The 144,179-nt window shown below is 39.9% G+C and overlaps 7 protein-coding genes and 2 long non-coding RNA genes across 14 annotated transcripts in view; 2 read left to right on the forward strand and 7 right to left on the reverse strand.

Moving 5' to 3' along the window:
* Positions 1-7,437: 7,437 nt before the first annotated feature.
* LOC140857103 (uncharacterized) lies at positions 7,438-10,970 on the reverse strand. The gene is made up of 2 exons (XM_073255442.1): positions 10,822-10,970; positions 7,438-7,912 (listed from the first exon to the last, which is right to left on the reverse strand). Exons 1-2 carry the CDS (start codon positions 10,968-10,970, stop codon positions 7,438-7,440), a joined length of 624 nt encoding a protein of 207 aa, XP_073111543.1.
* A 4,237-nt stretch (positions 10,971-15,207) lies between these two features.
* Positions 15,208-22,926, forward strand: LOC105060286 (uncharacterized). Of its 3 annotated transcripts, none has more exons than XR_012136204.1 (3): positions 15,274-15,494; positions 20,628-20,873; positions 20,974-22,926. It is a non-coding gene; the product is annotated as an uncharacterized lncRNA (long non-coding RNA). The 3 variants fall into 3 exon arrangements; XR_002166346.3 differs by having other exon boundaries at positions 15,276-15,494; positions 21,213-22,926; XR_012136203.1 differs by having other exon boundaries at positions 15,208-15,494; positions 20,628-22,926.
* Positions 17,226-21,377, reverse strand: LOC105060285 (uncharacterized). 2 transcript variants are annotated; one of them, XM_073247373.1, is made up of 3 exons: positions 18,149-18,821; positions 17,570-18,021; positions 17,226-17,486 (listed from the first exon to the last, which is right to left on the reverse strand). In XM_073247373.1, exons 2-3 carry the CDS (start codon positions 18,017-18,019, stop codon positions 17,451-17,453), a joined length of 486 nt encoding a protein of 161 aa, XP_073103474.1. In that variant the 5' UTR covers positions 18,020-18,021; positions 18,149-18,821; the 3' UTR covers positions 17,226-17,450. The 2 variants fall into 2 exon arrangements, with proteins under 2 accessions (XP_073103474.1, XP_010942235.1); XM_010943933.3 differs by lacking the exon at positions 18,149-18,821 and adding an exon at positions 21,239-21,377 and having other exon boundaries at positions 17,256-17,486.
* Positions 22,927-33,159: 10,233 nt separating the features above from the next.
* On the reverse strand, positions 33,160-40,042 carry LOC105060327 (uncharacterized). Its single transcript, XM_029260486.2, has 2 exons — positions 39,692-40,042; positions 33,160-33,718 (listed from the first exon to the last, which is right to left on the reverse strand). Exons 1-2 carry the CDS (start codon positions 39,986-39,988, stop codon positions 33,365-33,367), a joined length of 651 nt encoding a protein of 216 aa, XP_029116319.1. The 5' UTR covers positions 39,989-40,042; the 3' UTR covers positions 33,160-33,364.
* Positions 40,043-45,064: 5,022 nt separating this feature from the next.
* Positions 45,065-47,453, reverse strand: LOC105060284 (zinc finger protein CO3). The gene is made up of 2 exons (XM_010943932.4): positions 46,691-47,453; positions 45,065-45,639 (listed from the first exon to the last, which is right to left on the reverse strand). Exons 1-2 carry the CDS (start codon positions 47,312-47,314, stop codon positions 45,280-45,282), a joined length of 984 nt encoding a protein of 327 aa, XP_010942234.1. The 5' UTR covers positions 47,315-47,453; the 3' UTR covers positions 45,065-45,279.
* Positions 47,454-52,593: 5,140 nt separating this feature from the next.
* LOC105060283 (uncharacterized) lies at positions 52,594-66,837 on the reverse strand. The gene is made up of 6 exons (XM_010943931.4): positions 66,449-66,837; positions 63,840-63,982; positions 60,789-60,932; positions 58,793-58,978; positions 54,426-54,550; positions 52,594-53,017 (listed from the first exon to the last, which is right to left on the reverse strand). Exons 1-6 carry the CDS (start codon positions 66,657-66,659, stop codon positions 52,792-52,794), a joined length of 1,035 nt encoding a protein of 344 aa, XP_010942233.1. The 5' UTR covers positions 66,660-66,837; the 3' UTR covers positions 52,594-52,791.
* Positions 66,838-80,201: 13,364 nt separating this feature from the next.
* Positions 80,202-88,446, reverse strand: LOC105060282 (protein NSP-INTERACTING KINASE 1). The gene is made up of 11 exons (XM_010943930.4): positions 87,902-88,446; positions 87,688-87,820; positions 87,458-87,529; positions 87,206-87,349; positions 87,033-87,104; positions 86,875-86,934; positions 86,281-86,378; positions 82,295-82,444; positions 81,839-82,180; positions 80,956-81,335; positions 80,202-80,717 (listed from the first exon to the last, which is right to left on the reverse strand). The coding sequence occupies exons 1-11, from the start codon at positions 88,002-88,004 to the stop codon at positions 80,397-80,399; spliced, it is 1,875 nt and encodes a 624-aa protein (XP_010942232.1). The 5' UTR covers positions 88,005-88,446; the 3' UTR covers positions 80,202-80,396.
* Positions 88,447-117,249: 28,803 nt separating this feature from the next.
* LOC105060281 (uncharacterized) lies at positions 117,250-126,315 on the reverse strand. Of its 3 annotated transcripts, XR_012136214.1 has the most exons (7): positions 126,184-126,315; positions 124,485-124,830; positions 124,239-124,313; positions 124,080-124,133; positions 122,235-122,409; positions 120,026-120,186; positions 117,252-118,742 (listed from the first exon to the last, which is right to left on the reverse strand). It is a non-coding gene; the product is annotated as an uncharacterized lncRNA (long non-coding RNA). The 3 variants fall into 3 exon arrangements; XR_003798467.2 differs by having other exon boundaries at positions 117,250-118,742; positions 122,235-124,133; XR_003798466.2 differs by lacking the exon at positions 117,252-118,742 and adding an exon at positions 119,468-119,784 and having other exon boundaries at positions 122,235-124,133.
* Positions 126,316-134,981: 8,666 nt separating this feature from the next.
* Positions 134,982-144,179, forward strand: part of LOC105060280 (sugar transport protein MST6-like) — a 17,144-nt gene continuing 7,946 nt past the window's right edge. The window contains exons 1-5 of the mRNA XM_010943928.2: positions 134,982-135,009; positions 136,563-136,667; positions 136,779-137,101; positions 137,185-137,814; positions 137,914-138,381. Of these exons, the coding sequence (XP_010942230.2) occupies positions 134,982-135,009; positions 136,563-136,667; positions 136,779-137,101; positions 137,185-137,814; positions 137,914-138,381 (1,554 nt within the window). The remainder of the gene's footprint in view (positions 135,010-136,562; positions 136,668-136,778; positions 137,102-137,184; positions 137,815-137,913; positions 138,382-144,179) is intronic.

A 144,179-nucleotide genomic window follows, 5' to 3' on the forward strand; every position in this document is an offset into this window, starting at 1 on the left:
ACAAATAATGGTGGTATATTAATACAAGTCTAAAATATTATGGTTCTTCGAAAAAGTTGAGAAATCAATAAGAAGAGATGAATTTGAAATTTCAAATAATTTTTGTTATAACAAGATCATGAGAAATAAATAATATATAAGATATTATCGTAAGCTTGAGAATGACATGAAGAATGTATATTTTGAAATATATATCTCAAATAACATAACTTAATTTCGAGGATGAAATTATTTGAAGGGAGAGAAAATGTAACACCCGGCCCATTTTGAGCCCTGGACCAAGCCCAAAAGCCCAAAGCCCATAAAAAAAAAGTGGAATGAAGAAGACTTCCAGTGGGAGTCTTCTTCCACCCCAAATCACCAGAGGAGAAGTCAAATCCGAGGGGGATTCGACCTCCCCTCTACTATATAAGACCCCTTTCTCTCCCTCCTAAACAAACCACGATGATCACCGGTCTCTCTCTCTCCTTTCTCCTTGTTTTCTCCAATTGAAGTCAAGGCCTCCCATACTCGTGCTCGCCGAAAATTGGAGCTGACGATGCTGTTAAAGCTTGAGGTAAGCCCTTCTCCTCCTTTCTCTCTTCCTTTCCCTCCTTTCCATGGCCTCGTGCACCCTCGCCGACTGTCGAAATCATCGAAAAATCCACAAAACATCATGACCCTGTTTTGCTCTGTTTCGATCGGACCCTTTTCTCTCTTTTTCGGCCATCGATGCCGTCGGTTGCGGCGTCTCATCCCTAGAATAGGACCCTCATCCCTCTATCCCTCTTCCCTGAAGGTCTTGGCGGTCGGTGACCGGCCAATGATCAAAAATCATGAAGAAAGGGGACGGATCCCCTGTTTTTCGAAAAAAAAGAAAAAACTTCACCGACTGAACCTTGCTATCGGCCGGCCTTGCTCCGTTGCTGTCGACCAGACACCACCCACCTCGTCGGAGCTCGGGTCACTGTGGGGGACCTCATCGGTCTTCCCCTGTTTCAGCCCAAGAGAGGGCCGTGGGAAGAAGGAAAAGAAAAAAAAAGAAAAAGAAGAAGGAAAAGAAAAAAAAAGAAAAAGAAAAAAAAAGAAAAAGAAAAAGAGAAAGAGAAAAAGAAAAATAGAAAAAAAAAAGAAAGAGAGAATTTTCTCTCTCTCCTCTCTCCCCTTTCTCTTTCTCTTTCCTCTCTCCTCTCTCTACCTTCTCTCTCCATTTTTTCTCTCTAGATTCTCTCTCTATTTTCTCTCTCTAGATCTTTCTCTCTCCTAAACAAACCACGATGATCACTGGTCTCTCTCTCCTTTCTTCTTGTTTTCTCCAATTGAAGTCAAGGCCTCTCGTACTCGTGCTCACCGAAAATTGGAGCCGACGACACTGTTAAAGCTTGAGGTAAGTCCTTCTCCTCCTTCCTCTCTTCCTTCCCCTCCTTTCCATGGCCTCGTGCACCCTCACCGGCCGTCGGGATCATCAGAAAATCCACAAAACATCATGACCTTGTTTTGTTCTGTTTCGGCCAGACCCTTTCCTCTCTTTTCCGACCACCGGCGCCGTCGGTTGCGGCGTCTCATCCCTAGGATAGGACCCTCATCCCTCTATCCCTCTTCCCTGAAGGTCTTGGCGGTCGGTGACCGGTCAATGACCGAAAATCATGAAGAAAGGGGATGGATCCTTTGTTTTTCGAAAAAAAAAAAAAACTTCACCTATCGAACCTTGCTGTCGGCCGGCCTTGCTCCATTGCCGTCGACCAGACACCACCCACCTCGTTGGAGCCCGGATCACTGGGGGGGGGGACCTCGTCGGTCTTCCCCTGTTTCAGCCCAAGAGAGGGCCGTGGGAAGAAGGAAAAGAAAAAGAAGAAGGAAAAGAAAAAAAAAGAAAAGAAAAGAAAAGAAAAAGAAAAAGAGAAAGAGAGAGAAAAAAATAGAAAAAAAAAAGAAAGAGAGAATTTTTTCTCTCTCCTCTCTCTCCTTTCTCTTTCTCTTTCCTCTCTCCTCTCTCTACCTTCTCTCTTCATTTTCTCTCTCTAGATTCTCTCTCCATTTTCTCTCTCTAGATCTCTCTTTATGGATTTTATCTCTCTAGTGTCTTTCTTTTTCTGATTTCATCACGGATCTTAGGATAAACTTGAGATGAAAATAAGATGATCTGAGATTGCTCTGAAATTCGTGCAGTAGATTAGATCCTGATCCGATCTTTATTTGAAATTGATAACATCAATCATGGTTAATCCATATTGAGTTATCCTGATATGATCTTTGATGATCTCGATCATATTTGCCTCGTCTGAAGGATACAAAAATTTTCTCTCTCTATTTTTTCTCTCCACTTTCTCTCTCTACTTTTTTTCTCTAGAATTTTCTCTCTCTTCATGGATTTTCTCTCTCTAAAATCTTATGGATTAGTGGAGGATCCAGATACTTAGACAAATCCTAATTTTGATTAATTCTAAGAGAGGTCCTAGATTTGTGTTATTAAGATCGATTATCGATAATTTTCTTCATATATGATTTTTATATTTGATCAGGGTTACGAAGAGATATGATTGTCTGCATAAGATGTCAAGTGAAATATTTTGTTAAAGAAATTTATAAATCAAAGAAGAACATTGATTTCTGTGCTTGGATCAGTCACCGATAAAGGTAAGAATCCCTGTACATGATCACTATTATATATATATATGCTATTTTACTGTTGGTCTTGCATCATTGGTTTTGCATCATCGGATTTGAGATCGATGAATTTATTATATCTGAGATACTGTTATTTGATTTTGAGCATGAGTATGTTATGTCAATATATGTGTAGTAGAGATTGATGGCATGATTATATAGATATGACACATCTGAATTGATCATAATGCAAGACAGAATTGATTTGATGAAATCAACATATAATGATTAAATGAAAAGAAAGAGATATATGGTATGGACTAGCTTTGTCATGTGGAACAGTCCGTCAGGAGCTTATACCTGGGACATGCCCCACTGGCTTACAGGTGGATCAGTCGGCCAGGAGCTCATGTCTGGGACAGCCCGCCAGGAGCTTATACCTGGGACAGCCTCTCACGGGCTTTCGTACGTGGGACAGCCTTGAAAGGCTTTTTATGTGAAAATTGATTCAGATGATGACTGAGGTATAGACTTGGATAGTCCAGAGCCAAAAAGAAAAGGTTAAAAAAATTATGTGGTTATGAAAAGAGAAATGAAAGATCAGACATGAAACAATTGTTGAACAAAAGTATTTTACCTTTTAACATATGATGATGCATCTATTTTAACAAGATAGTAAATTTATGGATGTTTGCAGTATTCTGAATATTGAACATGAGATTTTGTGTTTCATTGCTTATTCTTATTTTCAGATTATATTACTATATCGGTGTGATATGGGAATTCTTACTGGGCTGTAAAGCTCACACCCCTTCATCTTTCTTTTTCTTCTCAGAGTTACAGGATGCTTATGATTGGCTATGGCTTGGATTTACGGGTGAGCAGAAGGATAAATGGAGTGTCATAGTATCTGATCAGAGAATAGAAAAAATTTAAATTGTAATTATGCAAGGTTTTACGAATTATTATTGAAATTAATTGTTATGGATGTTAAGGTTGTAATGATTTATTTTGACCTTGCATATTCTTTAGGGCTTGCTCTAAGGAGTGTGCGGCTATCACGTATCCGATCCGGGTGTTGGGTTCGGGGCGTGACAAAAGGGATCAGCAAGATATGTTCTGCACAACCTAATTATTTTTCTTAAGAAGCTTTTATGGATAAAAAGGGTATTTTAGCAATATCTAGCAGCAACTGTAAATAGAAGTTTCTCTCTTCTAACAGAGGATTGATCAACTGTAATAGAAAAGGTTTGCATCCAGCTGCAACCCTTTACTTCTTACTATTATTTTTAGAAGACATCCAACTGCAAACCTTGGAACAGGTTTTGTTCCCAAAATGTGATTGGAATGCAAGCAGCCAGCTACTTCCAAAGATGTATTGCACTTTATGTTGGATATAGGACAATATTATCCAAGCAGCCTGACTAATTCCAAGCAAACAGAATCTATTTCAGTCATGAAGGAGGCTCTCCAGTTGATATATGGTCTCAACTCTGGAAAATATCCCAGGCTGAAGTTGCAAACCTTATAAAGGGCTGAAAGAGTTAATTTTCCTGAACAGATATATAACCAAGCAAGAATGATAGAACGAGCTACTACGACATTTTCCTTTTTGTTTCAACAAAAGCAAATTCAGCATCCAGGATCTAGAAATGAAAGTATAAATGATAGGGGAAAAAAAGATGAGATATAATGTCACGCCCCGAACGCAGCACCTGAGTTGGCCACGTGACACGGCTACACAAATCCTAGAGCAGCACCCTAAGGATAATGTAAGGCCTAAATAATTAACACCTCAGAATTTTAAATAACCAAGTAAATATCAAATAAATCAACCGAGTTACAATTTCAAATCGAAAAGTAAACTTTGTTCAATACAATTATTCAAATGTTCATTGGTATAAGAGAATTTAAACTAATTGAACTACTAAAGGCTTCAGTTGTTATTTGTTCTCGTCCAAACCATCCAAACTAAGCATCCTGTGAGTCTGAAAAAAAACAAGAAGGAAATATGAGCTTTTCCAGCTCAGTAAGAATCACTGCATATGTACATCAGGCCAATAAATAAAATTAATATTTTTAAAATCAATACAATTTCGTGAAGACTCATATGTATATAATAACTCGAATATTGACATAAATATGCATTTAATAAATATGGATCATCACATATCATCAGGTGAAGTCTTCATTCATTGTTGAATTACATGTTATATGTTTCATCTTTTCACATCTCTGATTTGATAATCTTTTATCCCTTTTGGCTTTGGACTAATCCAGACCATACCTCAATCTCTTTCCAATTCATTTTTTTTTTGTTTTCATATAAGCCTTTCAAGGTTGTCCCAGAATGAGCTCCTGATCAGCTGTCCTACGTACGAAAGCCCGTGAGAGTCTGTTCCAGGCATAAGCTTCTGGCGGGCTGTCCCAGGCATAAACTTCTGACCGACTGATCCACGTATAAGCCAATGGAGGCTGTCCCAGACATAAACTTCTAGTGGACTGTCCCAGGAATAAGCTCCTGACGGGCTGTTCCATATGACAAGGCTAGTGCAAACCATATCCTTTTCATTTAATTATTGATTTCATTGAATTAATTTTGAATTATAGGGTGATCAAATTGATAAGTCATATCCGTAAGATTCATACCATCAATCATAGAAATCTTTTCATAACATGCTAATATTTAAAAAGAATCATATAAGCCATATATCGGTGTCTCAAGCATAGAAAACTCATCGATCATAAATCTAATGATGCAAAATCAACATTATAAAACTAACGAACAAATAACATTTATGGTGATGATCATGTACAGGATTCTTACCTCGATCAATAAGAAATCAAACTCACAGCCTTACAGTCTGAATATCAAAACCCTACTCGTTGCCCTCCTGTTCCTTGGATTGTTCTCTATCAAACAAATTAATTTAATCAAATTAATTTTTTTAAAAAAATTATAATTGAGGTTTATCGAAACTCTTACCTGTATCCTTTTATTTTATTTTATTTTATTTTGAGAAAAGAGAAGAGATTTCTTCTCCTCTTCCTATCGATCAAAGCAAGGGACCCAACCCACATCTTGAATTCCTCCCCTTCACATGGCCAGGGTAGGGCATCTCTAGCCACCCTCCTCGGCAACCCCGATGGCGGCGAGGCTACCATCTCGATGGCAGCCCCACCCATCCCTACTGCCGGCGATGGAAGGAGAGAAACAACACAAACAAGGGTGCCCTGTTTGAGCCTGAACCAGCATTTTGCCGGCTTCCAAACACGTCGACGGCCGGAAAGATCAATCCAGAAAGAAGGAAGAAGAAACATACCTTATTCCGACAGCCAAAAACAGCTCCGACGGCCTCTCTCTTCTGATCAACCACTCACGGCACTCTTTTGAAAATATCTCTCAAATCCTTTTAATTTCTTCAAAATTTTATTGTAAGGTCCTAAGGGAGGGAAGTGGGGTCTTTATAGAGAAGATCTTCTACCTTAGCTGGACTCCTCGAGTCCGATTTCATCGAAAACGGAGAGGAAGAAGACTCCGATTAGGAGTCTTCCTCCTTCCGTTAATTTTTTTCATTTTTTTTTTGTTGGGCCGTCAAGGGTTTATAGGCCCTGGACCGTTACAATCTTTTCCCCTTAAAATAATTTCATCCTCAAAATTTGCATACCTGAGTTTTCGAAGTGTTGTAGATACTTGATCTTCATTTCTGTCTCGAGTTCTCATGTAGTCTCTCTCTCACTATGATTGCTCCATTGGATCTTCACATAAGGAATATTTCGATATCGTAACACCTGATCCTTCTTGTCAACAATCCATACTGGATATTCTTCATAAGTCAGATCCTTCTGAAGATGCAAAGGTTCATAACTCACCACATGACTTAGATCTGAAATGTACTTTCTCAATATTGATACATGAAACACATTATGTACACCAGATAAAGCCGACGGTAATGCTAACCGATATGCAACCTCTCCAATTCTGTCTAAAATTTCAAAAGGACCAATATACTTTGGACTCAACTTACCACGAACTCCAAATTTCATTATACCTTTGGTGAGAGAAACTCTCAGAAAAACATGATCACCTACTTGAAATTTTAGCTCCCTTCTTCTATTATCAGTATAACTCTTTTGCCTACTCTGAGCTGTACGAAGCCGTTCCTGAATCATATGTACTTTTTTCTACCATCTATTGCACTATTTTCGGTCCCAACAGTTTTCTTTCTCCCACCTCATCCCAAAAATGGACGATCTACACTTTCTTCTATATAATGCATCGAAAGGAGCCCTCTGAATGCTTGCTTGGTAACTATTATTATATGCGAACTCAACTAATGATAAGTGATTATCCCATGCACCGCCCAAATCCATGACACAAGCCCTTAACATATCCTCTAGGATCTGTATGGTTCGTTCTAATTGTCCGTCAGTTTGAAGATGAAAAGCTGTGCTGAAATTTAACTTGGTACCAAGGGCTTTATGAAGGCTCTTCCAAAATTGAGAAATAAATCTACTATTTCGATCTGATACAATAATAACTGGTACCCCATGCAGTCGTATTATCTGCTCTATATACAAGCCTGTCAATCTTTCCAAGGAAAGATCGATTCGAAAGGGAAAGAAATGCGCTGATTTCGTCAATCGATCAACAATTATCCATACGGCATTATTATTCCGAAGTATTTTAAATAATCCAATCACAAAATCCATAGTAATATGTTCCCATTTCCACTGAAGAATAAGAAGAGACTACAATGGTCCTGCTGGTCTTTGATGTTCGGCTTTTACTTGTTGACATACCAAATATTGGGCTACAAATTGTGCAATATCCCTTTTCATGCCAGACCATCAAAAGTTTCTTTTCAAATCTTGATACATTTTTGTGCTTCCAGGATGCATGGTGTAAGCCGAACAGTGAGCCTCCTCCAGGATCTCGTCCCTTAATCCTGAAACCTTGAGAACACATAGTCTGTTATCAAACCTCAATGACCCATCCTCATGTGTCCAAAATTCTGTCTGTATACCGGATTCCACTGCTTCTAGGACCTCTTGTAACTCCGAATCCTCCTTTTGAGCTACCTTAATCCTTTCAATCAAAGTAGGTTGTAGTACAAGATTTGCAAGTTGAACTTGAGGATCATGTAATCGTATTTCAATTCCTGATTTCTCCAAATTTAGCAATATAGGCTTTTGTGAGGTAATTAGAGTAGCCAATTCATCAGAAGATTTTCTACTTAGAGTATCGGCTACAATATTCGCCTTTTCGGGATGATAATTTATTGTCAAGTCATAGTCTTTCAATAGCTCCAACCATATTCTTTGTCTGAAATTTAACTCCTTCTGAGTAAAGATATATTTTAAACTTTTATGATCCGTGAAAATCTTACAATGCTCTCCATATAAATAATGCCTCCATATTTTTAAAGCAAAACCATGGCTGCTAATTCTAAATCATGAGTAGGATAATTTCGCTCATATGACTTCAATTGTTGAGAGGCATAAGCTATCACCTTTCTCTTTTGCATCAGAACACAACCAAGATCCTTACGAGAAGCATCGCTAAAGATAGTGAAACCTTCTATTCCGGATGAAATAGTTAAAATCAGAGCAGTCACTAATCATCTTTTTAACTCTTGAAAGCTTTGCTCCCATTCATTTGTTCATTCAAACTTTACTTGTTTCAGTGTTAGACGAGATAGGGGCATAGCAATACAAGAGAAACCTTCCACAAATCTTTGATAGTAGCTAGCCAACCCCAAAAAGCTACACACCTCCGATACATTAGTAGGTCGGCTCCAATCGACTACTGCCTCCACTTTCTTTGGGTCAATTGAAACACCATCCTTGGAGATGACATGTCCGAGGAAAGTAACACTGTTCAACCAAAATTCATATTTTTGTAGTTTTGCATACAGTTTTTTTCTCCTTAGAGTTTGTAATACAATCCTCAGATGCTCTTCATGCTCGAGTGAGCTTTTTGAGTAAATCAAAATATCATCAATAAATATAACTACAAATCGATCCAAGTATGATGCAAACACTCGATTCATAAGATCCATGAAGGCTACCGGTGCATTAGTCAAACCAAAGGGTATGACTAAAAACTCATAATGTCCATATCTAGTCCGAAAGACTGTTTTTGATATATCTCCAAACTGTATCTTCAATTGATGGTAGCCAGAATGAAGATCAATTTTTGAGAAGACCTGTGCCCCTTGCAACTGATTAAACAAATCATCGATTTGTGGTAAAGGATATTTATTTTGCATTGTTACCTTATTTAATTCTCGATAGTCTATGCAAAGCCGAAGGCTACCATCTTTCTTCTTCACAAAAAGTACTGGAGCTCTCTAAGGTGATACACTAGGTCTGATAAATCTTTTGTCCAATAACTCTTTTAATTGCTTTTGTAACTCCTTCAATTTTGCTGGAGCCATTCGATAAGGGGCTTTAGAAATTGGACTCGTATCGGGATCAAGTCAATAGAAAACTCAATCTCTCGATCAGAAGGTAATCCAGGCAGGTCATCGAAAAAAATATAAGAAAATTCTTTCACAATAGGGATATCCTCTAACTTGAGTTTCTTATCCTGAGTATCTAATATAGTGGCAAGAAATCTTTCACATCCTTTCATAAAGAGCCTCTTAGCACGAATAACTGAGATAAAGAAGGGTTTACTACTCATGAAACTAAACTCTAATTGATCCGGGATTTGAAACCTTATTGTCTTTTTGAAGCAATCAACTGTAGCATGATATGCTCCTAACCAATCCATCCCCAGGATTAGATCAAAGTTCTTCATCTCTAAGATTAATAAGTCTGCTTTCATCTCTCTATCTTCAATACTCAGTATACAATCTTTGCAAATTGAATTAACCAAGATCACCTCTCCACTTGGCATGTAAACACAAAGATCATTTTCTAAAGGTGCAGGAGATATCTCATTGGTCCTCTTAATAAAACTAGTTGATATAAAAGATTGGATAGCTCCAGAGTCAAATAGAGCATAGACATCGTTGGATGCTAATTTAATCATACTTGTCAGATATTTACATAACATTCATTTATCATCCAAGGCTATATGTCCATATATATCTAAGCATATAATATTTCATGACATATATATAAAAGAATTTAGGAGATCGATTCAATATCTGTCACCATCGAGTTAGAAGCATTAGCATCCTGTTGTGTAAGTGCATAGACTCGTCCTTGGATCTTTGATTTTTGTTGTCCCCCATCTTATCTTTGTACATCTTGGGGTGCCCGATTTACGGAGATATTCTAAAAAATTTGAGGCATCTGCTATCTCTGTGATTCTCCTTCACTGCGGCATACAGTTGCTTTATGGCCATCTCGTCCACATTTGTAACATTATCCTCCGGACCATATGCAATCTCGTTTAAGATGGGATCCTCCACATCTGTAATGTATAATGCTTCCTTGAGGTTGTACTTTACTTTCAGTGACAGTCTGACTTGATTTTGGGGTCTTTGGTTTGAAGGCTCTGATACTTTGACCTTGAGAATCAATTGCTCAACCCTTTTTCTTCATACTTTTCTCTTTTGCTGCTTGAGCATCATTAAGTCTTTTTTCTATTATTAAGTATTTGTTAACAACTTCATAATTGTTGGATTTTATCCCTTAGTCCATTCTCAAATTTTCTAACTTGAACATTTTCCTCAGTTATCAATGCAGGGGCATATCTCGATAATTCTTCAAATTTGACCGCATATTGAGCAACTGTTATGTGGCCCTGTACCAGTCGATCGAACTCTCAAAATTTCTGGAGTTGGATACTCTGAAGAAAATACTTTTCATAGAAGATCTTTCTAAATTTTTTTCAAATAAATGGTACATCATTTGGCCCAATCTTTTCAATTTCCATCTCCCACCAATCGACCGCCTCACCTTATAATATAAAAGTGGCAAAAGTGACCTTATCCTCAGCAGGACATCTCAAAGCAAGAAAAACTTTCTCTATTGCTTTCAGTTAGCTTTCAGCTTTCAGCTTTCATAGGATCTGAGGTCCCTGAGAATGCCGGTGGTGCATACTTTTTGAAATTTAACAAATTGATTTGACGTTCATACTGATTTTCAGCTCCTTATTGCTGCTGCCACTGTCGCTCCTGAAATATTTGTTGTATGATCTGCTATTGTTGTTCCTACTGCACCTCCAATATCCTCCTCATAACATCCTTCGCAGTAACTTGTTATTGAACCAGTACTTACATTAACTGAGCTACAGTAACTTGTTCTCCAGATTGAATTTCAGATTCTCCTGAAGTTTCTTCTCCAAGAGTGACCTCTGTAGGCTCAGTAGGATGTTCTTGTTGTGGTGCATTATTAACCGATGAGGATGGAGCATTTTCTTGTTGCATAGCTGGCTCTCAAGCATTAGAGCCATCCATAAATCGAGTAGGTCTCCGATTACGCCAATGCTCAGTCCCTCGTGCCATATCAACCTACACAGTTTCACTTTAGTTAGAAAATTAAGAAAATATCTCATATTAGTTAATTTTCATCTAAAGGTCTATCCATATACTCTCTTTTTGAAATGAACCCTAGGATTCCTAAATCTAGGCTCTGATACCACTCTGTCATATTCTAATCACTTATATCATAGTTTCCAAATGATCATAACCTAAGCTCTGATATCACTTTGTCACATCCTATTGATCACACATAAACTTTTAATATCACTTCATAATCTCTAATGATCTTAAATCTAAGCTCTGATACCATTCTGTCACATCCTATTGATCATGCATAAAGTTTTGATATCACTTCATAAAAACTAGTGATCTTAAACCTAAGCTCTGATACCATTCTGTCATATCCTAATCACTTATATCATAATCTCCAATGATCATAATCTAAATTCTGATACCATTCTAGATTTAAAATCACTAAGGATTATGAGGTGATATCAAAATTTTATGCATGATCAATAGGATGTGACAGAGTGATATCAGAGAATATGACTGAAGTAGTATTAAAACTTTAAGGTCACTAGAGACTGTGACATTTCTAGGATTATAATCAATAGAGTATGATAGATAATATTAGAGTTTAGATTATGATTACTAGAGAATATAACTTAAGGTATTTGATCTTAAGGTTATAATTATTCAGAATTGTGACTTTAGTGATATTTAAACTTAGATTATGATCATAAAGAACATGATAGACATAAAAGAAAAGATTCAATATTTGAAATTTTGAATCAATAGATACTATGATGAAATTTATGTATAAGTGGAATATGATGTATATAATAGAATTGACGAGTTATATTTTGGATATTAATTAGTAAGATTGACCTAAGTATGAGAAGTGTTGACTCTGAAATGAAGAGGAAGATATTGATGTGTTGTATTGAGTATACTCGATGATTTTTGAATGCGAAACTTATATGGGTGAAGATCATGATAATTTTTTTAATTTTAATGATAATTATCTGAGCATTATAAATTTTGAACTTATCAAAAGAAAGTTTATTAGGGTATGGTCTAAGAAGAAATCGTATCATATGAGAGAGAAATATTTTGAGCATTGAACTTATAGAATGTCATATATAAAACTCAATTTTTGATGAAGAATATATTTGAAATTTATTTTAAGAATATGAGATATATATCTTGGTGAAATTTTTGGTTATTCAAAATATCATGTTGCATTGAATTTCAAGTCAAAAGTTTGCTTTTAAGTAGATCAAAGATATTTTGATATTGTTGTTAAATTGAAGAAAAAAATTTATTTTAATATGATATATAAGTTATGATAAAATCTTTAATAATTTGTATTACCATCTTTGGATTAGATTTCTTAATTTTTTTTTTTTGTGATTGTTGAAGATGGTGAAGTGTATTAATTATTCAAGTCAGAGTTCGGATTTCTGAATTGAACTAAGATATCTTGCTAGTGTTAAATTTTGAATGACTTATACGAAGGATAAGATTTTGTATGAATTTATCAATTAATATTAAGGGTTGTGATGAAGAGAGCTCTACAAGAAATAATCAAATTGATTCTACTTACAAGGATGTTGGCTTGAGTTCTTCTAGTTTGTTTGAGTTGGAGTTAAATTTTTTTTTTTAAAAAAAGATTGATTTGAGAATTGTCTAAATGATTGTAAGGTAAATCTAAGGTTAACTCCAATTAATTCATGACATGTTGAATTTTTGAGGAGTGATGAAGCTTATATAATGAATTCAAATATGGAAAGTGGATCCAGATTTAATTTTGATGGAGAGCACCTAACAGTATCTACCTAACAGTATCTACCTCCTCATCACTTAGAAAGTCTAATGATTATAAGCTACATAGCATTCAAGGCATCGTCATGGGAGCAACGAGAGATGTGGGCATAATGACCACCTACTTCAAAAAACAAACATTCCTAGTATACTAATTATTTGGAAAGAGGAATATTGAAGGTCCCCCAATGATTCTGGCACATGTATGATGTCCCTGACCTTTATCATGCTCTTCTTTTTCTAATCTTAGTGAAGTTTCTCAGATAACCTTTCCTTCTGGTGACATATCTTTCCCACAGGATAAATAGCCTTTCACAACCAATGCACTGCATCATCTATGCAGACATTAGTTTCATCTCCACAATGTCCAAGCTCCAAGGACAGAGTTTTATGGTGCAAGTGAGCCACAAGGGCAGGAATACAAAGGCTAGGGTGGTACCCAAGCTGAATATGTGGCCAACAAAGCTCTTTGGCTGCTTCTGCAAGATCCTTGTGGGCTTCTTCTTTTCCCTTGTGGGCTTCTTCTTTTCTCTTCCGATCAACCACTTACGGCATTCTTTTGAAAATATCTTTCAAATCCTTTTAATTTCTTCGAAATTTTGTTGTAAGGTCCTAAAAGAGGAAAGGAGGATCTTTATAGAGAAGATCTTCTATCCTAGTTGGATTCTTCGAATCCGATTTCATCAAAAATGGAGAGGAAGAAGACTCTAATTAGGAGTCATTCTTCTTCTTCTTCTTCTTCTTTTTTTTTTTTTCGTTGAGCCGTCAATGGTTTACAGGCCCAAGAACCTGGGCCGTTACATATAACGCACGAAGCATGTATGTTATTATTATTTATCTAAAGAGGATGAAAACGCACACAAGCTTATGAATTTGGAAACATGTTCATATACAAGCATGGCTTCTATGGATTCAACATTTTCAACAAGGGAATGGATTAAAAAGCATTGGACATCATGGCATGCTTTCCAAACATGGAATTCTCATTAACATAAAACTGATACTGAACTAAAGCTGCAAATCTCCATTACAATTAAAAAAGGCGCAGACTAGTTCTTCATGGTTTTATATGGTCAATATTACTCCTGAACCACCAAAAACTGGAGTATGAGCTACCTGACTCCAAAGTCGGATGTATATTTTATGCCCATATAAAACTCGTTCTCCAACGAATTAGACATAATCACATTGGATGGCCGGCATTGGTGCACCTTCGACCAAAATTCTCATTTTCACATGGATGACAAAAAGAAGATAAACTACAGTGAATATTTTATGCCAATGTAAGGCTCTTTTTCAAACAATAAATTAGTCAAAATCATGTTGGATGCCCAACATTGGGACACCACAGACCAAAATTCTCATTTTCGAAATAGAGGTAAGGCCAAGGGCTTGCTTAGATGGTATTACTTTTTATCGCCTCTACGAGAGGTTGAGAGATCGATTCTGCTATTCAAACATCAATATCATGTATTAAAGTTTGTCAATCTTCTAATATGATGTTGTACAAAATAAATTTTTTTAGACATGATGGAGAGGGAAGAACAAAGATAAGTTGGCAAAGAAGGTGGGGCATCAACTTTTTGCAGCTGCTTGTTGGGAGCTTTGGAGAGAGAGAAACATATGTATTTTATTAATAAGAAGAATTAAATATTCTCAATCTTACGGAACTTGCTTCAATTCTTTTTTGATCGGAGACATTTAGGTTCTTCTAAGTTTTAAGTGCAAAATCAAAAGTTATGGACTAAGTTGTAGTCCCTCGCTGTGCATTTCACTCCCTAAAGCTTCTTTTTTATATGAGATATGGGTTGCTTCTTTTTTGGATATTTTTTTTGTTCTGTTTCTTTGATGCTTTGCTGTTCACAACTTCCTCCTTGTTTCTCTTCTGTTTAAAGCCTATTGCTGATTGTTTGTGGCGGGCCCTGATTGAATAGTCTCTGTAAATTCTGATCTTTTTATTTTAATAAAATGGGGTAGCTCCACTACCTCCTGTTCATATTAAAAAAAAAAATCTTCAATAAAAATAGAAAGTAATTTATGAAATCATGAACTCCTTATGATACCTGTAGAGTATATGCACAAGCTGTTTATCTCAATCATGGTCTAAAGATTGTCATTAAAAGGGAAAAAAAAGTATTAGAAAATATCAAAAAATATTAGAAAAGGTTTTGAGCTAATAATAAAATTTTTTTGACAGAAATATCAGCTGAAAATCTTTTATAATATTTTCTAATAGTCTCCAATAAGAAGAATTGGGCAAACGATTGTTACACGTTAACTCCCAAAGGAGAGCGACGAGTTACAATGAAACTCACCTTATTTTTTTACATAGAATGTTGTACGTAACAGTACGGTCTAAGTGATATCGGAAGAGAGTTTAGAGAGCCTAGCTGAAACCTGACACGTTTATTATATTAACTCCCTAAGAGGAGTATTAATTTCTCGTTCGCTACTGAGATTAGGCTCCTTGGGTTGGATGACAGATTGACACGTCGCCACCGTCCACATACCGACCCATCTGCGACAAGTTCACCTTTATCGAGTTATTCCTCTTCGCAAATATTCTAAGAATTCCGTCATCGCTTTCCGGTGATTCCGTGCCTCCATGGGATTATCTGGGTGGCAAGCTGGCAAGCAATCCAGAAGGTTAGACGGTGGCAACTCCATTATTTATGTTCTCGTTGTTAATCCTTTTTCTTTTTTTTAAACATTATTCAGAATTCTTTATATTTTTTAAAACCCTAATTGACATGAGTTCCATAATTCCCCTTTATTTATTTCTGCATTGTCTGCTCTCCTTCTCATTGCCATGCTCCGTGAAACCCTATTTAACCTTAGTTCCATAGTGCGTTTTCCTGTCCATTTTCATCCTAAATACCATTTTATTTTAATCTCTCTTTCTATTTGTTAGTTCTAGCAAAACTTTGCAATTGGGCAAAAAAATTATATATATGTATATATATATATGTGTGTGTGTGTGTGTGTAAAGGTTTAAGCGAAATTATATCTTTGGCCTGCTGCAAATTTCTAAGATGCAACACTTTTGGTTTGTAGCCCAGGTAAACTGCGAGAAATATTTATTGACCCCATGACCACCGAAAATCCCCATCAAGTTCCTGATTTTAATGCTCGAACAAATTAGACTCCTTACATACTGTCAGTTTTGGTATTGGAGGCTTGTAGCTATTGGAAAAACCATCCTTTTCCTGCAACAGTTTGATACCGGGGTATGCGTGGTTTAAGATGTCCCAGTGGACATGCAAATCAGTGTAAAAAACCTCTTCTGAAGACTGTAGATATCGATAACACGGACAATTGAAGCACACCATGCAATTAAAGAAGTAGGGATCCTTTTAGTGACTATTAACAGAATTATGAGGAAATAACGTTGGAGAATCCACTTCGATGAAGATGGATGATCGGTATAACCTTATATGCATGTATTAAATCATGCAATTGTGACAGGGAGGTTAAAACAGAATAAATTGCAGCAAGAATATGCACCATAGAGCTGCTAACCTTTTTGAATTGCCTTTGGAAGGCCGACACTTATCTGTAATATTGAGAAAAAGATATTGCAGTTGCAAAACCTAAGAAGTTGTTCATATGCAACTTTTGCACATAGGTTTATTAATTTTAAGCTGGTGTCAGTGTCTAAGATCAAAAGTGCAGGTTATAGTACAATTTTTGGCATGGTGAATTTGACAATGTCCACTAGCTACTAGTAGAGCTATTGCTTAAAATTAGGTTAACTTTCAGCAATTGGTTGGTAGTGGTTCCCCATTCCTGCTCATAATGCCCCAACCTGACCATATGAAGTCCTCTTTATTTAGCAAAAACCCCATTGTTTCTTTTGGATGCTTTTCTCACATCATATGGCTCTTCATATCATGCGAGTGATTGCTTTGTTTCATCTATGAATTACTTTCTGGATAATATATGGATGAACTTGGTTTCCATATCATGTTTGGATAATTGAGCAATATAAAGTTGAATGTGGATGGATGGTATAACATTCTTGACTGGGTTGATGCATAAGAATGTGTCGCAGAAGTGAAGACCATTACAGACCACTCTACCTATAGAAAAGTCCTGGAAGCAATCATTTGCCCAACTCTCTGATAGGCAACCTGAAGATGACAATTCCTATACTATTCCTACCACCAAGTATGGCCTTTCTTAGATGCCTACGGACTCTGGTATATTGTCAGGTCTTATATAATTGCAGAAGCTTCAGAAAAAAATGAGCAAGGATACTGATCCGTATTTGCTAGGCTTTTAATGTAATTTATTGTCATCTTCTTTTTTTCAAAAAGGAGATTTAAGGTATGTGATTAAGCATGTGCTCATTTGAAGCATCGATGAAGATGAGCAGAACTTAAAGAAATAAAGAATGAAAACAAGACAACCAAATCTGGGGAGGAGTCTCATGCCTCTCCATGTTCTCAAGAAGAAAAATGAAAATTAAACACTATTGTTACCAGTGAAATGAACAAGCTTCAGACTTGGATTACAAGCTTTAGATATATATTCTATGTAACTTGATCGATCCCAAAACAAGACAATGCCCTTATATTCATTTGCTGCTAGCTTCTCTTGGAACTAGTTGTCATCTGTATTAATGGTCAGGTTTCTCATCTGAAAACATATAGGAAAGATCTTCTTTTCATAGCAACAAAAAGAAAACATTCATATTATCATTTTTCAAATGTCTTCCTCACCTTGGAACTGGTGTGGAAAAGAGCAGCATCATCTTCCCTGTGAGAAACGGCAATCCTTCCTCCATTTCTCATTTTGTTCACCCCGCAAACCTTGTTGTATGAGTATGATGACTGCTGGTTACGCTCATCATTTTCAAGCTCATTGTCATCATCATCATTGTTGGGAAGACCCATTACACTACTTCGATCACATTTTGTATCACCATGCCTATGCTGAATTGGTCCAGTAGAAGCATCTGAAGCCATGGAATCATTATCTTCATCATCTTCATTGCTACCATTGCTTTTGTTGCTGTTGTGATCATTATCATGATCCTCTTCCTCATCAGTAGATTTGACTTCTGTGTCACTATCTCCACCATCATGCATGGGGGATGAAAGGTACATGGTCCAACCGGACTCACAGCTGCTACATTCTTCTGCCTCCCTAATGAGCGAGGAAGACTCCATAACTGGGGAAGAGAGAAAACACAAAATCGAGAAGAGAACCAAACAAACTAAGCAAAAGTTAACTTCAACTCCAACTTCTTTAATAGCTAAGCAGAGAGCTAGTCTGATGATACTTCAAATCCCACTCACCATGAGCTACCTCTAGCCTTTATAACTCTGACTTGCCCATCAACAGAGGGCAGCTGTCCGCAAGATTCAAAAACATCCAAACCACATCATTAATTAGGATGAGTTGACACCTACCACCTGAGAATTTACTGCATCTTTGAATCTTCTGACAGTTCTATCAGTATCAGGCAGCTTTGGAGCAAGAGACAGAAACCCATATTACTAGAGGAACAAAACAGATGGAGTTTATTAATTTTGAAGTATCCCATCTTCTTAAATTTTTTGCCTTGCAGACCGAATGCTCTTAAATAGGAGAGGCAGGCAATCCTCATCACCACTGCCTGTTACACTTTTCACAACCTTTAATTCTCTGTCTTGCCTTCAGACCCTAAAAGGCACCATTTTTTAAGCAAATTGTTGGGCTGGAGTTGGTGAAATTATCAAAAAGGTCTCTCCATCAATTATCCAGCTTGCCTTAGTGTTTCTCTTTTCCTTGTCTCTCACCACCCTATAGGAAAGAATGCGAGCGTCTATATAGGACAGCACAATGACTTTAATATAGATGATGACCGTGAAGATTAAGCAGGCTTCGCAAAGTGGTCTTGTTTTTGTAGTGTGCTGACAGAAAGCTACAATCTTTTATATCATGTTGGTGTAATCATCTGTATGAACACGACTTTCTGCATAATTTATGCTGTCTACTTATTATGTTTCACATGTGAACTTGATAAAATATCAATGGCATTTGGATTGAAACTAGGATCTTAGACTCTGTAATGTTTAAGTGTCATATTCCCCTCAATCTACGGTGTCCTGTTAGTAGGTGGTCTCACAAAGATGCTCTACTGCCTGAAATTGCACTGACTCCTTGTTGCTAGTTGGCCATTGGATGCTCCTTTTTTGCTGGTAAGTTAGGTAGGTTTCTATCTTCAGTGTTTACAATCAAGAAGGCTGAGACATTTTACCATCGGTGAGAGAGAGAGAGAGGGAGGGAGGGAGGGGGAGAGAGAGAGAGAGAGAGAGAGAGAGATTCTAGAGTGGGCAGAGAAACTTCATCCTATCTAACTGATAGGAAGTGGGATCATGTAAAGAACTTAATGCATAGCTTTAAGCTACATTAGAATTTATGGATTCCCATTAGCAATGTGTCGGGAGCATAGGAAAGCATGCCCATTTGAAAAAACAAAAATCCATTCAGAAAAAAAAAAAAAAAAAAGTAAAAAGAGGGAGCATAGGAAAGCATGGAAAATTCGAGAGTTAAGTATGGGGCAGAATGAAGGTGCTCTTAACTAATGGAAAATTGTGAAGGTGCTCTAACTAAGAGAAGGGATGGCTGCTAGCATTGATTGGAAGGTGACCATTTTTTCAAGAAAAATTCCCTAACTCTATGCTCAGTGCTTTGCTGTTTCAGGTGTGAACCTTTAGTTATACTTATTTCAAATCAGTGCCTAAACAATCATCGGCAAGGAACTAACCCAATTTAATTGTCTCAGTTCTATTTCAAGTTGACTCAATGTTGCAGATCATTATATATGATATATTTGTATCTTATAAGGACTTGTTTGGTTGACAGAAAGTGGAGGAGGGAAGAGCTAGTTCCTGAGAAGTAGAGAGGGAGTTTCTTGTTTGGTTGAAGTTTTAAGAGGAGAGAGAGTGAAAAAGTTATTCTTATGGGAAGTCACTTCCCACATTTCATGAAAAGTGAAAACCCATGGAGAAGGGGGGTTTTGGCACTTTCCATGGATACTTTTTTCTTTCCCAAAATATCTTTTGAAGGTTAATGGCTAAGATTTTACAAAATATCAATGGATGATTAGGATGAAATATTGAATAGTGATATAATATTATATTAGTATTATCTTAATATGAATATTAATATTATAATATTTATTATATTTTAATATTATTTTAATATTTATATTAATATATAATATTTATATTAATATAATATAATATTTAATATTATATTTATTTTAATAAATTTATTATATTAAAATATTAATATTATATTAATATAATATCAATATATTAGTATTATGTTAACACAATAAATTATTATGATCTAATATTATATTATAATATATTAATATTATATTTATATTAATACAAATATAATATTTATATTTATATAGTTTAAGAGCAAAAATGTACGGTCTTATATCTACTAAGGGTATAATAGGCCATTTTACACAATTTTCTGTGAAAAATGAGTGCTCAAACAAACATAAGCTATTCTGCAATAAGTCGCTTTTCTATGGTCAATCAAACGTGCCAAAATCCTATTTCTAGAAAATAACTTCTCAAAAAATAACTTTTCAAGAAGTTACTTTTTGGAAAGAAAAATTCGAAACGAGTCCTAAGATGTCATAATTTTGGATATGATTTTGTTACTGATTTCTTGAGCAGATATTGCTGATTTATAGTCTTTCTTGCTTGACTTGAAATCGTTGATTTATTGTTTTGACTTCCTTGAGTTCATACATTTTTTTTTTGGTAACAGGGAGCGAAGACACTTGCCACAAACGTATGAAGGCAACGGCAGCAGCATCTGCACTAATGGATCGAGTGAGAACTGGAGGAAAGCCCCGTTGCCACACTTTCTGACATTGTTGTTGTTTTACTGATCACTTATTCCAGAATTCCAGTTGAGTCCACAGGGCGGAAAGTTCAGTATAGTTGAGATTTTGGGCCATGTGCATTTCATTTTACCAGCAAAGGGCAACTGGAGAACTTATACCCTGCAGAGGTAACCAAAACTTGGCAACATGCTTGCTCTTTTACTTTGATTAAATGTTTGCACTTTGCTTTCTAATCAGACAGTGGTAATAAACAACATCTTTCTGCAGGATTTTGATTAACAGTTTTCTTTATGATGAAAAAAAGTTGCTAAACTCGCAAAATCCATATGTAATTTGCTGGGATTAGAAACAAATTGTAGAAAAAAAGGATTCAAGTCTTTCAACAGTGTTCCATTATAAAAGCCAGGTGGCTGTTTTAACAGCCTCCTTTTAAACTCAAAAAAAAAAAAAAAGTCTTTAAACAGTGTTCATTTCAAAAGATCTTTAAAACTACTGTTCTTAAACAGGAAGGAAGAAAGAAAGATATCCTTACATTTCAAGAAGCTTCTTTACATTTCTTCTTAAGTAGATTAATGGAGCAGCCTGTGTCTCCTTTCAAATCTTTTTGAGAAGACTGGATGCGATATTCATGCTGTGAACTGGATGTATGCTATGACAAGACTGATCGATACAGTGCTATTGCACAGGTTGGCTTCTTCCTCCCACCTGCAACCTAAAGATTAAGCTTCCAGTCGTTTGTTTGATTTGCGGGAATAGGACAGAAAAGTGTGGTCAAAAGATATCTTATTTTTAGTTGGAGAGGGATGAAATAACACCTTTTCTATGGGAATAATTTTTTTCATATTTCTCAGGTTGCTGATTTGCAGCTTCCATTCCCATAAAAAAAGAAAAAAAGTTTTCATATTTCACAAAAAAAAAAAAAAATCTGCATGAAATATGGGGAAGCCACTTCTCTATGGGCTGGAAATTATGTTCCAAAAATATCCTTATGAGTGTGATGTTTTCTTCTCATGGTCTTATTATTAAGGACATAATTAATATTATATATATATTTTTTTGAGAAAGTAGACGTTCAATCAAGCATACGTCATTCAAGAAAGTATATTTGCTATGCTAGTTTTCTTTGGTCAATCAAATATATAAAAATCATTATTCTATATGCCATATATCCAGACATCAATTTCTCTAGAAAAACATTCCACTAAAGTAAATTTCTTCATCACCGGTAGCTTCTCATTTCTAGCTTACCTTGTGGTTATTACTCATAATGGCAATCACAATGGCACAATTTGTTCTGCAAGTTATATTTTTTTTTCCTATTTAAATTGGTAAGAGAAATCTCTATTGTATGGCTATCCATCCGTATAGCTTTCTCTTGTCGTAATGCTTGTAAGCATATCTTACAAGATAAGGATCCTTCTCTGTAGTTCCATTGTGGAATTTATATCTCGATATTATTTTCAAGAATTATCTATGCCAAACATTTAGAGATATTTGGTGGCGTTTCCCCAAGTGTTTGGCATGGATGATCTTTGACACTTGGATGTTTCCCCTGTTTGCTGTATTCTTCTATCGGACACCCCTACACCTCTCCGAGAAATTGTTTGGTGGATCAGGTCCGCCATGGATCTAGAATGAATTCATCAAAGTACGTGTTGCTATCATACATAAAACCATGGTGGCCAAGGTTTCTCACCTATGCTAGGCTCAAGGTTTTTAGTTTGAGAGGTGGCGCACCCCATGGTTGACCAGCCAGAAAGAAGTCAGGAGTGGAGAATGTAGTCTTGTGACGGGACACTAACTCCGGCCAACATATGTGGGGTAGGGCTGCCCAATATCTGCAGGTCATTTCACCATCCACAGCATGCAGCAATTAAATGGTGGATCCAAAATGTGATGTCAGATCCATAGAGACACATACATTGGGTAGAGGGCAAGAAGTGTTAGTGCTGTTTATGTTTGGATTGGTTCGCTAGCTTTCACAGCTTTCTATTGGTTGCTTTTCTGCTAGCATTGAGATGGCTTGTGGAAACATGCCATCGACGGTTTGTCTACCCTATGAAAAAATTTGGCACCGTCCTTTACAGAGGGGTCTGTTCTACCAAATATTCATTGCAATAGTGATGTCATATCAAATTTGTCACAATTCAATAAGATGTCTGCATTTCATCGAGTGCCATGTATTTCATTGATTTCATGAGTGATGCCCTATATTAGCTATTGATTTCTGACTTGTGATTAGGTTGTGATAACTGTGACGTGGTATCACCGTTGCAACAAATATGTTCTCCATCATTCATGGTCGTGGTTTGCCTTCCAACCTCTTTGAAGTCAAGTTATTGGCGAGAGTGGACATGGAGAGACGGGCAGGGGAGCCCACTTACAGGTCAAAACTTGCAAACTAGTAAATCTACAACGCAAGGAATTTCCTTTTGCTTTATTGCTGAAGTAAATACAAGTTAGATTAACTAATAATATGTTGAGAACTCAACCAAGGGATTCCTTTGATTCCATTATAGCTTTAAATTCATGATGGATTTCGACGTTCTGCTTGGTAACATTGACACTTTAAAGGTCAAGCAGGATTAGATTGGATTTTCTAGATTTATAGATTGGACGGTCTATTTGAATATGGTCCATATTAATCCAACATATCTGCAATTAGAATTTTGTGGGAGGGAAAAAAGGGATCTTTATGGATTTTTTTTTTGTTTCTTCCTGCAGACCAGTACGTTTATGGGCTGGGGTATAGGTTAGAACTTGGACGTGCTTTTAAAAGCTGTGGGCTAGATAGGCCAACACATCCAATTCCTGCAGAATATATATTCCATCCAAAAAAGCCTAAATATTTGGAGCTCATCAAGCCACTCTTAAATGTTTGATATCAGGCCATTTTCTTTCCTCCCTTTTGGTATTTTAATCTAAGGCCATATCTGATCCATTCCGACAGCCTAATTCTGGCGCAACACCGGAGACCAGAGCACGGCCGACCCTTCGTTTCATCGATATCCACCATTACTTTTGCAAGCTTGGGTGGATAAAGATGGAGGCTAGGACTCGTCAGCTGAGAAAGTAAAATGGCATGCCACCAACCACCTTTCTTGGTCTCATCCTTGAACGTGAGAGAAACCGGGTGCCGACCCGGATCCACATAGGGCAAAAAGGAAACTTCACTTGAAATGAATACCCTGCACCCTTGAATCAGATCATGGTTGGATGAAATTTAGAACGAGTGTGGGATCACCACTAATCATTTGCCCACTCGTGTCAAAGCAGGTGGAGAAACATCTATCAAAGTTTGAAAAATGAAATCTTCTCTTAATCAAGCTCTTGCTTGATAATTATAAAGAAGAAAAGGATGTCGTGATTCAATGGGTGGCAGACATCTTTGCAAATGCTCTCCACGTAAGAAATATGTGGGGAAATGAAGTGTCATAAGAGATACTTGCGGGAAACTTTAATTTTTAATTTCTCACCACCTACCACAGAGAAGTGATGGATCATCATAAAAATATCATATGTGAGAATTTATGTAGACATATATTTAGTTCCATATCGACTATTTATTGAAAAGATTTTCAACATTTATATAGGACTAAAGAATTCAAATGATATCTTTTGATTAGGCTTTTTAGATGGATTTTTGAATTTTCATAAATGATATCAAAGGTGGCTTATTCCATAGCCTATGTGGACTAGAGAATATCATAGTATGAGTTCATTGGGGTTGATTACGGACTAATCATGATGTTTATGAATGGATGAATGAATTTGAATCTTTAGTCTGGCTTACAATAGAAAAAAATATGTGAGGATTTATATGGGTGTATTTAGTTTGATATTAGTTATTTGTTAGATAGATTTTGGATGTTTATATAGAGAATCAAAATAATATTTTTTGATTAAAATTTTTTAGATGATGTCTTGACTTTTTACATCATGATTAAAAAATTTATTTTGGTTTCAAACCGCCGCATCCGAGAGATCTTATCCTCATGCTCTTCTGTCAAAGGTAAATATATTAAAAAGTTGATGACGTTGGCGGAGTCACAACGTTTGGACCAGATATAGTGAAGAGTTGCATTTCCAACATTATTTACCCTTAAGCTAAGGGCAATTATATCCTGTTACATGTTTGTTTGATCATAACTAGTGTTCCATCAAGAAAAGCTGGGGGAACGACCAACTCATGCAAATAGAAAACTTTATAAGGATTTTATAGAAATATATAAAAAAAAATGAATTAATACAGAAATGTGAAAGATTTCCGTGACTAATTTGTAAAAACATTTTAAAAATAGTCCGAAATATTGCGATATGGAATTGAACCTAGATTTAGGGTAGATAGAGTGTTGAGATATTTCTTTTGATTATGTACCATGATCAAGTAGATGGTTAGAGGCAGGCAGAGAAGAAGGTTGAATCCAGTCTCCTTGGAAGGCTAGAGGACGCCCCCAGAACACCAAAGTCGATGAGCCCTGTAGCAGAAACTAGGGGATCCATCTCTAACGTCGGAAACAGTACAACTGGCAGTTCCCCCATTAGGTTATGACACACCAATGGCTGCCTTCACTTTAGCAGCAACGGTCGCTAGCATGCCCATCCTTGTAACCATCCAGGGACCCATTCATAGTGGCCGAAGATTGAGCCTTCCCTTTAGTAGAGTCTGGTGTTCGGCCACTGGGACCTTGCTCAACCTCAAGCCTCTCGGCCAATGCGATCGAGGACTGTTGTGGTGTTCGGCCACTTGGATGGAGCCTCCATTTATGGTGGGGGAGTTGCATCGATGCGCGGGTATGAAGACATGCACCGAGGTGGCATGGGTCCACAAAGATGATTATAAGATCTGATAGAAAATATGATAGGCAGTATGTGTAGATTTTAAAATTTTAAAAATATACAGTGAAAAATAAATCGGGTTAAACCCTTTAACCCCACATGCAAGATACCAGATCTAAACTTACCCAAATCTAAAAGAAAGTACATATAATTAATATAAAATTTAAAAAAAATATGAAATCATATCTCATTACCTTTGTGCGGGTAGAAATTCATCGCTTTAGATGATCTCGAATTCGTAGAAGGAGCCGCACACGTATCTGGTCTCTATAGATATCCACTGGGATCAATCTCAAACTTTTCTTCTCGTAGAAGATTTTTTTTCTCAAGAAGAACCTTGGTCTTGAGGACTCTGATCAACTTTTTTGATCTTAACTAAGAGATCAACTCCTTGATCTGCAGCCTTCTTCTTCTTCTCCTCGATCCTTGATCTCTAAGTCACCAGAACTCCTTCTAGGCGTGTGGAAGAGAGAATACCCAATCTTTGGATATGGAAAGGAAGAATATGAGAGAGAGGAGGCGTGGAGATGGAGAGAGAGAAGATTTTCTTGATAAAAAATCAATACTAAGAAATCCTAGAGACCTCCCTTTAAATAGACATAAGCTCTGACACATATTAGGAACTCTGTCATCTTAAAAAGATAGATCCTTATCTCATAAGAATCCTCTACCTTTTAAATATAATTTATATCAAATAAAATCAGATATAAAAGATAATTAATCAGTCCTTTTAAGCATGTACAATAGCCATCCATGGAATACATGTCAGGTGGTTGGGATGCCAACTCTTGACGCCCTACAAAGGGATCTCCAGCCATAAGAGATGGGGCATGGACCCCACCATCTCTCCTTCACACCATGACACATAAGAGGGGGTAGGCTCCTCTAGGATATGGCGTTCAATAATTTTCAAAAAAGAATAATTACACCACCCATTCTTCCATCTATTCCACATGCATATTTAGAGATAATTAGGAGATATGGAAGAGATAATGTTAGGATAATTATGCTAACTAATTAACTTAATTAAATCCTCTTGGATTTATAATTAAGAGCCCAATTAAATCCAAATGAATTTAGATTAGGTTCAAGACTATGGACTTGATCAAATCAAAGTCTTAAGAAGAATTAGGTTTAACCATGTACTAGCATGATTCTCATAAACCTAATAGAGTTTCAAACAAACCTTAACTCAATTGGAACTTCATAAGTCCAATTGAAAAATTCGAGATTAAATCCCTTAATGTGTGACCCCATAGGTTTCATTCTATCTGATAGTGAGATATATTATGATCTCTATCATAGTATCATTAAAACTCTTTTCGATGGATTGAAACCTTTCCAATTCTACCCTTCGAGGACCATCGATTATCAAGATGATGCCCGATGAGTCTCACAATCCACCAATGACACCTAACAGTATGTAGTGGCGACCTAGTAGAATGAAAATACGAACTCCTAGGTGCAGTTATCGTATGATTTAGTCCTTCTATCGCGAGTCCCGACTTGATGGAGGTCATAGAGAACTTGTCAAACCCCATCGTCAGTCTTATATAAAATTGGCTCGACTCGAGTTCATTTGTGAATCCCATGGAAACTCTTTTCCAGTATTCATACTTGCTTTGACCAAAGACTTTTTGAACTCAATCTCGCAAATCACATAGGACTTTTTCTTTTCTACCAAAATCGATAAATTTTATCTAGGTGCATCCTACTCCAAACAGCGAATCTGAACCTACTGAAGACAACATACACAGTAAGGACTCGAATGGCTAGGGACCAAGGGAACGTGCAGTCAAACTCAATAGCCTCGCTGCGAATAGCCAATATCACCGTAGGTCAAAGGATCACTCATACCACTGCAGCATCAAGAAGACCACTGACGAGTGAGTAGACAACCATGTGGTTCTCGTATTGATCACGCTCAGTACAAGTTGTTCTCTAACAACCACCTGCACCTTCATCCCAGTGTCTCTATACTGCAGATTCAAGACTCATCTGCCTACAAAGAAGGTGAACCATGTACCGATCTCAAATAGATTGATCACTATCTTTCATGATAATTTCTTGATCGAGAGTATTTAAAAATTAATCATTAATTAATTTATATCTTAAATTCTTAATTTTTTAAGAATATATAAAAAAAATCATCTTTATTAATTTTTAAGATAAATCATTGACACATGAATATGTTTAGAAAGAAAAATTTTTTTATTTATAATAAAAATATTATAAATATAAATTTAAATTTTAAAAATTTATAATGTATCAGTTAATAATTAATTTTTAAGATATAAACCTAATAAAATCAGTATCAAAAATTTGTTTCGGGGATTGCAAGGGACCGAATTAGAGGCATCTTGGCTCTGTAATCCCAAACCTGGCTAGCCAGCAGCCATGGTCCACGGAGAGGAAGCTTTCCGATGAGTGGCTGCGGTGGCAGTGCTTGTGGCGTCGGAGTCCACCACATGTAATATGTTATGATTTGGTTGTATCCTTCGACTAGGCGTTCAGCTAAGGGCAATAACTAAGGGTCCGGCCTATACGACCGCGACCGTAGAAGACCGCCCCCACCGTCTCGAAATGGGGTGCTAGCGGCCGGCAGAGGCGACGTTCAACACTACGGCCTTGTCTTCTCTCAATGTAGGGCCCACAACCGCATCCATGCGACCACCGCCTTGATAGCATCAGCGACCGAGACAAAGTGGGTTGCCAGGGCTTTAGTGCGAGCACGCGGCCGACATATATCCACCCATGCCCTCATAGCACACATGAATGATGGACTGGTTTGGATTGCGGCAAGATTTTTTTTTTTTTTTTTTTGAAATGTTATTTCTTATAAATTAATTTTTAAAGATATGATTTTTAAAAAATAATTTTAATATATTTAATTATTCATGAAAAAAAAATGAGATACGTTGAATAGCTTATATTTGACTGAATATTTATTTTTTTAAAAAAATTTAAAATACTTATTATATTTTTAATATTAAAAAAAAAATTATCTTATTCTATATGTTACTATTGCTTGCAAATAAGAAATTATGGTGATTAAACATATTTTTAGCCATAAATCGGCTTAAAAGAATGTCTCCAATTTTCATCTCATAAGAAGTCAAAAATTCATGTCCTATTTGAATTTTTTTCTCTCATGAGCCGCGGAAGCTCTTCTTCGTAAAAGAAACTGCCTCATCGAACTGTTCCTCTGGCCTTCAAAGGGCCTCCAGTTTGGTTGGAGCTCATCTATGAAACACCATGCACCTCTTGTACCTTTTTCATCTCCCTCTTGTACATAATTTCCTTATTAATAAAAATGGGGGAAGTATTTCACTTCCTCCATCTACTGAGTTATCCTAAAAAAAAAAAAAAAGAAAGAAAAGAAAAGGTACAGCTCATCTATGAACGTGACGTCTAGGCTCGTTAATCATGCAAAATAGCCAATTCTCCAAATGAGCCCAAGTTATACGTTAATATTTGTGAAATGGAGATTTTGAAGCTTTTTTTGTAAAAAAAGAAAAAAAGAGAAATGGGTCCCGCCCATTTAAAAGATCAAAGCATGGACATGTGGCTCGAGCCTGCCACATTTTGATGCCCAAATGACTAGTTCTGATCAAGTTTGTTGTACCGAGCCAAGCCCAAGTTGATGGCTTATACCTTTTTGATAACTTGGTGGGAAAGGGACGCTTTCGCCCATTTTGTTGACATAAATCGCTTGTTTCATTTGCATCCCAGGGTTGCTCATATTCTAGGAATATCCTCTGCGCTGGGCAAAAGGAAGGGAGATTTTTTCTCCGAAATAAGGGGAAAAACGAAGAGAGTTGGTAGCACCAGTGGAGGTTATCATTGTCACTGCACCCTGCCACGAGACGCGGATTTTGCTGCTGCCAAGATGCTGCTACTTTACTCTAGCGTTTTAAATGAGATTTGCGTACTTTATTAAATTAAAAGCAAATCGTGGTTTAGCTGGAGTTTGTGGCACCCACCATGGACAAACAATGGGCAGTTTCGCATTGCGCACCATGGAATTATCCGGTGCGAGATGATTAGCTATCCACTTCACACATTCGAGCCGTCACTTCCCACAAAGATAGATCGTAACGTGTCATCCTCCTACTTTTGAGAGCTGCAAACCAAGATAAGATTGCTCATTCAAAGGAGTAGCAATATTGGTGTAACTTCCACCACCGTCTAAACAACACCATCTTTAAAGAGAATGACCAAGATAATGGTTTTGTTTGCTTTCTAGGGTTACTAGCTTTGACGTTTGGGAAATCAAGGTCCAACACCGTCAAAAGGCATTTTATTCCCTGTGGACTTCTATTCCATGCTTAGAACCTGCTGATAGGACATTTTATTGAGTGGAGTAACAAGACTTAATTGTTTATCGAGGATTGCATGTTAGATAAAACAAGGCCGTGGTTGTACATTTGACGGCCGATGCTCACGGAGTCCATTTTCCAGGAGGATGACTTGCTCTGTTTTGTTTTATATGGGAGGCTTTGTATTGATGTATGTACGTAGTTGTTGTATCTTGGTACTGCTTTTGTCTTCTTAATGTTCTCAGAACCCTTTGTTCTGACCAAAAAAAAAAAAAGAAGAGAGAAGAAACATGGTCAAAATCTAGCCATAAAAAAAGGCAACATTAAAATAAAGAAAAAGGCTCATGCGTCACCAGCCACTGATTACTGATCAGTTCACTCAAAGATGTGGAAGTTAAGGATTGGCTAAGTACAGATGAGGCTCGACCAACACAAGAGCCTCCTCATGGGCCGGATCAATCCCCGACCGTCACATTACCAGAGATAACTAAGCTGTGAATCCTGTGATCATCAGCATATCTGGAGTGGAAATCTAAAATAAATAGCCCTTTACATTTGAGCTTCTCCAAATATTTTTGTTTCTTAGGGCAAGCAATTTGAGTAACATAACTTCCTTCTCACTCTCCCTTTTTTTCCTTCGTTCTAAACTGTTCCTCCTCTTTTATCTTTTTTTTTTTTCTTTATTGTTTTACTCTTTTTCATGTATTTCATGTCTAATAAAATGTATATTGATTTCTCCCATGATTAATATCTCCAAATTAAACTAGTTCAGCCAGAGGATAGAGTATCAGGAAGCCTGTGCTTTTAATGTATTGCTTATAAAAATTAAGAGCAAAAAAAAATATATATATATATCCTCCCCCCTCCCCCCGCACCCCCAAAAAAAAGAAAAAACACTGGTTGACTACTTCTAGATACTTTTTTTTTTTTTTTGATTGAAAGTAGACGTAGCAGGATGCTATCCTTTTTAATTACTGAAAAAAAATCAAAGTTACATTTTCCAAGAAAAATAAGATGAAGAAACTATATTAGATATAGAAGGAAGGAAAAAAAAAAAGATTATCTGCAATTTGTTGTAGCAGTAGCTAAAATTTTTAGCATCATCCAGAGTCTGTTATGCTTGACTTGATTTTTCATAGGATAGAGATGTTCTCAGTCACGAAAAATCTGAAGCATATTTTGCAAAACAAAGAAAACAGACTCTTTCTTCCTTAAAAATATCCGATTGTTCCTTTCCCTCTAAATTTCCCAATATACCGTGGTCAATAATTGATCACCTGCCTTGCTCTCAAGTTTGTTCTTATTTTTCCTTCTTTAAGTAGTCCACATATCAAGAAACGTAGAAGGCTTACCTCTTAAATTCAGTTGCAAATTTATTATTGTCCACAAACTTCATGCAAGAGAACATTTAAAAAAATAAGTGGATGCTCGACTCTAAACTCGAGTCACATAGAACACATTCAGAGCTGATATTCCAATCTTTTCTCGCAAGAATTTTTTTTGAATATAGCTTATTTCTTGTTACCAACCATAAAAAAACTTTTACTTTTTCAGATGTTGGCGTTTGCCAAAAAATTTTTAAGAAAGGACATTTTAAACCACCACAATTAAGAAACTTATAGAAGGAGTCAACAGTAAATAAGCCATTCTGTATAAACTTACAAACCGATACATTCGCAATGCGAGATGGCCTAAAAGGGAGAAGAATGAATAGTAAGACAGACAACTAAGACTCTTGAAGAATAGTCAATGGCCTTTGAACTTTGATACACCATCTTAAATTGTTCCAGCTCTAGTACGATGAAATTAGCCTATTCAGTTTCAAAACACAATCATAAAGCTCTTCGAAACGAGAACAAAAAAAAATTATGTCGATCCAAACATCCTTCCAAAATCGGATCGAGCCACCATTCCTCATCTTAAAAGCCACACAACTCCAGAAGGCGGAAGTTTTTGAACAAACATATTTCCATATGGGTGACAAGCCTAATAAGCTCCTTCTCGATCTCATTCCCAACTTCCTCCATGAGTAATAGGCCTATGCCACCTAGCTCCACCAAAGATTTAATGATCCCAACAGAAATTTTTAACCCCATTTAGCTAAAAGTGACCGATTCATCTGAATAAGGTTCTTCACTCCCGAACCTCTTTGATCTTTGGTTTTACAAACATAATCTCAATTCGTCAAGCAATGAAATCCAGTGATATTGTTTGTCCTTTTCCATAAGAAAGCTTTTCTCAACTTGTCCATTCTTCTTACAACTTGGTTAGGCAATCTAAAAACAGACATATAATAAGAAGGGAGCGTGGTCAGAACTGAGTTGACCAAAGTTAGTCTACCATCTAGAGAAAGTAATCTTTCCTTCCAAGTGGCTAATCATGAGCTCATCCTTTCAATTAAGGGCAATCAACAATGTTTAGATAGCTTCTTATAATGCAGAGGAAGCCCTAGATGTAAAAAAGGAAGAGTATCCTGCTTGTAGTTCATCCAAAAAGTGAACCTATCTGCTTCACCATTATCTATATTCGGATAAAAAATTGAGCTCTTATGAAAATTTATCTTTAATCCAAATGCACCTTCGAATGCCAACAAGATCGTTTTTGCCGCTAGCACACTTTCTTGTTTATCTATACAAAATAATAGAGTATCATCTGCGAACTGCAAGCTCATCAAACCACTGAATTTCTTGTGATGCCCAATCCCCTCTATCAATCCAATGTTGCCTGCTCGCTTGAGCAAGCTGGTGAGTACGTCAACTGTCAAAATAAAAAATGCAAAGTGATAAAGGATCATCCTGCATGAGGCCTTATTTGTATTTAATCCATCTTTCGGATTCACCATTCAAAAGGGGAGTAATGGAGCCCGAAGAAAACAAGCAGTGGATCCACTCAATCCATCCACTAGAGAATTTTTTTAATCAAAGTACCTCAAGTAAAAATTTTTAATTCAGCCGATCGAACATTTTCTCAAGATTTAATTTACAAACGATACTCTTTTCTCCTGATCTCTTACATAAAGCCAATATTTCATGAGCATTTAAAAAACAATCAATGATGCTCCTGCCTTTAGCAAAAGCGGATTGAGAGTCTTCAACGAGCACAGGGAGCAAAGAGGATAATCTTTTTGGAAGAATTTTTGTGATTATTTTATAAGGGCTGTCAGTAAATTAATAGGCCTGTAATCCTTGATAGACAGGGAGCCCTTTTTTTTTTTTTAGAATTAAGGTGATGTTGGTAAAATTTAGTCGATTAAGATCCAAATTATCATTATTGAAGTCTTGAAGGCGAAGCAATAGATCATCACTGGTTCTGGATTCTCAGATACCAAAAATATATAAAAAGGCCCTGCTTACAACGCTTACCCTCAACATTTACATATGCTGCCGCTGAGAAAAGATGGAAAGCAAAGAAGGGGAAGGAAAAAAAAAAAAAAAACTTGTACTAATGATCCAACCATTCCTTTGTTTCCTCCAGAACAGAGTAAAGAACACAATCCATGCTCACGAGTCTTGCTTGGGTTCACATGAAGACGGGAGGTATGATGGTTGCTGTTGGGCATGTTGAATCGAGGAAATGGGCGTCGCCAAGTAGGTAGGCTTGTCATCTCCGGCCATGATCACCAGAATCCTCGGCTCCATGTCCGAAGGATGGATCCCCGGCTTTTCCACCGATTCCGGGTCCCTATCGGTGGAGGGGTCGCGGTGAGAGCACGCAAGCACTATAAGGGCGATGGCTATGAGGACCATCATGGCTCCGAGGCCTCCAAAGAGATATGGGATCGGAGTGTGCCACAGATTGGATCCCGTTGCACTCTGCAAGTTTTCAGACCCCATCTTGGAACTCTCTCTCTCTTTCTCTCACCTCCTCTCCCGTTCTCTTCCTTTGCGTGTTTTTAGTTGGTTGCAGGCCAGGGTCCGAGACGTATGGGTATTTATAGGCGTCCAAAACAGGGTGCTGGATTCGGTAGAACAGCAAAGAAGTAACCCCGCGGACCGCCTTCGGTCGGAACTTGGAAGCTTCTTCTTGCGTTTCTATCCGTCCAAAGAATCCCTTTTACTTTACAGCAATAATAAGATCAAGGATGCTGCATGTTTTATATTCACTTACCAATTAGCATTATCACCTCCGAACCGTACGCTTTGGTTATTGTAGCAGGCCTTCTATTGGAGCCTTACATGTATTTCGTGTGGGACCGGAACAAAGAAGGGTCGAAGGGGCATCTATTCCTTGATCCATTTCTTGTTGGCAAAACAAGTTGATTGCTTGCTTATGATTCTTTGTTCATGTCTACTGAGCATTCCGTATGTTTTTTTTGAGAAACAAGCATTCCTTATGTTGTGCAAGCCCCATTTATGATTCTTTGCTCATGCTTGATTTTTTGTGTGCGAATTCTTCGCTTATGATTCTTCGCTCATGCCCAGTGGGTTTCTTGTGTGTGTGATCTTCGCTTAGGATTCTTTACTCATGCCTAATAGGTTTTTCATGTGCATTCTTTGCCTAGGATTCTTCGCTTATTACTCATGGACCAAAGGACTTGTTGCCTGTGTATTCTTAGGATTCATTTGATTGGAATATGTCAGATTATCTGATAATATACTGATTTTTGAGAATTATTTATTTTAAAAATAATTATGAGAGAAAATAAATTTTATCATGTTTAATCGATGAAAAAATTATTTTAAAAAATAAAATTAAAAAAAAATTATCAAATTTAATTAGAAATAATCTTATATGTGAATATTGCTAAATTTCTCGCAATACTCTTGAATAAATAATTTATGACCATTTATAGCCTCCTTACGTAAATACTATTAATATTGATTATTTTGAATATTGAAATATATTTACATGAGTTAATAAATATTTTTAAATTAATCATACATATATTAAAAAATATTTTGCATCGTACGTATAACTAAGTTTTAGTATATTTTGGTATATAAATAAGTATATCCATTATTAATAAATCATATGTTAGATTTTATTAATAATTAATTATAATTATTTATTAATAATTAATATTCATTACTAAATATACAAAGATATCATAATTTATATATATTATTAATCAATATATTAATATTAATTATATAATATGATTAATATAATATTAATATAATATAATATATATAAGGATATTTCTATCGAGAAATGACATATTTAGATTATCTTCATTTGGAAATCCAACATGAAAAAAAAATATCATAATGATGATATTTATCTTATTTTATTTTTTAAAAATAGATATAAAATTCATCATTCATTTTATCATCTCTTTCATATATTTTTGATATCATAAGCGGTAATTTAATATAAAATTTATTTTTTCATATCATATTATCCCCAACCAAACAGATTCTTTCTCACGGTCTTTTTGTGCATACACGTCTGGTGCGGGTGCGGGTGCGGGTGCGGGTGAAAGTATAGCAAGGTTAAAGATTTATCCAACGTACGTTTATGAAGCAAGTCTGTAGTTGCTTGGGGACAAGATAGGGAATCGTCCTCCGGATGTTCTTTGGAGGAAGCCAACGATTGGAAAGAAGAAATAAAAGAAAAAGGAAGGATCAGAGAAGAAACTATGGTCGCAACTGTTCCTCTCAAAAGCCAAACTTGCTACTTTCCCTGGCAATGGAAGCTGACGCGGAAGTCTTATCGCTGACGAAAATGCTCCATAATTTCCTCGAGAATAATGTTGTCTCAGCCCCCTTTTTAACTTTAGAAAAAGAAGGAAAAACCCCGATGTTCACACGATGACACCATCGCCCACAGATAACCAACCAACGTTTTCTTTATCGCGCACCAATAGGCCATCATCAACTACCCCACCATGCCTGTCCGAGCCACCGCGTCCAACGACCAACTTCATGGTGGTGATCATTAATCTTTCGTCAAAGAATTCGTATGGATAAGAGACGTTAGAATGACAAAGGAAGACACTTGGACACAACCCAAAAGAGGGAGAGAGATTCTAAGTTGAATATAATTTTCTTCTCTGTTTCTCAGTTGTTGATCAAAAAGCAGAAATAATTAAAAAAACAATCTCCAATTCTCAACCGCAAAGATTACTCTCATGCTTCACGCTAGCAAACCGAACCACGACTGCCGGATGTGTGGTGCCGTGATTTTATTATAATTTAGAAGACATTACATTTATTCTGTCACTCCTTATTTGTAGCAAGAAAGCTCAAATTAAGGCCTACCTCACACTATTATTGTTGCTGTTGTTGTTCAATAGCGTGGATGGCATCATTCTCTACAGTGTGAAGAAATATGCCGCATGATTGAGCTAAGTGGGTTCGGTGAAGGCCCACTAATGAGCTCTCTTCATGCATGTTATCCAATGAGCGCCATCCATCAAGATATACTTTACGTTCTAGTAAGATGGAAGGCATCCAATCCATCCCATCCTGTTTTGTTTTTATGAAGAAACTAGATTGAGACAAGGTTGGAACTCTGAAATCCATTTATATCGGAAGAGAAGAAGAAAGAGAAAAGAAAATGAGGAAGAAAAGATGAAGAAAAAAAAAAAAAGAAAAAAGAATGAAAATAGAAGAATGAAAAAGAAGACGGAAGAAAAAGAAAGAAAGAAGGAAAGAAGGAAATAGAGAAGAAAGAGAAAGGAGAAGAAAAAAAGCAAAAAAAAAAGAAGGAAGAAAGAAAGGTATAAGAAAAGAAAAGAAAACAAAAAGAAGATGGAAGTGGAAGAAAGAAAATAAGAAAAAGAAAGAAAGAAAGAATAAAAAAGAGAAAAAAAATGGAGGATATCTATTGGGATCGAATAGTAGTGGGACACCGGACATGCCATTTCATAGAGAAATTAGGACACCTCTGTTTTATGAAATTTAAAACTTTGTCATGGATAATAATAAAGTCTTAGAACACTATGGTCTAATATTGTAGAGCTCGGTGAACTTTTTTCCCCCTCCATTTTTCTTTCTTATCCCACCACTTTTGGTCTCACTCTCCTAGAGAGGAGAGAGAGTCGGGGGGGAGGGATCCAGCTATTGTGATATGCGAATGAAGACGTGAACTGGAACCCATTAATTGCTTTCATCTTCTTTACTGCATGAGCCCAGCCCAGAGCCTATCGACATCGCTATAGCAGAAACTAGCTAGGTTGGCTGGAAAGGAAACCTGTTTGAATGAGGAGAGAGTTGGTAAGGATCATATTCTTTGGATATTCCTGCAGGAGTCGGAGAAGGAAAAGTTGGTGCATGTGTATGGTGGACACAATGATAGCTAGCAAACGCTCCCCACTTACAAAGGTGTTGTGGAGGACCGCTGAGACACTCCTTTTAACAAAGTGCTTCCGCCCAAATATATGTGGACCAACTTTTTGCTCAAATCAAATTAATCAGTCTTTTGCTCAAGTCACACCATGGAAATCTCTAACCCCACTCTACACCTCCGAGCCGCCGCTTCCAACAACCTACCACATAAATATATAATGAGGAAAATTCTTTATATACCCTTCAGTGCAGCCCGAGCTGGTTTTTTTTTTTTTTTTTTTTTTTTTTTGCGAACCCCTTCATGAACCACTTAAGTCTTAACCCATGTATGGCACACAAAAACCCAGTTTGATGTTCATTTCGTGTATGATATATAATGGGTACTCCGAGCAGTGCTCGTGTAATAAGAGACCCTCTTCCTCTTGTCAAAAGATGGTGGAATGTGCACCGAGAATAGTTTTGAATTCAAAACTGGGAAATGGGAACCTGACATGAAATTTCCAAACGAAGCAGTAATTAATATAAATAAACCAAGGAATATAATCTTGAAGGGAAGGACTTAAGAGAATTTTAATGATATCCCTTTGAGATAGGAACAGAGGCAGAGCAGTTTGTTTGAGATAGGGCCAACATTTTTAATTGGATAAACTCTTTAAAGATCATCAAGAATGCTAACCTTCAGTTAGGAATTAAATACTTGATAGTGGTAAGGGGAATAACTCGGCTTCTAGTATCTGACAGATGTCAGAACTTCAGGAAACAAGATAGCATTCTAATTGTGCTTATACTTCCTTTTTTTCTTTTTGTTTTTTTTTTTTTTTTTTTCTTGGGTGGGAGGGTGGCGGATGCCTTTTGCATTTAGGTTAGAAACCACTGCGTGATCTTAAAGCTATGAAAGCCTACACACCACTGCGTGGCTTATAAAAACTGGAGTCTTTGGTGACTTAACGCCTGACCCTGCTGCCACATAAAATGGCAAGCTTTGCATTGACTGGAGCAAGACTCATAAAAACCTCATTCTTGAAGTTGCATGGCCTGGAGCAATTGCCGACACGTACGTGCATTGGAATTCGAGGAAGCATGTGTTCAGACGTCAAGGTAAAACGATTAGCAAGCATGTAATTCGGACGAGATGCTGCTGCTTTGATTCTTCTCCAACAATAGCTTTGTCTCATCAACATGGATTTCTTTTGTTTTCTTTCTGAGGAAGATCAAACCTAGATCAATTATTGATCAAGGTACAACCATGTCATCTATAAGAATCTCCGAAAAACCTAATCCTAGTCCTACGTGTTCAAGGATCTTTATTGAATAATGTAAAAAGAAATAATGTACTTAATAGCCGATATTTTTATTGATTGCACTACAGCTCCAAGTTTCAAAGCTTTCTCAATTTCCAATTCCTAACATAATTATATTCCAATGTACATATAATACAGGTATAAATAATTATGTGTATATAAGTGTATACAGAACAATATAATTATATGAAAGGACAATATAATTATGTACAAGAATTATTACACTGAAAGTATAAGTATTTGCAGGATTAAAAGTTAAATGTTAGCGGTCAAGAGAACACGTGTTAAAGTTCGATTAAAAAAAGGATCTGATGTTAATTAACAAAAACCTCACAAATTAAAATGCACACAACACGCGCGCTTACGCACGTGTACAAAAATCCATTCATTTCAAAGATGAAAAAAGAAAAAAAATCCAAATCATCTCTACCCTTATGTGCTCCTAGCTGATGCTTCCTACCGTAGAAGTTAAGCCTCGAAAACTCTCCACACCCATGACCCATCTATGGTTAACGAACCAGTTAAGGAGGATTTTTCTCCTCTCTCTCTCTCTCTCTCTCTCTCTTGCTGTTCTTCTATGCTCTTGCCACTTCAGATGTTCTTTAAAACTCTCTCATTACCTTGCAGATTCTCGTACTTCTATGCCCCCAGCCCATTTTTTTCTTTTTTTTTTCCCTCTAGATCTTTCCTTTCTTTTTTCCATAGCCTGATCCTATAAGCCACTACTAAGGCTGATTGTTTCTCCAAGGACATCAATCCCTGTGCTGTATTTAACAAATTAACATTTCTAACATGTAGAGAGACATCACATGAGACACTGTTTTCTTTTAGTCATTTTAATCTGTTATTCTATTGCAATATTATATGTTAGCCTTGCTTTGTTTCTCAAGAATGGATTTCTTTGTAGCCCTAGGAGGTGGTGAAGCCCTATACACTACTCATTTTCCATCTCCTAGAAAAAATTAGTCCACCCCAAACCTGTAACCACCTGAAAACTAAAATCTGGAACAAATTAATCTAAGAGAAATCAGGGCAAGGGATTCAAAACAATTCCACCAACCAAATCCACAAGAAACCATGATAATTACAGGCTACTGCTATATTAGATTCCGTGCACTGACATCATGATAAAAGCGAGCACATACAACTCAAAACCGCTTTTTGCTCATGAAGAGGGGAAAAAAAAAGAAAAAGAAGAAAAAACTCAAGCCGCTTAACTACGCCGAGATAGAATGGAAGAGGCTGGAGAAAAGTCTGAAGAAAACAAAGGCCATGTGAAGGTAGAGGAGTGTTCTCATATTGCTGGGTGATGGGGGTGCTGAACGGAGAGAGGTTTTGCTAAAAAGGTAGGGTTGTAATCTCCGGCCATGATGACCACAATTTTTGGCTCCATATCCAGAGGAATGATCCCCGGCCTCTCGATCGAGCATGGCAACGTCGAGTCCTCGTCCGGGGACTTGCGGCGCGTGCAAGCAAGCACTATCAGTGCTATGGCAATGAGACCCATCATAGCTGCAAGACCTCCAAATATATATGGGATCGGAGAACTCCATAGCCGGAACCCTGTAGATCTTGGCGTGCTTCCGGGCCTCATCTCTCTCTCTCTCTCTCTCTATATATCTATCTCTCTCTCTCTCTCAGAGAAGTGCGTGGGATATGGAAGAAAGAAGGTGCATTAGATATAAGGGAGTAGTGGATAAAATAAACCAGGAAGAAAGATAGGTTAAAGTGATCCCGTGGGTTGTTGGAACATGGGAGGAAACCGAAGCATAATGGTCCCTCAAGTGTCATGTGGCAAAGAATACTCAGCAGGTGCATCGACGTGTTAGACAAATCTTGGTTTCTGTGAAAGCTCCATTAATTTGAGAATATGTCCTAGGATTGGATGGCTTAAAGGTTATATATATAGAACAATAGAACATACAACACTCACGTTAAAATATCAGGCAACCGTCGCAAACTATCTCAAGTAATCAGGTTGGCAGGCCTATAAGAGGGTCCACCACTTGGATACGTGGCCTTTATCTTCAGCAATGATTGTTAAAACTTCAATTTATTTAATTTATACCATAGTTTGTGAGGGTTGTATGTATGCTAGTTCAGCATTTTTTTAAAATCCAAATAATTACTTGAAATTGGATAATGATCATCCCTCTAGACATCCACAAACAAATTTTAACTTCGGTGTAGGATTTCCATGACAGCGCATCCCCTCTATCCATGTATCCGATCATGCTTGGGCATGGTCATTTTCACTTTGTTGAGACGGCATATGGAAGCAATTACCATGGTTTTAAAAGGTAACTGCAACTTGATGGCCGATTGCAGCAGACACGAAAATTTGATGCATTACACCCTTGTGGATAGGCATTGATGGACGGAAATTGTGCCCAAAGCCAATATAAAACATCTCGATCTAACTTTTTTTTTATCGGATGTCTCCGAAGAGAAACATCTCGATATAATGACATGTAAATTTTGACAGCTTTGGAACCTCTAGTGTGTTGCAGGCTTGCAGTCCAGGTCTGATTCATGGAGACACGTTCAACGAGGTTAACCGGGGAAAGCAATACTAGTGAAAAAAATCATTTAAGCATTAATTCATAAGTTGTTGCAAAACAAGATGATGTAGAAACCGAATATATTTGGCGTGCTTCACGTACTAATAAATTGAGTCTACCTAAAAAAAAAAAGTACTAATAAATTGAACATGGAATAATGAAATAATTGCGAGCAGAAAGATTTTTTATTTTTATTTTTATAATTTTGAGAGAGACAGAGAAAGAGAACAAGCAACATGATTTGTTATGGCATGTCCATAGTTATTAGAAATGTGAGTTTTCTCCCACTACTTGAAGTTTATTTCTCTTCTTTTGATGAGGACGACAGTTTTTTCGAAGAGCATGAGGACGACAGTTAAATTGATGCGGTGCACGTAGATGTGCGCGCACCACGAGATGATGGTCACTTGATTGGATTCTTCATCTTAGTCACACCAATAGCTTTTCACTTGTTGATCAACTTTAGGTTCTAATCATCCTGGCTAGGTCTCTAACTATTTATCAGCTCTTGATTCCTGGCATAAATATCTCAGAGAAATTTACAGTGAGCCAAAAGATTGATTAGAAGTTGGAATAAGGGAATCAAAGTTTACCAATCAATAGAAAGAGCATCCTTTTTTTTTTGGTGTTGAGAGCTAAATATCTTGTTGAGCTGATGGGCGACAAAGGATTGGAAAGGAACCATTTGAGGCTGCACAAATGGCTCAGCTTGGATAAGAGAATTGCTTCACTGAAATGGCTCGCTTGGATGATATAATTGCTTCATTGAAATTATCTCATCTACACATGGCATCCTAGTACTTGAAGGAGCAAGTCTTAAGTTCCGGAATCATTAAGAACCAAGGATGAAGGCCAGTGATGATACGCGTGGACCACCCTAGAAGCCTGGGCTCAAGGAGTTCAGGAAAATTATTTGATGATCGAAGTGTTATAGGAAATGAACTGAGTGAGGCTCAATTCCTTATAGGAAATGAACTGAATGAGGCTCAATTCCTCTTCACTATATATATATATATATATATATATATATATATATATATATATATATATATATATATATATATATATATATATATATATATATATATATATATATATATATATATATATAACAATATTCTGTGAAGGAACATTGGAGTGTTGCCAATTCAGCTTTTCAAATGAGTTTATTGTGCCACCTGAAAAGAACACATCTTCATATTAAATTATATTATTAATATTTGGTATCATTATATTCTTACAATTAAAACCTATTTATATAGGTAGTTGAAAATATGAAGTGACTTAAGAATTTGAATGAATATTATTTTATTATTTATATATAATTTTTTTTCAAGTTGATCAGATCTAGAAGAAAATTTTTTTTCGTATATCTGATCCTGCGCAATGCGCGGGTCTTCGACTAGTTGCTACTATAAAAAGACTCTCTTTGAAGCGATTCTGTCAAAAGACTGAAATCCTTGTTAAGTTGGATAAAATATGCGGAAGGGTGGAAAACACAGAAAATTGACATTTATTTCCTTTAGTCCATGTTGACCAAAAATTTATATCCAAACTTTCATCTTAATATATAATCATATTATGTTGGATTTTGCTACAGTGCTCCAAAAGATATTTTAGTCTTTTCATTTTTTATCTATTTTTGATCGTCGGATTTAATATGGGCTATTTAAATTTCAACTGAATGAGGGGCCTATGTATATAGTTGGTGCGGTAAATATTTCAAAAATTAAGATTGTTTCGATGTTATAAAGGATGATATTTTTTTTTCAAAATTCTTAGTTGTCACCTCGAAAGGCAGACAAGCTAGGAGGGATGGTGGTAGAGGATCTGATGGAGGGAGGCACACTAGGGGCGTCGTGGATGAAGGGTGGAGAACTAGTGGGTGGAGGACCCATCGAGGGTTGGCTGGGGTGCTGTGGGCGAGGGAGGGGGGGCATGGTGGTAGAGCCGCACAAGCAGGGGAGCACTGATGGGCGGTGGAGAAGAAGAAAGAAGAGAGATGGGGGTGCAATGGAGAAAACGAAAGAAAAGAGAGGAGGGGTGCATCGGAGAAGAAGAAAGAAGAGAGGAGGGGGTGTGGTGGAAAAGAAGAAAGAAGAGAGGGGGGCCTACGACGGAGAAAAAGAAAGAAGAGAGGATGGGAGGGTGGTGCAATGGAGAAGAAGAAAGAAAGAGCCATAGGGAGGCGGCACGGTCGCGAGAGGAGGGGCACATGCATCGGAAAGCAGGGGCAGCGTGGGGGTGGGGCAGATGGGAGAGAGAAGGAAATAAAATATCTTAAAAATACTATCTGATAAAATATTATAAAGAAACATCATAGCAAAATCCTACTACGTTGAATCCTCATCCTTGTATAAATAGCACAAAACTGCATCTAAATGGGTACAGAAAGAGGTCTAGTTGTGTGCAAAAGAAAAAGGGCCTCAACTAAACAAAAACATAGACATCCCGAAAAAAAGGATCCAATGCTAAATTTCTTAAGAAGGGCTTCACAGACCATTCTTCATCAAATCTAGGCCATTGAGAATTTGCTTGAGAAGGAATGATTGTGGCAGCTGCGGACCAAAAGTTGTCCTCTAGGGGATAGCATAAAATTAACTAGAACGTCATAGTTCATTCAGAGAGAGAGAGAGAGAGAGAGATCTTCCAAATCCTCGAAGGCTGCCAGTTAGCAGTTAGATGCAAAGATATTGAACTCGACAAATAAAGTGTTCTTCAAAGAATAACTAAGATTTGATTGGGTGATTTGAAGGTGGTTTAATTTGCACAGAAAAAAAAAAAAGTTAGAGATGCTCAACGAATGGCAATCCACTTGTAGCCAGTGGCAATCTACCTATGGATTACCTTTAGGTTCCAGGTACCACTTTCATACAGATAAAAGGAATAATAAGAAATGACTGATTGGAACCACGGAAAAGAAACACTTGGAATACCAACGGAACATTGAAAAGATAGAGAAACTTTTGGTGTAATTAGTTGCTGCTAAGATGGAGATGGCATTACAAAAGAATGCAGAATGTAATTTTAAGCATCAAACTTTGGGATTGGGTCCATGGAGTTGGAGGGGCCAAAGGGATGTAATGATCCAACGTAGCTCAGAGTTATGACTTCAGCACCATATGATCAAGAGTTATAAGAGAATTTTGTATGTTATTATTGTCACAACTTAGGATCTGACTTAAAAAAATTAGCCAAAAGATGCTATTGAGATTTTTTAATCCTTAATTCTGTATAAATATTTAAGATCTAATTAGTACATAGCCAACATGGAATTAAACATACACGACATGAGTCCTCATATGTTCTCCTCATTTAAGCCCTAGCATTATTGCTAAGTTAAGAGTTTAAATCCATTAAAATTTAATCATAAGTACCACGATCGATCTATGATCAGTTTTCATGAACCCATGTTGCAGTATCTCCTGATCCACATAGACAATGGGTTGGATCCGCTTCAATTCTATTTGTCACCACTTAAAATTTTACTCTAAAAAGTTAGTCGGAAGATGTTATTTATCTTAAATCTGTATAAATATTCAAAATTTATTCCATACATAATAGATATAGGACTAAACACACTATCATATGGATCCTCACAATTATAACATTGATACTTACCTCAATTTATAAAGATTTAAGAAGCCACATATAGCAAAATATACAAGATAGGGGCTTGATGCTGAAGGTAACCATTAGCCGTACAAGAAATTATTCAATTATATAGATGATGAGAAAAATATACGTCACCAGGTTCTCCCGGCGGAAGATATTCTCCTACGAGGGAAAACTTCATTGTTTCCGTTTACAATGCTTGTGCATCCATAAATTGCAGGCATGACTCATCTAGGAAATTACCAGGTCTAAAGAGATCAATTTTGCTGCTGAGATGTGAGCTCTCCAAATCGATCACATAAAAGACTGACATGAACCACAAGAAATTTTTTCTTTTTCTGAGAGGAAAGGTGGAAATACCGCACAACATTTCATTAAGGCAATGAATATTACAGGGCAGATGGGAGGACACCCTCGCATCTAACAGAAAAGAAGGAAGAGAGAGAAGGAAGACGGGAAAGAAGAAAAGTAGGACCACGGAGGAAACAGAAACATGAACCAAAAGATAGTTATAATTCAGAACAGAAATGGTTACAAAGCCACTAATAATTCTTTGCAGTTCCCATGTCTTTATATTAATCAACAGGCTTACAGCAAAGTTCCACTAGATTTTATACCTTTAACTCCTAATTATAGACAAAAAGGAAAAAAAAAAAACAGTGAAACAGCTCATGAATTCTCTCATATGACAATAATTTTGACAGAAGAACTAGAATGAAGGGACAATGCCATAGCTAGAGTCTGTCATCATGGTGGTAGAAAACAACTGATCCACTTCAAGTTCTACATCTGATCTCTTAGCAAAACGGCCTTTAATTCGAGGCCGGGTTTCAGCATATGCCTTTCTTGATGCATATCTAATTGTCTTCTCAAATTTCCTAGTCTTCCTCTTCTCCCTGTATCTAAGAACCTTGGCTTCTCTTTCCATGGGAGTAAATTGGGGAGGCATTTGAAGAGGAGGGCCCGAGAAGAGGTCTATGGTCCCTTTGGAAGGTTGAAGGTGAGAGTTTGAGATATCTGCCATAGTCGTGTCTGATACCATGCTTGCTTCCATTGATGACAAGGAAAGCTGATTTTTTTCAGATCAGAAGAGAAAGATTTCGTCAACCTAGCAGATAGTTTTGTTCCTCCATTACAATAATCAAAATGGAAAGAGAGGAGAGCTCTTAAAGTAAAAGTTAGTCCCTCATTCTTTTCTCAAGTGATTCTTTCATTTTTTTTTTTTTTTTTCAAGTACAAAGCACAAGAGATCAACATCATTAAATGCACAAAAACTTGTACAAATACTGCATGCTTTAGTCTTACAAAAAATTACTACAGAGGGGAGATTATGAAAAAGATCTGTCAAAGAGAAAATATTCATACCCTTGTGTATTTGAGATCAAATATCCAATGTTCATTCACACATCAGAAGATCGATGGCAACAAAAGTGACTATTATAGCTTTTTCTTAGATTACCAGTTCTCGGAAGAGTAATTGTTTTTGTAAGCCCAGACAAAATTATTATTGAATTCATAATGAAAAAATTCTCAGCTCATAAAAAAAAAAAACAAAAAGAGTAGTAAAAGGATCATTGAATTGAGACTTGTAGAAATAATTATTAAAGTCACAGAAAAAATCGACTTTTCCAGACCTAGAGAAAATGAAAGAACACCAAACAAGATGAAATCCAAGAGGATAAAGAGAGATGCAGAAACCATAACGAATCACATAACCATGAACAGAGTACTCATATGGAAGAGAAATCACTAATATCTTATCATATAGAGGATAGATTTAAAGAACCAGATCCTTTTGAAAAATATGGATGAACCATTTGAGTGTGGATCCATTAAGTTCAGAATTTATTTTTCTGGGAGCCAATGCTTGGTATACACTTCTTACCACAAAACTGTTGAACAATTCAATTTTAAGGATAATTCCATCATTCTAGATGCTCTGTGAGTTGCAAAATACCACAATAAACAAAAAGTCAGCCACATCTGAATATAAACACCAACTAATCAGAAAAGGAGAATAGAAGAAAGAGAGAAATTTCTTGAAGATTTAAACTATACGTAGAGGTATGATTCGGAAACAAGCCAGCAGGATATGGAAGGGCTCAATAGAATTAACTCACGCTGTGACTAAGTGAAGCAGCGCAACCGAAGTCTCCGAACCCAGCTTTAGAGGCTTCATACTCCATCTCCATCTGAAAGCTATGCTGCTGCTGTCCATTGGGCACCAAATACTCGCTCTTCTCACCCTTTCCATGGTTGTAATCCAACTGGTGCTGCTTCTGACTCACGCTCTGCTTCTCAGCACCCGAATTGTACTCATTGAGGTCCAGAAACCCATCACCCTCGTCGCCGAACAGACCATTACCACTCTGATTGCTGTTCATCAAGGGATCATGGAGCAGCCATGACACTACGTCGTCGTCATCGTCGTCGTCCTCCTCCTCCTCTTCCCCAAGGAGCTCGGTCTCGGGCTTGTCAGCCCCATCCGGCCCGCCGACATGGCTGTAATGGTTGAGGCTGGGCCGGACGACGAAGCCGGCGGCCGAGGCAGGGAGGACGGGGACACGGTGGTGGCGGCGGGCGAGCAGGTTGGCGGAGTGGATGTCGGCGTCGCAGGCGGTGCACAGCGCCGCCGCATCGGCCCGGCAGTACACCGCGCACGGCGCCGACCGACACGACTCGCACGCCGGCGGGGCCCAGCCGTTGCCAACCGAATCTCCCTCCACCTTCAGCATATCATTCATGAAAACAGTAAAATGATCGGGAGAAATACGTTTTTTATTGTTTCTTTTTTTTGGTGGTCGGTGTGGGATCTTCTTCCTCTGTTTTCTCTACGAAGAAAAGCACATCTTGCTTGCATTGGCTTCTTTGGTTTATGGTGTGCGTCTGATGGCAGCGAGGTAGGGGAGAATCCGCTTGCTGACACGTGACAGAAATTGAGCGGGTGAGAGGGGCTGGTCCCTTATCTTGTGGCTGGCTATGGTTCTGAGTGGGCCCAGAGGTTGAATGGAGGAGTGGTTATTGGCTGAGTGGCGGAACAAGTAGGTCCCAAAAGGGAGAAATAATTGGATGGACCAGCCTTCCTTTCGGATTTCTGTGACGGTCCCCAGGAGGCTGTCCCCTTTGGGCTTTTAGAATCATTTATTTATTGGGAGGGGATTCGCCAAGCGGTGCCTTTCGGAATCGAAAGCACCGCCTTCTCTCGCAGGACTTGAAAACGTCGCTTGCTGGTCTCATGTGCTGCCTCCTGTTATCTGGGAGGCAAGCAGGGACACGGAGGAAAAATTAAAGGCACATCATGGACTACGGTAGACTGTAGGGGGTGAGGTTCTCTACCAGTCATCACCACTATTCTTTTGCAATTTAAAGTGCCGTGGAGGCAATTGCATGGGGTAGCATACCTGTCCAGAAGATACAGGGTCTCTTGGGCCAATCTGCCGCATTGGAGATATCATGCTGCTTACTAAAATCGCAATGGTGTCCCGGCATGAGACATTGTTGTTGGTCGCAACCATTGTTATATCATCTTGGATTTCATCTTCTCCTCCCAAGGAATAGCTGTCACCAACAACTTTCCAACTAGTCTAACTTTTGAAATACTTGTATACAATGATTTTTTTTTTTTTTTCAAACTTCATTGGCTCAATAAAAAATATTGTGATTCTAATAATGTAGAGAGTACCAATAGTTCCATATTGATTGTGAGTCAAGGAAGACTTGCGCTTATAAAGAGAAAAAAATTCTTTCCACGTAAAACGTCTTTTAAAGAATAAAATCATGATACTTATGGATCAGAACGGACAATATCTCACGTAACAGATCGAACCCTTATCTGCAATAATGGCATCCCAGATAGGGGCTCGAAGTCCATCTCGACTGACAGTGGAGTTTCTCGGACTGTACACATCGGAGTTTCGTTTGATTCAATAATGGCACTCCGATAGGAAGTCGAAGTCCGTTTCGACTGACTGTGGAGCTCTTCGGATTGTACACATTGAAATTTTATTTGACTCATAATCGATGTGGGATTAATGATGCCTTCTCATTAATTACATTTGTGATATTCAAGTTATTAAACTTTTGTTAATGATAAACTTATTTACGACAGCATTTGCTTGAGGAGTGGTAAGGCTAGTTCACATCTAATGTGAGGCTAATCAAACAGCAGACTTCTCAAGAAATTGAGCATGGAAGGATGATTTTGTTATTTCTGCCGGCGATCAAGCTCACGCAGCATTTGTTGATACCTTATATTGGTTGGGAGTGGTACTTCTATATACAGCTTTTAATATTTTAGCTTTCAGCTCTCTTTTTTTTCAAAAAAAAAAAAAAAAAAAAAAAGATGGAGAATGAAAGCAAACCACGAAATCAACACTTCGCTCGGCGCTTCGTTCATGGCCACAGGTTTAATATGGCAACGAGGAGTCCGGACCGATAGGGTAACGTGGCTGGAGCAAACGAATCTCCACCACCAGTCGGTGATTGGTCCTGGGCCAACCGGCCATTACCTTGAGAGGTGACCCATTATATTTATATTTATATTATATAACACAAGTTTCGTCCAACGTGGCAAAATGAATCTACTTATTAGTACTTTGGTCGACCGTTTCATCTCCTAATCCCCTGCGGCCGTCGATACTTGGTGCACGTGAACTTCACATTCAGATAGGTGATCATCACGTGGGCTGAGGGGTAGAGGTGTGAACCTTTTTATCTCCATGTTGACATTTTAGATGTAGACGCTAGTGATGCACAACCAACCTGGCCCAAGTAATTATATCTTACGCCACGTGCACGGCCATGTGAATCATCAATACACATTAATTTAATTCAGCATATATTTATTTTAATTTAATGATCGGCCCATAGGAATGCGCTAATTGATGGTGTGCATGATCACACTGCTGCAAATGGTGCAAGATGTAATTTTTGGCCAGATTGGATCTGTTCCAAAGTGAAATTAGGTCTAATTTATACCCAGGTTCCTCTGTTTTTTTTTTTTCCCAAAAAAAAAAAAAAACTCATATCTAGCATTTGATCCAATTTTGCTAGATCCATATGTTATCCTTGAAAAATTTAATATCAATGTATGATGATTAATGTATTGCAAAGCCAACCTTCAATTATTTTAGCGAACAGATTTTTTATTTCTAGCTATGACTGTGCTTATGTTTCAATTATCAGTATATGGTTATCTTGCTTTAGTTTCAGATTTGAAATGAGTCCACCAAAAAGGTGCAGCTTTAGGATCCTAGGCCTAAAATGTTCGAAACATTTCTTGTGATTCTATTTAAGATATTCAATTCTTTTGCAAGTCTCTAACAAAATTTACATTGACATGAACACCGTCCTTCATGGAATTTGACTCCAAGCCATGATGCATAATTGAAAATTTCTTTCAAGCATTTCTTCTATCAAGCCAAATACTAAATTTATTGCCTTATGTAAATTTTACGTGTCACTGACCTCTTACATTATCAAGGATGGACTGGGGTTTAGCGCCCAAGAATTGTAAAGCCCTAAAACTAGGATAACCAAGCAGCCTTGTTTGATTCGTAGGAAAAATTTTTCTTCCTTATACTGAGAAACTGTTTTTAAGAATATAATACTTGAAAAAATAATTTTGATATTTTTAATTGATCATAAAAGAATAATTTATCATAAAATTACTTATATTTAGTTGAGCATCCACCGTTATGAAAAGGCATATAAAATACCTATTATACCCTAATATAAGACAAAAATTTATGTGTTATCATTGTTTGTGAATAAAAACTTATGATAGTTAAGGATATGTTTGGCCTTGGATTGTGGTGGAGGAGGATTTGAGGCATTGTGATGGAGGAAATATTCATTTTAGCTTAGGTTATTTTATAGTTTAAAAAAATATTTTTTAAAAAAAACTTTTGATTCTTATCCATGGAAAAGCCAAAGATTCATATCCTACATGAATTTTTCTTTCTCATAAAATATGATAATTATATTTTTATGAGAACATCTTTTTCAATCTTTCTCTTTTAAAAACTTCAATCAAATAAGAGGGGGCTTTTTCATTTTTCTGATCACACTTTTCTCCCTTCACTTCCCGCAAACCAAATGAGGGAATATATTTCATTAAACAAACAACAACATATACTAGGGATATTGCTAGGCCGGGTCGATGGCTCTATAAAATAAGCAATTTTTGATCCCTCCAACCCTGCCTCTTTTTATAGTTAAGAATTTTCATGCTACCTTAAAAGAATGGCCTCTAAAAACGTTTCTCCCGTGACAATTTGATTAATATTACTGACATGCATATGCTGCAATTCTTAAAGCAGTCTCAATCCAAAATACTGCAAATTAACAATGGTATAGACCGAACCTCTCCAACCTGCAAAGCCATTGCCTACCGATAGTCAATTTTTCCATAGCTAGGCCTGACAATTCTATGCATGATATTTAACAAAAAAATCATATAGTTGTCCTGTGATATTTACCTGGAAGAGGGGAGAAAAAGGAGATTCCTCCCCCTTTCTTTTTTATTATTTTGATGAAGGGAGACTTAGCCATCTAAAATTTATTCAATTGAGAGAAATTATAGAGCCAAGTTTGAAGAGAGAGTGGAAAAGGAGAACTGAGAAAGTATTCACTTCCTGCATATCAAACATCAGAAGGATAGAGCAACAAAAGATATTCAGTGATGTAGTGAATTCTGCCAATAAGTAATGTTGGTGATTTTCATCAAAAAAGTAATCTTGGTGATGTCTTCTGCGCACACAGAAAAAATTCTCCTTCATTGAAATTCTAATCGTCTACCAGAGCAAGTGGAAGATCTTTTACTTTGGACCATAAATCTCCAAAAATCGACAAGACATTATGAATACATAAGGATGACCAAATATTAAATAAGACTTGTTGAAGCAATAGCTACCACAAAAAAATTGCTTATTAAGAAAAATTTTTGAATTCGGTTCCTTCCAACATTTCCAAGCTATAGTCACACTCAACATGAGTAAGATTGTTTGAGCAGACTTTGAAAAATTCCTTCTCTTCCCGTCGAGACAGATTCAAAAGAGTGAAGAGGGTGAAGCACACCTATCAAGGAGCAAACAACCTTCCAGATTGATGAAAAGGAGTATTGAGAGAATAAATGATCAAATATTTTTGATACATGATTACACAAAATGCACCCTCCAAGATTTTTGCCCAGTTTCGCCCCAAGCAAATCTCTCGCATTTTCTCCCAATTTGATCTTCAGAGGAACAAAACAATTCCACAGAACTACCTACAAAACTGCACTTGAGACTACTTGTATTCAAACATTGATACATAGATGATGTGCAGAAATTTTCATTGGCATTTAGTTTCCAAACCATCTAGTCTTCAATTTCATTCAATGAAACCAAGGATAAAACAGAAGATAATTGAGAAAATTGAGCCCGAGCATCAAAAAATAACTGCAAGCTATTTCGGCTTCCAAGTGGAATTTTTTAAATTAAAGAAATCACATGCAGTTCCATTTTTCCTCCAGCTAAGTCTGTACAACACAGGCAAAATAGATTGGAGAGAAGGATCACACATCCAGCTAAAATGAAGTCTTCTGACCCCTTCCAGTTTTGAAATTTGACCTCTTTCAAAATGCTCGAAGGGCATTCACAATTTCATGCCACTTTGAAACATCTGCTAATAGGCTTCCAAGACAGTTTCAATTCTTGATGATAAGCATACTGGATTTTTAAATTCTTTAAGTTTATTCCTCCACAGAAGAGAAATCTCCAACTCCATTTAAGTAAAAAAAGAGATTTATTATGAAAAATAGATTCTTCATTTGGCTCCAACTAAAACTAAACATCATGAAATTTATTATGTATCATAGACAAGGGGGCAAAAAATACGACAAGATGCTCTGACATTATATACGGCCTTTCGAGGAGTTCATTTTACATACGTTCACTAAACTGTTAATTACAAAACCAGCAGCATCCCCAATACCGTATCCTGCATTATTTTATCTGGGACTTTTTTTGGGTACAACAGGGACTTCCTTAATATAAGTATCATTGACATATAATGAATCGCGAACTAAAACTGTCACTAAATTGATGATTTCTGCTAAAACTACAAAAAAATTGTATTTTCTTAACAAGAGCGGATAACAATAGAGCCTCCGATCAAATGCATAAAGATGATGTACTATAACTTGCACAAATATGGCCCCAGCTAGCAACTTTCACTGAGCTCAAGATGAGTACTTTGATATGAGCTTGTCCACATGAATGATGATATTGTCAATGTTAGGCCGGACTGCAGGTTGAGGCTGAAGCATCCAAACCACAAATTGACGAAGAGGCTCGGGATAAGGGGGGTCTGGACCAGAAGACCATTTTATCTGCGCATTCATGACAGCCAACTGTAAACTCCCTCCAGATTCACCAAGCACATACTCAAAAGGAGATGAGCCATACCTGCAAGGACCAACACTGCATAATGTCAGAACTTCATATGAAATCTAGAAGAATTCATTGTTCTGTTTACTCAACAAAATGCTGTGCATGGAATCCAAGATCAATGGATGACACTATAGCAGATGTATATGTTACAAGATCAAAATATAAGATAGACGGTTATGCACTAGTTCTCATCCATAAACTCCAATTTCTGACAATAGGAAGGAGTCTATTATCCTGTCATTTACTTTTCTTTTATCTGCAGTAACCAATGATAACAAAATAGATATATATATATTCCATGTGGGATGTTCAACAAAGCTGTTCACGCCCCTCTTTGTTCAGTGCTGTCATAAGTGACAATTTTTTTTTTTTGAACAATGGAACTCAATGGCCACTGTACTAACCTAGGAAACTAGGGCCTTTAGATATGAAAACCAAATAAGATTGTAGGAAGCACCAAAAACGCGTGATCAGATCTTTCTTGAGAAATTAATATGTTAAAGTCAGCATTTACTACTTATCCTGTTCATAAACGCAAAAGTATCATGTATCCTTCTTTCAAGATGATGCTAATCATCTGGAAATGGGTTGCTCATACACGGCTGTAATTGGAAAGTCCAACTATGTTAACATACCACTCTACTGTTTTTCTCATCCACATGGAAGATATCCCTTGAAGATAAAGTTTCCATTATGTACAAGCATTAAGCTAAATAGCCCATAAATTTTATTCTGTTTTACTGGTGTTACAGCATCGACAAGATAACAATCATCTTCGTAGAAATTGCATCTGCAGAGTACAAACAAACTCCTGCAAAACCCACTGCAAGCTAATTTCTAGAACTCAACTACATGTAAAGTTGAAAACTTGAAATTTTACCAAAATATACACAGTGTATCCATTTATATCTATTATGAAAACAAGCTTTTTCTGCTTACATTCCTACCAAATCTAGCATTAATTCATACCTGTTGAATGTATTCTACACTAAATAGATTTTTATATCATTCTCTTGATTTGCATATGCATCAAGTTGGCATTCTACATTAATGAGAATGTTGCTAGACAATTTTATTACAACATGAAGGCACATTAGCAATTGCAAAAAGAGACGGTATAAATTCGTAGTTTCCATCAAATCATTTTAATGTTGAGTATCTATCTGTATATACATAGTCAATCTTCGATAATTGCGAGGATTAGAACAAATCATATATGGTTTTCTTTTGATGACCAAGCTGCATCAACAGAAATACAGAAAATGAAATTGTAAAAGCTGCATGATTGATAACTGCAAAATTACATATGAAACAAATACCTGCAAAAAATGGTATTGGTGCATGCATAGCTAAGAACAAATAATTAAGAAAATAATTGCACAAAGTTAAGGCATGGTAAGATAAGAAACCAAGAAATCCTCACATTATTGCATATAAGGTACATCCAAGAGACCATATATCTGTCCTCTCATCAATGTTAGCATCGCTTGGACAGTCCCACAATTCAGGAGCTCGGAAGGGTGCAGAACAGTGCTCAGTAGCCCATTCCTACACAAATACAAAAAAGAAAATTAATAAATAAATAACAAGTTTAGCACATCTTTTGATTGTTAACAAGCAAACCCTGCAATTTTTTGTGAAGGCAATCCTGAAAAAAATTAGGGGGTGGTTGGTTCGCAATTGAAATTAGAATCGGAATCGAAATGGAAATGGATTGAAATCAGAATCGGAATGGCCAAATCATTCGAAGTGTTTGGTTTGTGATTGGAATCGGAATCAGAATAGATGATTTTCATTGTTGTTATTTGGTTCATATAAAGATAGGAATCGGAGTCAACTCAAATTTTTATTTTTATTCTTAACTAAAATTTTTAAAAATTAATTATTTTAAAAATCAATATTAAATAAAAATTAAACATAATAATAATATCTTTAAATTTTTTTAAAAAATTATCATTAAAAAAAAATGTAGATAGCAAATTTTTTATGTATATGTTGCCATCCAGCCTCCCCTAAATGTCCCCAGGTGCAATTAGAACGCGCAAATCCCACGATGGATAACGCGCCACGTTATCCCTTGTATTTCATAATTCCCGATCGCATGCTATCTACCGTGCATATTCTTCGAGATTTGTGCTGGTTCACTTGGACCTGGTGCACGCAATAATCTCCCTTTAAACCCCCTATGCCGGTCGTCCCCAAATCTGGTACATAGCAAAGTTAGCAGACGAAATTCTCGGAGGCCGAGTCGCCTCTTCGCCGGCGCTTCTTGACGGCATGGTGTATCCGAGGATGCTGATCTCCTCCTCCTCTACATGCTCCTTGTCGTCGCCGTTCTCTAGAGGGGCGGCATCGGAGTTGTTGTCGGGGGCATGGCGGGACTCGGATTGGTGATCGAAGAGGTGGACGGGGTTGGTGGAGCAGGAAGGATCGCGGCGGGTGGGGTCGGTTTGGAGGGAGATGGAGTCATCGACGATCGGGGGGCGGGGTGAGGCGCGAGCGTGGAGGCCGAGGGAGAGGTCGGTTTCGGAGCGGCCGCCAAGATCCATGGCGGACTCAAGGGAGAGAGGGAGAGATCTTAGAAACCGACAGTGGAAGGTAAGCAGTGACGGCAAGGGCAACGGAGAAAGCAGCAGGGAACCGCGACGAGGGCGATGGCTGATGATTTTTTTTTTTTATCTCATTCTATTGGAATGACATTTTAACTCCGTTGGGCTGAGTCCGGATTTGGTTACAAAAGGAATGGATCATTCCTATTCCTCTTTAGAATGAAAATTGAAATGGGACTCCCTCCAACCAAGCAGTTGGAATGGGAGTCATCCATTCTGATTCCCATTCCAAACTTTAATTACCCCCAACCAAGCATCCCCTTAGATTAAGCCAATACTGCAGATTATATCAAAATCATCGTATGCTGTCCGGAATCTTTGGATGTATTATGTAATACAATTTTGTGTGGAACCATTCCATTAATGTGCACGATATTATTGACAAAAAATTACCAAAAACTTTATTTAAAGAAAAAATTAGAAAACTATATAAGTTAAGAGGACATGACATCATTTTAATCTATAAGATTATTTAGTAAGAATGGTGTAGACTAGATATATTTGTCCATATGAAATAACTAATAGCATTTTCATCACATACATTTATTTGGTAACAAGAACTAAAGTTGATTTAATTTATGGTTTGTACTAGCTAAATTGTGGTCTTCATGTGTTCTAAAATGCCTAATCATGATGAACTATGTGGACTTCCATTTTCGACGCATCATGTATTATGGCATGCCATCTTCTTTTATTAGCAATATCATGTCAACTTGATGCATAAGTATGCAATCCCTACAAGTTCTGATTTTTGGTTTTTACACAATTAGGATGTTGAAAGCTACGACAATTGTTGCAAATCATGAATTTTAAGTGTCCACCATGAATACTGCATCAGTAGGATTCAGGCATAAATTCTAATGGCATGATCTCACCTAACTGCATCATGGAATGAAAGCCTTTTTTCTTCCCCCAGTTGCAACAGTACTACCTCAAAACAAATATTAAGGCAGTCCACATCACTCACTATAAGATCATGACATATTTATTATCATAATCAAGGTTTTAAATTTCATGGGATGAAGGTATCCCGGTTTCTCCATGGAACAAGATGTCCCGCTGTCCCATCCTATCTCGGGCAATCTCGGTCATGCATCCCAATAGATAAAGGTGCAAATGAGTTGGATCGGATCGGATCATGAGTGATCCCGATCCGATCCAATTTTTTGATCGGATCTTGATATTAGACCCATATCCAACCCAATAGCAAATCAGATCGGATCAGATCGGGTCCATGATCAAATTTTTTGACTTAATAGATCATTCAGATTAGTTAGGATCCATGTATATCCGGCCCTAATCCATGAAACACGGATCCGGTTCGGATCCAGATCAAATCTAGATCGGATCTTAATCAATAGGCATCAGCTATAGCTATTCAATCGATTTTCATGAGTGAAGTTGAAGTTCATCTCACAAGTTTACTATTCAATGACATTTGCGACACAGAATAATTTTTGGAGTAGTCATCAACATGTAACAGTTACATCCCTAAAAACTACTAAGATGTACCTCACGTACATATGAAAGTCGGTTGTGGGATACAACTGGAAGTGAAATATCTATTTCCTACTAATCCTCTAAAGTTCTTGAGTTGAAAAGATTGTGTAGGTTTGATATGAAGGATTTCTTGTGGAGATGGAAAGGGAAGAAGATAATATTTGTTAGAGACTCCATTAGCTTGAACCAGTGGCGCCACTCAATTGTGGAGTGGAAAGGGAAGGAGATAACGTTGTATATGTGAGCAGCCTGCTGCAATTTGTGCCTAGCCCATGCTAGCACATAATAAGTTTGGGTCATATAATGGGTTCAGATCAAATCGGGTCATTGAGCATAAGATTCATATAAACCCAGAAATTCAAGTGGGTCGAGTCAGATTGGATCAAAATTCAGTAAATCCAGATCCAATCTAGAAAATAGAACGGATCCGATTTTAAAATCCAACCTGGAATCCGTGGGTCCTATTAAATGGTTCGAAACGAATCGCTATGGGTCGGGTCGGGTCAGGACCGTCAGGTGAGGTCGCGGGTCAACCCGACTGATTTGCAGCCTTACCAGTAAATATCCTCTATTTCTCTCCCCTTTCTTTCTTTCTTTCTTTTTTTCTTTTTTCCTTCTTATGTTTCATTTCTTCTATCTTCCTTTCTTTCCTTTCCTTTTTCTTTCTTTTTCTTATCCTTTTTATTTTTATTTTTTTTTATTTTTCTTCTTTCTTTTCAGTTTTTCCTTTTTCCTTCCTTTCCTTCATTATTGTTTCTTCTCTTCTCCCGGCATGAATGGGTTTCGAAGTTCTAAACCCATCTCAATCCTAGTTTCTCACAAGAATGAGATGGGCCAGTTAGGATGCCCCCAGTCCCATTGGGACATAAAAACCTTGATTATAATCATTGCTATTTATATGGGATATAGTGCGTTGAGAGAGGGGGTGAAATTTGGAAAGGCATGAAAGGTAGAGAAGGGGTAGAAGGTTAGGAGAACAAACAGCCTATACTTATATGATTTCACAAAACTTCTAAAATGAAAATCTCTCCAGACCACAAAAGAAGCCAGCAGGTCTGATGCCCGTTTGGTCAGCAAATAATCAGAGCACTTTGTAAATGAGTAATATAAAGAACTGTGATGCATGGGGCTCTATGCACATGACTCCCAGACATTGAAGAGATGGCATCTATCTTATGGCCAAGGCTATATTTCAGATGATACAACTTTATAGAAACTATTTGCCACAAGGATGCTAATTGGGTGATACCTCCCAGCTCTCAGGCACTCCCAATGCTTAGCATCCTCTGGTGGGAAAAATTGTTTCCTACTTCCGAAACTCTTGGAACACAATTTGTAGAGGCTTTCCAACAAAATTTTGCGTCTCCAAACATGGGCCACTTCATCCTTCACATGACTCATGGGCATCGAATCATAGTTTCTGATAGAATCATTAAAAGAAAAGAATGCTTTCCTGGATAAATGTTGTTTTTTTTTTCTAGTTTATTATTATCAAGATGTGTAATTTAAAAATAGTAAAACTACCAACATGTATTAACATACATGTAATATGGGGCTGCAAAAGTTCCACACCAACAAGAGAAATAAAACTGTACAACATATAAACAATAATGTATAAAAATGTCCTGGTAAAGAAGAAAAATAATCCATGTGTTTACGAATAGCAATAATGGGTTCTTACCTGTATTTGTAATGCTTCTGCACGTGAACGAATTTCTTTCCTTGCAGGACGAGCACTTCCAAAATCCATTAAAATTGCAAGAGGTTGTTGACCCTTTCTATGTGTTATCAAAACATTACCAGGTTTGACATCATTGTGAGCATATGGAGGATCAAAATTGTGCATGTGTTTCAGTCCTGCACAAAGCTGCATATAAAAATATGCTAACTAGCATGTCATTCTCATCCATGCATAAAAGGTTAAAGGGAAGAAAACAGTCCAAAATGTCCACTATCTAAGAAGTACAAAGACCAAGGTCAATGTCACATCTTGCCTTTCCAAGGGATTGCGATGCTGTTCTATTAGTACACTCCAGCTCTCCTACTTTCCTGTTATCTAAAGTTTTCATTTTTCATGAAATCGACATTGAACTAAAATGTGCTAATGTAGATGAGAAGGAAAATGCTCATGAGTGTTGTCAATCATTTCTTGAAATAAATCAACTCATTCTTGTGTAACCATGTCCTTGTTATGTAGAAACAAGAAAGGCAAATGTTTTCACAGAATCACAACATATACCAGCAGACTCTACATTATCTCAGAAGAGATGACCACAAATTCAACATCTATTCAGTAGTTATGACAGCGACATAGTTGTCTAGAATAACTGCTCTGCATTGTAAGTACACATGCATATGCTGAGTTAATGGAGAACCATTTTTCTAAAGGGATCAGGGAACCACAAACGCTGCAGCAGGTCAGGATTACAAGAGTGCATATTTTGGAACATCAGCAGAATAAAGTTGTGCATGAAAATTGGGAAGAAACCTTTGAAGAACTCCATAATCATATAAACACAAAAACTTCTTTTATATTTGGAAAAGCTTATTCTGAAGAAGCATATACATCTAGTGAAGCCTTTCTTTCAGCTCAGTACAGATAGTGCCTCCTCAAGCAGCTTGTGTTTTTCCAAAAGCTTATTCTGAAGAAACATGCACAACTAGTGAAGCCTTTCTTTCAGCTCAGTACAGATAGTCCCTCCTCGAGCAGCTTGAAAGTGTTTTTCTTTTGTGATTCAGTTCACATTTGCCATGTAATTAACATTCTATAAATTTCACTAAAGTATCATTTACATGATTTCTTGATATTTCTTATATTTTATTTCATTCCTTTTATGGTTCCCTATCATAAGGTTTTAAATCCTGTGAGACAGAGGTCTCCTAGTTTCTCCAGGGAAAAGGATGTCATGCTGTCCCGACCCATCCCTACAACAGTCCCAGTTATGCATCCCGACAGATATCCTCTATTTCTCTCCTCTTCTTACCTTTCTTTCTATGTTTCTTTCTTTTCTTTTTTCTTTCCTTCCTTCTTTTCTTTCTTTTTTTCTACCTTTCTTTCTTTTCTTTCCTTTTTCTTTCTTTTCCTTATCCTTTCCTTTCTTTCTTTCATCTAACCTTTCTTTCCTTTCACTTTTTCTTTTTCTTCATCTTTTCTTCCTTTCTTTATTCCCTCTTTCTTCTTCTCTCCTCATGTGGATGGGTTTCGGAGTCCTAATCCCATTTTGTCATATAAATGGTATGGGATGGCCAAGATGCCCCCCATCCCATTGGGACATAAAACCTTGCCCTATCATTTCCATTTTTTTAAAAAAATTCTAATCACTAAAAGAATCATACCCATGTTGAAGATCCTATATGTCCTAAAGAAGGAGGAAATGTGCTCTTGTTTGTGTGTGTGTGTGTGCTTACTCTTTAATGAAAGAACTAGCATATTTGAACACATGGATTGGATCCTAATGGATAGCATCAAGGGTTTATTTTTTAAAAAAAGAATGCAACTAAACTTATGATGATATATCTACAAGAGGCATTTAAAGGAAAACTAAAGAAATAATTATAACATAATTTGGAAAATAAGTAAAACATGCATGTCTATGTTATATTTTAAAACTAATATGATATAATATTTTCACAGCCAACAAAAATGGCAGAAAAGAAGGATATTTTTGTGTATATACCTGTCGGAATATGTGAAGAACAGTGATTGTTGGAAAAAATTCCTTCTTTGTTTGCATAACTTTAGTAACATCTAGTAAAGTTCCATCCAGATGAACAGGAAACAATAGGTAAGCTTCATGATTCCGTGATCCTTGTTGTGCACCCTATATAAGTACAATAACTAGTAACTACATCTATTATATGACACAAAATCGAAAAACAACTAGCATATAGGATATCAAAATAAAGAAACCAAATCTCAGTCTGCATATGCAACTAACATGATAGAGCTTCTAAAACAGTAAACGATTACTCCACCTGACTCAGTATGACAGATGACCCTGCCAGATTATAAACATGAAGGCTGAGAAAGTCTTTTTACATCATGGAGAATATTGGTAACATAGTGAACTTATGGATGATAGTTGATCAGCAGAAAAAGACATTCTTATATTTCTAGAAATTATGCAACTCTTTTGCTCAGTAATGCATTACTGCAATCAATAATTATTTTGCATACATGGAACAGTTCATTTATACATCAACAGACTGATATAAAAAGAACTCTTATATGACTATCATGTGACAACAATTTTAATGCTCTTGGTTGTTGAAGCTATATAATAGAATGTTCTGAAGTATCCTTTTGAAAATTTTGGACGCAAAAATGTGTAGAAACATGGTTATATAAAGCCTACTGTGGCAAAAATGCAGTGCTTCAAATGAAACATAGTACCTATGTGGAGCTAAGAAAAATCCTACAACATCAAATGGGTACAGAGGAATTATAGTGGCAGAAGATTGAACTATCTATTTAACTATTCAAAAAATATTAGTAATATCTTCCATCTATGCTTCATAAATTCAATTCCTAAATTAATAACTTTTCTTATGCTAACATTGACAAAAGGCTACATGATTGAACATTTCTTTGCACCGACGAAACATCAAAAATGGGGAGACCAAGAGAGACTAAAGAGCATTATTGAAGGGAGGAGAGAGAGTGTGTGCGTGTGCGTGTGTGTGTGTGCAAAAACAGTGCTTTCTAAATAATGCTATAATCAAGTAATCTGGGAACTTTATTCCAATATTAAATTACCATATTCTAAGTGGTGGCTACTATGTATGGTATGATAAACATATAATATTGTTTAGATTTACATAAATTCTGCTCCAAGCGGTTACCCAATTCACCAAGAAAATGACTGATTACTGAACAGCTTTCAGTTTCAACTTTCAACATAATGAAAACCATCAAATTCTTCCATATGGGACTGGAACTGGTTGTGCAGTCTTTTCATTAGTCCTTTAGTATAAATCTAAAACTTTTTAATTAGTCAAAAATTAATTATGCTCAGCAAGAAAGGATTAAAACTTAGATGTGCTACTTTGCATAAGAGTTGAAAAACAGTCCCATTACTGACAAAGAGAAAAACTGAGAAGAAACGACTTGTAAAAAAGGAAATGCCAATGGTAGGATAAACTCTTGAAGTGGCATGACACCATGATGGGCACTGACCATAGAACATCCAATATAAATTCATTATAGTGCAAAATAATCAAGGTTTAGCCAAAAGGCGCAAAGACTCCTTGGAAGGGACATTAGCATGCAGGGAAAAACTAGCATACCCAAACCATGACAGGTGATTTGATGCAGCATCACCCCTAATGGAGCTGTTCCCCTCATAAACAACACAGGGTTGGTTTAGAAGTGGTTTCAACTATACAAACCTAAAGGCTATCTAAATGAGTCAATTCAAGATAATTCAAATTTTTGCAAGCCCAACTTAGACTAATTCAGTTAGGTGCATTCTACAAGTATAGAAAAGAAAAATGCATAGATATAAGATAAGAGGAGAAAAGGGAAGGAAGATTCATAAGAAATATAAACTGATTTCCTAACTTACCACTGACAAGTACTGTCACTTCAAAATCAATTTTGTGTTATCATTTTGATTAAAAGTGATGCTTTCAGAGCTTTTTATACGAACAACATCTTTAAACCTAGCAGTTAGATTGGGGTCACACCTATGTACAAATAACTGTTTTTTTTTCTTTTTTTGGGGTAAAACTTTGAGTATTTCTATTCACATTAGAGAGTTTTTATAATACATTTCCAAAATTGAGCCATATATAAATAGCAAACCCTTCTCAAATATCTGAACAAGAATGCATATGACTGGATTTAGATCTGCAAACATATTTGCTAAAACTTACTATGCACAGTATTGATAAGAGATATATATTTGAACTTCAATATTCATAACAGTAAGAACTGATGCTGCACATATAATCTAAGTAGAACAACTTATAATTATTTTTTAAAATAAGTGTCTCATATTTTTCTATATTTCATATTTATTTTTACAATTACATTATCACTTTTTATGAATCAATGTTCATACCAGTCTAGCATTGTTTATGAATACCTATTCAGACCATTCAAGTACTTACAGACCTTGGGTGATATACATGTTTCTGTTTAGCTACTGTTACCACTTGGCACACATATCATACACAATTTTGGATTTTGAACCCTAGACATAAAATATAAGAGTTTCCACACCGAAGAAAGTGAGGGATGGTAAAGATGTCAGTCATGCCAAAGAAAAAGTCAACTTGCCACTTAAAACATGGGAGTTTAACAAAAAGAAAGGGTCAGTACAGTTTTAAGATGAAGAGTCACTATTATATACTAAAACTATACCAAAAAGACAGAAGATTTGTTGGTGTAGATGTATCATATAACAAAGAAAGAAGTGAAAGTAGGATATGTATAGCTGTCAATGCATAGATACAATAAATAATTCATTAAGTATGTGAAGCATCGATTTTTCCAAAAAGCAAACTTGTGATGCTCGAGTTTTATTGCAAGGTTCGTTACTCCAGGAGTGTTACATATAGAGAATAAGAGAACACATTCCACAATATAATACCATAGCTTACCCCTAACTTCAAGAACAACCTAGAGATCTATCTGCATAATTAGTAAGCACATTTGCTTCTTCAGAAGCATAACAGGACAAGATACTTCAACAGAAATGACTCCAAACAAAATAAAATTGGAGTACCTTAACCGCAATAATTGCATGATCAAGAAGGGGAAGCAGATTAGGATGATTAAATAGGGAAGAAACACGGATCTCCTCCCTAACCAACTCCAACTGCTCCTCGCTTTGAATGAGGATTTTCTTCATAGCATAAGTTCCATCATCTGAAGAAATGTCAGACATCAAATAAGATTAGCACCATTACACTGGTTAAATAACAGGCATGAACATTAAGTGGCATGCACTTAACCAGTGCATATAATGCAAGAGACTTGGGCGAGGCTGAATATTGCCACAAAGCCTGTAAAAGTACACTAATAAATCCTCCTGATCTTGTCTGTCAGTATAACATCTTAGAGATAGGGGCGAAGGAAATCTGCCAAAATGGGTTCGGTTTTACCACATCGTATAACCTAAGAAATAACACCACCCATCAAATATTGTTACTATCAAATGAGCCATGTGCACTGCACATGATAGCGTATATAAGTGATAGCAAGCAGATTCACATATTTGAGAGCCAAGCAATGTTCTTCTCTTTCTCTTTCTTTTTCTTCTGTTTTGTTTGGGAGGGAAGAAGGACTTCATTAGTTGAACACTTCACCATTATTCAGCATTACATGGTAGAGGATCACAGGGTGAGTTCAAGTACCATCCAATTAAATTGAGTTGATCTCCCTTTCTAGAGGAGACATTTTAACTCCATACTGCATTTCGTCAATTGAACTCAAGCCACAGTTCTACTGATACTTAAGCCCAATTCATACAGCCTCAAGACATAAGGTGAGTCAACTAAATTGCAAATCCCCACCTTAAATGTGGTTTACAGCATCTAATAATGACTTAAAGACAGATATCAATTGTTTTGGAGGTTTTTACCTATTAATTAAGTAGAAACAAGATAGATAGTTTTCAATAACAAGATAAATGGCTTCATTTGACTTATGATTTGCAAGTCTCCAAACTATTTTATTTTAGAAAATATGTTTTAAGATGTGTAAAATATGAATTAACAATCTGCACCCTTGATTTTTGTTCCACCATGAATTTAACAATGAAGCTCTGTCTGTAAGACAATCCTATCAGGTGTTAGTGCCAAAATATCATTTGAAACTCAAATCCCACAAAAGTTCATGTGATGTGGCACAATGCTATGCAATCGAAGAAAACCTGATCATGCACTTCTAGTGGATAATTGCTAGCAGGCCTTGAACAAATTCCACAAGGCTGCAGGAATTCAAAAGTGGATTGGTGCATCTCTAAGGTGCACATAGTTCTAAGAAAAATAGCACCTTGTAATTTCCAGCAATGTTTAAGGTTGTGTAGGTTTTATTCACTAGCATGAAAATATTTAGTTCAACATCCACAGAGGTTCTCCTGTCTTTTGACACCAATTATACCTGAACTCCAGCAAGCACAGCCTTGATATTTATGTTGCCTACTCTGATTTGGCATGCACCAATATCTATGTCAAGGTACTTTAAAACAAGTCTGACCTCATCTCTGTATCTCAAAGAAGACAGTCATGATTAGAAATACAACTATTAAAAGGAAAACTACAATATATTTCAAAATCATATAAATGCTAATAGGGATTATTTCAAGTTCACAGTATGAATGCAAATTGGGATCACGTGCTTCTGTTATTGGTATGCTTAAGGATACGCATCTATGAGATACCTATAACTATATTAATATACTCGTGTGATTAATCCATGCGCAACAGCATGTCACTCTGTGACAGCCATACTTGACTTTGTCTCAGTTTAGTTTACCTTTCAAGTCACATCATCGGCTTAAAATTTCATGAGGGGAGAAACAAGAGATTTTCACGGCTAACCAAAGCCTTTATCGTATCAGCATCTAATAAGAAAAAAATTTTTCTTGCCGACTCACAAGAATTGAAATAATAATTCAACAAAATGTCAGTAAAACATGCTTCAGCTAAACAAAGCAGCGATATTCTCCATTATGAGACCTAACAGCCCGGTATTTTGACCGAGGCAGGAGGATCTTATTTCATAGTAAGATTCTGCAAGTCTATAACACAGTTGCATCAGTGCATCTTCCTCGTATATTACCAGAAGCAAACATAAACTCGAATCTATCAGCATTGCAAGGTATAAGAGGAAGAAAGAAGAAAAGAAACAAACTAAATGAAAAATCTTGCTAAAGTTTTAACCAAAAAAATCATCTTTTTGCACGCGATCCAAGAAACTTTTTAACTACACAGTTGCGTCAAATGCTCACCAACTCAGAGATCATTAACTACGCAACTCAACCAAATAAACAGAGAAAATACATTCTTTGTATTATACAAAAAGAAAGAGGCCAAATTCTTCAAACCATAATTGGTACGGAAAATCCCAGAGCAATTTAAAGAAAAAGATGATAAATTTCTTACCAGCCAGCAGAATTCACCATTATAACATAAGGATTTCAAGAAATTAACTCAAGATTAGCGAGAAATTTATTGCCCGTAAAAAAACAACAAGATCAAGAAACTAGTAGATCAGTTTAAGACTCAAAGATCAAATTTTGGATAGAAAAAAAAAAAAAAAGAAAACGAAAACCCCGAATCAAGAACCGACATTGCATGCAAGAAACAGGGGTCGGATCTAGAGGCAGACCTGAGATGTGCGAAGGGTCGACGGATTTCTTCTTGGCGAGCCCGCCGCCACCCCCACCGTCGGAGACGACCTCTTTGACGAGGTAGACGTAGGCGAAGCCCCCTTCGCCGAGCTGCCTTAGGATCCGGAACCGGTTCTCGTTGATCCACGCATCCCCGCCAGCGTTCACGGCGTCATAGAAGGCGTTCAGCCCCGAGAACGAGCATCCCATTGTCTCCTACTCGCCTTCAATTCTTCTCTTTTTGCTAACATGCAATGCAATTAGGGTTGGATCTGATGGGAGTGATTAATCCTGATGAAGATCCCACCCATCCTCTCCCCCGGCTTGTTCGTTTCCCATCTCAAGATCTCTCCCCTCAAAGTTGATCTAAGGATTGAGAAATTCTTTGTGCACCACGGGCGGCGCAGAAAATCCGACGGAGCACACCGTCTTGTCCGATTCAGCCACGCAGTCACTATTTTTTTAATACATATAGTTTAAATTTTTTATTTAAAAATTTTATATGATAAAAATATTTTTATTTTTTAAAAAAAATTATGATATTTTATAATATATTATAGCCTAAAATATCATGATTCAAGATATAATTATTTTTATCTAATCATTTTTCATGCATATTTAATGTCTGTAATTTTATTTTTTTATTTAAAAATTTTGAATAATAAAAATATTTATATTTTTTTAAAAAATTATGTCATGTGCATATTATGACATCTTGCGTTATATTATGACATCCTGTAGATAAATATGAACATAGGATATCATAATTTTATCAAAAAATAAAAATATTTTCATCATATGAAATTTTTAAATAAAAAAATTAATCTACAAAATATTAAAAAATAGTGACTATATGGATCAATTAGATAGTAGTGTGCTCCATGTTAGATTTTTTATATCACTTGCACTGCACAAAGAATTTGCCCATAAGGATTCTCGTTTAAGACCTAAAAAAATGCATCTTGAGGATTCGGGGGTGTGGCTGGTCCTCAAACATGTCAGTTGTGAGAGAAATGTGGTCCAAGTTGAAGTAGGGAAGCATTAAATCCGAAAGTTAAGATAGAGATAAAAGTGGAATGAATGTTATCGATCGAATTTATTTTCATATCTAAATTAATTTAGATATAAAAAATAATTTATAAATTCGATTAATATTTATATCTATATCTATATTTATAAAAAAATTAAATATAAATATGGACAGACAACTATCTGATTTGTATCTAAATATCCGAATCTATACGTAATCCTATATAATTTTATACAATATTTTATAATTTTTTTTAAAAAAAATATAATCATATAAATATATTATTAACTTAATTTATTATTTATTTAATAATATTTTTAATTTTGTAGTCATAAAATTTAATTATCAAAATTATATCTATAATTATATTCATATTTTTACTATACGAATTGTATCCATATCTATTTAAAATAAATATGGATATAAAATTTTATGTCTGAATAATATCTATATCTGTATTTGTATTCGTCAGATAAAATAATTATGGATATAGATATATTGATATACGATCCGGTTTCAATCCTAAGTTAAGAATGTGGAATGTGTTTTGATTTTTTTTTTTTCTTTCTTTTCGAAAAAATGACAGAGGAGATCAACATGCGTACGCTAAATGTATATATTTTTATGGGATAGATACGCTTCCATGCCCTGCTGGAGTCGAAGAGAGGCACCAGAGTGAAACCAAGTGGTGGGGTGTACCAATTGTCTCGATTAATTTACGTTGCATTGATTGTAGTGGGGTGTTAATTCGGTGCACATAGGTCCGGTCTGGAACTAATGTCCAATGGAAAGTCAAACCAAGTGGTGTGAATCATTTGTTCCTATCTACACCTCAAGGGGCAACCACGCTCTATCTTGGAGCTTGTTTTATTTATTTTCGCACGTTGGATTGTCTGTGATAGATTAACTATTCTTCTTTGTTATCAAGAACCTCTAGCTCAACGTCTTAATCCGTGAGTTAGCTACGTCGAATAATATTTCATGTTCTGCAAGATAAAGTTTTTTATGGCCCAGCTAGCTTCAGTACATAGAGATCATTCCGCCAACTTAGTTTTTCTCTCGTTTTTTTCCCTTCTAGAAAAAAAATGTCTAATCATCACGCCCTTATTTTAGTCAAACCATCTTTGATATTTGGTTAAATTCAAAACTTGGAATTGAAACCATCTTTGAGACTTGGTTAAATTCAATTTTTTTTGGCTTAAGTTAGCCACATCAAGTATCGGTGCTTCGAGACAGGGCCAATTTCTTGAAATTATCGGATATTAATTCTATTTAATTTTTTGAGGGAGTCAATGCGAAAAGGATATAAACTTTTTGATGATCATATATAATTTTCAATTTTTATCTCTATCTATCTTCTGAAGACTGCGATTTTTATCCTTTTACATTTATTCAATTTTTAATACTAAATTTACTCGTCCAGGCGGAGTTTTGAACCTTGCTCTAACGACCAATTAGTCATGCGACTGGCCCAGTTACGTCCCCAGATCTAATCAGTTAGCTGTTGGCAGAGAGAAACAGGGTTTATAGTGGACCAGCATTAGGTTGGGCGCATACGTTCGGGCCAAAGTGCATTTCTCAACACTGGGCAAACCCAGGCTCAATTCTAGGAATACGATCACCTCGGAGGCCGAGACTTGAACCTGGCCAGGCCCAACCATGGACCTTAAATTTTGGGCTTACTCGCATATATGAAAAGCCCCAAACCCACCCTGTTACCAGACGCGGTAGAACCTGACTTCGTTGGCTCCAGATGAACAGCGAGAATGGAGAGTCTCCATCTGAACGTAGATAATGACCAGCTTTTGGCGATGGAGCTCCTCTGTTTGTCCGGCGTTTTGTCCCAAAAAGAGCCATTTGTTCTCCTCCCTGTGCTACATCTGGTATGCTTGTAATGGACCATAGATTGCTCGAATTGCTGCATCTCCATCTCACGCAGCAATTGAACTTTGTATTCTCTTCCTCATTCAATAAAAGCTGGGTGGCTATCACCTCCCTTTATATCAAAATAGAGATGCTTAAAACCAAATGAGATCTGTTAGTGCAAAAATCCGCTTGCACCAGAGAAGCTGGAGTCGAGGGAGTCGCGGTCGCCGCCGGGACCTACAAAGGAAGTCTAAACCAGAGGTGGGGTTGCTCCGGCAAGACCCTCCGATGCTCAAGTCAGTTCTCTGCCTCAACAAGAATGGAGTGCTCGAACGGAAAATTTAGCAGAGTTTTGAGGTAAAAACTAAGAGCTTATCGAATAACGTATCTGGGGTTTCCCTTTTATAGACGGAGAGGGCAACAGATTGATAGCGACGCCTGTAACCGTCTGATAGTGAGCCGCCCAGAGTCAGGAGGAATTTATTGCGGAGAGTAGTGGAGTGGGTCGTGGCTATCGCCGTGGCTCGCCACGTGGGATCAGTTACGGGGAGTGGAGCGGCGTCTGCTGTCGTGACTCATCTGGAGGTGGTGGAATCGCACAGGATCCGCCGCAGGGAGTGGAGCAGAATCATGGCCGTTAATACGGCCTGTCAGGGAGTAATGGAGCTACTTAGGGCCCGCCGCAGAGAGTGGAGCAGTGTTGTCCGTTATTGTGGCCTGCCAGGGGGTCCAGACTCGTCGGCCGAAGTTCGGTTGGAGTTGGTGACGGAGCCTGGCTCCCGTAGGAGTCCGGACGAGGTCTTCCTGTAGTCGGAATAGAAGATGGAGTCTGGCTTCCATAGGAGCCTGGACGAAGTCCACTCGCAGTCGGTCGAGTCGAGGACGAAGTTCGGCTCCCGTAGGAGTCGGGATGAAGTCCTCCTGCAATTAAAGTCAAAGGCGAAGTCCGGCCCCCGTAGGAGTCTGGACGAAGTCCTCTCGGAGTCGAAGTCGTGGGCGGAGCCCGGCTCCTGTAGGAGTCTGGGCGGAGTCCTCTCGGAGTCGAAGTCGTGGGCGGAGCCCGGCTCCCGTAGGAGTCCGGGCGGAGTCCTCTCGGAGTCGAAGTCGTGGGCGAAGCCCGGCTCCCGTAGGAGTCCGGGCGGAGTCCCCCTGCAATTGAAGTCAGGTACGAAGTCCGGCTCCCGTAGGAGTCCGGACGGAGCTTACCGGTAGTTGAAGTTGGCGACGAAGCCTGGCTCCCGTAGGAGTCCGGGCGGAGAGTCCCTCTTGAAGTTGGAGTTGTGGGCAGAGCCCGGCTCCCGTAGGAGTCCGGGCGGAGTCCTCTCGGAGTCGAAGTCGTGAGTGGAGCCCGGCTCCCGTAGGAGTCCGGGCGGAGTCCGCAAGGGCTAATCCTGTTAAGAACTTCGGCCGTGGGTATTTTATACCCAACACTAGTCTCCCTACTTTCGAGTTTGAATTTCGAATGAAGGAAGTACAGAGAGATTGGCATGACCGAAGTTGTCCCCTCGAATCCTGCGTACAACCATCCTTGGATATGTCGGCATTTAATGTGCGCACGCCAGAGCCCTTTTTTCGGTTAGGGCGACCTGAGGAGTCTTTTCGAAACTCCCGCTGAAACGCGAGCCCAAGCGTCGTGCTATGAAAATTTGCGAATAGTCAATCCTCGATAGCGGCGAGTGGGACACGCGGGATACGTGGTAAGCACTGGTTGGCCTAGGGACACCCGCCGCCATAATTGCGCTAAGATCCGCTACCTATTTAAACCCCCTACCCTTCCTTCGAGGCTTCATTCTGCCAAAAAGACGGCACCTTTCTTTCGTCTGAGGGCCTAGCTACTCAGCTACTTCCTTGGTGCCTTTGCCAACTCCGAACGTCCTCCGCACCGGTCCTTGCCGTCTTCAGCCCCCCTATTACTCTCCAAGGGGTTTCCCTGTCATGTCCTCCACCCCGGAGGCCATCCTCAAGGGGATGTCAAGAGCTTGGAGGAAGGCAAGGAGGAGAACAGCGGTCGGTGAGTTCTCCGGCCATCAAGCGACCGCCGAGGGTCCCCGTCGTTTCGAAGGGGGCTCGAGGAAGAATTCTTTCGACAACAGGAGTTTAATAACAGGGGCCGTCGGTAAAGGCATTCTGCCCGAGAATTTCGGAGTAGCAAGATGGGGTGATACCGGTCAAGAGGGCAGAGCCGTCGTCACAAGCTGTGGCGGGATCCTTGATGTCGTCGGGGCCGAGGGACCAGAAGCGGTCGACGTCGATGGTGGGGCAGTGAGACTTGTTGCGGGGATGGTGGAAGTAGCGCATGCCGACCTTGCCAGAGCATTTTGGACGGTGGCTGTCACGGAGCATTCGGTGATGACGCATATCTCTGGTGCCACCGCTGCCCCCGGGGTGACTCCGGTTCTTCTTGAAACAGGTCTTCGTCGCCGCTGCCGTTGCCCCTACCGCCCCCGGGAATCTATCCCATCCTTTTCCCCCTAAGGTTGGGACTTCGGAGGTGGAGCGAAACAAGGCGGGCGAAAACCGATGGGCCCGTTACACGCACTGGACAACGCGGCTGGGAAGGACAGAAATGGGAAGAGAAGTTTGCAGCTTGAAGCGGCCTCCGGTGTATCCTTTCCAAACCGTGTTCGCGAGACTTGCAATGATGTATATATTTTTTTTTCCTGGCCTACCGGGTCTTGTAACGTACATCTTGTTAGTTGAAAAATGAAAAGGAGATTTTGTTACCTCGTCCGCATCTTGCATCGAATAGTTGTCTGTCGAACTTCTTTATTCTTCTTTCTTCTCTCTTCCTCCTTTTCTTTTTTTCTTTTTCTCTTTTTTTTTTACGTCGTCCTAAGGTCACCGGTGGTCCCTTTTATTCGTGTTGGATTGTCATTTGCCGAGCTCCTTTTCGATTTTTACGCCGTTCGAAGGTACCCGGTTGCCATTGCACCAACCCATCTTTTCCGTCAATGGCCGCAGGCTCGCCCGGGGCCATTCGGGCTTGGGGTCCCTCTTAGGGCTTGAGTTCGGGGGTCCGAGCTTCTGTCACCCTGAGTAAGTTGTCCTATTTTGCGTCGAAAGCTTCTTTGAAAGCTGGGACTCCCGATGGGAGCCCCAATCCTTGCTGTGACAGGGTTTTCTGCACCTTGGCCGCTGTTTGTTTTCCAATCGTTGCTGTTGTGGTTCATTGCCTTCCTTTTTCCTTTTCGCTTGGAGTTTTTCTCCGCTGAAGTCGAGGCGAAGTTCGGCTCCCGTGGGAGTCTGGACGAAGAACACTAGCTGTTGAAGTTGGTGACGAAGTCCGGCTCCCGTAGGAGTCCGGGCGGAGAGTCCCTCTTGAAGTTGGAGTTGTGGGCGGAGCCCGGCTCCCGTAGGAGTCCGGGCGGAGTCCTCTCAGAGTTGATGTTGCGGGCGGAGCCCGGCTCCCGTAGGAGTCCGGGCGGAGTCCTCCTGCAATTAAAGTTAGGTGCGAAGTCTGGCTCCCGTAGGAGTCCGGACGGAGCTTACCGATAGTTGAAGTTGGCGACGGAGCCCGGCTCCCGTGGGAGTCCGGGCGGGGGCCTTCTTGCAGTAGAAGTCACGGACGGAGCCCGGCTCCCGTAGGAGTCCGGGCCTTCGGCTTTGCTCGAGCTAAGGCGAGGTTCTCCTTCTGTTCTTAGCAGGGCTGTGGGGGTGCATATGGGCGTTGCAGGGCCTCTCCCCCTATCCGGTCTAAATGGAACCAGGCCTTCGACTTTGCTCAAGTTAGGGCGAGGTTCTCCTCCTGTCCCTAACAGGACTGTGGGGGCGCATATGGGCGTTGCAGGGCCTCTCCCCCCATCCGGTCTAAATGGAACCGGGCCTTCGACTTTGCTCAAGTTAGGACGAGGTTCTCCTCCTGTCCCTAACAGGGCTGTGGGGGCGCATATGGGCGTTGCAGGGCCTCTCCCCCCATCCGGTCTAAATGAAACCGGGCCTTCGACTTTGCTCAAGTTAGGACGAGGTTCTCCTCCTGTCCCTAACAGGGCTGTGGGGGCGCATATGGGCGTTGCAGGGCTTCTCCCCCCATCCGATCTAAATGAAACCGGGCCTTCGACTTTGCTCAAGTTAGGGCGAGGTTCTCCTCCTGTCTCTAACAGGGCTGTGGGGGCGCATATGGGCGTTGCAGGGCTTCTCCCCCCATCCGATCTAAATGAAACCGGGCCTTCGACTTTGCTCAAGTTAGGGCGAGGTTCTCCTCCTGTCTCTAACAGGGCTGTGGGGGCGCATATGGGCGTTGCAGGGCCTCTCCCCCCATCCGGTCTAAATGGAACCGGGCCTTCGACTTTGCTCAAGTTAGGGCGAGGTTCTCCTCCTGTCCCTAACAGGGCTGTGGGGGCGCATATGGGCGTTGCAGGGCCTCTCCCCCCATCCGGTCTAAATGGAACCGGGCCTTCGACTTTGCTCAAGTTAGGGCGAGGTTCTCCTCCTGTCCCTAACAGGGCTGCGGGGGCGCATATGGGCGTTGCAGGGCCTCTCCCCCCATCCGGTCTAAATGGAACCGGGCCTTCGACTTTGCTCAAGTTAGGGCGAGGTTCTCCTCCTGTCCCTAATAGGGCTGTGGGGGCGCATATGGGCGTTGCAGGGCCTCTCCCCCCATCCGGTCTAAATGGAACCAGGCCTTCGACTTTGCTCAAGTTAGGACGAGGTTCTCCTCCTGTCCCTAACAGGGCTGTGGGGGCGCATATGGGCGTTGCAGGGCCTCTCCCCCCATCCGGTCTAAATGGAATCGGGCCTTCGACTTTGCTCAAGTTAGGGCGAGGTTCTCCTCCTGTCCCTAACAGGGCTGTGGGGGCGCATATGGGCGTTGCAGGGCCTCTCCCCCCATCCGGTTTAAATGGAACCGGGCCTTCGACTTTGCTCAAGTTAGGGCGAGGTTCTCCTCCTGTCCCTAACAGGGCTGTGGGGGCGCATATGGGCATTGCAGGGCCTCTCCCCCCATCCGGTCTAAATGGAACCAGACCTTCGACTTTGTCGGGACGACGTTTCCCCTTCTTTTCTGACACAGTTTGTGTGAATTGTTCAAAGACATACAGGTATGCAACTTTCAATTAAAATGAAGTTATTGGTAGTACACCCGTAAGTTTTTCGAGCTCCACGGTCGCGGAAGGTCGGCTCCTCCGAGTTCCTTAAGATAATAAGTTTCTGGCCGGACTACTTCTTTGACTTCATACGGTCCTTCCCAATTTGGGGCGAGTTTCTCCTGGTCCTGAGGTTGCGAGACAGCAGCTCGTCGAAGCACTAGATCTCCTGCTTTAAAGGCTTTGTTCTTGACCCGGGCATTGTAATATCGAGCAACTTTCTGTCTGTAGGCTGCCATTCGAACCTGAGCAATCTTCCGTCTTTCTTCCAGCAGGTCGAGGTTGGCTCTAAGACTTTGTGAATTTTGATGTTCGTCGAATGTCACGACTCGTGCCGACGGGAGTTTAAGCTCGATTGGGATGACGGCTTCCGTACCGAAGGCTAAAGCAAAGGGGGTCTCCCCCGTAGGTAGCCTCTGGGTAGTTCGATACGCCCACAGCACATGATAAAGCTCGTCCGCCCAAGTTCCCTTCGCTTTTTCAAGCCTTGTCTTAACCCCTGCAAAAGGGTTCTGTTAGTCACCTCAGCTTCACCGTTCGCCTGGGGATGGGCTACTGATGTGAAGTGATGAGAGATGTTTAGATCTTCACAGAATTCGGCGAATTTTGCTCCCGCAAATTACCGTCCATTATCAGTGATTAGGATTCTAGGCAGACCGAACCTACACACGATCGACTTCCAAACGAAATCTTGCACTTTTGCTTCTGTGATTTTCGCTAGTGGTTCGGCTTCAACCCATTTGGTGAAGTAGTCGATCGCTACAAGGAGGAACTTCCTTTGCCCAGACGCCATGGAAAAGGGGCCAAGGATATCCATCCCCCATTGTGCAAAAGGCCATGGGGCACTCAAGGGTGTGAGCTCGGTGGTGGGCTGTCTCTGGATGTTGGCGTATCTCTGGCATCGATCACACTTTTTGACATATTCAATCGAATCATGATGCATCGTTGGCCAGTAATATCCTTGGTGGAGCAACTTGTGGGATAAAGATCTAGCCCCCAAATGGTTTCCGCAAATTCCTTCATGTACTTCCCACAAGGCGTAGTCAGCTTCCGAGGGCCGAAAATATTTTAAGAGGGGTAAAGAGTATGATCTCTTGTACAATTTGCCCTCATAAAGGAGGTATCTGGAGGCTTGATTTCGGAGCTTCCGAGCTTCTTTCGCACCTGGGGGAGGACTCCATCTCTGAGATAGATTATCAGTGGGTCGATCCAGCTGGGTTCGTGGTCAATCTCCATCACGGGCCGCGACTCTTCTGTACTCGGGTGCTTCAGAACTTCAAAGAGAACGCCTTTGGGCAACTCGGCCAGAGCCAACGTTGCCAGCTTGGAGAGAAGGTCAGCTCTGGTATTCTCCAACCTTGGAATCTGCCTAATGTTGAAGCTGCTAAAGGCGGGGGTAAGCTCCTTTACTTTCTCAAGGTATTTGGCCATACTGTCCTCCCGTGCTTCATAACTCCCGCTGACTTGTCCCACCACCAGTTGGGAGTCGCTGTGTACCCGGAGTTGACCTATTCCCAGCTCTTTGGCGATCCTTAGTCCTGCGATCAGAGCTTCATATTTCGCTCCATTGTTTGTTGCGGGGAACTCGAAACGCAGAGCGTACTCCGCGATGACTCCCTCTGGACTGACCAAGATCAGGCCTGCACCTGCGCCTGACATGTTAGAAGATCCGTCCACATAGAGGGTCCAAAAGCAATCGGAGGGATTGGCCTCTTCGTTGGGGGAGTTCGGTTGAGACTTCAGGTCGTCAACTTTGCTTTGCTCAGGTTCAGCCTCCTCTGGGATGGTGCACTCTACTATGAAATCTGCCAGTATTTGGGCCTTCACTGCTGGTCTGGATCGGTAGTTGATGTCGAATTTCGTGAGCTCGATCGCCCATTTTGCCATTCTCCCGGAGGTGTCCGCCCGGTGCAAAACTGCCTTGATCGGTTGATTGGTGAGTAGCGTCACGGTGTGCCCTTGAAAGTAGGGTCGGAGCCTCCGAGTTGCAATCAACAAGGCGTAAGTCAGTTTTTCTACTTTGGTGTACCTGATCTCGGTGTCCCTCAGCGCGCGGCTAACGTAGTAGACTGATCGCTGGACTTTCGCTTCTTCTTTGACAAGGACGGCCACGAGGACCATGGGAGAGACCGCTAGGTATAAAAATAGTTCCTCCCCAGGTTCAGGCTTTGCCAACAGCGGGGGTGAGCCAAGGTAGCTTCTTAACTCTTCGAACGCCTGTTGGTACTCAGAGGTCCAACAGAAGTTCTTCGGCTGCTTGAGGGTTTGAAAGAAGGGCAAGCACCGTTCGGCCGACCTTGTGACGAAGCGATTAAGGGCCGCTATCCTCTTCGTGAGGCGCTGAACCTCTTTGATCGACTTTGGGGCGGCCATCTCCTGGATGGCGCAAATTTTCTCTGGATTGGCCTCGATCCCATGCCCTGATACCATGAAGCCCAGGAACTTTCCTGAGGTTACTCCGAAAGCGCATTTAGTGGGGTTCAACTTCATTCTATATTTTCGGAGAGCGTCGAAGGTCTCCTCGAGGTCGGCGACATGATTTCTGAAAGACTTACTTTTTACGAGCATATCGTCCACATAGACCTCCATGTTTCGGCCGATCTGCTCTTTGAAGATTTTGTTCACCAACCGTTGGTAGGTTGCGCCCGCATTCTTGAGGCCGAAAGGCATGATCCTGTAACAGTAAAGGCCACGATTAGTGATGAAAGCTGTCTTCTCTTCGTCTTCCGATGCCATTCTAATTTGATTATAGCCGGAGAACGCATCCATAAAGGTGAGGAGCTCATGGCCTGAGATCGCGTCCACCAGTTGGTCGATTCTGGGAAGGGGGTAGCTGTCCTTTGGACAAGCCTTATTCAGCTTTTTGAAGTCTAAGCACATCCTCCACTTGCCGTTTGCTTTTTTGACCAGGACAACATTGGAAATTCAATCAAGATAATTGACTTCCTTAATGAATCCGGCCTTGAGGAGCTTATCCACTTCCTCGGCTATCGCCTTCTGCCTCTCCGGGGTATGACTCCGGATTTTTTTTTTCATTGGTCGATGCTTTGGATCGACGGCCAGATGATGCTCCATGACTTCCGTGTCAATCCCCGGCATGTCCGCTGGAACCCAAGCGAAAACGTCCGCATTTCTTCGTAGAAAATCAATGAGACGCGTCCGCACCTCCTCCCCCAGGTTGGAGCCGATTAGCGCTACATGCTCCGCGTTCCCATCATTCAAAGGGATCGGTACTAGATCTTCGATTGGGGCGCCCCTCTCTTCGATGAGGTCATCGCGAGCATCTAGTCCATCGATGGGACAGGGGTCAGATTGATCGCTTCTTTGCAAGGCGATGTTGTAGCAGTGTTTGGCCAGGGCTTGGTCTCCCCAGACCTCTCCGATCTCCTAGTTGGTGGGGAACTTCAACTTCAAATGGTAGGTTGATACGACAGCTCGGAGAGCATTGAGGTCAGGTCGGCCGAGGATTGCATTGTAGGCGGATGGCGCCTTCACCACCAAGAAATTCACCAGAGCTCTGGATTGCTTTGGATATTGACCTACGGCCACAGTCAAAGTTATCATCCCTTCCGTCGGAATGGCGTCGCCAGTAAACCCTACTAAGGGGGAGCTAATCGGCCTCAGATGACCGTTAAGAGTGGACATTCTTGAAAAGACGTCGTAGAACAAGATGTCGGCCGAACTTCCGTTATCGACAAGAATGTGACGGACGTCGTAATTTGCTATATTCAAGGAAACTACGACTGCGTCGTTATGAGGGAATTGGACTCCCTGGGTGTCTTCTTCGGTAAAGGTTATGGGTTCTTCAACCTTTTGCCGCTTGGGGGATACAGCCGGTATGTTGGTTGTTTTCCGCTGGGATCCTCCCGAGATGGTGTTGACGGAATCCGTCAGAGGCCGATCGTCCGGCCACCCCATGTCGGCGACCATAGCCGGAGGATGCGGGGCCTGGGAAACCAGGGGCGAGATCGGGGTCCAAGATATGGCTGCGGAGGCCGTGGGTAGTTGTGCGAATGTCTCGCGAGAAGGCATCAGGTGAGGATCCAGTGGGGGAAAGGAGGAGTGGGTGCCGGATAAGATGACCGGAGGCGGCTCCGTTGAGCGCTCCTTTAAGAACAAGGGTACTGCGAAGGTTCAGCCCCCCTTCCTCTAGCGCCAATCCTGTTGGTGCAAAAATCCGCTTGCACCGGAGAAGCTGGAGTCGAGGGAGTCGCGGTCGCCGTCGGGACCTGCAAAGGAAGTCTAAACCGGAGGTGGGGTTGCTCCAGTAAGACCCTCCGACGCTCGAACGGAGAATTTAGCAGAGTTTTGAGGTAAAAACTAAGAGCTTATCGAATAACGTATCTGGGGTTTCCCTTTTATAGACGGAGAGGGCAACAGATTGATAGCGACGCCTGTAACCGTCTGATAGTGGGCCGCCCAGAGTCAGGAGGAATTTATTGCGGAGAGTAGTGGAGTGGGGTCGTGGCTATCGCCGTGGCTCGCCATGTGGGATCAATTACGGGGAGTGGAGCGGCGTCTGCTGTCGTGACTCATCTGGGGGTGGTGGAATCGCACAGGATCCGCCGCAGGGAGTGGAGCAGAATCATGGCCGTTAATACGGCCTGTCAGGGAGTAATGGAGCTGCTTAGGGCCCGCCGCAGAGAGTGGAGCAGTGTTGTCCGTTATTGTGGCCTGCCAGGGGGTCCAGACTCGTCGGTCGAAGTTCGGTTGGAGTTGGTGACGGAGCCTGGCTCCCGTAGGAGTCCGGGCGAGGTCTTCCTGTAGTCGGAATAGAAGATGGAGTCTGGCTTCCATAGGAGCCTGGACGAAGTCCACTCGCAGTCGGTCGAGTCGAGGACGAAGTTCGGCTCCCGTAGGAGTCGGGATGAAGTCCTCCTGCAATTAAAGTCAAAGGCGAAGTCCGGCCCCCGTAGGAGTCCGGACGGAGTCCTCTCGGAGTCGAAGTCGTGGGCGGAGCCCGGCTCCCGTAGGAGTCCGGGCGGAGTCCTCTCGGAGTCGAAGTCGTGGGCGGAGCCCGGCTCCCGTAGGAGTCTGGGCGGAGTCCTCTCGGAGTCGAAGTCGTGGGCGAAGCCCGGCTCCCGTAGGAGTCCGGGCGGAGTCCCCCTGCAATTGAAGTCAGGTACGAAGTCCGGCTCCCGTAAGAGTCCGGACGGAGCTTACCGGTAGTTGAAGTTGGCGACGAAGCCTGGCTCCCGTAGGAGTCCGGATGGAGAGTCCCTCTTGAAGTCCGGGCAGAGTCCTCTCGGAGTCGAAGTCGTGAGCGGAGCCCGGCTCCCGTAGGAGTCCGGACGGAGTCCTCTCGGAGTCGAAGTCGTGAGCGGAGCCCGGCTCCCGTAGGAGTCCGGACGGAGTCTGCAAGAGCTAATCCTGTTGAGAACTTCGGCCGTAGATATTTTATACCCAACAAGACCAAATAAAGTAGATTATATACTCTCCTTTCTCAAGCCAGCATCTCCAATAACCCTATTAACCATCTATATATAGCATAATAGATAAAACTAATCTCAACTGGGTATATTTGCCTGGTCAGCCCCTTTGGAGCCCCAGCCCAAAGACAGCTAGCAGATTTTTTGATCAGAGATTGGGCAGCAATAAGCATCTGCAGGCACTGCATCTAGGAGCATTTAGTGTCTGCTGTGGCAACTCAACCTTGTCTTAAAGGACATCCCCATATATTGAATATAAAGCTGCGCACTTGCTGCTAGAGAAGGAACCAAGTTGCTTACAATTCCCTTCTTATGATTCCATCACATCACCTCTGCACTGTCCCAATTCATGCTATTATCATGTTATTCTATACAAAATGCTAATGACCCGTTCACATTCTTCAATATTAGATCAAGACCGACTTTAACTACCTCAATAGCTATTTAAATACAGTGGCCCTGATATATACTGTACAAACTCTTCTCATACAATGGTCATGGTTTGTTTTTCTGCATTATTTTTCTCTTTATTATCGATTAATTACCTTGGCCCAGATAGCTCCATTGCTTGGACCAGCAGCGAGGAATCATCGGTCAGGTCAGAATAGCGTTCTGAGGAGGAGACTTCGGGCATCTTGAACTTTGGGGCCTCGACTCTCTGAGAGGCTTCCCATCTCTCTGCGAGGCCATCACCTTCTAGCATTCGGACCACCTCGGACATTTTGGGCCGGTGGCCTGGGAGATACTGTGTGCATAAAAGTGCCACTCGGACCGTCTCTTCGAGCTCAATCCGATCATAGTCACTCTTCAGGTCCTTGTCTACAAGCATGTCCAGCTTCTTTTCTTGGTGGATTTTCTTCACCTGAAACGTTAAGCAGGCAGAGAACATTTCTTACATGGTGATAGAAAGCATAACAAGTTCGTAGCATTCTATAAATGTCCATTTCAGCTATGGTCAGGGATATCAGCAATCTTAAGCATTCTGCTTACACACAAAGGTGGCTGAACAATGGATGAATTCATACTGCTTCACACACACACACACACATATAGAGAGAGAGAGGGGTCAGCATAAGAGAGTTTGTGAAGTTTGTGCTTACCCAATCTAGCATGGCTCCTTTCTGGTTTGCTGCCTTTCCAAATTCCACAGCTCTTAGACCAGTAATCAGTTCAAGGAGAAGAATTCCAAACCCAAAGACATCAGTTTTCTCAGAAGACTGACCCGTGGAGAGATACTCAGGAGCTATATGCCCAACAGTGCCCCTCACAGCAGTAGTGACATGGGAGTCCCTGTGATCAAGAAGCTTTGCAAGCCCGAAGTCTCCTACAACAGCCTCACAGTAGTCGTCTAGCAATATGTTAGCAGCTTTTACATCTCTGTGAATGATCTTGGGATCACACTGCTCATGTAGATAGAGTAGACCCCTTGCAGCTCCCAAAGCTATTCTCTTTCTCGTGCTCCAATCCAGTGCTGGTTTTGCTGCAACAAATATAAACATCTAAATGATCTAGGGTACATTCATGTACACCTAATTGGTAATTGGACATGCTTAATCAAGATGTTATAACACTACGATATGGAGTTCCATTGCATGCAAGGACAAGATGATCTTTTTTAATCATAAACTCACCAATCATTATCTATGACCCAATCTCTAGGTGAGAGGAGTTAACTTCCAATTTGTTTACTGTTATACAATATGTCTGAAGCTGTAAAATCAAAATTTCTCATCTAACACCATTTTCGGTGATTCCTTTAAATGAAGCCATAGTATATATTTACTAGTAAAATCTCAAACCATTATCCTATGCTGTTGTTAGTCCCTTATAAGAACCATTAAACAGCAAGGCTCAAAATATTTAAGGGCTAGATTCAGCATTGACATCAGAAAGTCCTACAACATTTGGATCCTTTGAATAATGACTCCTGTTGCTATGAACGAATCATGATGTACTGACTATAGCTTAGGCACCACATTTTACCTTTGAGTCGGGAAGCAACACTCCCATTAGACATGTAAGGATACACTAGAAGCCTCTCTGTAGGAGTCATGCAAAATCCATACAGCCGGAGTAGGTTTCTGTGCACTGCTAAGCTTATCATCTCCACTTCAGTCTGGAACTGGATCTCTCCACCAGCAGCATTTCCATCCTTCAGTCTTTTGACAGCAACCAATATTCCATCTTGTAGCTGACCTTTGTAGACATTTCCAAAGCCACCTTTTCCTAGTATGTTTTTGCTGCTAAAGTTATTTGTTGCAATCTGAAGCTCTCTAAATTGGAATCTTCTTAGATTTCCAAGACAAACTTCCTCATTGTGTTGATCTGACAAGTGACATCATGCTTAGTCTAGATGGACTAACACATATTTTTCATGATTTCAATCAAGAACTTAGAGAAATGATTCATAGCCTTTGCTTATCTTACATTTTCACTTACCGTTCACATCAAAGAAGATTTGTTGGTTATGTCTTTGCCTCCACCAAAGAAATAGCCCAAACCCAAGGCTAAGTAAACAGATGCTTCCAAGGCTGGAAACAAATGCAATGATGACCTTGTGACTTTTGGGTCTTCCTCGGGTTGGGGAACCTTAAAGTGAAAACAGAATGAACATCAAAATAATAGAAACGGTGAGCCCAAGCAGTACAAAAGGTGTTCAAGCATGACAAGCACTAAGAAGAACAGCAATTACAGAGTAGAAGAGCTTGTACCAGCAACTCGAGAACAATTGGAATAAAAAGATGGTTCTAGATTAACATGTGAGAGCCTGTGTTGGTGTGTGTCTTGTCCCATATCATCTGATGTGCTGGGGAGGTTAATTTTGGATACCTATACAGTGCCAATGAACCCAAATAATATTTTTTTGGCTAGTTTTTTTAGTGGGGTCCTAGATCATTGCAATGGGTATCAGCATAGATCCAGCTCATGGTCAGTGTGGACTATAGAATACTACAACATGGGCTTTTTTAGGGCTGACGACAAGCCGACTTTTGTGTTTGTTATGACATCCCAAATCTCGGACATAACACATCCATGCTATAGTAGGGTAAAAATTCATTACAAATAGAATATAATAAAGAAGTTCAATTCAATCATTTATTAAGTAATTAAACAAAGACTGATTCAAAACATCTAAATCCAAAATAAAATATCAAAACCCTTGTTTCAAGATTCATGAAATTATTGACTAAACTCAATAATCAACCAACAAACTAAATTTTAGCTACAAAATTTCTAGGCTAGCGGGGACCCCATGCCTGGAACATTCTTCATTCCTAATAATCTCATTCCTATGGAAAAAGAAAATAAAAGAGATATAAGCTATATACTAGCTCAATAAGTAAAACTTATACTTCCTTAAGAATCAAACATAAATTTTTCTATGATAATGCAACATTAAAAAATAATGGATACTATAAAAATAGAGCATTTCATAGAATAATATAATAAACAAGTCATAGCCAATAAACAAGTCATAAAGCAAATCATGCATATTTAAATCATGAACATTTCATAAACATGATTCATAAGTCATTTTTATTATATCTCCATATCATAGTCAAAAATATTGCTCATAGATATTCATATTATAGTCACTTTATATCCATACCAAGACTATGTTTCTTTATTCACAAAGTTCTTATTCTGTATGCCAACTTTATACCCACTGGCAAAGCCATATTTCGCTCTAGATGTCGACATTCCTTAATTCTAGAGATTCATACATAGCCATCTGAGGGCCTTTAAAACTTTTATATCATTTCTTAAAACATACATATGCATAGATGTAAAAAATAATGAAAGATATAATAAGATTCGTGTTTCATCAATATGCTATTTTTATCAAAATATATTCATGGAATTATTTTTTTATGATAAAGCATGATTTTTTATTTCACATATGCAGATCTTTTATTTTAAAAAAACTATGATATTATCAATACCCCAGTCCATATGCATAGAAAATAGGATAATTTGAAAATAAATAAGGATTGTAAGATCTATTTATCTCGTCCACTTTGGACATTTGAACTTCACTAATATGCTAATCCTATTTAAAATATTAAAAGCATAATTAATTTCTATTTGATGAAAAAATAAAAATAAATAATAGAAAAAGGAGCATGTCAATCGGATAATCTATTTGACAGTACTGCCCGGGCACCAGAGAGATTTTGACCCTTCTCACTGGAATCAAATCGGGTCCCTAGAATAGGAAGATGATACTTGATACTAAGATACATAGATTTTCTTAGAGAGAGAAAGTGGATGAAGAGAAAGAAAATAAGAAAGATAGAAAGAAAGTCTTCATCTCTCTTAGAAGAGGAATAGGAAGATTGGAGTCATTGGGGACCAGGCTAGAGGGCCTGACCAGTGGCCAAAAACGGTGCATGATAAGCGGCGATGATTGGCCAGTAGAAAAACATGGGATAGGCTCGGGAAACAAGGGATCTGACTACTTTTTCTTGATTTGTTTCGATTGTTGGCTATTCATCGGTAGCCACGACATCCCAGAAGGATGGCAGGGAGATCCACATCTCGACCAAGGCTTTGACATCAAGGGACGAAGGTGGCCGAAAAAGGGGAAAGAAATCAAAAAACATGGGATGCAAAATAAGAGTTCTTTTTTGGTGAGTTTGCAGTGAAACTAACGGCCGATGGTAGTGTGCAAGGCCATGGAAAGAAAGAGAGGAGGTTAGTCTGGGGCTTTACCTCAGCTCTGCTGGATCTCCGGCTCCACAATGCTAGAGAAATCAGCAAAAACTAGGAGAAAGAGGGAGAAAGAAGAGAGAAGAGGGTTGGCTACTTAGGCTGGAGAACTGTAAAGGGGGGGGGAGGGGGTTCTTTTTGTAAAGGAGTGCTAGGGTTCCCGATGGCCTTAGGACTCCGATACTGTCGAACAAATTGGAGGGGAAGAAGACTCCTTCCAAGAGTCTTCTTTCCTTCCCATCGCACGCATCCAGCGAGCTGGATCGTGATTGGGCTGAATCCTAGTCGGACTGGTGAAGTGGACTAGTCTTGGATTGGACTTTCATATTCTTCTTATCTAAGAGTTTTGTCTTCAAAACTTGATGTACCTTCATTCTTAAACAAGTGAGGATACTTATTTTTCAACTAATACTCCACCATACTTCCACCGCACAGCTTTATCTAAACTAACTTTTTAAATCTAAACTCAACTGGTTATTACAAATGGTATTAAAGCCAACCCTGTCCATAGCCCATGTGGACTAGGGAACACTACAACATGGTTAGTTAGGACTTACCATGGGTTGATCATAGTGTTTATGAATAAATTTGTATAAGTTGAACCCTTGGTCTGACGAGGATGTTAGGGTTTAAACAGAGGAAGTATGTGAGTACTCTGTATGGATGTGTATTTAATCCCACATCAGCTATTCATTGATAAGATCTTGGATGCTTTTATAGGATCAAGAAATCCAAATAATACCATTTGGTTAACCTTTCCGGATGAGATCCTTGGTTGGTACATTTGTAATTGGATTTGGACTCATAGTATGGCAAGAATGATAAGACTTAAATTGGGGAGTATGTGAGAGCCCATGTTGGCATGTATTTAATCTCATATTGGTTGTGCATTGTTAAGATATTGAATACTTATATACGGACAATGAATCTAAGTAATATCTTTCGGCTAGCCTTTTTTGGATAAAGTCTTAGGTTGTTACAAAATCATTGCATGGATATTCTTATGCTGAGAAAAAGTATAGAAATAAATTTGTTAAAAAAAAATAAAACTCAAAATTAAATATGGTATGAATTTGACTGTATAGCAGAATCTGTCATTTATAAATGGCAGGATGATGATGATGATGGCATTTTTGTAGGGAATTTTACAGCAAAGGAGCAGCAGGGAGTTCATCTAATGTCCAGAACTGTCCAAAATCTTTTTGAGCAATCAAATTGTAACTGTTAAGCTGCAAAAGCCGATCAGGTCTCTAACTGCTACAAACAGATTAATTTCCACTTCCAATCTATTTAACCTATTAACAGTTACTCTGTGACTTAGATAGCTTGGCAGGAAGTATATTGGTGGCAGTATCAAACTGCTAGGTACAGTGCAAGAGCTGATGCCAATGAAAGAGGCAAACATTTGGAATAGGTGGATAGAGGAATTGACAAATAATTCTTGGCAATGCATATTGCTGAGTACCAAATTCACATTATATTTCTAATTCTGTATAGAGAGCTAAGGTTTCAGAATTATAAGATCTCCTCCTACATACACTGGTTGAATCTCAATTTAAAACAAATGTTACAAATTATCAGATGCAAATTAACCATAATCATATGCCAAATATCAGTCCCATTTAACCAAATAAAGGAGTTTATTCAGAAAATATTATGAAGTAAAAAAGGAAGAAAATTTTTTAAGTGCAAAACTGTAGAGTTAGAATCAGTACTTTGCGAACTATTCAAGTTGAAGAACATTGGCATAGGTACAGTCCCATTGCATTCTTGCTCCGAACCAGTGGCACAGATTAAAGGATTCCCAATGATGCTGCAGCAAAATTAAAGTTAGCTTTAAGCTCAGCATTGCATCTTCTTTAGCATAGAGTCAAGAGGGGACATGCAAGAGTAGAACGTATTAAATTAAATAAAAATAAAACTGAATCAATCGCCTATTCTGCTACTCAATATTGCTCCTAGATCCTGGTGAAAAGACTAATGGTTTGCCTCTTTATATTTTAGAACACTCAGGTAGAAAGCAAGACTGGCCCTGACAAAGGAAACAGCTCTCAACAGGTAGGAAGCAAGACCATGATAAATAATTGTGCTACTCTTGATGGTTACAAGATGCCTTCTTTTTTTCTGCATCCTTTTGTGAAGTGCGTTTTTGGTTATAACTTTAGGAACTTGTTGCTCAGTTTAACAACTCTGATCAACAGAATGTGCATTTACCACAGAGTATATAACTCTCAGAACAGGGATGAACTACTCTACAGCAATGTTAAAAGAAATAAAATCCATACAAAGAAGGAAAGGGAAAGACTTACTCGAATGTTCTAGCTGGAAGCTTGGGTACAGGACCACTCAAATTATTATAAGACAAGTCCCTGAAGCATGAAAACCAGAGAGTCCTCTCCTTTGGTTAGAAATGATCACAGGAGAAAGAACTTGGTTAACGCTAGAGGAGAGAAGCCAAAAGACTTACAGAACAATAAGTTGTGTGATTTTAGCCAAAGACATGGGCAATGGTCCCGACAGACTATTATTGTTAAGCCTCCTGCTCTCCACCAAAGAAATGAAAGGAGAAAAGAATTAATAAGACGTTGGCTCAAAAATACAGAAGCTGCTTCAAAAGGTGTTCTGTTTATCTCCACTTACAGGTATTGAAGGCTTTTCAGGTTGCCTAATGAGGAAGGAATTTCACCAGAAAAGCGGTTGTTGGAGAGTTCGAGTGTGCGAAGCTTGGAGAGCTTCCCTATCTCTGCTGGTAGCGGTCCTGATATGCTGTTGTTCTGCAGAAGCCTACACAAACATTCCCCACAGACCAGTGAGGGATAAGTCCTACCAAGATCTGCTCGGGGAGAGAAATTGAAGAGAGGAAAAGAGAAGAACATATCAAAGAAAGCTTACAGAGTCTCAAGATTGGTCAAGTTTCCTATGCTTGGAGAGAGTGTACCAGATAAATTCCAGCTTGGAGTTCCTCTGCAACAATGCCATCAAAACAAATTCAAAACTTCCTTTCCCATTTCCCCCCTCACTTACAAAGGACATGGGTGACAAATCCAAGTATAAAGTATGCATTTTTATCCCCCAACATGATGAGAAGCGGAAAAGGATTAATAGAGGGTGATGGGACTTACAGGGAAATGACGAAGTCCTGAGGTGAGCATGTCACCGCAGCCCAGCTGCAAGGATCGACAGAGTCCTTATCCCAGCTCTTAAGAGCATTATGTGGATCCTTCAGAGAGGCTTTTATGTTCATCAAAGCTTGCACTGGAACAGAAAAGACAACGTCAGGGGAAAGGTCTATCTCACTTCATTGAAGATTAGAAGGGGAAGTAAAGGAGATGCTACCTTCAAAGTTGACACCTTTAGGCGTGAGAGCAGCAGCTGCACAAGCCCAGGACCAGAAGAGGACCATCCAAAAGACCCAAGCTTTGCCCTGCTTCGCTCCCATGGAGCTCACAGACTCCCAAGAACAATATGAGGAAAATAAAGTCTGCGAGTTGTTTTGAAGCTTGAAAGGGGAGGTTTGAATGGAGTCGGTTGATCAAATCATTGATGAGCTCCTTCTTACCTTCACCTCGGATTGTTTTCTGGCTTCTGTGATCAGAAGAAGCAGGCAACCTTCCTCATGCCTCTCTGATGTCAGTCACGATGACAAAGGCTAGGCTTTGGTGTCTTGGTAGCAGGCGAAGAAGAAAGGAAGGTGGAGCACTAACATGCCTGCCGCTGGGTTTTGGCAGAATGAGGAAAGTTGGTATAAAAAATAGAGAAATCTAAGGAGCTTCGCAGTTGGTAGTGCAATGGAGTATAATGCTTCAAAAGAATCAACAACAGAAAATTCCTTGGTGGGTGGGTCGCTGGGATCGCTTGTGTGGGAAGCGTGTTTGGGAGAATATTAAGACAGATCAAAGAATGAGAAGATTTTTTTTTTTTTTTTTCTTAAGATTAAGTTGGATATATTATTTGATGTGCGTGTGAGAGAGAGAGAGAGAGCGCAAAATTCCTCTGCCACTTTGAGCGTGTAAAAAAGAGAGAGGATAAGAAACAAGTATAATAAATAGAAAACTATAAAAGTTGCATTAGGAAAGAACGAATGAATGCTAATGATGATGTTACGAGGAAAATAATGTTAGATGGACCCCAAAAGTTTCATGTGATGTAGTGCAACCGATTCTTTCCATCTCTTCAGGGATCGGTCTGTCTGATTGATGGACCACAGACTGAATGAAGCTTTGGACTGGTGCACCGTAACAAACAAGATATTTTAGCAGTAGGATCCATATCTCTTTTTTTTTTTTTTTTTTTTTTTTTTTTTTTTGTTTTGAGCTATCATTAGTTAAATCTTAGAAAAACCTATTGCTCGTCCCATTTTCTTTAGTCCATGTAGCATTTTTGACTGAAGGGGACATGTAAGATTCGGCCTATCAATTCGATGGCCTCAAGGACAGCATGGAGTTGAAAACATGAGTGACTTTGGTCCTGCGATTATTGAGGCACCCTCTGAGGAGGCATGATCTCCCTCAGAAGGCCAAAGCAGTGTAATCAACCTAAGATAAGACCATCCTTGGAACAATCCTTATGTAACATGAGACGTGGAAAACATCTAAATATAATATTTAACTTTTTTAAATTTTTAAACATGAAGAAATGAATAGTGGAAGAAAGCAGAGGGTGGAAGCAAGAGACACCGGAAAAGAAAATAACAGAGGAGGACGGGTGGGGGCTATTTGTGGTTTAATATTGGTTTATGTCCTGAGAATCCAACATTCCCTGGGTTTGGCCATTCATTAAGGTCACAAATTCCTTCATTTTATTGGGCTAAGTTGTGGCTGGAATCTCGAGATGGGTGTAAGCAAATCTTTGTTGGACTCGACTTGGTGTCCTTTCCCATATTATATTATTGTTGTTTAACATAGAATAAATAGGAAATTATGTCAGGTAGTGGGTGGGGTTCCCAGCTGAAGCCCTCTCATCAGGACATTCACACGCCCTGCTCGACAGGTCAGGAGGCTGTCAAATTCACAGTAAAAGTGTAAAACAAATCAGAGATTCACACACAGAGAGAGAGAGAGAGAGAGAGAGAGAGGGAGAGGAGCAAAGGAGGCATTCAAAAGCAAAAGCTGTCCGCTCTCTTCTTAAATCACTCTTATCTCTCTCCCTCGCCCTTTCTCGTATCCATATAAGCAAAGGGAGGACTTTTTTAGAGCTGAGATCTAGGCCATCTCCATCAATAGGCAATATTGCGACGAAGTTTTGCGTAACGGTCAAAATATATCAAAATTACAGTTCATGTAGCTATAAACAAAATTTTAAAATATCCGCATCTTTGTGAAGCTCAATCTCGATTTCTGTTTAACAACATTATATTGATATTTGATTATTAAACTATTTGTCTAAAATTCAAAAGAATACCACTTAAGTTACGTTTGGTAGCTGGCAATCTATCCCGATTGCTTGCAATTGAAAAAGACCCCACCAGATTACTGTATTTGGTACGTTCTTTAGATGGCAAACTGAATTATCTTGGTAATCCAGATTATTTCTCAGAAGATAATCTGGATTTCCTGAGAAAAAGATGGCTATCCACATTATCAAATATTTGATAATCTGATAATAAAATATTTAGATGAAACTATCCTCATTAAAAAAATAGACAAAACCCCTCTTTCCCTCTGTGGCTCCGTGCCAAACACGCACTTCCACACCCCATGCGGTACCACCATTGGTCCTCCGTGCCTCCCGTCCCCCCCTCCCCGCATGGTGCCACCCGTCGCTCGCCCGCGCCTCCTCCTAACCCCTCCTCCCATAACCGCACCGTCTGTCGCTGCTCTGCGCTCCCCTGCCCCCGCCTGTCGTGCCTTCGACACCGCCCTCCAGATGCGCTCCCCTCCCCTCCCCCCGTTCATCGCGCCTCCTCTGTGCTCCGTAGCTCCGTGTCCGACAGTGGGGATGCAATGGAGTTCCACCCGAGAGAGGTACTGCCAAGGGATGTGGTGGACTTCCACCCGGAGGGTCCAGGTGAGCCACGAGGATGGCGGTGATGGGTACTACCGAGGACACGGAAGGAAGAAGAAGGTGGAAATAGACATGAAAGGAAGAAGAAAGGGAAAAGAATATTTTATAAATTTAATATTACATTACCAGTAATCTGATTGTCATACCAAATATATCAGTCAAGATTCTCAATACTTTTACTGCAACATTATCTGCATATACTAAACACAGTAATCAACATTACCGATAATTTAAGGATGGTAATCTTGTAGGTAATTCAGATTACCTTTTAAGATTGCCTGACAATGCACCAAATGCAACCTTAGTTCCATTATAGTTTGCCATGTACATACATAAACATGCATTACGTATATCATGTATACATATATATATATGTATATATATATATATATATATATATATATATATATATATATATATATATATATATATGGATTTTTTATATGTATACCGTTTCAAAGATTCAAATTTGCATAAATATTTTTTTAAAATTGATATCTACATGTATATCCTCATAAAATATTTTTTTTATATATGTACCCATATCATCTAACACCGTTAAAAATTATCGGTTTAAAATTAAAATGACTAAAATATTCTTATGGATAGATGTACAAAAAAAAAATTTATAAAGATATATATGCAAATAGTAATTTTATAAACGTATTCATGAAAATTTGAATGTTTGGAAGGATATACACGCAAAAAATCTTTAACATAAATACACTTTTTTTGATTTGTTAATTTTTTCTTTATTCTAACAGAAAAAAATTAATATATATAATTAAAATAATAAATTTATTTAATTTATTAATTTATATAGATAAAATGATCTTTTTATCAAATGATAGATTAAAATTATTTTATCTAAAAAATAACAGATCATAGCCATCTATATTTTCTCTAATATATAATAATATGCTTCTAAGAAAAATATCTAAATCTGATATTAGATGAATAATTTATACATTTACATAGAATAGACATAGTTTTAGATTTGGACATTATGTAATAATAAAAATTTATAATTTTATTATTTTTTATTTTAAAAATTTTTATTAAAAATATCTTTGTGAAGTAAATAAGGTATATTATATTGTTATAAGATGGACATAATCATCCCATCTTGCATAAAAGTAAAATATAATATGATATTCTAGTATATAAAATATTATATAATATCATTATCGTATTGTTATATTATGTAATATGTTACTACATACATTGTAGAGCAAGAGGGTTTGAATCCATCTACATAAAATAGATAAAAATTAAATTAAAATTTTTTGTATATGTATCATTTTAAATATTTAAATTTGCATGAATATCCTTATGAAATTGCTATATATATATCCTTATAAATTTTTTTTTGCACATCTATTCATAAAGATATTTTAGTCATTTAAATTTTAAATCATTAAATTTTTAACAGCATTAAATGGTATGGGTATATATGTAAAAAAATAAAAAAAAATACATGTAAAACAAGTATTTTATGAAAGTATATATATGTAAATATCAATTTTAAAAGAATATTCATGCAAAATTGAATGTTTAGAAGAATATACATATAAAAAATAATATATATATATATATATATATATATATATATATAATATAATATATATTCACGAGCCAAATGCTATGCTATTTTGAGTACTACATGTCGTCCATAAACAGTATGTGCATGTTTGTATAGTGGCAGTTATATAAAAATTTATCCCTCTTTATTTCATAAATAAAAGATAAGAGTAGTGTTCGTGATCCACTGTTTGCTTTTTTGGGCATGACCGCTTAGTCCTCTTGTGCATGCATGAGCACAAGCCAAAGGATAAGGTATTGCCTCTAGATGATAGTACTATTTTTATTATTTTAAATTTATATATAATTTAATATAAATTATAAAAAATTAAAGATAAATCTTCATCTATATTTTTAATTTAAAAGTAGCTATCCATTTGAGTTTCAAGTAAAAGTAGATATTCATTTGAAACATAAGTTAAAAATAACTATTTATTTTTGCTAAAATGATCCTTATAACCTTATATCCTTTAAAATACTGCAGTATTGTATTATTATATTATAATTTTTCTTTACAATAAGATAGTATTATATTATAGTAGTGTAGTATTACTTTATAATAATGCAGTGTTATTTTATTATATTATCTTAGTATAGTATTCCTTTACAATAAAGTAGTATTACGTTATATTAGTGTAGTATTCTTATATAATAACACAGTGTTGCTTTATTGCATTATACTAATGTAGTATTTTTTTACTAAGGTAGTATTATATTATCATAGTGTAGTATTCTTTTATTATAATATTACTTTACAACAATACAGTGTTACTTTATAATAGTATAGTATAATTTTATAATAATATGGTATTACTTTATAATAGTGTAGTGTTGCTTTATAACTGTAAGGACAATTGAGTCATTTTATCTTCATTTGAATAATTATTTTTGAGTTATGTTTTAAATGAGAAGTTGCTTTTACTTGAAATTCAAGTGAGTAGCTATTTTTAAATTGAAACTTAAGTAGATAATTTTCTCTAATTTATCTTATAAATTATAACTTTATAGATATATAACATCTTTTATTATAATGCAATAGATGTCATAACATGCAATAAGCATCTTACAAAATTATATTATCTATGTTGCGCAGAGATATTAGATAGCAAAGTACATACAGAGAGGTGAGAACATAGAAATTCATATGATTTTGTTTTCTTGGGTAAAAAAATTCACATGATTTAGTTTAAGGTTAATGCTCATGGATGGAGATGAACAGAGAGAAGTACAAAAAGGAAATTAATCCCAATTACCAAACTTTCAATCTCATAAGTACTTGAAAATCCTAATTAACATATAAAAATGAAATTTCAAATATTGTAGAATAGGCAAAACCCATACGTGCACAGACACCTCAAAATGGTTGGGTGGCTCCACCCTTGACCCCCCGGATGGGTCAGTCTCAGTCGTGACTCGTGGGATATCAGACAATATATACCTCAGAACCCAGGTCAAAGGCTTGAGTAGTTCATCCTCCAAATATGAAAAATTATAACAATTTGGATAGAAAATACTCGATTACTATTATTTTGTTGTCACGAAATAATTTTGCCATAATGTTCATCTCAAGAAAGGAATGTCAATGTTTTAATGGCTAACAGTACCTAACATCATATAGTAATATAATAATCAAATAAAACTAAAATACATTATCTGGACCCTATGTATGAAATTTGAGATATATAACAATTCATTACAAAATTTATTATTTCAATAAGGTGAAGTTTTTTTTTTTTTTTTCATTGTTTGGGTGGGGAGAATCTACTCTATCTGAACGGCAAGAGTCTGATAACATAATTTTGAAAGATGACTTCAGGACAATTATAACATGAATTAGAGAAGGGATTGGCTCAGGGTATAAATCTCCTCCTGTGGGCATATGTTCAAAGGCTCATTTCAAGTTTTACCTTTTGTGCGAGCAAAATCATATTTTTAAGAAAAATAATGATGCAACTGATTGGATGGCATCTTATATGCTGCTCACAATATTATGAAGCTATGGGAGTCTCCAACTTCCCTATCCTAGGGATTCCAAGACTGATACTAGTGGATGTATATACTCAAGAGCTTTATACAGCCATTTCCAAAAGGAAAAAAAGAAAAGAAAAAAAAAGAAAAATATTTACTTAAATGGGAAGCAATCCGCAGGAATGTTGTTATTGAGATAACTAAACTATCTCTTCCCACCCAATTTGGCAATTGGCAGGCATCCCAAATGGTTCTTCGGACCTCATTACCACCCCAGCAAGAAAAACTTTTCACTACAGTCCAAGGACCAAATTCTAAATCACCCAATTAAAGATTCCAATGCTGCTACAAAGGATATATGTAACATATAGGTACTAGTACAATTTTCAGTATTCGTACTAAATTATATGCCATAATTAACCAAACTCAGGAAGAGCATCATGTGAATAAAGAAGAGATGGAGATTTCATTAGATCCTACATCAACTACCTACAGTACAAGATGCCATTTCGAGTCAAAAGAGAAGTAAAAAAGAGAGCGAGAACCAATTGGAAGCCAAATGAGTGGTAAATTATTATTCCCATGCTAGTTGGTGGGTATCTAACCAAGGAATAAGCTGCTTTTGCCTTGGCCAAGTATAGAATCACATGCAATGCTCTGCCTCGTGTTGGGCTCTAATGAAAGCTTCCAGATTAGTTGACCTGCTCAGATACCTTATGTCGCTCAATTACGCAGCCGGTCCATCCTAAGATTCCATATTCTCATCACCACATTAATACTAGCTAGTTTTCTATAAGGAGTTTAATGCTGTAATGTTTTGAATTCGTCGTCCGGCCTTTAATTCTTATTGAATACATCCACATGATATGGATTGATGCTTGCTTGTAGGTTAGATAGCAAAATAGAGAAGAATAGGTTGCCTTAATCAGAGTGATAAAGAAAAAAAGTTCGAGACATTTCTAAGTGGCATTGGAATTTTCTTATAGCTTATACTAGGTGAAAGCATCCACCTATATTTTATAAAGTTTAACGCAGCCTGCCTTAGAAACGCACACTTAAATTTCTTTAGGGAAAGAACATCTAGGAAAAGCATTTCCCAAAGCAGTTTTGATGTGAGCTTACTTTTGACGAGCAATGCACATGTATTGGCGCTTTTAAGCGTTGAAAGGGTACATCCTCCTCACAAGTAATAAATTTTTGCTAAAAGTAAGCAAGCATATATTCCTTTCAGACCACTAGCTAAAGCTAACTTACAAAGCTTCAACAATAAGCGTTTTCTTTGTCCTTATATATCTCTGTCTTTCTTGCTGAAATCCTTGGATACATATCTATGTCATGGAGAAAAGAGTAGAAGAGAGTTTACGTGGTTAATTATGGTTCACTCCATTTTTCCTACCAAAGATTAGAAGATTTAAGTAACGTAGGTGAAGGCTTGGAAAGGTTGCTCCTAAGAACCAATCATGGAGCCCAATATGGGAAAAATAAATGTGGTCCCATGGGTCCACGCCTAGGGATGGGTGTTGATGGAAAACCCTCTGAAATGACCCCGAAAACACCTATCCTCTTGTTATATGGATGAATTCGCCCTACACGTGAATGTTTGATCTAAGGGACATACTTTTGCTTCTCCCTAAACCCTCCACTTCGCACTGCTTTTTAGGATATGTGTCTCCCTGGTCGTTTTGTTCTTAGCCAAGACAAACTATGAGAACCAAAAAGATGCATAGCCGTTGCTATTCATCAATAAATAACTTCATGCTAAGTAGCTTCTTGCCCAAAGAAAATGTTTGGTCCCTTAACGATATCTTCTTGGTATCTTCTCCTTGAGGTGCCAGTCTCCTCTAGAGATGCAAACGAGCCAAACAGTCACGAGTTGCTCACATTAACTCCATTTGACTATTATCAAATTAGTAAGATATTTAGCTCGAAAGTTTAGTCGCATGTATATACATACATATGTATGCATATACACACACATATATATACATATATATATATACATACATATATACACACACATATATATAAATAATTTAAATATAATATTTTTTATATTTTTATTTTTTTTTTAATAACGAATAGAGCTCGAATTTGAGCTTGACTATGGTTTGATTGATATTTGGGCCGAACTGAGTTGATTTCAAATATTTTTACATGTATGTATGTATATATGTGTGTGTGTATAGAGAGAGAGAGAGAGTTAAATACGAGCTTGGGTATTGAAATTTGATCAATCTCGGATCAAATTTTAAGTTTGAATATTTTGAATCAAGTTGAGCTCGAATCTATAATTACTTGATTTGTCTCGGCTCAACCACATTTCGAGTCTTTGCTTTGTGCTTTCTATGGTGGCATCCACAGCAAAATTTTGATCATCGGAGATTGACAGTGTATGAGAGGTTGAGTCATCTTATACCATATACATGCATTTTTTTCCCCTATTCTCTCTTGAAAAAACTAGTGGCTATCAATATGTAGTACACAAAGTAATAGGAATTGACTAAATTTAAATTGTAACATGCGATCATAAACGTTTGTCCAAAATATAGCTCCTTAGGCAATGTCCCTTCTATCATGACAAGCTTCCGTCGCTTATGAACAAATATGAAAGTGCATGGAGGATGATGCAAGTTAATGAAGGTAGGAAAAGGTTATTGCATATGTCAAGAGCAATAGCTCCTTCCTAAATCTTCTTTGTGGATTTCAGCCACCAGTTAACAAGATCTAACTTATGGATCATCAGATTCAGATTGGATTGGTAGAATTCTTGGTTGGGATCGCTTGTATTCGAGCAAACTATTTAATAAAGCTTGGCTATTCGACAATAGATTATTTGGCTGATGTTTGAATGGATCGATAATCCAACTAAATCAAATATTTAAAATTATATATCATTAAAAAGATTCCATCTGTATTTAAGTATATCTTAATTTATAAATTTTTTTAGTATATTTTATAGTTTATGCACTATTTTAGGACAATTTATCTTTTTATGTTATTAATATTTATATCTGTATATATCTTTATGTCAAAATTGTATTAGTATATAATTAGTATGTAAATATATAAATATATTAGTTTGACATTGTATTATATTGATTATTTTTGTATTGACTCAGGAGTTGACTAGCTCAAGTCACCAGTCCACTTGGATCATTCAAAATCCAAATGACGAGTTCCACGTTTTCAAAAACACTGATTACCGCTAGTTATTCTCTTACATATCCATTTTTTACTCTGATTATTCACACACATATCTTTTAAAGTTTTCGAAGCTGGCTGGTAGTTCCTCTCCTGAAGTATGAAGGACATGTGCTGCAGCCGAATATTATAATAAATCTCGCAACGGAATTTTAAGCATGATAAAAGAGAAAGCATATTTTTCTATAGATAAAATAATATATTGCACTCATTCAAAATAAAATTAGAGAGAGATTAGCTCTTAGGTGATCGGTGCTACATGCTTTGGATAGTAAGTGTTGGTGCAGAATTCCGCCGATGCCGGAGAAGCTGGAGTCGAGGGGATCACGGCCATCGTCGAGACCTGCAAGAAAAGTCTAAATCGGAGTTGGGGGTGCTCCGACAAAACCCTTCGATACTCAAGTCAGTACTCTGCTTCAACAAAAATGGAGCACTCGAATGGGATTTTAGCAGAGTTTGAGAAAGCTTGAGAAAACTTTCGAAAACTTATCGAAACTGTTGCCTTACCCCATTTTATAGTAGAATGCGATATAGTCCTGTCATTAATGGTGCAGACAACTGGAGAGTTGTCAAATCATCGGGGACTGTCAAATCGACGTGGATTGTTAGGTCATCAGAATTGATTCATGTCCTTGACAGGACAATGCCCCAGGACGGCCGCACAGCATGTCTTTGACGGGACAACAGCCTATAGCGGTTGTACGATGTTTGGATGGGCTGGCCGACTATATATCGGTATTCGACTGTCGGGACGTCGGATGATGATCCAAAAATATTGTCGGCTGATCTGATGCCTTGTGGAAGTCGGACGTCGGCTGCCACCCCCGACAGTGAGTCGGTGATATGGGTTCGGTCGTTCGGTCGGTTGGAAACAGTATCGGTCTGTTTGACCGGCATACCTTCGGTCGAATATTATCGGCAGTCATTGTCGGAGTCGTCTGTCTGTCCGGTGGGTAGAGTCGGACGTTGGTTGGACCGGTCCGAGGATAAGTCGGCGTACGGGGGTCAGTCGGTATATCCCAACAAGGACCATGCAATGGCTTCTTTCCGGTCTTGTGGTTCATGACCACCACCACATGGGTTGATCACAGGGAGGTCATAATAGTGGAGATCCTAGAAGATTCAAACTCCTTCCTTGGCATCCAGCACTACTCAGTTATAACTGAGATGGAGCCCGTCCGTTGTAGAAGTTCGGATGGAGACCGGTTGCCATGGAAGCCCAGATGGAGACCGCTTATCGTAGAAGCTCGGATGGAGACCGGTTGCCGTAGAAGTTCGGATGGAATTCGCTTACTGTTGAAGCTCGGATGAAATTCGAAAGGTGACCGACCACTATAGAAACTTGGATGGAATCTGGTGACTGTAGAAGTCCTGCTACTGGAGAAGCCCGGACATTGACGAAGTCCGAAAGAAGCTTGGAGTAAAGTTGATCGTGACAGAAGGAAGTCGGAAAAAGATTCGGAGAGTAGTCGATCACTGTAGAAAATCGGCTGATAGTGAAGCCCAGAGAGTATTTGGAGCAGTTTGATAGACGACTAAAGGGGCTCATTATTGGAGAAGTCCGGAGGGTACGATAGGAGCTCGTCCGTTAGAGGAGTCCGGAGGACATCATGGAAGGTCGTCCGTTGGAGGAGTCTGGAGAACACCGTGGAAGGTCGACTGCTGGAGGAGTCCGGATGGTACTGTGGAAGCTCGGACGACCGGGGAAGTTCAGAAAGACGCCGCACAAGGTCGGAAGCCAGAAGAGTCCTGAGAGGGTTGGCCTCTTACGAACTTCAGCTAGGGTTATTTTATACCCAACACCAGTCTCCCTACTTTCGAGTTCGGATTTCGAATGAAGAAAGTACAGAAAAATTTTTACAGCCGAAGTTGCCTCCCTTGATTTTCGTACTCGAATGTTTCCAGATATTTTGACGTTTGGCGCACCGGTGCTGAAGTCTTTTCAAATTGAGACGATCCGAAAAGATTTTTTTGAAATTTTTGCTGGAGCGTTGCTCTAGGTACGGCACAATAATGATTCTGTCAGTCATCAGCCATCTGTCATGACGAGTGGGATACGCGGTTGTTGTAGATCGGCCAAAGAAGATCTGCAGTCATTATTGCACCGGACCCTGAGGTCTATTTAAACCCGTCCTCCTCCTTCAGGGATTTCACCTTGTCTGAGATTTCTCTTCGATCCCTTCTTCTTCCCCGAGAGTTTCGCCCTCCTCCGACGTCCCTCTCGGTCTTAGGCACCCTTTAGGTCGACCTCCATCGCCCTCGCTGCCCTTCTGCACCTCTCGGACCAGCCTAGGTTAGTTTCGGAACCCTTCTTTTTCTTGTTGTTCTTCCATTTCTTCTCTGCATTCCGCTCGTTCGGTTTCTCCGCGAGTGCTTTGTTTCCTATTTTTTCTAATTTTTTTGAGATTTTTTTTTGAGATTTTTATTTGATTCGAAATGTCCTCCAATACTTCCTCCTCTAGCAGTTCTACGAGTTCGTCAGCTCCAGCCCCCCAAAATTCTAGTACTATAGATGGACCTCGTCCGATCTTTGTACCAGATACCATTCCCAGCTCTTTGACTTCGGATGAACTCTCGCTGATTAGGATTCAGTACGGGGTTCCTTCGGAGTACGAGCTTGAGCTTCCCGGGCCAACTGACCGGGCTAGCGCCCCTCCCCCTGGCCATTTTTGCTTATACCAGGAAGCCTTCCGCGTCGGGCTTCGACTTCCACTTCCACCTTTTGTTGTTGCTCTTTTTCGCTTTTTAAACATTTCTCTAGTTTTTGTAGCGCCGAACTCCTTTAGGTTTCTGATAGGATTTTTTTTCCTCTATCATTTAGCTGAAGTCCGGCCAACTCTTTCTTTGTTTAGAAATTTTTATATCTTCAAGCGTCATCCTTCGGCAAAGGACTGGTGGTACTTCTCCCTCCAGTTCGATAGAAAGGAGTTACTGAAAGGTGCCCTCTCTTCTATCCACAACTGGAAGGAGAGGTACTTCTATGTCCGATGCCCGACCTTGAGGCTGGGGTTGCCCCCCTAGGGCTCCCTGAGGGACTCCGTCCGTCGGGTTTCTAATCTGGAAAAGGACGATCTTGAAGCCTCCAATAAACTTGAGGCTTATCCAGCTCCTCTCCTCTCCGACCTTTTGAAGGAGTAACTTTTATTTAACATCGGCCTGAGCCCTCTTAACCCTGTCGGTATTTTTTTTTCTCAAGTCATTCGCTGCTTCCTCTTTTCTTTTATCCTGTTTTTAAGCTGTGCCGATCTTTTTTCATTGCAGATATGGATGCAGACGCAGCTCGGATACTAGCCAATGGTCTCAAGGCCCACAAGAGGAAAGGCACCGCAACTTCTGGATCGGCGAAGAAGGCGAGGGTGGAGGAGATAAGCTCGGCCGTGCTTGCCTAGGTGGCCGTTGCCGTTGATGCCCCCTCCGACGTCGAGCCCGCAGTCTCTTGAGCTTCTTCAAGAAGCCCTCCGACCGAGGTTTTCGCTCTCGAGTCTCATCTCGAGGAGGCACAGAGGGTCGAGAGGAAGAGAAGGAAGAAGACGGTGGTCCGCAAGATCAGCAGCAGTAGGGCGGCCGTCGAAAGATCCAACGGCTTCGAAGAGGATCCGGAGGAGAATCTCTTCAACAATAGGGATTTAATAAAAAGGTTGGTCGATGAGTGCGTTTTGTTCGAGATCGTCCACAGGATCGTCCATGCCGATCCTGAACAGAGGGTTTGAGACTCTCTGGGGTCCTTTCTTGAGATAGGCCGATTTATTTTTTTCTTCCTTTCGCTTCTTTACTTAGCTTATTCCTTAGCTTTCATATTGACTCCCTGGCTGCTCTTGCAAATTGGACACCAACTCATCACCAACATCGAGGCGATGAATAATACAAAGAAGGAGGCAGCCTAGGTGGAGGAAGGTCACCAAGCTGAGGTTGCCCACCTCAAGGAGAAGGTCGCCGAAGTCGCGAGTCTCTAAGAGGCACTTTAGAAGGAGGAACAAACCTCGATAGATCTGAAGGCCGTCTTGGAGGAGGAAAGAAAAAAGGCAGAGGCCGAGGTCTCCAAGCTGAAGGAGCAAATCCTGACCCTAGTCTCGGAGGCACGGGCCCAAGCAGTGGAGGAGTTCAAGACCTCCTCCGAGATGAGGGATCTGAATATCCAGTTCAGTCAGACCTCCTTCATCAAAGGCTTCGAGCTTGGCTAGGAGAAGGTGGTCGAAAAGTTTCCCAAACTCGACCTCAGCTTCCTAGATGAAGCGTCCGACGATGAAGCCGGACCTTCCGAAGCTGCTGCCGGTCTCTCTCCAGTCGGAACCTCTTCAACTGCCGCAGCTGTCGCGACCGACCTTCCGGGGATGCCGAGCTCCTCCACTTCTTCTCCAGAGATCCAAAATCTCTAATTTTGTACTTTTCCTTTGTTACAACTTTTTCTCTTTCTTTTGTACTTAAGAATTATTCAATCAATGAAATCAGATTCCTCTTTACAGAGAGCTCCTTTTTCTTCTTCTTTTTTTTTGGCAATGATTTGCGTTGTGACGCTCTTGTTTCCCGACAATAGTGCCCTGCCGAAGCTCTTCCCCTACCGCAGAGGATTTCTTTGAAGTTAATGATCCGAGATTTTAGAAGGAAAGTTCGTCACCTAACGAAGAAATCAAAGAAGATGGACGACAAACTTTACAGGCTGAGGAAGAGCTATTCGCAAGCCATCGTGGAGGTTACTCGTTTTCAGAACCTCCATAAAAAGGGCTTCATGGACTACACCCGGAAGAAGGCCAACTTCGTGAAGGAGCTTGAGGAACTTCAGAAACGCACTAGCGACCGATCTTGGACTCAGGCTTTCAAGATTATCTCCCTCGAGGTCGAGTTGGCGGCCGCACGGAAGAAGATCGACTAATTGGAAGGGAGCTCGTCCTGGCTTACAACTCAGGCCGACCACGAACGGGACTGGTCGAAAAAATTCTCCGACCTCTAGAAGCAGCTACAGGACGTCGAGATGAATTACAATGCCTATCGAGTCGGCTGGTGCGGGCAAATAAATGACTACAGAAGGAGGCTTAAGATGGCGATCGACGAGGTTGCTCACCTTCAGAAGTAGTTGTCCGAAAGAGCCCAGGCCATTTCGATTCAAGGCTCCGATGAGCTCTGATCCTTGAGGGAGACCATGGAAGAACTGTCTGTGGTCCTTGGAAAGGAGAAGGCCGAACTGCAGCGGCTGAAAATTCAGCTGATCTATGAGCAGCAGGCGGTCAAGGATGCTGAAGCAGAGTCTGAAGTTCTGAGGAAGAGGCTTCGAGAATCAGAGGGTGAAAGCCGGCGGTTTCATCAAATGTATCGGGAGATGCTGTTAAGAAAGAAAGAGTTGGAAGAAGAAGTTGAGAACTTAAAGCAATCCCTGATAATGGCTGGAACCGAGAGTCCAAAGTCAGAAGGAGCCGAGCTTTCTTAGAGCTTCTTTTACCTTTTGTTCTTTCATGTATTCTTTTCTTTTCTTATTATTTTTTTTTAGCCTTCAAAGGTTTTGTAATGCACACTTTACTAATGAAATAAAAAAAAATTTCTCATTATCTTGTCTATTTTTGCTTTGAGTTGTTGTTTACCGAGCTTCTTTTGTCTTTTGTCTTATTCGATATCGATGTTGTTTGAAGGTTCCTAGTCATCACCGTGTTGATCCATCCTTTTCGTTCATGATCGAAGGTCTTTTCGAGACCATTCGAATTTGATGCTTCCTCCCAGTGCTCGAGCTTGGGGCCCAAACTTTTCGTTACTTTGAGGAAGTCTATTTTCTCCTGCCAGTGTTGGGTTCCCCCTTAGAGATTGAAAATTTTTGATAAGAGTTTTCTTCCTCGTTGAGACGAGGTCCCTTGTGTCTTAGATGTAGTTCATTTTTCCCTTATCTCTGGCGTAGCTCATCGCTTTTTTCTTTTCTCTCCTCTCTTTTTTTTTATGTTTGGGCGGAGGTTTTTCCTCTGCTCCTAATGAGATTGTAGGGGTGTAGAGGAGCCGTTGAGGAGGCTTTTTTCCTCATCCGATCTTGAACAATCAGGTCTTCATTTATGTCAGGACGAGGTTCTCTTCCTATTTCCGACACAGTCAATTTCAGCTCATGTTAGGATGAGATTTTTCTCCTGTTCCTAACAGGACTGTGGGGGCACATAAGGACTGTTGCGAGGGCCTCTCCCCCTATCCGGTCTCTTAATAACCGGATCTTTGATTTTGCTCATATTAGGATAAGGTTCTCCTCTTGTTTCTAACATGACTGTGGAGGCACGTAAGGGCCGTTGCGAGGGCCTCTCTCCCCATCCGGTCTCTAGATAATCGGGTCTTCGACTTTGCTCATGTTAGGATGAGGTTCTCCTCCTGTTTCTAACATGGCTGTGGGGGTGCATAAGAGCCATTGCAAAGGCCTCTCCCCCCATCCAGTCTTGTCTTCGACTTTGCTCGTGTTAGGATGAGGTCCTCCTTCTGTTCCTAACACGCTTAGTTTTGATTGTCTGAAGGAGCTATTCCTTGTCGTCATAAGCTCATGCCAAAAAAAAAGATATACGAATATGAAACTTTTATTTAAGGCAAAGTTATCGGTAATACATCCGTAGATTTTTTGAATTCCATGATTGCGGAAGGTCTGCTCCTTCGAGCTCTTTTAGATAGTATGTTTCGGGTCAGACTACTTTCCTGACTTCATACGGGCCTTTCCAGTTTGGGACAAGTTTTTTTTGGTTCTGAGGTTGTGAAACAGCAGCTCGCCGAAGTACTAAGTCCCCCGCTCTGAAGGCTTTGCTCTTGACCCGGGAGTTGTAGTAGCGGGCTGCTTTCTGCTTGTAGGCTGCCATCCGAACTTGAGCTGTTTTTTATTTTTTTTCTAACAAGTCGAAGTTGGCCTTGAGATCTCATGAGTTGCACTGCTCGTCGAATGCCACGACTCGCACCGACGGAAGCTTGAGTTCAATCGGGATAACGACTTCTGTTTCGAAGGCTAAGACAAAGGGGGTCTCCCCCGTGGGCAATCTTTGGGTAGTTCGATATGCCCATAACACATGATAAAGCTCGTCTGTCTAAATTTTCTTTATTTTTTCAAGTCTCGCCTTGATTCCTTGCAATAGAATCCTGTTAGTCATCTCGGCTCCACCATTTACCTGCGGATGGGCTACTAACGTGAAGTTATGGGAGATGTTTAAGTCCTCACAAAATTCAGCAAATCTTGCTCCAGCAAACTGTCGCCCGTTATCAGTAATGAGAGTTCTGGGTAAGCCGAACCTACAAATGATTGACTTCCAGATGAAGTCCTGCACTTTAGCTTCTGTGATTTTCGTCAAAGGTTCGGCTTCGACCCATTTGGTGAAGTAGTCAATTGCCACCAGGAGGAACTTCCGCTGCCCGAACGTCATGAAAAAAGGTCCGAGGATATCCATTCCCCATTGTGCAAACGGCCATGAGAAACTTAAAGGTGTAAGTTCGGAGGTGAGCTGTCTTTGGATATTCGCATATCTCTGACACCGATCACACTTTCTGATATATTCAATGGAGTCGTGGTACATTGTAGGCCAGTAATAATCTTGTCGGAGCAGTTTGTGGGATAAAGATCTGGCCCTCAGGTGACTTTCGCAGACTCCTTCATGTACCTCCCACAAGGCAAAGTCAGCTTCAGAAAGCCGGAGACATTTCAGGAGGGGCGAAGAGTATGACCTCTTGTACAGCTTGCCCTCATAAAGGACATATCGGGAGACTTGGTTTTTAAGCTTCCGAGCTTCTTTTGCATCATGAGGAAGAACCTCGTCTTGGAGGTATGCAACCAGTGGGTCAATCTAGCTAGGTTCATGGCTGATCTCCATTACGAGCTGCGGTTCTTCCGTACTTGGACACTTCAGAACTTCGAAGAAGACTTTCTTGGGTAGTTCAGCCAGAGCTAGTATAGCCAACTTGGAGAGAAGATCGGTTCTGGTATTTTCTGCTCTTGGAATCTGCTTGATGTCAAAGCTGCCAAAGGCGGGGATGATCTCTTTTACTTTTTTGAGATACTTGATCATACTGTCCTCCCGAGCTTCATAGCTTCCGCTGACTTGTCCCACCACCAATTGGGAGTCACTGTAGACTTGGAGCCGATCTACCTCTAATTCTTTGGCGATCTTCAGTCCTGTAATCAGAGCTTCATATTCTGCTCCATTATTTATCGTTGAGAATTCGAAGCGCAGCGCGTACTCCACGATAATTCCTTCCGGATTTACCAAGATCAGGCCCGCGCCCGCATCTGACATGTTGGAGGAACCGTCCACATAGAGGGCCCAAAAATCATCAGGAAGATCTGTTCTTTCCTCAAGGGAGTTCGGCTGGAGCCCTGGGTTGTCAGCTTCACCTCGTTCATGTTCGGCTTCTTTCGGGATAGTGCATTCCACTATGAAGTCTGCTAATATCTGAGTTTTTATCATCGATCGAGATTGATAGTTGATATCGAATTTTGTGAGCTCGACTGTCCATTTCGCTATCCTTTCGGAAGCATCCGCTCGATGCAGAACTGCCTTGATCGGCTGGTTGGTGAGCAATATTATGGTGTGCCCTTGAAAGTAAGGTCAGAGCCTTCGGACTGCAATCAACAGGGCGTAAGTTAGTTTCTCTAATTTAGTGTACTTGGTTTTGGCATTTCTCAATACTCGACTTATGTAATAGATCGGCCGTTGAATTTTTGCTTCTTCCTTAACCAGAACTGCTGCGAGAGCCACAGGGGAGATCGTCAGGTACAGGAACAACTCCTTTCTAGGTTCGAGCTTTGCCAATAGCGGAGGTGAGCCGAGGTAGTTCTTCAATTCTTTGAATGCTTGCTGACATTCAGTGGTCCAACAGAAGTTCTTTAGCTGCTTGAGAGTCTGAAAGAAAGGTAGGCACCGTTTGGCCGACTTTGAGACGAAGCGATTCATAGCTGCTACTCTCCCAGTAAGGCGCTGGATTTTCTTTATTGACTTCGGGGTGGTCATTTCTTGGATGGCATAAATTTTTTCTGGATTTACTTCGATCTCGCACCCCGATACCATAAAGCCCAAGAATTTTTCTGAGGTTACTCCAAAAGCGCACTTGGCTGGGTTCAGCTTCATCTTGTATTTTCGGAGGGCACCGAAGGTCTCCTCAAGGTCGGCGACGTGGTTCATTGAGGATTTGCTTTTTACAAGCATGTCGTCTACGTAGACCTCCATGTTGCGGTCGATCTGCTCTTTGAAGATCTTATTCACCAGCCGTTGATAGGTCGCCCCTGCATTTTTGAGGCAAAAAGGCATGATCCTGTAATAGAAAAGACCACGATCAGTGATAAAAGTAATTTTTTCTACGTTCTCTGGTGCCATCCTGATTTGATTGTAGCCAAAAAATGCATCTATGAAAGTGAAAAGCTCGTGGCCCGAGGTTGCATCTACTAATTGATCAATTCTGGACAGAGGATAACTGTCCTTCGGACAGGCTTTGTTTAGCTTTTTCAAGTCTATACATATCCTTCACTTGCCGTTCGCCTTCTTGATGAGAACCACATTGGAGATCCAGTTCGGATAGTTGACTTCTCTGATGAACTTGGCTTTCAGGAGTTTATCAACTTCCTCAGCCATTGCCTTCTGCCTTTCCGGTGCATGACCTCAGATTTTTTTCTTCATCGATCGATATTTGGGATCGACAGCTAGATGGTGTTCCATGACTTCCGCATCAATCTCCGGCATATTCGCTGGAACCCAAGCGAAAACATCCGCATTCTTTTGTAAAAAAATGATGAGCTGTGTCCGTACCTCTTCTCCCAAGTTGGAGCCGATCTTTACCACATGCTCTTCATTCCCATCGTTCAAAGGAATTGGAATAAGATCTTCGATTGGCTCACCCCGTTCTTCAGTAAGATCATTGCGAGTGTCTAATCCATCAACCGGATAGGGGTCAGACTGACCATTTCTTTGTACGGCTATGTTATAGCAGTGTCTTGCCAGGACTTGATCTCCTCTGACCTCTCCGACCCCTTGGCTTGTAGGAAATTTCAACTTCAAATGGTAGGTCGATACCACAGCTCGGAGGGCATTGAGGCCAGGTCGGCCGAGTATTGCATTGTAGGCAGACGGCGCCCTTACTATCAGAAAATCCACTTGCGCTTTAGATTATTTCGGATACCGATCTGCAACTACGGTTAAAGTTATTACTCCTTCTACTGGCACAGCATCGCCAGTGAATCCTACTGTTGGGTATAAAATACCCACAGCCGAAGTCCTCAGTGGAATCGACTACATGACAACTCCGCCCGGACTCCTACGGGAGCCGGGCTCCGTCACTGACGACTCCAACGGCTGCAAGACAGACTGCGTCCGGACTCCTACGGGAGCCGGACTCCGTCGATAACTTCAGCCGCAAGCAGACTCCGCTCGGACTCCTATGGGAGCCGGGCTCCACCGCCGACATCGACTACAGGACAGCTCCGCCCGGACTCCTACGGGAGCCGGGCTCGGTCCTCAACGTCAACTGCTGGCAAGTTTCGTCCGGACTCCTACGGGAGCCGGACTTCGCCCTCGACTACAACGGCTGCAAGACAGACTGCGTCCGGACTCCTACGGGAGCCGGACTCCGCCAATAACTTCAGCCGCAAGCAGACTCCGCCCGGACTCCTATGGGAGCCGGGCTCCGCCGCCGACATCGACTATAGGACAGCTCCGCCCGGACTCCTACAGGAGCCGGGCTCGGTCCTCAACGTCAACTGCTGGCAAGTTTTGTCCGGACTCCTACGGGAGCCGGACTTCGCCCTCGACTCCAACGGCTGCAAGACAGACTGCGTCCGGACTCCTACGGGAGCTGGACTCCGCCAATAACTTCAGCCGCAAGCAGACTCCGCCCGGACTCCTACGGGAGCCGGGATCCACCACCGACATCGACTACAGGACAGCTCTGCCCGGACTCCTACGGGAGCCGGGCTCGGTCCTCAACGTCAACTGCTGGCAAGGTTCGTCCGGACTCCTACGGGAGCCGGACTTCGCCCTCGACTCCAACGGCTGCAAAACAGACTGCGTCCGGACTCCTACGGGAGCCGGACTCCGCCGACGACTTCAACAGCAAGGGGACTCCGCCCGGACTCCTACGGGAGCCGGGCTTGGTCCTCAACGTCAACTGCTGGCAAGCTTCGTCCGAACTTCTACGGGAGCCGGACTTCGCCCTCGGCTCCAACGGCTGCAAAACAGACTGCGTCCGGACTCCTACGGGAGCCGGACTCCGCCGACGACTTCAACAGCAAGGGGACTCCGTCCGGACTCCTACGGGAGCCGGGCTCGGTCCTCAACGTCAATTGCTGGTAAACCCCATCCGGACTCCTATGGGAGCCGGGCTTCACCTTTAACTTTGATTGCAGGAAGACTCCGCCCGGATTCCTACAGAGGCCGGACTCCGATCGCTGCCGAGCTTCAGCCGATAGATCTGCGCCCCTTGGCGGCCCTGCTCCACTTCCTACAACGGATCCCGCACTGCTCCATCACCCCTGACAGGCCACAGTAACGGTCGCAGCCCTGCTCCACTCTCTGCGGCGGACCCTGCGCGACCCCATTACTCTCTGACAAGCTGTATCAACGGCCATGATTCTGCTCCGCTCCCTGCGGCAGGTGCTGCGTGACTCCACTACTTCATGGCAGGCCGCAATAACGGCCACGATCCTGCTCCACTCCTCGCAACTGATTCCACGTGGCGAGCTACGGCGATAGCCACGATTCCGCTCCACTACCCTTCGCAATAAAGTCCCCCTGACTACGAGCGGCCCACTACCCGACGGTTACCAACGTCGCCATCTGTTGGGTATAAAATACCCACAGCCGAAGTCCTCAATGGAATCGACTACATGACAACTCCGCCCGGACTCCTACGGGAGCCGGGCTCCGTCACCGACAACTCCAACAGCTACGAGCAGACTTCGTCCGGACTCCTACGGGAGCCGGGCCCCGCCGCCGACACCGACTACGGGACAGCTCCGCCCGGACTCCTACGGGAGCCGGGCTCCGTCCTCAGCATCAACCGCTGGTAGGCCTCGTCCGGACTCCTACGGGAGCCGGACCTCCCCTCTGACTTTAATTGCAGGGAGACTCCGCCCGGACTCTTATGGGAGCCGGACTTCATCCTCGACGCCAACAACTTCAGCCGCAAGCAGACTCCGCCCGGACTCCTACGGGAGCCGGGCTCCGCCGCCGACATCGATTACAGGACAGCTCCGCCCGGACTCCTACGGGAGCCGGGCTCCGTCCTCAGCGTCAACTGCTGGTAAGCCCCGCCCGGACTCCTACGGGAGCCGGACTTCGCCTTTAACCTTGATTGCAGGAAAACTTCGCCCGGACTCCTACGGGAGCCGAGCTTCGTCCTCGACTCCAACGGCTGCAAGACAGACTGCGTCCGGACTCCTACGGGAGCCGGACTCTGCCGATAACTTCAGCCGCAAGCAGACTTCGTCCGGACTCCTACGAGAGCCGGGCCCCACCGCCGACACCGACTACGGGACAGCTCCGCCCGGACTCCTACGGGAGCCGGGCTCCGTCCTCAGCATCAACCGCTGGTAGGCCTCATCCGGACTCCTACGGGAGCCGGACCTCCCCTCTGACTTTAATTGCAGGGAGACTCCGCCCGGACTCTTATGGGAGCCAGGCTTCATCCTCGACGCCAACAACTTCAGCCGCAAGCAGACTCCGCCCGGACTCCTATGGGAGCCGGGCTCCACCGCCGACATCGATTACAGGACAGCTCCGCCCGGACTCCTACGGGAGCCGAGCTCCGTCCTCAGCGTCAACTGCTGGTAAGCCCCGTCCGGACTCCTACGGGAGCCGGACTTCGCCTTTAACCTTGATTGCAGGAAAACTTCGCCCGGACTCCTACGGGAGCCGAGCTTCATCCTCGACTCCAACGGCTGCAAGACAGACTGCGTCCGGACTCCTACGGGAGCCGGACTCCGCCGATAACTTCAGCCGCAAGCAGACTTCGTCCGGACTCCTACGAGAGCCGGGCTCCGCCGCCGACACCGACTACGGGACAGCTCCGCCCGGACTCCTACGGGAGCCGGGCTCCGTCCTCAGCATCAACCGCTGGTAGGCCTCGTCCGGATTCCTACGGGAGCCGGACCTTCCTTCTGACTTTAATTGCAGGGAGACTCCGCCCGGACTCTTATGGGAGCCGGGCTTCATCCTCGACGCCAACAACTTCAGCCGCAAGCAGACTCCGCCCGGACTCCTACGGGAGCCGGGCTCCGCCGCCGACATCGATTACAGGACAGCTCCGCCCGGACTCCTACGGGAGCCGGGCTCCGTCCTCAGCGTCAACTGCTGGTAAGCCCCGCCCGGACTCCTACGGGAGCCGGACTTCGCCTTTAACCTTGATTGCAGGAAAACTTCGTCCGGACTCTTACGAGAGCCGAGCTTCGTCCTCGACTCCAACGGCTGCAAGACAGACTGCGTCCGGACTCCTACGGGAGCCGGACTCCGCCGATAACTTCAGCCGCAAGCAGACTTCATCCAGACTCCTACGGGAGCCGGGCCTCGCCGCCGACACCGACTACCAGACAGCTCCGCCCGGACTCCTACGGGAGCCGGGCTCCGTCCTCAGCATCAACCGCTGGTAGGCCTCGTCCGGACTCCTACGGGAGCCAGACCTCCCCTCTGACTTTAATTGCAGGGAGACTCTGCCCGGACTCTTATGGGAGCCGGGCTTCATCCTCGACGCCAACAACTTCAGCCGCAAGCAGACTCCGCCCGGACTCCTACGGGAGCTGGGCTCTGCCGCCGACATCGATTACAGGACAGCTCCGTCGGGACTCCTACGGGAGCCGGGCTCCGTCCTCAGCGTCAACTGCTGGTAAGCCCCGTCCGGACTCCTACGGGGGCCGGACTTCGCCTTTAACCTTGATTGCAGGAAGACTTCGCCCGGACTCCTATGGGACCCAGGCTTCGTCCTCGATTCCAACGGCTGCAGACAGTCTTCGTCCGGACCTCTACGGTGGCCGGACTCCGACCACTGCCGAACTTCAGCCGACAGATCTGTCCTCCCAGGCCACAATCACGGCCACGATTCTGCTACATTTCCTGCGGCGGATTTCGCGCAGCTCCACCACTCCCTGACAGGCCGCAGTAACGATCGCAGCACTGCTCCACTCCCTATGACGGATCCCACACAGCTCCATTACTACCTGACCAGCCATGATAAACGGCCACGATCCTGCTCCACCTTCTGCAACGGATACTGCGCGATTCTCCCATCCACTGGCAAGTCACGACGACAAACGCCACCCCACTTCACGCGGCAGACTCCACGTGGCACGCCCCAGTGATAGCCACGGGTCCGTTCCACTACACTTCGCAGCAAACTCCGCCTGACCCTGGGCAGTCCACTGCCAGACGGTTACAAACGTCGCCATCAATCCGTTGCTTTCTCCGCCTATAAAAGGGGGACCCAGATACGTTATTCTATAAGCTCATTTCTTATCTCAAAACTCTGCTAAATTCTCCGTTCGAGCACTCCATTCTTGTTGAGGCAGAGAACTGACTTGAGCGTCGGAGGATCTTGCCGGAGCAACCCCACCTCCGGTTTAGACTTCCTTTGCAGGTCCCGGCGGCGACCGCGACTTCTCCGACTCCAGCTTCTCCGGCGCAAGTAGATTTTTGCACCAACACCTACCAATGGGGAGCTTATCGATCCTAATCGATCATCCGGAATGAATATTTTTGAGAATACATCGTAAAATAAAATATCGATCGAGCTTTTATTATCAACAAAGATGCGGCGTACATCATAGTCAGCAATATTTAAAGAAACTACAACCACATCATTATGGGAGAATTGAATCTCCTGGGCATCTTTTTCAGTAAAGGTTATAGATTCTTCAGTTCTCTGCCGCTTGGGGGTTCCGATTGATCCACTGGCTGCTCTTCGCTGGGGTTCTCCAGAGATGGTGTTGATGATCCCGATTGGAGGCCGATCTTCAGGCTGTTCTTCCCTCCTTGGCGGCTCTGGTGGTGGTAGGACCCTCGGCCGATCTTCTCTACCTTCAGGCCGGCGTCGGATGAATCTGTTGAGTCGACCTCATCTGATGAGCTCCTCAATCTCATCTCGGAGCTGAATACACTCCTCCGTGTTGTGGCCGTGGTCACGATGATAGAGGCAGAACTTGTTAGGGTTGCACTTTCCGGGATGTGTGCGCATCCTTTCCGGCCTTGGCAGCTGCTCCCTGATCTCCATCAGCACTTGAGTTTTTGGAGCATTGAGAGGGGCGTAGCTGTGAAATCTTCTTGGGAGAGAGCTTCGTCGAACTCTACGGTCCGGGCTTTTCTGCCTACGAGCTCGGGGGGGGGGGAGTTCGGACATGCTTGTTTCCAAGGAGAGTTCGGGAATGCGGTCGAGCTTCACTCGACCTTTTTTCAGCTGCGGGCTTGCCAGGGTCACCTGCCTGCCGCTCCTTCGCGGCCTCCTCGTCCTTCAGCTTGAAGGCTTTCTCTGCTCGGGCATATCCTTCAGTCTGAGCCAACAAATCAGCGAAGTTCCTGGGATACTTCTTTTTCAGGAAAAACAAAAGGTCATTCTTTTGAAGATCGCTCTTCAGGGCAGCCATTGCAATCGACTGGTCTAAGTTTCGGACCTCCAATGCGGCGGCATTAAAACGGTTGACATAAGTTCAGATGGATTCTCCCTCCTTTTGCTTAATGTTGACGAGGGACTCCGAACCTCTCCGGAGACGTCGGCTGCTGATGAAATGAGCCACAAACTGGTGGCTTATTTGATCAAAGAAGAAGATAGTACCCGACTTCAATACCGAGTACCAATTTCTTGCTGCTCCCTTCAAGGTAGATGAGAAAGCTCGACACAGGATGGCGTCTGACGTGCCATGGAGCAGCATCGTTATCCGGAAGGCCTCCAGGTGGTCAACCGGATCCGAGGTCCCGTCGTAGCTCTCAAATTGGAGGAGCTTGAAGTTCGACGGGATCGGTTCCTACATAATCCTTTGAGAAAAAAGAGGGTCAGTACAGATATTCTTACCGTAAGCAGGGGGAGCATGATGGAGCTCTTCGATCCATCGGTCCATCTCTTGAAACCTTTGATCCAAGAGATCCTCTCAATCATGAATCTCGAGGGTCTTCTGGCAGAACTGAGGTAGGGACCCTCCGGAGATGGAATCGTGATCAGACAGAGGGCTCTTCGCCCCCTGCTTTCCCTTTTCGGGGGATACAGGGCGACTGGCCCAAGTGGGCCGCCCGATCACCGGCTTCCGAAACTCCGACGATGCTCTTTCCAGCCGCACAGATGCCTGCGACTGCTGCTGCTGCTGTTGCTGCTGCATGGCCTGTACCACTTCGATGAGGCCCCTGACCTGCTGAACCAGTAGGTCGAACTACTCCATGTCGACTGTCATTGTCGGAGGGGGAGGAGCCTGAAAAACTGGAGATGGGGTCAGAGCCGGCGGGTCTTGCCGAGATCTGGCTGTGGAAGCCATAGATCGCCTGGTGGATGCCTTTCGGGGAGGCATCAGGTTGGGATCTGACCGGAGAAGAAGAAGAAGATGTCGAAGAAGATGACCGGAGACAATCCCGTTGAGTACTCCTTTAAGAACAAAGGTCCTGCGAAGACACAAGCCCCTTCCTTTAGCGCCAATTCTGTTGGTGCAGAATTCCACCGATGTTGGAGAAGTTGGAGTTGAGGGGATCACGGCCGCCGTCGGAACCTGCAAGGAAAGTCTAAACCGGAGTTGGAGGTGCTCCGGCAAGACCCTCCGACGCTCAAGTCAGTACTCTGCCTCAACAGAAATGGAGTACTCGAATGAGATTTTAGCAGAGTTTGAGAAAGCTTGAGAAAACTTTCAAAAACTTACCGAAACTGTTGCCTTACCCCATTTTATAGTAGAATACGGTATGGTCCCGCCATTAATGGTGCAGACAACTGGAGAGTTGTCAAATCACTGGAGGCTGTCAAATCGATGTGGGTTGTCAGGTCATCAGAATTGACCTATGTCCTTGGCAGGACAATGTCCCAGGGCGGCCGCACAACATGTCCTTGACGGGACAACAGCCCATAGCGGTTGTACGGCGTTTGGACGGGCTGGCCGACTATATGTCGGTATTCGACTGTCGGGACGTCGGATGATGACTCGAAAATATCGTCGGCTGATCTGGTGCCTTGTGGAAGTCGGATGTCGGCTGCCACCCCCGACAGTGAGTCAGTGATATGGGTTCGATCGTTCGATCGGTTGGAAACAGTATCGATCTGTTTGGCCGGCATATCTTCGGTCGGATATTGTTGGCAGTCATTGTCGGGGTTGTCTGTCTGTCCGGTGGGTAGAGTCGGGTGTCGGTCGGACCGGTCCGAAGATAAGTCGGCGTACGGGGGTCAGTCGGTATATCCCAACAAGGACCATGCAATGGCTTCTTTCCTGTCTTGTGGTCCATGACCACCACCACATGGGCCGATCACAGGGAGGTCATAATAGTGGAGATCCTAGAAGATTTAAACTCCTTTCTTGGCATCCAGTACTATTCAGTTGTAACTGAGATGGAGCCCGTCCGTTGTAGAAGTTCGGATGGAGACCGGTTATCGTGGAAGCCCGGATGGAGACCGCTTATTGTAAAAGCTCAGATGGAGACCGATTTCCGTGGAAGTTCGAACGGAATTCGCTTACTGTTGAAGCTCGGATGAAACTCGGAAGGCGGCCGACCACCGTAGAAACTTGGATGGAATCTGGTGACTGTAGAAGTCCTGCTGCTGGAGAAGTCCGGACATTGACGAAGTTTGAAAGAAGTTTGGAGTAAAGTTGATCGTGACAGGAGGAAGTCGGGAAAAGATTCGGAGAGTAGTCGATCACTGTAGAAAATCGACCGACAGTGAAGTCCAGAGAACATTTGAAGCAGTCCGATAGACGACTGAAGGGGCTCATTATTGGAGAAGTCCGGAGGGTATGATAGGAGCTCGTCCGTTGGAGGAGTCTGGAGGACACCGTGAAAGGTCGTCCATTGGAGGAGTCCAGAGGACATCGTAGAAGGTCGACTGCTGGAGGAGTCCGGATGGTACTGTGGAAGCTCAGATGGCCGGGGAAGTTCAGAAAGACGCCGCATAAGGTCGGAAGCCGGAAGAGTCCTGAGAGGGTTGGCCTCTTATGAATTTCGGCTGGAGTTATTTTATACCCAACAGTAAGCAAATGGAGAAGACGGCCCGAGTATAATTGCATATTTCTTGCTCTTTGGAATGTATATGTAGCTTTCACAGTACCTAACAGTCATAAAACCACTGTATCTTCTCACAGAAAAACTCTCTAATTATCAGTTGTGTGATGTGATCCACATGATGTGGGATGAAAGGTATGCAGCTAATTAAAGGGATGACCAAGGGGATGTTGTGGTCTCATGTTGGGCGATTTTTATGTCCTTTGCAGCATATTTATTTATACACCACATCATTACAGGCATTCTTACTTCCCCTGCGCCTTTCTGAATGTAGGCCAAAACAAGTCTTTACTAAAAGGTCTAAGAATGATTTTGTCGGAGTGCTTGCAATGTTTCATGCCCTTTTGTGGAACCAAATGATTTTAGAGACCATATGCCTTCCCTACCCAAAGGCTGCACTCCATGTAAGACAGTCTTGCTCGGAGTGGTGGAGCTCAGTTTTGAAACAAAATATCCAAACCTTTGTTGTCATTACTCTGTGAATTGTTTGTCCCCGTTGCATGACATAGCCAACCATGATTGAAAAGGCTGCAAACAAGGCACCCCTTTTTTTTTTTTTTGGCAGCACACTACTATCATGAACCAACAAGCATTGTCTTATCTATTTCAGGTCGGGCCTGTGGATATTATAAGCCAATTTTCCATTCTAGACTAGACTGAGCATGTTACGCATGCATATAGGAATGCATGATGGAGTAGAGGTGGGCGAGAGAGATTTTTGAGACTGAGGTCGTGTGGTTTGAGGTTAAATTTGGCGGTGCAGATGGGTAAGTGTAAAAACCTGTATATTTTATCATATACCAGCTATGCACTAGATAGGTCTTGAATACTTATAAAAATTTAGATAATATATTCTAGCTAATCCTTTTAGGTGAGATCTTAGGTTGTGATAGTAAGATCAAAATGGACTGCACACTGACCCAAAGAATGGGTTGATTTAGACCTATGAATTGGTAAACTTCATCAGGGTAGATGTTGAACTCGCATGAAAAACCTTACCCAAGCCTGACCCGGTGAAACCCAACCAAGCTTTTAGAGCAAAGTAAACTAGTCCTAGCTTGGCCAAGTTAGAAAATGAATCAAAAACCCATAGAGGGAAAATTAATTTCGGTTGTTTCGGTAAGGTTGAGACTATATGATGACAAGACCAGTCCTTTTCCTCCGTCTTAAAATGGAGCAATTCATTTGACGAATCTGGTCTTGACCTTGCACCACTCATTCCCATTCTTTGTTCCTTGTTCTTCTCTATAATTGATTCTGATCTTGCCTGACCTGTTGGACCACTAATTTCATTTTTGAGAGTTTGTTAAGAGGGAAAACATTCGGTTTGAAAGGTCCTCACCTCAGTGCTAAGGACGTCTCCTTTCACCTGTACTCACGGGTTGCTGTAATCTTGTTTGTCCAAAAACAAAGCAAGAAAAGTTTGCAGAATAGCAGCAGCCTTTACTCCACATTTACCTGCGGTAAATCTATGCATACATGTAGATTTGGCACTTCGTTTTAGAAGGACATGCATGACGGTTGAGCATATTATAACTCCTCAGCATCTCAACCTTTTGATTCAAACTGAGAAGAACTTACTTTGAGGCAATATACCAACTCTGCGATACTAAGTCGGCAAGGATAACTAAAACAAAGTCTGGTGTTACAGTATTAGAACGCGTAACCTTTTTTCCCTCAAAGGAAACAACACTTCACATGTCAAAGTTTTGAATTTCAGTACTTCTTTGAAGCCTAATGTCTGGAACAAGATTAAGTACCTCGTATGTGAAGAAAGCATATCCAAGTAAAGATAATGTCATTTGAACAGTTAGAGAGAGTTGGGTTCCAAAATAAAAATGAAAATGAGTAACTCCGACTCTAGCTATTTGATTGGAGGAGTCTTATTCTCATTTTGGTTTAAAAAAGAATAGAAATATGCTTTAGTATTTAAATCCAATTCTGATTCCAATTATAAATAGCAAATTCCTGTGCATGGGCACCTATTGGAATCCACCCTTCACCTGGAGGAATCCCCTTCGCTTCAAAGGGTTGATGACATCTTCTTCAAAACTGTGACGCAAGACAGAACCGAGGCAGGGGAAATGAAGGACAAAGATCCCATAAACTTTATAGCAGATTTCAGCTTAGAGGAAGATGACAGTAGTAGATTCAGTAGCAGACTAAACCACTGGGGCGAGCACAACACGGCTGCAACATTTGAATCAGATGTCTCCGGGCATCAGCTAGTGTACAAAACTCAGCAGCGGTAGCGGACGGCTCGGTGGGACCACTCGAGGCCAATGGCTTGTCTCACTCTTCCTTGACTCGCTCCCAACAAAGCTTGTAGCTTGGCATTTGGACGATCAATTGGCCCAGCACGTTTGCTGTTACCGTAGGGCATGTGAGGCACGTACACAAAGAACAGGTGCTGCCATCTGTTCAGTTTAATCTGAAACACTTTGCCAAGATGCTCATGTGACTCTTACCTGCCCTCCCAACAATTGTATTTATACGCACAGAATATTTTTATTTCTCCCTTCTGTTATTAAAAGGCAATTTTAGGCTATCCCGTAGGATTAGGCCCGGTCAGCCACTTATCATGCATGACTTCTTAAGCACGCATAGCCAGTTACAAGCATAATTGGACCAACCACAGAAGGGATGGATTTTGGCTGCCCGGCTCAATTAAACTGGATTGGGCTGGGCATCTTGCTTCAGTCGGTCAGTTGTGAATCAGAGTCTATTCGGCTAGAGCAAGCTACAACAACTGGCTGTGCGGTGGGTGACCGACGGGTTGAGCCCCTAATCCAAGTTTTTATTGATTATATATAAATAATCTTTCTGTAGAATGAAAAAGAATATTTTAAAAAATATCTCCAAACAAACCTATCACCGAAATATAACAATGCCTGGGATCCGGCATCCGGCTAACACATCCATCATCCATCATCATGTTCGACAAACAAGAACAATGGAACAACTTTGCGCCTTAGTTCCCCACAAGAACACATGGCATCTGAATCTTCCCCATTGAAATCAACACCACGTGAAATAGAAACAAAATAACGATGATAGTAGTAGTAATAATAATAATAATCTCACATGAGCGAACGTAGCATGTGAGATGGGATTATTGTTCTTCCTCTTCCCTTGAGAAGAGGGAGGCTAGCTGTCAGCTCCTTTACCTCTTCTACAACATGGTTGTAATCAGCATGTAGCTCCTCCAGCGCCTCCTGGGCCAAGTCCCACTTGGCTGGCTTGGTTGGCACCAATAATATACAGCGTGTAGGCCCCTTGGTGGCCCCAGCAGTCACAAGATCCCATGAGAAAGACAAAAGGCGCCAAGCCGAAAAGAAAGAAAGAGAGAGGTCAGCAGAAACGGGATTCCATTTTACCGTCAGGATTAAATGAACATAAAGAACAACATTTTGAGCATATAAATACCCCTTTCTTGATTATTATTCTCCTAATTATAAATAAATAGGTTGCTCTGTCAAAAAAACCTGCATGCGGAGCTTTTTAAATTAAAGATAGATTTTTTGTGCACCACGTACAGTGGAAAATTATGGATGGCGGTGATTAGCTCACGCATGATGCTTAAATTTTTTTTTTTTTTTTTGCATGCCGTATTTTTGACTTCATGTGTAAATCGATCATCACGAACAGTGACCGCATTCTGCACCATCAGCGGTGCATAAAGAATTTATCTAAATTAAATAGACATTCAACCTGCGATGGGCCAAAAACAACCAATGTTTTAAAACCTGGACTGCTGATTGCACCCAGGTTATGTGTCACCCGTTCAACTATCGGTGGGTCAACCGGGAATGAGCCATGACATGATAAATATATTAACTATTATTAATTAATTATATATCTAAATATTAAGTTAGAATTAAAGATATGTATGAATGAACTATCTAATAACTTTCCAAACGTTGTTGCACTTTCCTAGGGTGGTACTTCTACCTGCTAAGTGATACTTTGCTTAGAGCATGGCACTTCAGAAGCCTTGAGATGGAGAATGGCAATGCTGCTCGCCAAATCAAGCATACAGGCATTACTTTGCATTGATATTAAAGAAACCGATATCTAACAGTTGGGTGGTCCTTGGATTTACATCTTGTCCAGACTTTATATAGAAATGGAAATATAACTAGAGGATATAACTGGAGGACCCTAAATTGGCCCTCCGTATTGCATGCACCAGATGCAATTGGACCGTGCAAACCCCACGGTGGATAACATGCCACGCTACCCCTTGTGTTTCACCGATTCCCGTTGCGCGCTCTCCACCATGCATATGCTCCCGGATTAACCTTGGTTCACTTGCACCTGATGCATGCAATAATTTCTCATAAATTGGATACCAATTACTTGCCTAGACTTGTTCTCAGGTCCCAGAGGTAACGGAGTTTGATGTTCAAAACTACAGTTTTGCACAAGAAGTACTTTGAAAATTAAAACTCTAAAACAAAAAACCCTCCAGCATCCAATCAGAATTCTAGACGGACCAACAAATAAAAAGGAAGAAGAAGGAGAAGAAGAGAGAGATGGAGGAGGAGAGATGAAGTACCGGAAGCGCTGAGACGACCACTAGAGCATTGACCTCCCAGTCAGGTACTCGCTCCTTTCTTGAGTCTCTCTCGCTCTCCCTCCCTTGACTCCTCTCTCCATTCTCTGGATGGCTGAAAACTCATTTGATCGACGGAAAGTGAAAGAGAGAAGTGACAACTCCTGAGAAGTGGAGAGATCTCTTGTTTGAAATTTAAAAAGGAGAGAGTGAAAAAAATTTTTTCTATTGAAAAAATATTTTTTATATTTTATGAGAAATAAAGATCATGAGAGATAAATTTTGACACATTTCATGGAATGAAAATTGATGATATTTTTTTTTTTAAAATATTTTTTTTCAGATTCATGACTAAAATTTTACAAAATATCAATAGATAGTTAGGATGAAATACTAAATAATGACATAATATTATATTAATATTATCCTAATATTTATATAAATATAATAATTAAATATATAATATTAATTATATATATATTTACTAATATGATATTTTTATTAATATTAATGTAATATTTATATTAATATAATATTACATTTATAGCTATATTAATAAATTTATTATATTAAAATATTAATATTATATTAATATAATATTAATATATATTAGTATTATATTAACATAATAAATTATTATGATCTAATATTATATTATAATATATTAATATTAATATTAATATTAATATAATATTAATATAATATTAATATCAATATACTATTAATATTTATATAAAATTTACGAATGATTTTATATCTATTAAAAATATAATAAATATTTTATATAATTTTTTCAGAAAAATAAATGTTCAACTAAAAATAACTGCTTTGTAATAACCGACTCTCATACGATTAATCAAACATATCAAAATTCTATTCCCAAAAAATAATTTTCTATTTTTTTTTGTTTTTCATGAACCAAACAAACCTTCAAAGAACCCAACACTATATTATATCTTTTTCTTGCTAAGTTAGTACAAAATTGGAGCAAAATTACAATAGAAACAAAAATTATCCTTCAAGAAGTTAATACTAAGCAAGCTAAGATATAAAAATCTCACTTCCTTTAACAGGATTCAAACCCTTTAAGATTGATAATGCCTACAAACCAATGCAACAAACCTCTTTGGCTAATCCCTTTGAGGACGCAGCAGCCCAATTGGACCGTTACATGGCTTAAAACCAACTAAACAGAGGACGTTGAGCTTAAAGCTTCACCAAAAAAATACTTTTCTTTAGCTAGAGAATGCTAATGGTGAGGGATCTTTTTTATAGATTCATGGAGCCTTTTTCAAGTTAATATGGTTCATCATTAGCCAAACTAATAGGTTAGTGGTGATAAATTTTTATGCTATAAAACAATAGGAATAAGTACCTCCAACAGGACATGAATAAAGAAGTGAATACATGAAATTCACATCTACATGAATAGTGGTGTCCATACAAAAGAAATCCCATCCATTCACATTCTCCCCACTATCTCAAAATTTATTAAAAAATTAGTTTATTTTAATAAAAAAATGTACGAACATCACATAATTATGATAAAAATCAAAACCTTAAAGAAAATCTTCCAACATTCGATCCAAGAAGGAGGTGAGAAAAATGAGGAAGGCAAAGTGCGGAGACAGAGACGTTACGGCGGCGGGCCCTATAGTATTCCACATGACCTCAACGCGGCTGCCTACTTAATTACTTGGGGACTTATATGTAATTTAACTTTTCTCTCATATTTGTGTTTGTGCAGTCAACTTTGCCGACTTCCTGAGCTTACAAGTTACGAACTTATATAATTTAGAAATAACTTAAACTTCCAATAAGGATCCATTATTAGTTTTCCTGTCAACATATTTTATACGACACTTTTAATATAAAGACCTATCATTATTTTATGATAGTAACTTGGGAATTTGCATGTAATTTATGATTAAAAGATGGCTTTATAAATAATGTTTTTTTTTGATATATAAACATGAAGCTGGCAAGACTTGCCAACTTACATGAACTATGAAGTATGTGCATTGAAAACTTCAGGTAATGTAAAGCTAACACAGGGATGCTTAAATAATTCTAGAAGTAATTAAGCAGTACATTGAAAAATGAAACCCTACAACCAAAAATCTTCTGGCATCGATCAAAATCCTAGATAAACCAACAAATTAACAGGTGACGAGGAAAAGAAAGAAGGAGAAGAAATGAGAGAGAAGGAAACCAGAGATGGAGTACGGACAGCACCGAGAGGAGGACCACGAGAGAGGATCCCACTACATGATTTACCTCTCCGTGTCCTACCTTCTTGTCTTTCCTTCAACCATGGATTCACCGAATCATTTCTTTCACTGGCATCTCCAATTAATTTTGAATGACACTGACATAGTGCAGGCTGACTGCATCTCAAAGTGATACGGAACAGATAAATAAAATTTACAGCAATGAAGAAACAAAAAATCATTATGACGCAACCACTTTATGTCATGTTTTATTCAATCTTACACATGTTACTGTACACAAACACTGCCTGACAAAAAAAGTCGGTTTGGGGGTGGGAGAAAAAACCTTTCCCGCTTTCACCATGAAGAGCAGATACTTTCTCCAAAGAAAAGGACCCTCACAGTTACCAAAAGATTAACTAAATTTCTAGTAACTCAAGAACTGAAACATGATCTTAGACCAGATCAGCTCGGCTTCCTATGACATTCAAACGTCCTAATTTTCCATGCAAAAAAATAAAAGAAAATCAATCTTGATCTTGCAGTTGAACCAATTTAGTTTAAATTAATCAGTGGTGCTGCTTAGCTGAATTAACATGCTATAAATAATATAAAAATAAATGAAATTACATACAAAGTGTTTATTCAAGCACATAAGACGGTCCTTGTGGTTGAATATAAAGAAAAAGTAACCCACCCACATTATGCAAAGAGTGCTACTTCAAAATATATATATAAAAATAAAAAAAAAAAAAAAAAAAAAAAAGATCAACACCACTGCAATGAAATCCAATGACCTACAACCTACCGCTAAGGGCCTGCTTGGGAAATTCTGTAGAATTGGGCTGGATTTCAGATAAGATCATGGATTATATAATCTATTTAAGTAAGGCCCATATCAACCCAATCCCTCTCCAGTCCAATTCCTATGGGAATACAAAAAGGCATCCACAGGTGCCTTGTTTTTCTATTCCGCAGTCCTATAGAACCATAGATGGGATTTAGGCCAAAACTAAGATGGGCCTTTAGACAAAATGGGCTGAACAGGCTAACAATCCCAATTCTCCAGCCCAATCCTGTTCGATTTCCCAAAGAGGCCCTAAGGGATCAGGAAAGTCAGTGAATAAATCCACATAACCATAACCAAACACAAAAGATTAGGATTTACTGCTACAACAAGAAAGTGCTTAATGAGAACACACTTGTAGACAACCAACAAAACCAGATAACCATGACCAAACACAAAGGATTAAGAAAATCTATAGTTGTGTCCACCATGTGGCAACTTGAAGATCAAGAGAGATGAAAATATAACCAAAAAATAGTGTTACAATCACAAGAATTTTCGAATTTCTGCACCGTTTTATAGACAAGTCACAAAACTAAGAATCTCAATAAGATCCTCATCTCTTTTTCAGGTGAGAAGCGTACAACTCACACTCCAAGCCCGTATTTACAAGGTGACAGAAATCAGAATGTTGAATTAAAAATAAATAAATTTAAAAGACAGAGAACATAGAAGTTATTGTTATTTTAAACTTTGCAAGCATTCTAAAAAGTTAGATGCAAACTTCACAAGAATTCGGTACCAGGGACATGCAGGGAAGGCTAACTTCATAAATCAACTAAAATACCAATAGGCTTCAGATGCCAACTACTTAATTTATATGTATGAAAGCATACAGAAGTAATTTCAACATCACAATCAAATTTTAAATGAAGAAAGTCCATGGTTCACAAAAGGTGGCATTTAAATCAATGCATCAACAATTCCAACATCATGCTAACATAAATACAACCAATTGGAGCAAGTTCACCCCTTGCCCCACCGTCGATGTCAGAAATACCTCTAGTCATAGCAGAACAGGTTTAAAGCACTCCGTGAAAAAGATTAAATACATCTGTTGAGAAGGACAGCCAAATTTTCAGAATTTTAAACAACATCTATATTGATCAAGAATTTATATCAAACAGAAGAACAAAAGAATTTTCAATAACCAACATACCAGTGACACTAAAGTTGACTTGCCCAATCAAAACGGTAGAATATAGACACTGACAATTCTTGCTTGTTGCTTGCTCTAGTAACAAAGATATTATCGAAAATAAGGTCACAGAAAAGTTTGGTATTATCGCTAATGCAAACAAAGAATGATGATTTTACTGGGACTACTGTTACACATCAAAACAGAGTTTTTTACCCTTAATTTTTCCTTCTAGAGTAAATATTTTACTGGGATTCTAATGCTTACCATGCAATTAATTTCTTCACCTTTCTTGCTTGCCATGTCTCCATGTGCTACATTTGTTTGATTTTATATTTGAGATTTACAAAGCTCCTTCTAATGTCTATTTTTTCACAATATGTCCGCACAGAAACATGTATTCTGACACAACACCTTGGGTTGCAAAATTTATCATCAGAACCAACTACCATCAAGACAGGAACTCAGGAAGCATATACCTCTACACCATGAAAGTGTTAGGATACTGCCAAAATAATCCTCTTGTGATGAAGTCATTCACCATCCAGATTATACATTGTATCTCCCAATACTCCAGAATCCCGTTGAACAAAAAGTATCTCAACCACAACCCCTAGTAATACCACAAATAATAACAAGAGCAATAATCAGAATTTAGCTTGAATACAAATTCAATCATAAAAAGGCAGTTGATACAAAAAAGTTGCTATCAAGTATATGATACAAAAAAGTTGCTATCAAGTATATGACACCCCCTTCATAAACCTCATATCCGCTAAACATCATGAATATCTGATGTGAGACGGGGCAACTGATTAACAAGCAGACCATATGACAGGAAAAAACATAAGTATACAATTAAATAAAATCTGTAAGTTATCCTGACTAACAAGATCATGATGAAAAAGCCAAGCTATATAGAATCAGAATCATTATCAAAGGCAAGAATCGCCTTCATATAAATTACATCTCTGAAGCGTCGACATTCCAATGCTGGCAAATCTGATCGTGTATCAACAAACAAATAAACAAAAAGACAAATGTCAGCAAATAGGGACAATCAGTGTTCATACGGTCTAAATATGCTCAGGGATACAGTCTAAATGCCTCCATCTTCAAGCTCTTGCAAGACGACGACAACAACAAGAAAAACAGGAGTTACATTCAAATTCTATACTGACCGGCACAACCAGAAGAAGAAAAGACCACTTAATCTACACTACTATAAAAGTTATGAAATCCCTTCACAAGAATCATAGTTTACAAATGTTGACAATGCATGAGCCAAGTTTGAAAACTAATTAATACACGAAACATGGAGAGGATAAAGGTCAGTAAAGGGTGGCTACGTAGTTAGTAAGTGTCTTTTAGTCAACCCCCTTCAACACAAGACGCTTCCACCACTACCAGCTCTTAAAAATCTGTGATTATAGCACGGGAAAGTGTTAAAAGATATGCTGACCCGTAAGAGTATGCAAAAAAAACCCAAAAAAAAGGGGGGAAAGCCGAATTTATAAAATCAAAATCTTAATCAAAGGTGAGATAAATCATGTCGGTGAGTCTGATCGTGCAGCGACATACAAATCAGCAGTAAAACAACCATAACATCTCCTTTTTCTTTTAAACAAGAATCAAGAATTAGAAATACGTTGAAATATCAAAACTCTCAAAAAAGAAACCCTCCAGCATTCGATCAGAATTCTGCCCTTCGTCTCCCTCGCTCCTCTCTCCACTCACTTGACGCTCGCTCCAACAGCGTTCTCTTGGGAAGGGGCTTCTACATTTATAGAAAATTCAAGAGCCCGACAATATATCATCTCGTTTTGTTACTATCACGATCAAGAATCGAATTATAAGTAAGTTCCCTAAAAAGCAAAACCCTGAAAAAGAAATCCTCTGGAATTCGATCAAAACCCTAAATGAACCAATAAAGAGGTTAAGAAGATGGTGAGAGAAGAGAGGATACCTCCCGGTCCTGTTCCTTCGACTCCCTCCCCTTCTCTTCCCTCGCTCCGCGCTCTCTTTCTCCTCGCTCTCTCCGTCCCTTTCCCCATTAACAAACGAGAAGGGGTTTTATATGTACATGGGCGGTGTGGCGGGGGCCGTATCGTATTCTGCGTGACTTAAACGCGGCTCCCGGCTTAATAACCTGACGTCTGCACTGCATATGTCGACTTCTTGTGAATCTTTAGCTTACTAGCAACGAACTTGATTCACAACTTAAGCTTCAAATAGGGTTTCATTATTAGTTTCCAGTCAGCATATTCTACATGAAACTTTTGATTTGGGACCTCTAATTATTTTATGAATGTAACTTTGGAATTTGCAAGTAATTTCTGATTAAAGGATGGTCTTATAAATAATTTTTTTCACCATATTGAACATGATGCCGCCAAAGTTACAAGAACCGTTGGAGGACTTCCAAGTAATTTAACGCTAATAGAGGGATGGTTAAATAGTTTTCCTATAGAATATGTGATGACTTGATAATATCAACTTCAAGCCTATTCCAATGTAGTTGGTGGACTCATTTCCTTTCCATTTTCTGTGCTCTCCACTTCCGCCTTCTTGTTGTGCTGTCTCCTTCTTGAATTTGTGGCATCTCCATCCCTTCGTCTGCCCTTTTGCTTACCTCCTCATTCTGCTATTGAGTCCATTATTGATGATGGTGTTGGTGGCGGTGGAGTGGCTCTTCTACTTCCAGCTTCACAACCACTGGATCAAGAGGAGAAGATAAGATCTATGAGAAAGACAGAGAACAAGAGATCAGGATATGATATAATTTCTATATGTTTTATATTGTAGATTTCTTTGATATGCTTATAATGTAGCTTTTGGAGAACAGAATTATTTTAAAGCTGCCAATGTGATACTCCACTTAGGGATTATATTTGATGCGGGATGCACTCAATGCTATAAATTTCTTGAAGTTTTGATTCTTTCCCCCTTTTGTTAGGTAGGACTATTTAGCTATGTAGAGGTTCCTACTTATACGAGCAACACCTTTATGTTGCGCCACCCCCCACAACCACCTCTCGATCTGGGCACGTGACACAACCATACATTCCTTGGAGAAAGTGTATGAGTATATGAGAGCGTGTGTAGGTGCATGTTCACACCGGTTGAGATTGGATGAGAGGGCCTATGCAAGGGTGTGTTTAGACTGACATTAGTTATATGTCGAAAAGCATTTAGATACTTATATAGCATCAAAGAACTTAAATATCATCTTTGATTATCTTTTTTGGGATGATGTCCTAAATTATTACAAATGATATTAAATTGATTCTAGTCCATGACCTATATGGACTAGAGGATATTGTACCACATGCCATTTTAGATGAATAATAAAGTTCATGATATTTATAATTATTTTGATTGGATTTGGAATATTAGACTAACGAGGACACCAATGCGTAGATGGTCGAAGTATTTAACAGCCCATTTAAGAATGCATTTAATCTCACATCTGTTATGTACTATGTAAACCTGAGACACATACATATACACACACACGAAGGAGACTAAATAATATCATTTGACTAGTCTTTTTAAGTGAAGTTCTAAATTGTCATATGTGAAGATCAGAATTTAGATTCTGATAGAATTTTTTGAGCAAATTGTAAATGACTTGAAAGTATCAAATAATAACATTTGACTAGTCTTTTTAAGTGAAGTTCTAGATTGTCATATGTGGAGATCAGAATTTAGATTCTGATAGAATTTTTTGAGCAAATTGTAAATGACTTGAAAGTGTCACGTCCCGAATCCAACAGCCAGTTCAGATACGTGATGGCCGCACACTCTTTAGAGCAAGTCCTAAAGAATATGCAAGGCCAAAAATAATTTCTTACAACCTCAACATCCATAATATCTAATTTCAATAATAACTTGTAAAACTTGCATAATTATAATTGAAATTCTTTCAATCCTCTGATTAGATATCATGACATTTTATCTATTCATTTGCTCAACCACAATCCAAACCATAACCAATCATGAGCATCCTGTATCTCTAAAAAAAAAAAAGATGAAGAGGTATGAGCTTTACAGCTCAGTAAGAATTCTCATATCACATTGATATAATAATATAATCTAAAAATAAGAATAAGCAATAAAACATAAAATTCTATGTTCAATATTCGGAATAATGCAAACATCTATAAATTATCTGTCTTGTCAAAAGAGATGCATCATCATATGTTAATGGGTGAAATACTTTTGTTCAACGATTGTTTCATGTCTTATCTTTCATTTCTCTTTTCATTATCACATGATTTTTAACTTTTTTCTTTTTGACTTTGGACTAAGCAAGTCTATACCTCAGTCACCATCCAAACAATTTTTCTCTTATAAGCCTTTCAAGGCTGTCCTAGGATGAGCTCCTGGTCGGCTGTCCCACATACGAAAGCCCGTGGGGGGCTGTCCCAAGCATAAGCTCCTGGTGGGCTGTCCCAAGCATGAGCTTCTAACCGGCTGATCCACGTATAAGTCAGTGAGGACTGTCCCAGGCATAAGCTTCTGGCGGACTGTTCCAAGCATAAGCTCTTGATGGGCTGTTCCACATGATAAGACTAGTCCAAACCATATCTCTTTTTTGTTTAATTATTATATATTGATTTTACCAAATCAATTTTGATTTACACTGTGATCAAATTAAATATGTCATATCCATATAATCATGCCATCAACCATTGATATATATATATATATATATATATATATATATATATATATATATATATTGATATAACATACTCATGCTCAAAAATTATATAAGCAAATAATGGTATCTTGGATATAGCAAATTTATCGATCTCAAATCCAACGATGCAAAACTAATGATGCAAGACTAACGGTAAAAAAGTATATATAATGGTAATTATGTACAGAAATTTTTACCTTTATTGGTGACTGATCCAAGCATAGAAATCCTTGTTCTTCTTTGATTTATGAATTTTGAAAATAAAATATTTCACTCGACATCTTATGCAAACAATCGTATCTCCTCATGATCTTGATCAAATATAAAAATTATATATGAAAAAATTATCGATAATCGATCCTAATAATATAAATCCAGAACTTCTCCTAGGATTATCTAAAATTGAAATTTGTCAGAGTATCTGGACCCTCCATTGGTCCATAAAATTTTTAGAGAGAGAAAATCCATGAAGAGAAAAAATTCTAGAGATAAAATTTTAAAGAGAGAGTAGAGAGAGAATCTTCGTATCTTTCAGATGAAGAAATTACGATTGAGATCATCAGAAGTTATATCAAGGTGACTCAATATGAATTAATCATGATCGATGTTATAAATTTTGAATAAGGATCGGATCGGGATCCAATCTACTGCACAAATTTCGAAGTAATCTCAGGTCATCTTATTTTCATCTCAAGTTTATTCTAGGATCCGTGATGCAATCAGAGAGGGAGAGAAAGATCCTAAAGAGATAAAATCCATAAAAAGAGAGAAAGGTCTAGAGAGAGAACATAAAGAAAAAATTTAGAGAGAGAAGATGGAGAGAGAAGGTAGAGAGAAGAGAGAGGAAAGAGAAAAAGGAGAGAGAGGAGAGAGAAAAAAATTTCTCTTATTTTTATTTTTATTTATTTTTCTTTTTCTTTACTTTTCTTTCTTCCTTCTTCTTCTTCCTTTTCCGTTTTCTTCTTTCTTTCCTCTTCCTTGGCTAAACAGGGGAGGACCATAAGGGAAGGGGGCTCGATGGCTCGGGCTTCGATGAAGGCGGCAGCACGGCTGAAGATCCGGCTGCGACGGTTGATAGCAGAGAGCAAGGGAGTGGCCGACGGCAAAGTTCGATCGATGGAGAAAAAATTTGGAACACAGGGATCCATCTTTTTTCCTTTTATTTTTCGATTATTGGCTGGTTGCCGATGGCTAAGGCTTCCCAAAGATGACAGGTAGAGAGGTAAGGTTCCTATTCTAGGGGTGAGACACCGCAAATGACGGGGTCGGTGATCAGAAAAGTGAAGGAGAAAGACTTGGTTCAGAATAGGAAAAAATAGAGTTGCTTTGTTTAAATGTAAATCCGATGACTGTCGGCTCCAATCGAGCATCAACAACCAAGAAACAATGACAAGAAGGAAAAGAGAGAAGGGAAAGGGAGCTTACCTAGCTTCGATGGCCAGAGGAGGATTTTCGACGAGTTTCTTCCCAACGGCAACCCAAGGAAGATGCGAAAAATTCTGGACGATTCTTGACGATCTCTCAAGTGATTTGAGGTGATGATCTAAGAGAGGAGAAGGATTTATTTATAGATGGATTTTTCTAGGCCTAACAAGACGCTCCTTGGCCTGATCTCGATGAAATCGACCGTGAAGAAGACTTCGATTAGGAGTCTTCTTCCTCCTCTCTGCCACGCTCTTATTTTTTTTTTTTTTTTAGGATTTGGGCTTCTCAGGTTTTGGGCCTAGTTCAAGGCCCAAATGGGCTGGGTGTTACAGAAAGACTGAGAAATCTTGAGGGTAAAGATTTTGAGGGTTGAAATCAACCAGCAAAAGGACCAAAAAAAAGAAGCAAACAAGCAAAAGGAGAGATTTGTTATTGTAAATGCTATGTTACAAAGAAATATTATGCTATATAGTTTGGGTGAAATATATGAAGAAGACGTGTGACTGGATAGACTGAAGTTTTATTCGGCAATAGGATGACCAAGGTAGTTACTAGATTTCTCTTTTCTATTTTTCCTAAAGTCTAAATATCCTCACAAAAATCATGAATTAAAACACCATTACTTAAAGTCTATTTAGATGATTGGACTAAAAATCCCATTGGATTCATGGATTGGACTAGTACAACTAGCTAGAAAATAAGATTATAAGTTAGGCTAGAGTTATATTCATAAGTATCCAAGAATGGTTTTGGAGTGGGCAATTAGAATACTATAGGAAGAAAAACAAGGCCTACCTCTTGAGATCATGTCTTCTTAGGTCTATTTTGGATGTATAATGCAATTTGGTAGTTATTTTCCATTTTAGCTAGAAAATGTGGTCGAATATTTAGGATACTATAAGTGATCAAGTAGTTCCTAAGTATTTGAATCACTTTTCACTACAAGAAAAAGGACCTTTACCGATGGCTATTAGCGATGACAATTTTACCATCGCTAATAATGCTTTTTATCGATGGCAAATGGCGATCAATAATTATACCGTCATAAAAAAAAAAATTATTAGCAATGATATTTTTAGCTTTCAGCAATGATTGATTGCGTCGCTAATAAAAAGTAAATTTATTTTTTTTAATTTGATCATAGGATTATTAGTGACGAAGTGATCTTATTAACGATGGTATTTTTCCATCATTAATAATCTTAAATTTTTTCCTCCCTTTTTGATTCCCAGCATGCTTTTATTTTTCTCCACCCCCTCTCATTTTTTGGGTTGGCTCCCCCATCGGCAACCGACCCCCTCCCCCCAATTTTTTCCTCCCCAAGCCTCTGACCGCCTCCCCAAGCCCTTAACCCGCCTTCCCCTGGCCACCTCCAGTCCACCTCTTTCCCTTGCCGCAGATTAGATTGGACTTTTCTGAGCCCCCGACTGCCTCCCCAAGCCTCTAACCCACCTCCCTCTGATTGCCTCCCCGAGCTCCTATCCGCCAGATCCCAAGCCCCCGTCCGTCGGATCCCAAGACCCTTGACCGCCTCCCGCCTCTCCGAGCCCCAGCCGCCTCTCTGAGCCCTCGCCCACCTCCCCTGGTTGCCTTCGGTCTCCCTCTTTAATTTTTTCTACCGTCGGATCCGGCTTCTTTGAGCCACCGATCGCCTCCTCAAGCCCCGAGCCCCCGGCCCACCCACCCCTGACTGCCTCCTCAAGCCCCAAGCCCCCAGCCTACCTCCCCAAACCCCCAGTCCGCCTCCCTTTGGCTACCTCCCCAAGCCCCCAGCGGCCTTCTCGAGCCCCCAGCCCGCCTCTCCCCTTCTTCCCCCCGTCTTCCTCCCCCCTTCTTCTCCTGCCGCGCAGCGCTGTCTCCTGCTACACAACACTGCCTTCGTACCACAGCACCGTCTTCATGGGTTTGGTGAGTATTAGCGACGATAGCGGCAACGAGTGCATAGCGATCATTAAATATCATTGTTTTAAATTTTTTAATATTTTTAAATTAATATTTATATAATTTAATTACATTAGATTTAATATTTAAATTAAATTAATAATATTTAATTTAGTTAAATTAGTTTTAAATTAATAATATTTAATTAATAAAAATTAATAATATTATTAATTTTAATAATAATATCATTAATATGATTAATTTTAATAATAATATTAATAATATTATTAAAATTAATATTATTCTCGAGAGGTGGAACCACTCTAGGAAGCTCTTCAGTGAGAATAGTCCTACTGCCTTCGACGACAGGGGTTCGAGACTAGGCCACCACTGACGAATTGGCTTTGGTCTGCTTATCTACTCCAACGACGGTCGGAGGAGTATTTCTCTAGGCTCTAGTTTCGGTCCGAAGTCCAAAAAATTTTCAGATCGGACTCAAGGAGGGGTATGACTTAGCCCAACCCGGCCTATTTTCAATCTTATTTACAATTCTACTCGATACTTTGGAACCTCCAAGATGAAATTTATCTAGATGTCATGCTGGTGTGCTCGCACAGCCTAGGACCTAGAGAAATGCTCTAAAAGAATGGAAGATCGAATGAGAGGCCCTTGGTTTCAGGCGGAGGAAAGGGGGAAGACGAGGGGATAGAATGGTTTCAGATAGAAGGAAGGGGGAAGAAGAGGGGGCAGAAGAACGAAAGATCGAGTGAGAGGCTCTTGGTTTCAAGCAGAGGGAAGGAGGAAGAAGAGAGGATAGAAGAATGGAAGATCGAGTGAGAGGCCTTTAGGGGACCGAAGATAAAAGATATCTTGTGAGATAAAAGATAGTGGAAGGAGAATTGTGAGTCGCTTGGAAAGCATAGGAATAGAGAGAATATCAAGGTATTTGTACTATGACTACTCATTGAGAAATAACTCTCTCTGTTGAGTTCATGGTTCTTATGCTGTAAGGAGTGGCGTGGCAGGCCTTTTAATTGTCCATGTAAGCTTCAACAATTTGTAGAAAAGGAGCTGCCTTTCTGAGACCCTTTTCCGCAAGAGAATTTTCATTTTGTAGAAGTGGTAGTATCTTTTTCGTGAGGTGGGTTGGGACTCGTAAGTGAGAGGAATGAGGGGCTCATGTCGGGAAAGAAATGGATGATTTTTTTTAAATTTTAATTAAAAAATTAAAAAATTATTGGCAACAATAGTAGCTAGTGACAAAAATCACCGTCGCTAATAGTTTTTTTATATTTTAATTAAGAAAAAAAATAAAATTATTAGAGATGGCTTTTTATCGTTAATACCGTTGCTAATTATCATTATTAGCGATGGAAGAATTGTCATTGCTAATAATGATAATTAACGATGAGGTTATTTTCGTTGGATTTTTAGTGACGGTGTACTGTCGTTAACACTATTAACGATAGCAAAATGACCATTAGCGAGAAACAGGAGTTTTGTGGGGCCTATTTATATACTATCTAATCTAATAAATTAGTGAGGTGATGGTCATGCCTGTAGAAATTCAAGCATTTTTAGTTTCGTTGATATCATATTTTTGGAATTTTTACATGATTCAAGATTGAGATTGAGGAAAGAAAATTTTTGAATTACTAGGTTAGGCCCATTGTCGAATCTTAGTTAGTAGAATATAGAGGTACTTATGGTAGAATAAGATGATCAAGTATTTCACAAAAAAAGTGATAAACTAGCTTATAACCCCATGTGATGTGTAGAATATATTTTTTTAAAAAATATTTTTTTTTATTTATCTATTTTATATATATTTAAAAATAATTAAAATAATAAAAAAATTATATTTTATGCATAGCCAGGATTATAAGTTTATTAGGCAAATTTTGTAAAGATCGATGATCTTGATTCCGTAAAATCTTTTTATAAACCTATTATTTTTTTACTATTTTTATCTTTAAATATTTTTAAACCTTTCCATCTCTCCTTCTCTTTCTCCTTTGATCATCTCCTCACACACCTCCAACTCTCTCAATAGTAAAGTTGACAATATTGCCGATATTCTTTGATCATCTCCTTATATATACATCCCCAAGTCTTCTAATAGTAAAGTGGATAATGTTGTTCGTCAGTCATTATTGCCACCAATGACAGCAGCATCTTTGAGCTCGAGATGAAGTGAAAATATATGTAAGTATGCCCCCAACTGATAACTCGTGAGAGATTGAAACTTTAGATATCCGAAAAAAATATGTTTTTTTTTGTATTGAAATTTTAGATATCTAAATTTTAAAATTTTTTTTTGAAAAAAAAATTAAAAATCTAAACTTTAACTTTTTCTCTTTTTTTTTTCTTTCTTTTTCTTTCTTCCTTCTTCTTTCTCTCTTCTTTTCTTTTTTTCCTGATGCTTGCTCGAGCGTCTCCGCCGCTGCCCTTGGCCACACCTGCCCCTTCCCGCCTCACCCCACCCCTCTTAATATCGGGGCCCCACTACCTCTCTCTCCAGCTTGCTATCTCATCTCGCCTCTACTCCTCCATGCCCTCATTTGGTGCCAACGAATCTCTCAATAACCCCTCTTCCTCCGATGGTGAGACACATGATAGGCAGTCAACCAGAAAAGTCATCCGGCCAAATGACCAAATCGAGTTGAGGTAATATCCTCCTTGATGCCATTCTCATGGCCTTTGCTTCCATCTATAGAGGACTAGAGATCGAAGCGATCGGGTGAGCGACAGAGATGGATGGTGGAGTTGTTGTGGGTTCCAGTCCTCCGCCACTGCTTAATCCAGTGATAGCCCCTCTTTCGTTTCTACTCGAGCGATGGAGAGGAGAAGGTGAGGGTGGTTTTCCCTCCTTCCACTATGGCGAAGAGCTCTAATTCTCCCACTCCAGAAAGGAAAAAAAAAAAAGAGGATGGATCGCGCTCTATGGAAAATACCTTTCCCATAAAAATCCCATACACATGTCAAACAAAGCACATGAACACGTGGCGAACGGAGACATTTACATTTGGATGCATCCATTTTAATATATATATAGAACTACTATGAAATGATTTATTAGCATGTTAATAGATCATTTTGAAATGGCATATACATCACACATCCTGGATCACATAAAGACTTTGGGTTTCTAACAAGCCACTGCTTATCTATTTCATTAGGAATACCTTCTAACAATATCCACTATATTTTTTAACAATACCTTCTAAGGAATGATTAGTCCAAGATACTAAACAACAAAATTTTATTTTTGAAAAATACCATCATGATGAAAATATATATGCAGTAGAAAAATTACATCATCTACTGATATATGATGCGACAAGTGAATATGTGAGACAAGAAATGAATCTTAATTTTTGGACGTCAAATCCTTCTAAACCAGTCCATTGGATATCTATTCCGTAGCTAGAGGAAATGTATCTCAGGTATCTGCTAGAGGCCCAGCTTAGCCTGTAATTCTATTATTTAACGGGTTATATTGGCCCAATCCATGGATCTAATGGAATTTTCAATCTATTCATTACTCCTAAAAAAAAAAAAATCATATATATAGGTACACACCAAGGGAAATTTCTGTGAGTTTCGAAGAGAAGGCTAGTTAAAGAGCATCTTTGAGGACTTGGGGATGCTTGATAAGGTGTTTTCAAGTTCTCTCAACTTGGTAATTAGGTTCAAAAAAGCATGGGTTCGTAGGGTTCGTTAACGATCAATTTGTCATGATATGATGAAATTTGAGTGCAATTTAACGTCCTTATAGGCCTGGTATTCCAAGTTTATGGGGCTTCTATAGCCACCACGTATTTAAGTCCGACCCACGACGCTACCAACTCCAATTCCATTAACTACTAAAAAAACGTAAATAAAATAAAAATACAAGAAAGCAAGTCGAGTTAAACTCGGATTTAATAACTAACAATGTTATCCAAAAGCCTGAGCGGAGGTCTGAGCCGACTTCGTTCGAACTTATCTAGACCAGCAACGGCTAGGGTTTAGCCATCAAAATGTCTCTTACGGTGACCAGCACCAATGGCTCGCTGGAAGAGTGCTTTATTGGGATAACAGTTTGGGCATCGATAAATCATGACATCAATGTTCTATTGAATCCTATTCCAACTTCCTACTTCCCTATAAATTCTTCTCCAAGTCTATCCTTCGCCCTCACCTCTTCTTTATCAGCGCAACCTTTTTCTTCTTCAATTTTTTCCTCTCCTTTCCATCAAAAAAATTTTTTTTTCCTCTCCTTCTTCTTCACTTCTAACGGGAGTTCTTTCTCTAATCTGGTGCAATGGTGGACGTTGTTGTGGCCAGTGCAGGTGGAAGCCGGGATTACCCGGGAAAGATGACGTTCTACGTCTTCTTTGCCTGTCTAATCGCTGCTACCGGGGGTCTCATCTTCGGCTATGATGTCGGTATTTCCGGTATGTCTCTTTCGCTTGTTTCTCAATCTCCTCTATTTGTATTCTGTTTTAGAAATTGTTCTGATCTGATGATGGCTCCGTTTTTTTTTTTTTTTTTTCTTGGATTGGAAGGGGGAGTGACATCGATGGACTCGTTTCTAGAGAAGTTCTTTCCAGCGGTGCACAGGAAAGAACTCGATACGGTGAGCACCAACCAGTATTGCAAGTTCGATAGCCAGCTCCTCACCGCCTTCACCTCATCCCTCTACCTGGCTGCACTCGTTTCCTCCCTCTTCGCGTCCACCATGACTAGAAAACTGGGGAGGAAGTGGTCCATGTTCAGCGGTGGTGTCACCTTTGTTGTTGGTGCCACCCTCAATGGCTCTGCCGTTAACGTTGCGATGCTTATCCTCGGCCGTCTCCTTCTCGGCATCGGTGTTGGATTTACCAGTCAGGTAAACCTAAGAATCCCATGAAGACAAAGATTTAACCCATCCAGCTTCAAGGATCTGATATAAATTCCTTTTTCCTTTTACAGTCTGTCCCTCTCTATCTATCAGAGATGGCCCCAGCACGGCTCCGCGGCATGCTTAACATCGTTTTCCAACTCATGATCACCATTGGCATCTTTGTGGCTAACGTTATCAACTACGGCACCGAGAAGATTAAGGGTGGGTGGGGATGGCGCGTGAGCCTGGCACTTGCCGCCGTTCCTGGTGCCATCATTGCCATTGGCGCACTAACGCTGCCTGATACCCCAAACTCTCTCATCGAGCGTGGCCATGACGAGGAGGCCAAGGCCATGCTTCGCAAGATTCGCGGGACCACCGACATCGAAGCAGAGTTTGAGGACCTCGTGGTGGCCAGCAACCAGTCGAAGGCCGTCAAGCATCCCTTTGCCAACATAAGGATGCGCAAGTACAGGCCTCAGTTGACCATGGCCATCCTCCTCCCATTCTTCCAGCAGTTGACCGGCATCAACGTCGTAATGTTCTACGCCCCTGTGCTCTTCAAGACCATTGGATTTGGCAGCAGCGCCTCCCTTATGTCATCACTTATCACCGGTCTCATCAATGTTATTGCCACCTTCGTCTCCATCTTCACGGTTGATAAGCTCGGCAGGCGGAAGCTATTACTAGAGGGAGGAATTCAGATGTTTCTCGGTCAGGTACGTATACGATCGGATCTAATAATATACCATATCCACGTTCTCCCCACGGAAACCTATCTTCTAAGAGCTAGTCTTGAACGGTGTTCATGAATGCAGATTGTGCTGGGGATACTGATTGCGATAAAGTTCGGGACGAGTGGGGTGGCGGACGTATCGAAGACTTACGCTATCTTTGTGGTGGCATTCATCTGCGTGTTCGTTACGGGGTTTGCATGGTCATGGGGCCCGATGGGGTGGTTGGTCCCCAGCGAGATCTTCCCATTGGAGATTCGATCAGCTGGACAGAGCATAAGCGTGTCGATGAACATGTTGTTGACCTTCACCATTGCCCAAGTCTTCCTTGCCATGCTTTGCCACATGAAGTTCGGACTCTTCTTCTTCTTTGCTGCCTGGATGTTTATCATGACCATGTTCGTTTATTTCTTTCTTCCTGAAACCAAGAATGTGCCCATTGAAGAGATGATCCTTGTGTGGAAGAAGCACTGGTTCTGGGGCAATTTCATAGTTGATGAAGATATCCATAATGGGGATGTCGAGAACGGAAGGCCTTCAAATATCGTCCACGTTGCATCACAAAATTAATCATCAACTGTACATGCAACTCCTCGGAATTGTGTTAGGCCTGCCTTACGTACCCAAGGAATGGCAGCTTGAGTACGATTCGTGAATTCTCGACACCATCGTCTTTTCAAGATAGATTTCATGGGAGAAGAAGATGCATGAAGGGGAAAAAAAAAGAAAATACGTTAGATTGGTTGCCCCGTCTGGTTTATAGGTTTAAGTTTCTTTTTGTTTTAAAAAAGAAAAGAAAAGAAAATATGTTAGATTAGGTTTTAGTTCCTTTTGTTGTCTTTTTTTTTTTTTTTTTGATGCGGCTTTTCGTTATTATTTGTTAGAATTCATTTAGTCTTGTGAGTGGCTGGTTTATTGGGCTGCTCTGACCTGATTAATATTCAGCCACTGTAATAGTTATCTTCTTTTTGTGGAAGTGATGGTTAATTCTTTCCTCTTTTTTTTTTCTTTTTTTTTTTTTTTTGGCGCTGGAAATCCATACGCAAAACCATCAATTGACTCGATCGAACTTTAATTGAGGGCAATGTACGGCAAATATTATTAGCTTTTTCAGTTTTTTTTTTATTATTTTTTTTAAAGGTCTTTAGAGTTCATAAATTTAGTTCTATCTTCCAGAATAGATTTAATGTGTAGATCGATAGTTCTCGACCTGGTGTGAAGGTTGGCTCCTACTTATTAATTGGTAAAGCCTGCTAATCTTTCTTGCCTATCAAAATCTCCAATTTTACTCATATATTTTTGAGCCCATCTATCTAAACACCCAATTTCTAGATGGGATCTTAACATGTCATTAATGTTTTGGGATCCGGTTCACTTTAACTTTGGTACCGTAGACTTGAAGGGCTTCGATCCTCGACAGTGCATTATAGCATGCGGTGCATTGCAATTGTAAAATAGATGACTAGCAAATAACATGCACACGAGCATAATGATGGATCCAACGACGTACATCGTTTGCTGATGATGGATGGCCAGCATAATGCACCACATGCTGAGGTGCATTATATGCACTGTAGAGAGCTGACTTTCGGATCTAAATACTACAACTGGGGAATAATGGCATAGATCTTTGCAATCAGATATTTGCAATAATCAGAACTTACGTTAACTGGTCTAAAGCACCTTTGTTTACACTTTTTATATTGTCAGATATTTGAAGTACATACACAAGTTTGTAATCCCCAAAGTTCAAGAAAAGGGGAAAAAATTTGTTAGTCTCTAGATTAGGCATCTTGATACCATCAATTCCTTTTTCTGATTTAATTAGAGTTTATAAATGTCGGAAGCATATTTAGGTTTATCTGGACTATAAGAGGGGTTGTATTTGTATGTTTAGCATGCATTTAAAAATAAAAAAAAAGAAACAAAACATATTCAGTGAGAGATGAGAGGTTGCGAGCACACAAATCTCAGTTCACATCATAGGTTTAGGTATTAGTGACCTCATGTTATAGCCCAAGCTCAAGCCCAATTGAGAAGACCCAAACCCATTTAAATAAATAAATAAATAAATAAATAAAATAAGAACAGGAGAACCGAGAAGAAGACTCCCGGTAGGAGTCTTCTTCTCCGATTAAACCACCGTGATCAGGAGTCCTAGGATGATCAGGAGTTCTAGGGCTCTCTATAAAGAGACCTCCCCCTTCCTAAGAGCCCCCTATCGATCTTTTTCCCCTCTTTTCCTACCTAATTCCTCCGATTGAAGCCGCAGCCCTTAATTCGTGCTCACCACGATTTCTCACCGGCGGGATCACCGGAGGCCGAAGTAAGCTTTCCTCCTCTTCCTCTCTTCTTTCTCCTTCTTTCCGTGCCTCTGTGTACGACTGCCGACGGCAGGTGTCGTCGGATTTTGTCGGAGAAGGGACCCCTGTTTGGTCTCTTCTTTCCTTTGGTTTTCCAGCACCGGCGATCACTGCCGACCGTCGGCCTTGTCTCTCCGAACTCGAGAGAGTTGCCCCCCTCCGCCATCGGTTTTCGTCGTGTCGGCCGTGGCCTGAACGGTCGGTCAAGGGAGGGGACCTGCCGGTCCCCTATTTCGGCTAGGAAGGAGTCCGAGAGAAAAGAAAAGAAAAGAAAAGAAAAAAAGAAAAGAAAAAGAAGAAAAAGAAGAAAAAGAGAAAAAGAAAAAGAAAAAAGAGAGAGAGAGAAAGAGAAAGAGAGAGACTTTCTCTCTCTGCTCTCTCTCTTGGATTTTTAAGATTTATGAAATTAAAAAAATATATATATATATAAATAATAATAATAATAAATAAAATAATAATAATAATAATAATAATAATAATAAAAAAATACAAGAAGACTTTCCATGGATCAATCCAAAAATCCTGGATATTGTCATCTAGTCGATCCATGTGAGGATATTCGATTTTAAAAAATTTTATATTTTTTAATTCGATAAAATTTTGATCAAAAATATGATTATTGACGTACCAGGTCCAGAGAAAGATTTTCAAGATTTCTAGGATCTCTAATTTAGATTTTCTTTTGAGGTAAGTAGTGTTTACTTTTATTGAATTTATCTGGTAAATTATAAATTTTGAATTATATAAATTCATGGCATGCTTGTGATTGAAAATATTTATTGAAATTAATTGTGATTGAAAATAATTATTAAAATTATTTATGATTGAAGTTATTTATTGAAATTATTTATGATTGAAGTTATTTGTTGAAAATTATTATGATGATGTATGATCATAAAGAATGATATGATTTAATTTGGCTCGAATATCACCTTTTTATATTATTTTCAAAATAATACATGAATTAGAAGATGATATGAATTGACAACCTGACTATGTAAAGGACCTCGCCAATGGGGGCATATACATTAGTAATTGATTTGTTCTGAGGGTTTATGTCGCCAGCGAGACCAGTGACATATCGTCAGAGAGACCAGCGACAAACCGTCAGTGAGACCAGCGGTTTCGAAGGACTTGCTGCTAGATGATTCGCAGCCTACCGCAAGAAGATATGCGGTATTATGATCCTGCCACAGAAAAAATATGGTTATAGTCATGGTTGGTAAAAAGAACTTAAGAAATTTGATGAATTTAAGATGATAAGCATAAGTTGAAATTATGATGAATTAAAATTTTATATATGATTGATAGTGTGATGAATTAAATTATGAATTCATAAATTTACATATTGATTTTGTTATTATCAGTAAATCGATATGTACAGTATTATTGTCTGATTTATTCAGTTAAAGGTATACATTGCTTACTGGGCTATTTAGCTCATGATAAGTTTTATATTTTTCTTTACAGATCCAGAAAATTAGCATGATGCGGGATTTCGGTTGGGAGAGCGATTAGAGATGGAGTTAGCTCAATTGATTTAGGATTTTCTCAGAATTGATGCAAGACTTTTATTTTAAGTGATTGACTTTGTCAGACAATTATTTTTCTTTTGGACACTGAGTTTGATTTGTTATTGGAATTAAGGTTTGATTGTTAAAAATTAAAAAATTATTTAACTTTATGTGTAAGATATCATGATGAGATGCCTTGCATGCTTATGAAAAAAGTTTCTTATGAGTATATGGCGGTTGCCATGACCTTCGACTCACAATCTCGGATCGGGGGCGTGACAATTAATATGGTATCAGAGCATAAGTAGATAGATAAAGACATATAGAATAGAATGAGCGAGTGATGGGTAGATATTAGAAAATTTGATAGGTTAGTTATGATGATTATGATCTGATCTGTCTCAAGTAAGTTTATAACTTTATTAAGGATAAGTTATTATCTCAAATTTGTCATAGGTCAATATGCCTCCATGATGAATGAAGAATACTCAAAGAGCGGTTGGAGGGACATCAAATCCACTTGGTGATAACACTCTCCAATTGAATAGCGGCACATCTCAGTAGGAGGGAATCATTGATCCTATTGGAAATACTCCGACAGTACAGGAGGAGCCGAACATGACTCAGCTAATGCTAACTCTGATCAGAGTAGTTCAAACACAGCAACAGTTACTTCAACAACAATATGCACAGCCACGTCAGCATCCTCCACCGACACCTGGACATGGAGAACATCCGATGCAGAGAAACAATATCGTCGAGTTTAAGAAGCTAGTCCCTCCAGTCTTCAAAGGGACCATCGAGCCACTGAAAGCAGATAACTGGATTATGAAAATGGAGAAGGCATTCGCCGTGCAAGAATGCCACGATGAAGAGAAGATCTACTACACAGCATATCTGTTACAAGGCGAGGCATACAATTGGTGGCGTATACTTGAACAAAAATATGAACACGATAGGATACCACTCACTTGGGAGAGATTTCGAGATGAATTCTTTGACAAGTACTTCCCTCGAAGTGTCAGAATACAGAAAGAGCAGGAGTTCATTCATCTGAAACAGGAGAACAGATCCGTTGCAGAATAAGAAGCTAAATTCACGAAGTTAGCCAAGTTCGTTCCAAGATTAGTTGAGATTGAGCAAGACAGAGTACATAAATTTGAAATGAGACTAAAGACGAAAATTAAAAAATAAGTTGTACCCTACGAGTTAACTACTTATGCCTCAGTTGTGAATAAAGCTCTAATAATTGAGAGAAAAATAAATGAAGCACATGCAGAGAGAGAACGGAATCAGAAGAAGAAAAATAAGTTTGGTGGAACTCAAAGACGAAATCAGAACAATAAGGGTCCAGCAAAGAAGCCAGCAAATGATAAGAATCGTGAGAATGAGACAGCTAGATGTTCGAGATGTGGCCGAAGAGAACATGAGTCTTCTAATTGCCCATGGAATACTTGTTCTTGTTTTAGCTGTGGACAGAAGGGACACAAAATTACAGATTGCCCCCAGAGGAATGAGAATAGACCCACACAAACAAATGATGGAGGTCAAAGGCCGAAAACTCAAGGAAAGATCTATGCACTCACACAACAGGATGCTCAGGCCTCTGATGCTGTGGTGACAGTTATCATTCCTGTATCTGATATTTATGCTTCAGTTTTGTTTGATTCTGGTGCTACACACCGTCCTTTATATCCACTACTTTTATTAGACAATATGATATAGTATGTGAACTTATGAAAACTAAATTATATATTGAGACACCAGTATGTGGTATTTTGAGTACCGAAAGTATGTGCAAGTCATGTAGTATCAGAATAGGAGAAAGAGAATTACCGATAGATTTGGTGGTCCTAGATATGCATGATTTCGATGTCATTCTAGAAATGGATTGGCTTGCTACTTATCATGCCTCTTTGGATTGTCATGGAAAGAGAGTGAACTTTCAAATATCGGAAGAATTAACATTCAGTTTTGATGGAAGTACAGGAACCACCCCTCTACGTATTATTTCATTTGTGCAAGCTAGACAGATGCTAAGAAATGGATGTAGAGGTTACCTAGTATCAATAAAGAATAAAGAACATGATGAATTGAAGTTATAGGATATTTCTATCGTAAATAAATTTTCGGATGTATTCATTGAAGATTTAATCAGACTACCACTAGACAGAGAAATTGAATTTACCATTGAGTTGGCACCCAATACCGGTCCGATTTTTAAAGCTCCTTACCGAATGGCTCCTATGGAGTTGAAGGAGTTAAAAGATCAATTACAGGATTTGTTGGATAAAAGTTTTATAAGGCCTAGTGTATCTCCTTGGAGAGCTCTAGTCTTATTTGTGAAGAAGAAAGATGGTAGTATGAGGCTTTGTATCGACTATAGAGAGTTGAATAAGAATACTATCAGAAATAAGTATCCTCTACCTCGAATCGATGATTTGTTTGATCAGCTGCAAGGTGCACAAATCTT

This window comes from Elaeis guineensis, chromosome 1, assembly GCF_000442705.2.
Source record: "Elaeis guineensis isolate ETL-2024a chromosome 1, EG11, whole genome shotgun sequence".
Classification (NCBI taxonomy): Eukaryota; Viridiplantae; Streptophyta; class Magnoliopsida; order Arecales; family Arecaceae; genus Elaeis; species Elaeis guineensis.

What these genes read in the sequence shown, in the direction of transcription:
- LOC140857103 (XM_073255442.1), bottom strand. Translation starts at nt 10,970, where the DNA reads ATGCAACAAGAAAATGCTCCATCCTCATCGGTTAATAATGCACCACAA. An exon ending in GTTACTGTAGCTCAGTTAAT is followed by an intron (nt 7,913 to 10,821) that starts GTAAGTACTGGT and finishes GTTAAATTTCAG; the next exon opens with ACAAAGAATATGGTTGGAGC.
- LOC105060285 (XM_073247373.1), bottom strand. Translation starts at nt 18,019, where the DNA reads ATGGAGTCTTCCTCGCTCATTAGGGAGGCAGAAGAATGTAGCAGCTGT. An exon ending in TTTTCCACACCAGTTCCAAG is followed by an intron (nt 17,487 to 17,569) that starts GTGAGGAAGACA and finishes ATATGTTTTCAG; the next exon opens with ATGAGAAACCTGACCATTAA.
- LOC105060327 (XM_029260486.2), bottom strand. Translation starts at nt 39,988, where the DNA reads ATGAGGCCCGGAAGCACGCCAAGATCTACAGGGTTCCGGCTATGGAGT. An exon ending in ACCCCCATCACCCAGCAATA is followed by an intron (nt 33,719 to 39,691) that starts TGAGAACACTCC and finishes AGGAGGTGAGAG; the next exon opens with AAAGAGAGAGAGAGTTCCAA.
- LOC105060284 (XM_010943932.4), bottom strand. Translation starts at nt 47,314, where the DNA reads ATGAATGATATGCTGAAGGTGGAGGGAGATTCGGTTGGCAACGGCTGG. An exon ending in CTGCTTCACTTAGTCACAGC is followed by an intron (nt 45,640 to 46,690) that starts GTGAGTTAATTC and finishes GAAAAAAATCAG; the next exon opens with CTTTCCTTGTCATCAATGGA.
- LOC105060283 (XM_010943931.4), bottom strand. Translation starts at nt 66,659, where the DNA reads ATGGGATGCTCGTTCTCGGGGCTGAACGCCTTCTATGACGCCGTGAAC. An exon ending in CGACCCTTCGCACATCTCAG is followed by an intron (nt 63,983 to 66,448) that starts GTCTGCCTCTAG and finishes ACATTTCTTCAG; the next exon opens with ATGATGGAACTTATGCTATG. An exon ending in TTCTTCACATATTCCGACAG is followed by an intron (nt 58,979 to 60,788) that starts GTATATACACAA and finishes TTTTATATGCAG; the next exon opens with CTTTGTGCAGGACTGAAACA.
- LOC105060282 (XM_010943930.4), bottom strand. Translation starts at nt 88,004, where the DNA reads ATGGGAGCGAAGCAGGGCAAAGCTTGGGTCTTTTGGATGGTCCTCTTC. An exon ending in TTGACCAATCTTGAGACTCT is followed by an intron (nt 87,350 to 87,457) that starts GTAAGCTTTCTT and finishes ATGTTTGTGTAG; the next exon opens with GCTTCTGCAGAACAACAGCA. An exon ending in TGTTGCTTCCCGACTCAAAG is followed by an intron (nt 81,336 to 81,838) that starts GTAAAATGTGGT and finishes TATTTGTTGCAG; the next exon opens with CAAAACCAGCACTGGATTGG.